General features: G+C 39.3%; 4 protein-coding genes and 2 long non-coding RNA genes across 8 annotated transcripts; 4 read left to right on the top strand and 2 right to left on the bottom strand.

The window, feature by feature from the left end:
- Positions 1-12,440: 12,440 nt before the first annotated feature.
- LOC135749516 (uncharacterized) lies at positions 12,441-13,525 on the top strand. The gene is made up of 2 exons (XR_012335252.1): positions 12,441-12,689; positions 12,878-13,525. It is a non-coding gene; the product is annotated as an uncharacterized lncRNA (long non-coding RNA).
- Positions 13,526-24,735: 11,210 nt separating this feature from the next.
- wfs1b (Wolfram syndrome 1b (wolframin)) lies at positions 24,736-36,985 on the bottom strand. Its single transcript, XM_065249264.2, has 8 exons — positions 36,813-36,985; positions 34,237-34,464; positions 32,124-32,200; positions 31,899-32,043; positions 31,642-31,815; positions 30,954-31,031; positions 30,709-30,872; positions 24,736-27,297 (listed from the first exon to the last, which is right to left on the bottom strand). Exons 1-8 carry the CDS (start codon positions 36,820-36,822, stop codon positions 25,459-25,461), a joined length of 2,715 nt encoding a protein of 904 aa, XP_065105336.2. The 5' UTR covers positions 36,823-36,985; the 3' UTR covers positions 24,736-25,458.
- Positions 36,986-42,243: 5,258 nt separating this feature from the next.
- jakmip1 (janus kinase and microtubule interacting protein 1) lies at positions 42,244-105,267 on the top strand. The gene is made up of 21 exons (XM_065268033.2): positions 42,244-42,443; positions 55,695-55,941; positions 63,275-63,769; positions 67,184-67,363; positions 67,471-67,584; positions 68,287-68,433; positions 73,630-73,797; positions 78,586-78,645; positions 81,545-81,664; positions 83,822-83,947; positions 84,283-84,366; positions 88,729-88,791; positions 88,877-88,975; positions 96,941-97,036; positions 97,463-97,516; positions 97,601-97,666; positions 98,740-98,808; positions 98,961-99,038; positions 100,634-100,837; positions 104,298-104,363; positions 104,924-105,267. The coding sequence occupies exons 2-21, from the start codon at positions 55,798-55,800 to the stop codon at positions 104,972-104,974; spliced, it is 2,484 nt and encodes an 827-aa protein (XP_065124105.1). The 5' UTR covers positions 42,244-42,443; positions 55,695-55,797; the 3' UTR covers positions 104,975-105,267.
- LOC141280880 (uncharacterized) lies at positions 78,666-83,839 on the top strand. Its single transcript, XM_073812124.1, has 3 exons — positions 78,666-79,632; positions 81,545-81,664; positions 83,822-83,839. The coding sequence occupies exons 1-2, from the start codon at positions 79,524-79,526 to the stop codon at positions 81,574-81,576; spliced, it is 141 nt and encodes a 46-aa protein (XP_073668225.1). The 5' UTR covers positions 78,666-79,523; the 3' UTR covers positions 81,577-81,664; positions 83,822-83,839.
- Positions 105,268-113,564: 8,297 nt separating the features above from the next.
- Positions 113,565-120,308, top strand: LOC135749469 (uncharacterized). Of its 3 annotated transcripts, none has more exons than XR_010532387.2 (6): positions 113,565-113,705; positions 113,916-114,728; positions 115,040-115,127; positions 115,233-115,347; positions 119,737-119,775; positions 119,870-120,308. It is a non-coding gene; the product is annotated as an uncharacterized lncRNA (long non-coding RNA). The 3 variants fall into 3 exon arrangements; XR_010532388.2 differs by having other exon boundaries at positions 113,585-114,107; positions 114,652-114,728; positions 119,870-120,295; XR_010532386.2 differs by having other exon boundaries at positions 113,587-114,728; positions 119,870-120,293.
- Positions 120,309-123,257: 2,949 nt separating this feature from the next.
- On the bottom strand, positions 123,258-126,752 carry rtn4rl2b (reticulon 4 receptor-like 2b). The gene is made up of 3 exons (XM_065267993.1): positions 126,615-126,752; positions 125,254-125,480; positions 123,258-125,158 (listed from the first exon to the last, which is right to left on the bottom strand). The coding sequence occupies exons 1-3, from the start codon at positions 126,670-126,672 to the stop codon at positions 124,088-124,090; spliced, it is 1,356 nt and encodes a 451-aa protein (XP_065124065.1). The 5' UTR covers positions 126,673-126,752; the 3' UTR covers positions 123,258-124,087.
- Between the last annotated feature and the right edge of the window lie 13,684 nt (positions 126,753-140,436).

Here is a 140,436-nt window from a genome sequence, read left to right as displayed (position 1 = left end):
GCAGCCCGAGCGGTGTCACAGCCGCTGCTGCTGCCATATGCCCCAGGAGCTTTTGAAATTGTTTCAGCGGGACCGCATTCTTCCCTCGAAATGAACCGAGGCAAGTCAGAATTGACTGGACGCGCTCTTCTGTCAAACGCGCCGATAAATCGATCGAGTCCAGTTCCATCCCGAGAAAAGAGATCCTCTGCGCGGGGCAGAGTTTGCTCTTTTCCCAGTTGACCCGAAGACCCAAACGGGCGAGATGCCGAAGCGTTAAATCTCTGTGCTCGCAAAGCGTCCGTCGAGAATGCGCTATTATAAGCCAATCGTCGAGGTAAGCCAATATGCGAACGCCGCTCTCTCTGAGGGGTTTTAACGCCGCCTCCACTACTTTCGTGAACACACGGGGAGAGAGGGATAGCCCGAACGGTAAAACTTTGTACTGGTATGCCCGTCCCTCGAATGCAAACCGGAGAAACGGTCTGTGACGAGGGAGAATGGACACATGAAAGTACGCGTCTTTCAGGTCTATTGTCGCAAACCAATCTTGGGGGCGAATTGAATTGAATATTTGCTTCGGTGTTATCATCCTGAAAGACCTCCTCTGCAGAGATTTGTTCAGAACGCGCAAATCCAAGATCGGTCGCAACCCCCCGCCCTTTTTGGGTACTATAAAATACGGGCTGTAGAAGCCCGACCTCATCTCGGTTGGAGGGACCGGCTCGATCGCGTCCTTCGCCAGCAGGACTTCGACCTCTGCACGCAGTACATGTGCATCGGACGCTTTCACCGTGGTGAAACGAATGCCCGAGAATTTGGGTGTGTGCCGGCTGAATTGTATTTCGTAACCGAGGCGGACAGTGCGTAAAACCCAACGAGACGGGCTGGGAAGCTGAAGCCAAGCTCCCAGGGACCGTACGAGGGGAATTAACGGCACTACCGGGGTACCCGCGGGGGGGCGGCGGGGCGGGACAGGTGGTACTGCCGGTACGTCTGCTGAGACAGCATAAGTATCTACAGTATGTGTGTGTGTGACACTGACCTGAGCCCGCTGAGGGTGACGGTCGTCTGGTCTCCTCAGCGGAGAGCACAGACTCCGATGAGGGTGCTGGTGGTCCGTCTCCTCAGCGGAGAGCTGGAACTCCTCAGGACACCCGCTGGCGATAGAGGAGAGGGAGGAAGAGCATGTGAATGCCCGCTCACATCTCTCTCGATCCTCTGAAGACCTGGAGAAGGAATAGGAATGCACTCTTTTTGTGGTTTTGTGGGTGCCGGCTGAGAAGCCGGCGGAACAGAAACAAAACGAAACCAAAGATTCTCCATCCGGCCCTCTACCGGTGGAGGGAGCGATGCTGTCACCATCTCCCGAAGAGTGATCCCATCCAATTCCAGGTCGCCCGCCTCAGGGCCGCTTCGATTTCCGTTTACCACGGGAAGCGGGTGGGGCGGGCGGGGCGGGCTGCCGACGGCTGTTCCCCCTCCGTGGCCTGGAAGATGTTCTAGTGGGGGGGGTGGAGGCAGCCGCCGCAGGGCGCCCTCGGCGAGGAGCAGACGGGCCCGCCGGCGCTGGAGGAGATGCAGGTCGCTTGCGCCGGGGCATGATCTGAGCGATCGCCTCCGTCTGCTTCTGGGCGGCGGAGAACTGCTGGGCGAAGGACTCCACCGACTCACCGAAGAGGCCAGCCTGGGACACTGGAGCGTCCAAGAACTTATTCTTCTCCGCATCCGACATGTCCGCCAGACATAGCCATAAGTGGCGTTCCTGGACCACCATCGTGGACAGGGCACGACCAATCGCCTGCGCTGTCACCTTCGTAGCGCGAAGAGCCAGGTCAGTGGCAGCCCGGAGCTCCGAAAGGACAGGCGAGTCGTGTCCTCCCTCGTGCAGATCCCTCAAGGCCTTCGCTTGGTGAACCTGCAGCAACGCCATTGCGTGCAGGGCTGAAGCCGCCTCTCCACATGCCTGGTGGGCAGCGCCCGTTAAACCGGAGGACTGTCTGCAGGCACGAGAGGGGAGGGTTGGGCGGTCCTTCCAAGAGGGAGCGTGAGCCGGACACAGCTGCATCGCGACAGCGCGCTCCACGGGAGGGATCCCCGTGTAACCCTTAGCGGCTCCGCCGGTGAGGGAGGTGAGGGGGGAGGGCTGAAACGGCCGTAATCTCGTAGAAAACGGCGACTTCCAGGTTCTAGTCAGCTCCTCGTGCACCTCGGGGAAGAAAGGCACCGGTGGAGAGGGTTGTGACACCCGGGCAGCTCCAAAGAACCAATCATCCAGGCGGGACGGCTCGGGCTGAGGGGGGGAACCCACTCTAACCCTACGGTCTCCGCCGCTCGAGCGAGCACGGCCACCATCTCTGGATCGAACTCCGGCGTCCCAACCCGACCAGAGGGAGGAAGGGCGTCGGGGTCCACGTCAGGGGGAGGAGGCCCACCCTCGGATGCTGCGGCGTCGGTGGACCCGGAGGGCGGCACGATGGATTCTAGAGACATCGTAGAACACGACGCTGAAGTCTCCATCGGCACATCAACCGGCTGTGGATGAGGAGGCTGAGAGCATGAGGACGAATCCCCCGACCGGCTCAGCACAGTGATGCGCAGGTCGTCCTTTGAGAGCTTCACGGCCGCACCGTGGCGGCGTTCAGCACTCGCATGACGAGGGTTGCGCTTTTCCCGGAGGAAAGACAACCGTCTGCGCAAATCCACAAGGGACATGTTCTCGCAGTGAGAACACTTACCCCCAGCGAACGCTGCCTCTGCGTGCTCGATGCCCAAACACGAAAGACAACGCTCGTGACCGTCCTTCGGACCCATGTATTTGCCGCACCCAAGATCGCACGGACGAAAAGCCATCCTGAAAAGGACGCTGATGTCCGGATATACGAGAGAGTGGCTGCCTTTAACAAGGCACAAAGCTCTCTCGTATCACTCTTTTAGGGAAATTCACTCAGATGCTCAGTTGATGATGCGCACAGGGAAGGCAATGCACACACTAAACTCAAAACAACAAACAGGTGTAGAGCCGTGGAATTAAGCGAAGCGTCCGCTGTGGTACTGCTAGTCCAACCAACTTCAGCAATCGAATCCCAACAGAGTAAAGTAGCTTCTCAGTAGCAGATACTGCCAGCTTTCGAAGCGATAAAAAGCTAATTTCCCTATTTGCACCTGCTGCTTATATACGCACCTGGCGGGGCGGCGCCAGCATTATGCAAATATCTCAATGCCAAGTTCATTGGCGTTTTAGTAGTATTTGAAGCAGATTGGTCTCTCTAAGTGAGTTCCCAATTCGTCGGTCACGACGTGACGTCGTAGTGACCGACTGAAAGGGAACTATAATGAGCCCTTTATACAGCGATGCCACTGTACCCTTTCTTTTAGGAAAGACCCCAGAACATAACCTTGAATCCCAGTTGGGTCCACAGCTAGCAGCTACCCCTCATGTAGTAGTGACGTTGAATTCACCTGTGGCAAGTTTACTTTTCTTCAAATGCATCTTCTTCTCCAGGCTAAAGGCATGTACGAAGCCGCGTCAGATCTGCCCCCGTCCCTCTCCGTGATGCACATTGTACGCAGCACCAAGACTTTCTTAACGGTGAACAGCAGCGATGATTAATAAAAAAAATTAACTGAGCGGAAAATATTAAGCCCGAGGTCTGACCCGAGTTATTTGCTTATATTTTTGACCTGAACCCGGCCTGACCCAACCTGTTGAGAACTCTACCCTGAAGTACTTTCTCCTGGACCTGAAAGGCTACCGTGTTCTGATCCATATAAATAGCACAACGGTTATTCCATATATTAATCATCAGGGCAGGCTCTAACTCTACCTCTGCTTCCTTGGTGCAGCAGAGACCATCTGTTTCAGGCAAGGAGCTCTTTATTTTACCCTTGGTCCAAGCTATGGAAATGCCTTAGGGTGACTGACTCTTAAGTTCTTGCCTCTCAAGCAAGTTTGCTGAGATCATCTATAATGCTAGGAATTTATATGCCCTGAAGTGGTGTCTCTTGGCATTGTGGTCCAAGTGCACCACTTGAACCTAGTCCACAGCCTGAGTGCTGATGCCTGCTACTCTCCAAGTCTACATGACCACTATTTCAGTCAAAGCAAGTATGGACAATCCAACGGGGCTACATTGCAAAATTCTTTGTGACCATTCAAGCGGTCACAGTCTGCTTCAGTGGTTGTAGCATGGTCACAAAACAGAACATATCACATTGGATCACTAATGCAATATACTTAGTCTATGACGCACTTAGTTTTGCTTCGCTTCTAGGTAATATGGCCTATTTGACTCTGAGTGTGGCCTTCTCAAGGACTCTACTCAATGTTGCATTTTTGCAGGACGTTAGTGCTGTGGCAAGCTGAGCCTCTCCATAAACATCAATAAGATTTTATATTCAGATAGGACTTAACCAAGATGTTTGGTGTCTTTACTGTGGATCCTAAATAAACAGACCTTGAAAAAGGAAAATGTTAGAACAAACTCAAGAGACTTTTTGCATTTGCACTACTAATGATTTAACATGGTTACATCCGTTTAGTCTCTTTACCTGCACTGTTTTAGGTACTGTTCACTGTTTATATTTTTTCTGCTAAAATGTACCTCGAATGCACTGTAAGCCACTTCGAATAAAATCATCTGTCAAATGCATGAATGGTGAATGATTCAGAATAATCTAACTCTGCTTCTTCACTCATGTGCTCAAACACTCTTCCAACTCTCACCCCGTCAGTCCAGACCGCAGAAATGCTGTTAGTTTTCTGTTTCATCACATTTTGGAGACATGGAGGAAAGTGCAGCTTATGCTTTCTGGCTCTTTCCACTAGCATACAGTACTTTTGAAAGCACCATTGTTGGTTTCTCAGAAGTCAGGAACGGTGCCATAAAGTCTATCAAAAGATCATTACAATTTGAAGACATTAAGAAGAATTAAATAAGTGGAACTTAACGTGTTATTTATTTTTCTCTATCACTCATGCAGGCTTCAGATTTTTTGTGCCATAAATTCCATCAATGTCTGTGTGATTTTATGAGCCCTCAGTTTATATAAAATCCCTTACCAATTTACTAAAGTCTGGACTATGCTTGAGGGTCCCCAAAGTAAAGTCCTTCTTTCCAACTAACTCATTTAATGGAGTTCCTTGTTTGTTTTGGAAAGAACATGATACTTTGCACTTAAGTGTTTGTAAAATACTCAGTTACTATCCTGATTGAGGTTGTTGTATAATTGTTCATGTTTTGGTTACTTGCAGAGTGGAATTTTTTTCCTTTGTCATACGAGTCCCTAGCCTTTTGAACATGACTACTACTGGAGGTCATTTATGAGGTAATGTTTCTGATAGATCACGATTTCAGCATATTGTATTATATAATTGTCCAAAATTCAGTTTGGACTGCTAAACTTTACAGGTGGTGAAGTAATCACACATTTTTATTAGTTCCCTCGTCGTTGGCCAATCTCGAACCCGTCTGAAAGAATAAATCCTCTCATGGGATGTCATTAAATGCTTGGCTACCTGATTTAAATTTTGTTACTATCATCCTGTCACGGGGTGACGATCTTTCAGGGCGGAACCAAAAGTTGAGGAAGTTTTGGTTCCGCCCGGATGTTTCCGTCCAGACCGGAAAACGGAAACACCGGACATCCGGCAGATTCACGGAGGCTGTAATCAGCCGATTGGGCACAGCTGTGCCTAGTTGAAGAGATCGCCGGGCAATTGGATGATTATAGTACGGAGAGGAGTATATAAAGCACAGTTAGAACACAGTTAGAGGTGGGAGAGAGCTGCACGGATAGACGTGAGGGCTGAGTAAACGCGCGAGGATCGTTCTTGGCGGGTTCCAGTCGCGCGATTAAACGTTCTAAGGAGAGTGGAGGAAAAGCAAGAATATTACTGGTGTGGAAAAAGGAAGTTTCAACTGAGGTGGACAGAGACGATAAGCTAAGTCGGATTGTTTGCCAAACTCAGACGCCAGCCCATGTCAGGTGGGAGTGGGGGGGAGGGTAGTAAAGATCAAGGGGAATGGGAACGGGTAAAAAGTAGTAAGGGGAAGAGAATTCGTAAAATAAATCAAGAAACTGACAGTGATATGGATAGAAACGTTAAGAGTAGGAAAGTGGACTATCAACAAAATGAAGAAGAGTACAAAGTGTTGTTTAAAGTGAGAGATGACAGTGGGGGTTTTGGAACTATTAGTCCATTGAAAATTTCAAGTGCTTTGAAACGGGAGGTTGGAGATATCAAGCAAGCTAAGACTTTAGCGAATGGTATGTTGATGATAATGTGTAAAACAGCTGAACAACAAACTAAAGCATGTAAAGTGAAGCAGATTAGTGGTAAAAGTGTAGAGGGCTTTATCCCTGGATCAAATGGAACAAAAGGAGTTATTTATAATGTGTCTTACGAAATGTCAGAGGAAGAATTGAAAAGCAATTTGAAAGGAGGCAAGGTGATTAAAGCTACCCGCATGGGAAAGAATCAAAGAGGAGAAGGTAGAGAAAGTTCTGCTGTATTATTGACATTTATGGGAAAAGACTTACCAGAGAAAGTCATGTTAGGCTATTTGTGTTTTAGAGTTAGGAAGTATGAAAGACCTCCTCTGAGATGCTACAAATGTCAGAGGTTTGGGCACATAGCAGCAATATGTAGAGGTAAACGCAGATGTGGAAAATGTAGTGAAGATCATGACATAAAAGATTGTACAAATCAGATTAAATGCTGTAATTGTGAGGGAAACCACGTGGCTGCATTTAAAGGGTGCCCCTCTCATGAAAAAGCTATGAAAGTGCAGAAAATAAGAGATGAGAACAAGGTGTCATATGCAGAAGCAGTGAGAAGGATGGATGGTGCAAGTGATAGTGGGCAAGCTACAGAACCGGTAAAGCCACAAGAAGGGTGTTTAAAAGTCCCAGAAGATTATATAATGATTAAAAAGAAAGCATTTTTGGCATTTTTTTCAGAAGCAGTGTGGAGAATTAAAGAGTCAGCAAGGAATAAATCAGATGTTGCAAGAGAAGTGATTGCAGTAGCAGATAAATTTCTTAAGATTAAGGATATTCAACCAGAGATGCTTTATAGATTCATGCATGAAGGACTATCAGGGAGTCAGCAGGATTATATAAGACAGGGGACAGACAAGGGAGATGAGGAGTATGTGACTACTGAGGATGAGATGGATAGTTAAGTATATATTGATTTGTATAGTCTGGTATCTTATGTTTTATGTCCTGCAATGGAATGCTAGAAGCCTAGTAGCCAATGGACAAGAATTCAAAAGATTTATTGATGCATTTGCCGAAAAACCTGATGTAATTTGTGTCCAGGAGTCATGGCTTAAACCTTGTTTAGATTTTGTTATTCCAGGGTATGTGAGTTGTAGAGCAGATCGAATAAATAGGGTAGGAGGCGGATGTGTAACTTTCATAAAAAATAACTTGCAATATAGAAGAGTAGAGATAAGCATAGAGCTTGAATGTGTAGTAGTTATAGTATGGACAGAGCAGGGAAAGATTTCTATAATTAATTATTATAACCCAGGATTGCAGTTAGAGGAAGAAATATTGGAAGGAATAATGACTAAAGTTGAGGAGTCAGTGATCTGGACAGGAGATTTTAATGCACACAATGGAATTTGGGGGAGTAGAACGCGAGACAGAAATGGAATAGTCCTGGAAGATTTTATTGATAAATTTGGGTTGGTAGTGTTGAATGATGGCAGACCAACTTGGTTTCGAACAAGTAGCGATTTAACTTCATGTATAGATTTAACCTTTACTTCCCCTGAACTTGCCATAGTGGGAGAATGGGATATAATGGATCGGTATACTATTGGAAGTGATCATGTTCCAATTTTAAGTAGGATTGGGAGGAAATTAATTAAGGAACAAGGATACAGTCCAAAGAAGTATAATTATTCAAAAGCAAGGTGGGATGAATTCAAAGAAAGGACTCAGGAAATCGTACATAACGTGTCTCGAAAAGAATTAGATACGTGGAATAGGTCATTTTGTGACAATATAATAATGGCTGCAGATGAGTTTATTCCAAGAGCAGAACTACCAAAAGAACGTCAGATTGTGCCCTGGTGGAATGAAGCATGTACTACTGCTGTTCGAGATAGAAATAAGGCATATCGAAGACTGAGGAAAAACCCAATAGAAAGACAAGCAATTTTATATAAGAAATTAAGGGCAAAAGCTAGAAAAATCATAAAAGAGGCAAAGAGGGAGAGTTGGCGCACGTTTTGTAGTTCCTTAGGAATGGAAACAAATATTAGGAAAATATGGTCGCTAATACACAGGATGTCAGGAATATACAGGTCAATAAAAGTGCCAGTTTTACAGTGTGAGGGGAAGGAAGCAATTAATAGCAAGGATAAAGCAGAGATGTTGGTTAAGGTATTTAAGGAAATACATAGTTCAAAGAATTTGAGTCCGGATAGTAAAAAGAAAAGAGAGGAGAAATTGAAGAATGATAGATTTAAATTAGAGTATAACATAGATAATATAAATGCAGGGAATGCTTTCTTTTCTATTGAAGAACTGAAGCAAGCTATCCAAAGGGGAAAAGACACAGCACCTGGGAGAGATGGGATAGGATGTCAGATTTTGCGTAACTTGGATGAGTCAGCATTGGAAGAAATGTTAAAGTTAATGAATTGTATATGGGAGTATGGAATATTGCCAAGGGAATGGAAGCATGCAATAATTATACCGATATTGAAACCTGGTAAAAATGCAGGAGAACCGAGTTCTTACCGACCAATTGCTCTTACATCGGTGTTATGTAAGACGATGGAACGAATGGTTACTGATAGGTTGGTATATATATTGGAAAAGCAGGAGTATTTCACTACTTATCAAAGCGGCTTTAGAATTGGTAGATCCACAATGGATTCTGTGTTACTGTTGGATATGGATATTAAAAGAGCTATAGCAAATAAGGAATCAGTTGTGGGAGTTTTTTTGGATATTGAAAAAGCGTATGACATGGTATGGAAGGAGGGCTTAGTGATTAAGTTGCATGATGCAGGGATTAGAGGTAGGATGTTAAATTGGATAAATAATTTTATGAGGGATCGTACTATTCAAGTAAAAGTTAATGGAACGTTGTCCAGTGAGGAAAAGGTGATCAATGGAACCCCTCAGGGTAGTGTAATTAGCCCAGTATTATTTAATGTGATGATTAATGACATTTTTTGTAAGTTGGAAGGGAGCTTTGGTTTGTCGTTATTTGCAGATGATGGGGCAATATGGAAGAGAGGGAGAAACATTAGGTATATATATAAACAAATACAGCAGGCAATTAATACAGTAGAGATTTGGGCAGAGGAATGGGGTTTTAAAATATCAGTGTTAAAATCTAAATATGTAGTATTCGGTTTTAAAAGAGAAAAATTAGAACAGGTACTGAAGATATATAATACACCTATTGAAAGGGTCAAATCATTTAAATTTTTGGGAGTATGGTTTGAGGAGAGAATGACATGGAGGGTGTATATAGATCAAATAGTTAAAAGATGTGAGAAGGTTATTAATATCTTAAGATGCTTAGTAGGAAGAGATTGGGGAGGGGATAGAGATACATTAATGATGATTTATCGGGGAATAATTAGGGCAAATATTGATTATGGAGGCATGATATACGGGGCAGCAGCGCCATCAGTTTTAAAGAAATTGGAGGTGGTCCAAGCTAAGGCTCTAAGAATTTGTAGTGGGGCAATGAGAACAACGCCAATTAATGCACTTCTAGTTGAAATGGAGGAGACTAACTTAGAGTTAAGGAGAATTAAATTATCTCTGAACTATTGGACTAAGCTTAGAAGTTTTAATTGTAAAAATCCAGCCAAAAGTCTACTAGAGGAACACTGGGAGTTTCAGAGTTGTGGGGGAAGAGATAGGAAGGGGAATATGATTAATTTTGTCGATAAGAAAGCTCATGAAATGGGTTTGAAAAGCTACATGATAGGACCAGCAGTATGTTGGTCACCAGTCCCATTATGGATCTTACCTGAGCCTACATTTGATTTTACCATGCTGGAACAGGTAAAAGAAGACAGTGGTGATATAGTAGCTACGGTTTATGATCATCTTAAAAGAAATTGGACACAATGTGAGCAAATATATACTGATGGCTCTGTGAACCCAATTGATGGAAAAACAGCAATAGGGATAAGTATTCCCCAATTATGTGTTAAACAAGGTCTTCGATTATCAGATAACATGTCGGTTTTAACTACAGAATTAGTAGCAATTTTGTGGGCCCTTGAATGGATGGAAGGACAAAGACCTGGGAGAAATGTGATATGCTCAGATTCTACTGCAGCTCTAATGACCATTAAGAGCAGGAAAAGTGAGGCTAGACCAGATTTAGTTATTGAAGTTCTGCTAGCAATAAATCGGGTGATAAAAAAGGGAAATACAGTGGGTTTTATATGGATACCTGCACATGTGGGGATTCATGGAAATGAAGAAGCTGATGAGATGGCAAAAAAGGCCACATATAAGAGCGAAGTTGACCTGAAAGTGATGTATGGAAGAATAGAGTGTAAAACTATTATACGGGAAAAAATAAAGGAATTATGGCAGAAAGAATGGGAAAAGGGAAATAAAGGCAGACACTTTTTCTCAATACAACCCACATTAATGCACACACCAAACACAAGATTAGAGAGGAGGGATCGTGTGGTAATCACTAGATTAAGACTGGGACATTGTGCACTGAATTTTGGGCTGGCAAGAGTAGGCAAACATCCTGATGGTAGATGTGAGTGTGGAGAATTAGAAACTGTGAAACATGTAGTAATGGAATGTGAAAATCTTCATGATGCAAGAACTCGCATGTTTTCTGAGCTGATGGATTCAGGAATATCATCTTTATCTTTAAAAACGATTCTTGGAAATATGGATTATGTAACAGCAAAGGCTTTAATACATTTTTTACTCCACACCGGTCTTTACTCAAGGATATAAACTGTGAGGAAAAGTTCTTCAGATGAACTGTGGAGGGCAGTAATACACCATAGCAGTGTCTAAACTGCCGCAAATCATACAAGAAGAAGAAGAAACAGTTAGAGGTGCTTAGTGTGTGCTGGGAAACGGAGCTGTGCTCGTTTTTGGACGTGGTGGCTGTCTGTGGTTCTCTCTCTCTCTCTCGTTGCAGTTTTGATTGTGGACCTGCTGGAGTGAACAGGAAAATCCTATGGGTCGAAAGGAACTTGTTTTAATCAATACTGAAGGAGTAAAGCAGGAAGAAAATTGACCTTCTGGTACAACGTAAACAAAGGCTATTCGCCGTGAGTATACCCTTTTTGTGTGGAGTAACTGGCAAAAGTTAACTTGTATAACTATTGGAAACCTCCAGGAGAAGGAGGGCGGCCCTACCCCTATAAGAGTGTGGTGGGCGAGCCGTGAGAAGTCCAACTTCAAACAGCCACCGCAACGAGACTTATTGTGGTCATATTTCCCATCGCCTTATCGTAGCCCAAGCGCAGTGGAGGACACCGGGCGCTTCCCTTGTTGTGGTGCACTTATAGTGTGGTGAGTGAGACTGTGTAATAAATCTTTTTCACGTTTGGAGTGGTGCTGTGTATTGCTGTGGGTTGCTGTGTGTCTTGTAGACGAAGCCCCGCATCATCCATTTTCTTCCACTGGGCAGAGGACGGAGAGGCCAACGACTACAGAAACCACTGTTATTATAAATAGTGTGCTGTTTGGAGTACGAAGGGACGCAGACTAAGAGCTGTCCGTGACCGTGAGTAAACCATTGGAAACATTCGTGGTGTGAACTTACCTGTGTCTGTTTTGTCGCAGAGTCAGAGGCGAAAGGGTCCGCCGCCCCGTGGTCTCTACGAAAAGGGCGCCCCCGTCTAGGAATCGATCGGCCTATGGGCATTGGAGATAGGGCAGCGCTCGACCCGGTGAGGTGGTGTGTGACCTTCGCCCCTCTGCTGACCTACGGAGGAGAACCATATCTACCCAGAAAGCTGTAAGCAGCAGAGCCGGTGAGAATTACTCGAAGTCTCAGCAACAGTGCCTTTGTGTTCTAGCGGCCACCTGTGGAGAGAGAGCAGAACGAGAGTGAATCATTGAAGAGCCACCTGTGAACGTGATACCTACCCAGAAAGCTGTAAGCAGCAGAGCCGGTGAGAAATACTCGAAGTCTCAGTAACAGTGTCTTTGTGTTCTAGCGGCCACCTGTGGAGAGAGAGCAGAACGAGAGTGAATCATTGAAGAGCAAACTGTGGACGTGATACCTACCCAGAAAGCTGTAAGCAGCAGAGCCGGTGAGAATTACTCGAAGTCTCAGCAACAGTGCCTTTGTGTTCTAGCGGCCACCTGTGGAGAGAGAGCAGAACGAGAGTGAATCATTGAAGAGCCACCTGTGAACGTGATACCTACCCAGAAAGCTGTAAGCAGCAGAGCCGGTGAGAAATACTCGAAGTCTCAGTAACAGTGTCTTTGTGTTCTAGCGGCCACCTGTGGAGAGAGAGCAGAACGAGAGTGAATCATTGAAGAGCAAACTGTGGACGTGATACCTACCCAGAAAGCTGTAAGCAGCAGAGCCGGTGAGAATTACTCGAAGTCTCAGCAACAGTGCCTTTGTGTTCTAGCGGCCACCTGTGGAGAGAGAGCAGAACGAGAGTGAATCATTGAAGAGCCACCTGTGAACGTGATACCTACCCAGAAAGCTGTAAACAGCGGAGCCGGTGAGAAATACTCGAAGTCTCAGTAACAGTGTCTTTGTGTCCTAGCGGCCACCTGTGGAGAGAGAGAGCAGAACGAGAGTGAATCATTGAAGAGCAAACTGTGAACGTAATACCTACCCAGGAAGCTGTAAGCAGCAGAGCCGGTGAGAAACACTCGAAGTCTCAGTGACAGTGTCTTTGTGTTCTAGCGGCCACCTGTGGAGAGAGCAGAACGAGAGTGAACCACTGAAGAGCAAACTGTGAACGTGATACTTACCCAGGGAGCTGTAAGCAGCAGAACCGGTGAGCAATACCCGAAGTCCAAGTACAGTGTCATTTGTGTCCTAGAGACCGCCTGTGGAGAGCAAGGAGAAGCAATTAGGAAACAGACTGTGTAACGTGATACCCACCCAGAGAGCTGCAAGCAGCAGAGCCGGTGAGAGACACCTCAAGTGCAAGCTAACAGTGCTTTTGTGTAGCAGTGACTATCTGTGGGGCATAAGGAGAACGTGGACGGACGTACGACAGGGAACGTAAAGGCACGTGGGGCGAGGACCCCCTGCCGGCCCGAGGAAAGGTACACCGACAGTGGAGATCTTCCTTACCAGTCACACCAAAACTATTCTGCCTCCAGGACGGAAGAAGGAGGGCGCCACGGTTAGCAGGGCCCAGGCCGGAGCCTGACGTTTCCCTCTTCCCCCAGCTTATGGTGGTTGGCACCCTTGCTGCCCTTGGCCTGTCTGCCGTGGCTGCAGTCTCCCTGGAGGGAGAAGAGGCCTATTAGTTTTAATTTCCCCTTTCCCCAAATTCCCCATTCTTTTAAATATTTAACTAAATAAAGCTTGTTTTAAATTTTACTTACCTGTTCCCGTGTTTGTCTGGTCATTGGGTTGGCTTTGGGGACCTCCTCGAGGTGGGAGTTGCAAAGGGGCGTGGCTTTAGTTTAGACCAGCCAGCCCCTGGTGGTGACAATCCCATCACTTTGGGTTATGCCTGGGTTATCTCTGTTGTGTTCAATTGGACTGCAGGCAACATATATGCTGGCGGCAGTGGCTCAGTAGTTCATGTAGGTTGTCAACAAACCGGAAGGTTGGTGGTTCAATCCACGGCTCCACCTGACCAAGTGTCGAGGTGTCCTTAAGCAAGATATCTAACCCCAGCTGCTCCCGAAGAGCTGGATGGCGCCTTGCATGGCTGACATTGCTGTCGGTGTATGAATGTGTGAGTGAATGGGTGAATGTCAGGCAAATTGTAAAGCACTTTGGATGGCCATAGGTCTGTTAAAAGTGCTATATAAACACAGTCCATTTACCATATATTTATGTGACACAGGCAGAACCACTTTAGACACTCCATTAATTTTTCTGGCCTTGTACTTTAAATCCAATGGATTACATTAGATTTGATCAAGGTGTAAAGGTTAAAACCTATAAGCCAAAGCAGCAGGCCAAACTTTTTTGTGACAATAATATTATGCATGAACATCTGTAACTATACTGGTTTTAAAGGACAATGCTGTTTTCAAAACAAATTCATCTCACTTCTCAATGATAAATATTTGTGAGGTTAGTGTTGTTTTTAAATTTCAAGAAGCTCATAAAATATTAGCACAGTCTGGTTTTGTATAGTTTTGCCAAACCTAAAATTCTGCTGTATGTCATGAGGAATAAAATCCCAGAATAGAGTTATGTAAGTGACAGACCTTCAGTCACAAGTCGAGGACAAACTGTTTAGGAGTTACCGGCCAGCATGATTTCAGGATCTAATTATCGCAAATAAAATGACTGTTGAAAACATGTAGAAACTCATGTGCAAATGTTTATATTTGTGCCAAGTATTTCTGAAAAGTCAGTGGGGGAACATTGTCTGATGGATCCAAAAATGATACCATGTGAATTCATCTCTTTGTTTTTGCTTTATAGGCACTTAAACAATTGTGCATTCCAGATGTTGTTGTTATTCGTGGAAGGATAAAGATTTTCCTTTTGCTAATGTTTTGGCCTGTTTTAAAAATAGCATTTGTGTTTGTAAGTATTTTGGATATAAATATGTTTAGAGTACACCCTTGCAAATGACACATTATGCTAACATGAGGGACTAAAGGTGGAAGGCCCTATTGTTTTTGTTTTGATGTATTTCTTTCCTATCTGGCTGGAAATTTATGACAGACAATAGAAAAGTTTCCATCATGGATGTTGTCCAATGTTTGCCAAATACGGGAAATTCTTCAAATCCATCCATGCTCTCCACAGGCAGAAACTTGACCCCAAAGTAAATTACAATGCATTCAAGTTATACATTTTATACATCATGTTCGCACCCTGAAAATCAAACCCACAACCTTTTGTAGTGCTAACACACCGCTCTATCATAAGACATGAACAATCATCTGTACAGTCACGTGAGGTGTTCATGAACCAGTGCACATGTGCAGTAGTTGTTTCTAAATGTGTTTTAGCATAATTTTACCTTAAAAAAAATTATGGTACAGTTATGTCAGGTTTATTTTTGATCAGAAATATGTTGTTTAATTGTGATTTTAGCACGCAATTTTAGAGATAGCCAAAGAAGACTTTAGACTTACATGACTGGCGCAACTTCCCTTAAGGGACTTTGGGTAAACTTAACCCTATTGGTTATTTTATAAGGAGGAGGAGCCCCTAAATATGCCATGTCCGAACCTCCTGTTTTAGTAGAAATTATGGCTGCGTATCAAATAACGGCAATTCAATTGATATTTTTAACAATCACACTTAAAGACGATTTAATATTCCATATAGAGGAAATTTGGCACACTTTTTGACAGTCAAGATTTATAAAAGTCATTATTACATAATATGACCAATGACATATAAACCATTAAGCTTTCTTTTGCTTAGGAGACAAATGAGCATAATTTGGGCCCGAAGATATTAAGAATGCATCAGTAACTGGAATATATTTATCATGAGAATAACCACAATGGAGATGAATTCGTCATTACCATCTGTAAAAACCAAATCTGATTAAAATAACTTTTTGCTTCGGTTGAACAAAAACAAAATAAATTCAGTGCTAAATCATATGATAACAACACCTCACGTGTAGCGCTGTTTCCAAAAAGCACCCAGCTGGTCAGTGCCAAATTATGACTGTCTACTTTAAGCCCTGAAAAACCGAAAACATTCAAGAGGGGTCTCTTCTGTCTCACATGTGATCTTACAAACACGTGGTGGAGACTGACTTTGAAAATTTAAACTGGGTCAAGAAAGTTGAAAAATATCCAAACACATTTTCAAAATGATGACTAGTACACATACTTTTTTATAAGATAAGTCTGTGATGTACACACAAGATCATTTTCTCGTCTAGTGGTCCTATACAGTTATATCCACAGGTGGATCGCAAAAACTTGTGAGATATGGGTCAGGGAAAAGTCATTCGAAATGAGCTCACATGAAGTAAGAATTACGTTTGCTCAGCCAAGCAGGGCTTCTGTCCAAAACATGTTTTGCTAAACAAAAAGGCCTTTTTAGTTTTCTCCATCTTTGGTATTTTTGAGTTTTTGTGTTGATAAACATCAGTAGCTGTAATTATTTTTAACAATTTAGATGTGAAAACAGACCACTGCTTTCCAGGGGAATGAAAATGAAATCATTGTTTGTCTGGTGCTGTGCCGTATGCTTATTCATTTACATTTTCTCTGAATAAAAATGATCTGAAATGATATTTTCCATTCTGGCACCTTGTTTGATTCTCTGTAGTTTATTTTATACCAATAATGAATTCAATATCATCATACATATTCATTAAAAATATATTAGCAGCTCAGTATGAAATAGGGGTGACTGTAGACACGTTCGTGGTTGAAGCAGATAATCGTTTGCTTGAGCTGGTGCCATTGCTTTGTTTTGATTTCTTGATGTCAATGTGTTTCTGCTAAACTCAGAAACTGATCTGATTTTATTGGCTTCAACTGAAGTAACCCACATGCCTCCCAGCCACTGTAGCTCTGTTAGTTACTTGGAAAAAAGGAAGTCTGTAAAGAGTTTGGCTTTAGGCATGACTGACAAACCCAAGCATCCAGAACTGTTTCAGCAGATCCTGGACTTTATACATACATTGATGATATTTAATTACAAAGCCACAGGTTTCCAGACATTATTTCTGGTTTATTTTATTATTTCTTGTTCAGTCTTATTTCCTCTGTAGACAGCAGCTTCTTCTTACAGGAATATTAAAACAGATGCCTGTTAATATTGAGATGTTTATGTTTGCCTTAACCCTTCAATGTCGTCTTATCTCTAATTGCTAAGAAAAGATACAAATCATCATGACTTTGAAAACGTCTAGGTTATGTATGTAACCCTCGTTCTCTGAAGGAAGGGAACGGAGACGTCACGTCGTGACCGACGAATTGGGAACCGCTCTGCAATGATCAACTTCGAGAAACTAACAAAACTTGGCATGCAGGTATTTGCATAATGCTGGCGCCACCTCGCCAGGTGCGTATATATGCAGCAGGTGCACAATACCAAATCAGCTCTATTATTGCTGAGGAAGCCGAGCATCAGTGCCCGGCCTGGTAACAGCAATGGAACAGCAAACTGTGGCAACAGGACGTGATGTCTCCGGACCCTTCCTTCAGGAAACGAGGGTTACATACGTAACCGAGACGTTCCCTTTCAGTCAGTCACTACAACGTCACGTCGTGAACGACGAATTGGGAATCCCTACCAAAGCGCCACTGAAGCTGGATCCTTCCAGTGCCTGCAAAAGGCCTCTGCCCTCGACCTAGGGGGCAGAACCTAAGGCTTAGTGCAGAAGGCCGTTCACTACCTGTTCCTTAACCCACAATAGTGAACAAGCGAACTGGAAAAGTGACCTAGACTGGCGGAACTAGGAACACTGCGGAAGCCATCCCCTAAAAAAGTTAACTGGATGAGATATGAATATGGAACAATCGACAGGTTGCTCTTATAGAGGTCTCTGAACAGTACATGGTGTGACAGAGAGACACAAAGCAGGCTCTGCTAAGGGAAACGTGGAGGATTTTAACCCTACTAACTACAGTATACACACATAGGAACCCCACGTAGGGGACACAATGTGGGTGCCCAGCCTAACACAGGTTTACGGACAATACATCTAGTGAGAGGCTGACAGCTAATCCTCCACAACATCAGCCATCAGGGCGGTGGAGCAGAACGAAAACATGTTTTTGCACTAATGGCCATCCATAATGGTGCAAATGTGCAGCACCAAAATAGAGGCTGCAAGCCAGCATACGAGCTGACCTACGGTGTACTCACTGGTTGGAAGAAAGAACCCAAGAGGATACCGGCTCAATACGAACAATATAGAATCTAGTGAACGTATTAGGTGTCGCCCAGCCTGCAGATCTACAAATGTCTGTTAGCGAGGAACCACGAGCCAATGCCCAAGATGGTGCCACACTACGTGTAGAGTGAGCACGTAAATAAAAATGGGCAAGGCACGTCTTGCTTTTGGTATGCAAGAGCTATAGTATCCACAATCCAATGGTTGGTGACAGCTTTCCCTTTCTGCTGACCACCGTAAAAGACTAAAAGCTGATCTGAGGTCCTTAAGCTTTGCGTTCTGTCATATACACACGTAGTGCACGAACAGTGCACAACAAAGCCATGGCTGGGTCTGCCTCCTCCAAGGCAGCACTTGCAAGTTCACCACCTGATCTCTAAAAGGAGTGGTGGGAACTTTGGGCACGTAGTCAGGCCTGGGTCTCAGTGTTATGCTGGATACAGATGGCCCAAACTGAAGGCACAAATTGTCGACCGAAAATGCATGCAGATCCCCTATCCTCTTAACAGAAGCCAATGCGAGGAGAGTTAGAGTTTTCATTGTGAGAAATGTAATACTCACAGTATGTAGAGGCTCAAAGGGAGGGTCCTGGAGTGACTTCAGCACCAAGGACAGGTCCCAAGGAGGAATAGAGGGAGGGCGTGAAGGATTTAGCCTTCGTGCGCCTCTGAGAAATCTAATGACCAGGTCATGCTGACCCACAGTTCTGCCGTTTATGGGTAAATGGTGAGCGGATATCGCAGCAATATTGACTTAAATAGTGGATGGTGACAGCCTATTCTCCAAACGGTGCTGGAGATACTGATCGCGCATTCTCTGAGCTTTTCACGTTGGGAAGAACACCAGTCGACAAACAGGTTCCATTTAAGCGCGTAAGCCTGTCTCGTAGACGGTGCTCACGCTGCAGCGATAGTGTTAGATACCTCTTGCAGTAAATTACTCAGAACCTCTGCGCTCCATCCAAAGACCACACATGGAGGCTCCAGAGGTCGGGCACAGATGCCATAATGTGCCCCCTTTTTAAGAAAGAAGGTCCTTCCTCAGGGGAATCCTCCAGGGAGGGGGTGTCGCGAGGAGAGAGAGTTCTGGAAACCAACTCCTGTTGTCCAATACGGTGCAACTAAGAGCACGCTCTCCTCGTCCTCCCTGATTATGCACAGCGTCTGTGCGATAAGGCTCACTAGGGAAAATGCATATTTGCGCAGACCACGCAACCAGTGTGTGCCAGTTCATCCACACCAAGTGTGCCCTTGGTCTAGACAACGGAGTGAAAGTGCGATGACACACAGATGTAATGATAACACGGTAAACGCCACGAAGCCACACTCTCCTCGGGACTTGGTCGTAAAGCCAACGCTGCAGCGGTTTCATATGAAGCAGCCCGAGCGGTGTCACAGCCGCTGCTGCTGCCATATGCCCCAGGAGCTTCTGAAATTGTTTCAGAGGGACCACACTCTTGCTCTTGAATGTATTCAGGCAAGTCAGTATTGACTGTACACGCGCATCTGTTAGATCTGCTGTCAAATTGACAGAGTCCAGTTCCATTCCGAGAAAAGAGACCCTCTGCACAGGGCAAAGGTTGCTCTTTTTCCAGTTGACCCGAAGACCCAAACGAGCAAAGTTTTTGAGAGTTAAGTCTCTGTGATCGCCTGTATCTCTCAGAGGTTTTAAAGCCCCCTCCACTACTTTGATGAATACATGGGGTGTGAAAGAGCACCCAGTGAAAGTACGCGTCCTCCAGGTTGACCAATCGTTTGGACAAATGCATGGAAATATGCGTTTGGGCATCAGCATCTTGAACGGCATTCTGTGAAGTGCACGGTTCAGCGTATGCAGGACCAAGATTGGTCCCAAGCCGCCACTTTTCTTGGGTACATTAAGTAAGGGCTGTAAAACCCTGACCTCATCTCAGCTGGAAGGACCGGCTCGATCGTGTCCTTTGCCAGGAGGACGGAAATTTCTGCACATAGCACATTCGCATCGGCAGCTCTCACCACAGTGAAACGAATGCCAGAAAAATTGCATCACATAGCCGAGACGAATCGTGCGTAAAAGCCAACGTGACGGGTTGGGAAGCGGTTTCCAAGCCCCCAGATACCGTGCGAGAGAGACTTAGGGAAAGATCGGTGTACTCGCTGCGAGCGGAGCAGAGGTGTTTGCCGGTATACACATTTTGGCCACATCGACAATAGTGTTGTGTAAAGAAACACTCACCTGAGTCCGCTGAAGGTGAAACTTTGTGAGAGTCTCAAGCTGACCGAAGCACTTGCTGGTGATGGAGGAGTGGGAGTACGATGGGTTATGAGCCCGTGTGCATCTCGAGAACTCCTTGAAACTCCAGTGGTGCCTTCACCATCTCGCAAAGAGCCGATCCCCTCCATCTCCACCCTTGGAAGCGGGTTGAGCGGGCGGGGGCGAGCTGCTGATGACCGGTTCCTCGCTTTTTAGAAGAAGAGCCCAGAGAGGAACCGAGGCGGCCACTGTAGGACGCCCTCGATGAGGGGCAGACTCAGGGGCAGGAATGGAGAACTTCTGTGCAAACTCCTCGACCGTCTCGCTGAACAGACCGGCCTGGGAAATGGGAGCATTCAGGAGCTGGGATTTATCAGCGCCCTTCATGTCTACCAGGCCGTTTTCCACGACCCCGTCAGTTCTTCATGCACCTTGGGGAAAAGGGTACGGGGGGTGAGGACTAAGAAGCCTGAGCACCCCCGAAAGTACCAGTCATCTAGGCACGATGGTTCGGGTGGGAGAGGTTGAGTCCAATCCAAGCCATCTCAGGGTCGAACGCGGGCCCCGCAACCCTACACGAAGGAGGGAGTGGGTCCAGATTGGCGTTTGAGGTTGCATGCCAAGTTCATTGCCGTTTTGTTAGTTTCTCAAGTAGATAGGAACCGCTCCGCGGTGACCTAATTCGTCGGTCACGATGTGACATCGTAGTGACTGAAAGGTAACTCCATTCTGAATCATTACTTGTCCCATTAAATCTCGGAAAATCAGACACTTACACAGCAGTGTTGTTTTTGGCAGCCCTTTTAGTTTGTGTTAGTCTTTTGGACGCAAGGTTTTAGTCACATTTTAGTCACTTATAAAATTGTTAGTTTTAGTCAAGCTTTAGTCGATGAAAACGCATAAAGGTTTTAGTCAAGTTTAAGTCAATTAGTAAAAAGTAAGCCGAATGTCGAGTAAAATTTAATGTAGATGATATGTTAACAGCTTGACTTGTTAGTTACCTTTAAAAAATTTTTAGCGTGATGAGCCTTCAGGTGCAGCTTGAGGTTGGTGCTATTCTTCCCACCTTGTGGCCACATTCACCGTCGTCTCCCAAGTTTTTCTGTCTGATGGATTATAATGAAAGTATGTCCATAAATCATCTTGTTGTTTCCGTTTATTGGCGTCACCGCTGTGGTCCTTCCAACTCGCCACAGCCGCAGGTGTGTTGTTGTTGTTGTTTGAAATCTGGTGCACGTGCGCGGCATGGCGGCAGCCGGGTGGTGGGCGTGAGTGAGACTGTGTTGACCCAAAACTAGGAATAGGAAGCGGCAGCATTGCTGATACTTTTTAGCTAAAAACAGACAGATTTCATGCAAAATAGGCAGAAATGACACGCATTGTGAACGTCAGACTTTAATCATTTTCGTTCTGTCTCGTCTCGTCAACGAAAACTCGAAAGCGCCTCGTCATGTTTTCGTCATCGTCACATTAGCATCATAAAAAATAGGTGCGTCAATTAAATCATTTCGTTATCTTCATCGTTAACGAAAACAACACTTTTAGAGAGAAGCGAATGAGACGTCATTTAAATTACATTTACATTCATGCAGTTAGCAGATGCTTTTATCCAAAGCGACTTACAGTGCATTGGTACTGTAGACCTTTTTTATCAGTTTGTGATTCAAGAACATGGCATTTTGCACTGCTAACACAGGCTATATTGAACACAGGAACGCTCATTGATGAAACAAATGTTTTGAAGAAATTGCAAGTGATGCTTTGCACAAAACTCACTGATATGTTGTACAATTGTGTGGTTGACTGGGTATTGTTAAGCAGATGCTAGTTCTTAAACTTTTTTATTACGCAGCCCCCTTTGTGTATAGTGCATCAATTTATGGCCTTAAAACAATGTAAAACTTTTTATTTTTTAGGTTTAATTACACAAAATGTATGATTAATGTCATACAACTGGGGCCCCTTGGCACCATCTGGCAGTCCCCACGGGGCCACAGCCCCCATTTCGAGAACCAATGGTATGTAAGAGCAACCTCACAAGCACAATAGAAATATACAAAGTTAGTGATAAGGACTTTCCAACCACGGTTTAGATTGTGATGCGCACTTGCTGTGTTGTTTACGGTAATTTAGTCACGTTGAGTTTAACGTTTTGTTTCTACTCTACCATACGCCTTGTCATTTATGTGTATCATCTGTAGCACCCAGAACATTTTGTGGCTCGAGCATATATGTGTTCGGCTGCTATTTTTACACATTAAGCTTTTCAGAACAATTCCCCAAATGTAATGATGGGAAATTAAGCCATCCAAACATAGCAGGGAGGTGTTTACTTCCAGGTCTTCAATGCGGCCCGCCCATCAAAACAGAGCATTTCTCGAGCCAGCCTTAAAACCAGGACACAAAATAACCTATTACTTATTGCTCTTGATGTTTTTGAATGTAAAAACCACATGAACATCATAAGTAGACCTCAGGCAACAGTATAAAACAATATAAACAACCGGTTCATCGCCCCTTTAAAAGGTCACGTTCTTCCTGATCCCATTTTTCAAAGTTTAGTTTGTGTATAATGTTGCTGTTAGAGCATAAATATTACCTGTAAAATGATAAAGCTCAAACTGTTTCTTTTCTTTAAATCCTACAGCGAACGGCCGGTTTGGACTACAGTCCTCTACTTCCTGCTTTAATGAAGTCACTAGAACAGTTTTTTGACTAAACTCCGCCCACAGGAATACGTCAGTCGCCAGCTAAGCTAACGGCAAGCTAAGCTGCTATCAAATCACAACACACCAAACAAACTACACAATCAGAACTTGATACGCATTTCTGAAGGAGGGACTTCATAGAACAAGGAAGACATCAGCCTGTTTTGAGGACAGTGAAAACAGCGCTATACAGATAAGTAAATTGTGTGAAAAATACTACGTTTTTTTACACATGAAACATGAACAAATGTTATAATGCGCACTGTAAATGCAATTAAAGCTTCAAAACACAGGAAGAACGAGAGCTTTTCTTGCACACTCATAATCTTTAATCAAAAACACAAATCTCCTCCCCTTCTCGAAATGATCTGGAATGGCAGGTGGGTGGGGTCCGCAAAGATTAGCAAGTAGCAACATGACCCAATTTCAAACGATCCAATCACTTCTCAATGGATGAAGCCCTACTTTTCTTTCATTACAGAGGCCGTTTCATTACAGCATTTAATGGTTTTCATCCAAGCAACATTTGTCATATTTTGTTTTGGAGCAGGTTATACACACTGTCCAAAAAATAGTCCAAAGCTGTCACTGGGACAGTACCCTTTAAAAAAGGTCCTTACATGTACCATTGTATGTATAAATTGCAACCAATCTGTTTCTTTAAGGCAGTTATCAAACTGCGGGCCGTGAGATGGTACCAGTCTATTAAATACATTAATTGATCATAAATTCAGTGTAATTAAATCTCAGAAAAATAAGACTACTAACCAACAGAACAACATTGTATCAATTAAAATCAATTTGTAAGTTTTAGACAGTTTAGTCATAATTTTTTTTAGGGGGGGGGGCACGAAGAGATGCACCGTACACAAGGGGGGGCACCAGAAACGTTTGAGAACCACTGCCTAAGGTACTAATATGTACTACTTTTCATGCACCTGTACAAGTACAGTACTTACTTACATTCATACTTATACTGCCATCTAATGGACAGTAGACAGTTTAACCCATAGACACATAAAATATCCACTTTCCTATTTAATTTTTCTCTGTGGTAAACGTGCCACCAAGTGATTGCAAAATGTTTTTGTTGCGCAATTGCTAGAAGTTTTAAAAGTGTCTCTATAATATTCTAGCCTCTATAAATATTGCTCGAGTCCCTAAATAAGTAGGTTTCTTTCAAGGAACCGTTTTATTCTCCTCCAGGTGAAATTAGACATTTGAATGCCTACAATACTACAAACTTACCCACAACCAATATTTACAAAAAAACCCAATCATAAAGGTTAAACAAAGTATTTAGCAATTCTTGAATTGAAGTTTGTCTACTGTATGTGTAAATCTTACCAACCATAGCTTATCACAAGCACTGCAAACAGTACTGGATATATGCCAATCTTTTGTAAACTCCTTAAAATGAGAAACAATAATAGTAATATATATGCATAAGGCAAGCTTCACTTACTACAAAAATAGAATAATTGAACAACACAGATGAACACATGTAAATGCATTTGAACATTGTGTAAATCTTGTATTAAACCTGCTGGAAATATTGCATATTGTGGTATGAAATCTGATAAGGGAGGATAAAGACTGAAATTGGTGCAGGACAGAGAGACAAATGTGTATAAAACAGGCAGTATATGTGTGTAAATGGAGAGAATGCAGTCATATGTGGGTGGTATGAGTGGTACTTCAATGTTGACTATTATCTAATGTAATGATGGTAAATTCCCATTATGTAGAGCTGGTTTCACACAGGACAAATTCAATCTGTACATAAAGTATATCTTTAATATTGTGCAATCATTACATCATATCCAATCAAAGATCACAGTTTCGTCAAATAGATCTTATTGCCAGATAGACATTTACAGTATGTTTGACAGCCCACAATTTTTTTTTAATATAAACTTCTAGTTATAGACTTGTCTAAGCAAAATCTCTATTTTCACAGAAAAAAATCACTTGCAAAGTTGTTCTATACGCCTTAAATTATGTATTTTGAAAACCGCATCTGCTAATCTAAGGCACAAATAAAACACACACACACATGCACGCACACACGCGCACGCACACACACACACACGCGCGCACACACACACACTAGGCATTATCATCCAAAAAATAAACTAAATTAGAAAAAATGAATAACAGCTGTATCATTTACAAAACTGTGAAAATCCAGTGTATGAAACTGTATTTAAATCAGACTAATTGATCAGATTTTGCATTTTTATGTTAATAAAAGATACATCAAATTACATATAATTTATTAACAGTTGAATCAGTTTTGTGAAAAAGTTCTGGGATTGTAGTGATATCTCTTTGTTTGATTCCTAAAGCAGCTACTGAACATCCATCTTAGTCATTTGTTCACTGTTATGGATGAAACACAAAAAACAAAACGACAGCGCCTTTGGCTTTTTATGGTGCTTTCGTCAAGCAACTAAGTTAATGTGCTCGCTCCGTCTCTCTGCATTTCAAAATTGAGATTAATACTGCAGTGTATGCCAAAGTACTTTGTTTCATACAGACACTTCTGTAGAAGCTTCGGCGACCTCCACCTCAATCGAGAGCAGGGGTTGAAACAGAAAATTGAAGGCAAACGCCATGGCACTTCTAGCGCTGACCCTCCAGTCTTGCTCTATCTTGACCTGCCGTTGTATTCGTACAAGCGGTGAAGCGCAAGTCTTGCAATCCAACGCTTTGAGCTCGAACACCGGCCATTTGCTACCCAGTCTGCCTTCGAGTACCGTACTGAACTCCACCACGCTGCCCGAGCTGAGTGCCAGTAAAACACGTCGAAATTCGTGACTGGCCCGCAGCACAATGTCTTTGGTTGCATCGTCAAAATCATGAGTCCCATTACGCCCCTTTTTTTCCTGCGGCATCCCCAAAGTCACTTCGAACTTGTAGTGATCGAAATGTTTGACGTGGCACTTGTGCTTTGCAAATGCCTTGAGCTGACACAGTGGTTCGGCGGGGCCCGTCTGGGTTGCGTCGCAGGCCGGGTACTCCTCGCCGTACAGACAGCGGACCCAGTCTGCTATAAAGACCGGCAGGAGGTTGATGACGGCTTGCGCTCCGTTCTCAATCTCCGTGACGCGAACGTACTTAAACCGTCCTTCCCACGTGACACGGTGGCCCTCGAGGTGGCTGCAAAGGATCTGGGCGTGTGCCATGTTGCGCTCCTTCCAGGCACGAGGACCGCACAGGTCGCTGTATTGCTGCCACGTAAGAGTGGAGTTGTAAACCTTCATTCCCTCCGAACGGTAGACGTAAAACCAGCTGAAGAGCACCAGAGCTGAAATCCACACAAGGATCAACTTGACAACGCTGCTACGGCGCAAGGAGCGCAACACTGCCATAGGCGATACGCTAAAACGCGTCCACCAGCGCAGCAGGACGGGCAGCACGCAAATGCACACGGTTACGACCATTTTAGTCAGTTCCAGGGCGAGGAACCATTGCACCAGCTGCACCAGTAGTACAGCTGCTAGTGCCAATGACAACACTGGCAAAGCGAAGAAAAAAAGTAGGTAACCCACAGCCGTGCGCATCAATCCCAACACTGTGGACTCTTGCAACAGTGTGACGGACAACTCGCACCAGATGAAGCACACTAGGTAGGGCAGCAGGACACAGTAGAAGCCACGGGCGCCACCTGCTGTGGCCATTTGAGTGCACAGGTAAAGGAGGTATAGATATAAAATGCAAGGCACTCCCAAGTGCAGTACCAAGAAGTCACCAAGGCGTATGCTTAACCAAGCACCACCAACTATACGGCCCAACCAGCCTCCCACCAGAAGATTCGTGAAGGTGCAAATGGCGGAGGCGACCTGGGAGAGCAGGGCAAGCTTGGCATGCTGCTGTGCCGCTGGTCGCAGACTTAAGTAGCTGCTTACTGTGAAGAAGACTCCAACTGTGGCCAGTTCAGAACATGGCAGCCAGGACTTGTCCGTTAGAGGAAATGACACGATAAGGAATAGCGCAGACATGAGGAAGTAGAGGTATGGCTCTAAGTGGTTCCACGTGAAATTGGACTCGGCCTGTTCCAGGTCTATCCCTGGTTCAAAATGAGCCAACATGGAGGTTAATGCTCGAAAGTTCTCCCACGCCTTGCTGTTTTGAAAGACTCTGAGCGTACAGATTACCATCGAGACAAAGGAGAGGTAGAATACTATGAGAGGGATGACTAGGACGAAGAACTCCAGGGTGAGGTTGGAGATGATGAAGAAGAAGATCAGGGTGTTGACGTGATGAGTAGGAATGAGGGCGCTAATCCACTGCATGCCCGCACGCGACGCCCAGTCGATCAAGACTTCTTTAATCTCCAGCACTGCATGAAGAGGAAACTTCAACACCTGTAGACAAAGAGAAAAGTATTTAGTTAGTCAGAATTCACTTATTTAACTATATTATAGATTATGTTATAAAGGTCTGTATGTTTTATTTTAACTAGAAAACTTTATTGGTGTGCTCTCGATGTGAAAGCTGTCTTTAATTGCTTCTTAAAACACCTGTATCTATGGCAGTCGCATTATGCTGGTACCACTGCTTTGCCCTTAACGCACACTAAACCCACACTATCTCAAATACCGCTTTGGAGCAGTATCCCATCATGCATCATGTTCTTGATGTAAATGTTCATTTTAGAGTGTTTACATGCACGCTTGGGATCTTTACGCACACCAGAACTCTAGGGCCAAATACAGGAAATACGTCATGTAAGTACTAGTCAAGTGGTCAAGGGCAAAGACCGCAAGTGTGAGTATTTGGACATAGCCTCGGTTTAGTTCATGGAGATCTCGACTAATGAGCTGATGATTTGAATCAGGTGTGTTAAATAATGGAGACACAAACTGTACAGAGCAGACACAAACTGCATTATGCAATGTGTGCTGAGTGAAAAATGTTTCTTCAAGATGACAAACCATCCAAGATAAATACAGACTACAATACAAATTTGGGTATTTGCATCACCTTTTATAGGTTACTTGACTCAACAATGTTTGCACCGATTGCAATTTTCTTGACCGATTCCGATACAGTTTTTTACAGAATCCAATGTTCTTTCAAAGAACTATGATTGCCAGCATATAGGCTACAAACAAAAATCTTAAATGCATTAAGTTTGCGTGTGGCTATGACGTTTTTGCTTGCGCAACTGGCAACAAAAGGGCAGGCTCATGAGACATGAGACTGACCATCCGATTGCCGGTTCAGCGGATCATGCGTAAAATCGTCCAATTCCGGTCGATCGTTGCATCTCTGCCTAATAACAAAATAATAACTAATAAATTATAAATCAGTTACACATCCTTTCGGGAATTGTGAGTCATCTTGCTAAGTGCAATTCAATACTTTCAAATAAATATAATTTATAAAAATATTTTTATTACAAATGAGTAAACCAAATGTATGTTCGTCTTGAACACATCGTGGCCTAGAGCTGTTAGGAAAGAATGTTTGCTTTCTTACATATGAGCTTATAACATCATCAAATCAATATTCCGTGCCTATTTATCTACTCATGTGGCAAGTACCCATGTAATGAGTGGTAAAACATTAAGGTAAAACATTATGGGGTGGTTTCCTGGACAGGAATAAGCTTAAGCCAGGACTAAAACTTAGTTTAATTAGGAAATATAAGTAGTTTTAACAAACATGCCTTACTAAAAACATTACTGCATGCATTTTGAGGCAAAACAAAGAACACGGATGTATTTTAAGATATGTGAGTTCAATTTGTTTTCAGTTTGGACAGCTCTTACATTTATTTTAGTCTACTAGTCTAATCCCTGTTCCTGTATAGCAGAAGATTTTCTTTTTCTGTGGTGGATCATCAAGACTATTGGTGATTTCATTTGTCAATCATTGTGGTGATATGTTTACGTAAGGCCGTTATACGTGCTCGTCCCTAGGTTCGCTTTATGCACATGCGCACTTTCAGTTGTATATCTGTGGTGGTCTACGGCTTCAGTATTCGTATTTTTTCAAAATGCCTCAGGGTCGCAAGAGAAAAAGTGTTTACAAAATGTATGTCAAGAAGAGAAAGGCCTCTGAAGAAAGAAACAAGACCAGAGTGTTTTTGGGAGAATATTTCACACAGGTTGGGCTTCCCACTTATGCCTTAGTCGCGAAGTTTCTACTCGACAGGTAAAGTTTGGTGTGCTATTTGGAGGGATGCACCGAATATTCGGCCACCGAAAATTTTCGGTCGAAAATGGCCCAAAAGAGCATTTTCGGCTTTCGGACTTTTATCACCGAAACAATACGGCCGAAATGTTGTGATGACGCAAACAGAAACCGCGACCTGCACGTGCTTGTCTGAAGCAACATGTATGCGTCGTGGATGTATTTAACCGCAAAAAGGCGCTAAAGTACGCACAGAGGCACATGCAGTTGTGTCCGGTCCAGACGTGATCATCACAGTGAGTACGCCCTTCAAAGATCAGAACTCTTGATGTGTAAACTTTAGAGAGAGTCGCGCAAATGTGTCTCATACTGTATAGTCCATTAACATACATGTGCCGAATAAAGCAATGAAAAACAACGTAACGTTTTTATGCTGCGCTGTTTGGGATTCTCCTTCGTTCTCTGTGTGCACGCGCTTTAAGTGCCCTCAATAGTGCACACACGAGTGAGACCAAACAAGCGAACGTAAAATCTTTCTGTTAGTGACAGGGCACATATAAACAAAATTATCTCCAAAGTATTCTTTTTCAAATAAAAACATTTGTTTATGTCTTAAGTGTATGTATAGATTACAGTCATAAACCAGTCTCTGCTTATTTAAAGAGACAGTTACCTCAATTAACCTACTTAAGTCTAACAAAGAGAAAAATAGCTCTAAAAATAATAATATATTTAATTTATACAATAAAGACAGTGTTATGACTCATTTAATTCCATTTCTGTACCAAATGCTAATGTTAGCCCTTATTAATGTGCAGCTTTGTTCTTTTTTATAAATGTTTGTAATTTCTTTATTTGTTATTAGATTTTCCCCACCCCTTTTTGCTGATCTGAAAAATAATCTGATCTGTGCCTGAAAAACTGTAATGTGATCTGAACCGTGAGTTTTGTGATCTGTCACACACCCCTAGTAAAGTTAGTACACAGTGATAGCCATAAATGCATTTGTACTAATAATTGGCACAATAATTTATTTCGGTGTTTCGGTTTTTCGGCCTTGGTTTCCTCATTTTCGGTTTTCGGTTTCGGCCAAGAATTTTCATTTCGGTGCATCCCTAAAATCCATGTAATATCACTGCTAGTAAAAGTTAATGTAAGCTATAATTAGCGATGCTAGCCCTGGCACAAGTCACGAACCGCGCAGACACGGTAAACATCTCAATGTATGAGCCATGCCGACAGCAACTTGTAAACAGAGCGAAGAGAACTTGGCTTGTGCATGCGCTCTCGTGCATACGTTAATAGGCGTTCCCTCTTTCGGGAGCAGGTAGAGTGTTGCACATGTGCATTTTTAAAAAAAAGTGTAGGTGAGGTTCAAAAATTCGTAGAAATCTAACTTACTTAACATGGTGAACCTAACTGGCTGTTCACAAAGTTATTGCCTATGAACAACAGCATCTTCTTAACTTGAATTTTGGCTAGGATGTTGAGAGCCTTCAGGTTTTGATTTACATCTATATGTAGTAAGGACAGAATCTTATACTATCTTTAACTTTATAATACCTTTACAAATAAGAATACAAAATAAAACAAAATAAGTAAATATTAGTGGATTGATCCTTTATAATTAATAATACCTTCTGATGCAAAGGAAGTTCATGTGGGTTCTTTATTGGCTCTTCATCATCATCGTCATCATCATCATCCCCTGACACCCCATCCATGGCAAGTGTTGGAGAGATACCCTGAGCATACTGCTTAGTATTCTCAACAAACTCTTCTACACCTACATAATCTGTCCCTGTCAAAGCATAAATACACAGATCCAGTTGATGATAAATGCAGAAACATTTTAAATACATATTACATTTTTTGCACTCACCATCTCTTGAAACCAGCCGCTCCAAAACTTTTCTTTGTTTTTGTACAGGGCTTGGGAGAGGGCTGATGGGAGCACCATCTAGAGGCCAAAGACACATATGAATAAAAAAAATTCTGGACACTCCACCTTTTTTAAAAATATGCTCATTTTCTAGGTCCCCTAGATTTAAACATTTGATTTTTACCGTTTTGGAATCCTGGCAGCTGTAGTAAGTGATTTTTTATGGAATGGCACACAGATGTCCATATTTCTGACAAACCATTTAAGAATATTTAAGCCCGGTTTACATCCGTTTCTTAAGTTTATGGAGCCGGCATGTTGCTATTATAGATGTTTTAACATTTAGACATGATGTTTTGATGGCTAAATACACTCAAAAAGTCAACTATTAATTGTTTTTGTATGGCTCTGCTTCAAAATACATATATTACCCACCAGAGTTGTATGGTTTAATTTCTTTGATTATGGATGGGCTTAAAAACAGGCCACTATTCAATGCCATTACAAAGCTAGGAGGAGCCAAAATATAATTTGATATAATTGATTGTGTTCAGCTGATAGAAGGAAGTCATATACACCTATTGGATAACTTTGAGACTGAGTATAATTTTCAGTTTGAAGTGAACTAAGGTGTCCATCAACATTACTGATACCAGAAGATGACAGCTATAAACTTGTGTTGTTTTACCTGTCTCATTGTTGAGTTGGCTCATGTTTTCCAGCAGTTCAGAAGCAGTGATTGTTTTCTTGCGCTCTGGATTAAGTTTCCAGTACATTAACAGAGCTGCTTTCCTGACACTGCGCTCAAAGCGTGATTCACACGCCAGCGAACGCACTTCCTCTCTGTTCTCTGCGGTGATACCTGTTCACAACACAATCTATTAGATCAATCGGTCTTAATACAAGTATACAGAAGCATATAAGAAGCATTTGTATCTGCATTACCCCTCTTATCATGCAGGCAGCGCTGTAAAAGCTTTGCTGCATCTCTTCGCCCGTTTTTGGCCGCATGAATCAGCCACGTTACCGCATGGACACAGTTTATCTCCTCGTCTTCATGTTCTGCTAGTCTCAGGTAATACCTACCAATCTGAACAACAATAGAGTTTGAGTATTTAAATGATTGTAAAGAGCGAAGCAATCACATCTTTTCATTTGTGTCATTCAGACCTCTGTCTGTGCTCGGGCATCTCCATTTTTAGCTCTCTGTTTAAGCTCATCAATGCTCAGCTCCTCCGGGATTTCCCCTGGCAAAATGAAATCATCAAACAGATACACAGTCACACAAATACATTTTACTGTACAGTGTATGTTATCACAACAATAAAGCATGGTAAAGCAAAGCGGGCCTGTTTGTAGGTCACACTGCAGGCTTTGCACAAAAATTTGTTTTTCAAATCAGATCTCCAGATCCACCTTATTTGCATGTTCTTATGTTCGGCCATATGCTCTTTAACTACTAGACAATGTTAGCTCACCTGCTAACATGCAAACCACATCGAATCAAATTAATGAGGATAAAATTAATTGTACTTGCTGATCAGACAACAAACACATTTAAAAAAAATAATAATGTAGTGTTCAGGGGATTCATTTTAATGAAAATTCATGCAGTTACTAGGATGTTCTGGATGGGTGGTAAGTATCTGGTCCAAATCAAACCAATTTCAGGCAATTTCCAAAAATCATTTGGTTTTTGTTTCTCCTCTACAAAGTGTAATCACTTAAAAAAACTAATAGCACACCCCTTTTAGCTTAAAATATAATGCATGCCTATAGTAACCACAGTGAGTCATCAAAGTTTAAAATTTAGGAATGGGGTTTATTCAAATCACTTAACCTAAGTATAAGCTACTGTTATAGTAAAGCTTCATAGAGTGCCACAGGGAAGGGATGATGTATTTTTATAGGTGCAACCCGTAGCGAGTTAGCATTTTAGCACTTCCGGTTTCATCCTCCCAAACCCAATGGTTTTTTTAAATGGTGTTTTGGATAAAAACGCCTTAAATAAGATCTTGGGTTAACATACGCCTAAAATAATTTCACATTTTATTCTACGACATAAAACGCATAAATAATACCCCCACATGTAGCTTTTTAAACGGTGATTGCTAACGAGTTGCTACATGGGACTACAGACTTTGTCGTGGACTTTAACCACCTAAGACCCCGAGCTTTGGTTTGTCTTAATTTTAGATTTCTTTCAGCTATTTGGGGCAGGAAGAACCAATAAATATAATAACCATAACCAAATATTTTTTTTTTGAACATGAAGCAGTGTATTTGTCCACGTTTGTGTACAACAGGTTCCAGTTACACAAAATTAAGTATTATGGTGCAAACAACCAAAAAAAAGTGAGGTCTTAGGAGATTAAACATCATCACGCATGAAGACCTCAAAAACAATGCAATATGGGCACAATTTTCAACAAACATTCATCCAAAGAGTATTTCCTTATTAAGAAACAGGTTTTTAAATGTGTTTAATAAAGCTTGAAAGAGCTGTCGGAAGCTTGGCGTTGATGTCGAGAGACCATGGTGTAGTTCGCTTGTAGCCTAAGGTTAGCCTCTCATTACTGGTAAATGCATTTTTAGACTTCAAAATTCATAAAAGTTGTGTTCATCTGTAAAGATTATCTTTTTGGACTGTGTCATAAACTTTTGTTAAACACAGAGCTGCTTTTTTGCAATAATCCAAAAGTCTATGGGAAAATTAATTATATTTTTGGTGAGGTATCCAGTGTCCCTAACTTCCAGGTTGGCCTACAAAAATACATCATTCATGCAGCACCCTACTAGCATTTCAATCAGATACTGATACCTAAATGAAAAACAAAGGATAATTGAAAAAATGTGACACTGCCAGTGAAAACCCATTACATTATAATCACCTTACATAATGTAAAGACCATTCTGTGAAAATATAACCCTGAAATCTTTAAAAATGAATGATTAAGGTCATGTCAAAGACTGAAATGAAACTATGAAGCTCCTAATTTTAAAAAATAGAATTTGAGACTTTATCCAGGATTTCACAGACAGGGTCACATATAAATACTCTCTGTTAGTAAGATCTCTGATAGTTTTTGTATTGTATTATTTACTACAAAGCCATGTGTTTGTGGGTGTAAAAGGAGATCTGAACTAAGTCAAAACAATGACTCATCACATCAGAACTGAGGGAATACCAGTGTCTAGCTTTCCATAACCAGGTGAAAGAGTTTAATATTTTGTGTCTCATACCCTCGGGTCATGGATCAGCATTAGTTGATTTTATATTTACCTTGAGGTGGAAAAGATGATTGCCCTGAGAAGACATTATGGGAATTGCTGGCTGCATTCAGCTGGGATCGACCCATTTGAGAAGCAAGGTGTGGGGGTGGAGTCATTACTGAAGGGCCGGGACTAACCCCAGAAGAAGTAGAGGGATGAGCCGCGTGTCCAGATGCAGCAAAAGCCGCAGGAACAGAAGATGCTTGGGACAGTGGAGATTCAAGGGGAGTGTCCATTTCTAAGTAATGAATCAAGAAAAACAGCTATAATGTAATAAAAACAATATTGCTCTCTTGGTTATGTATGTTTCCATTACTGAATAAGCTGTTTATGTAAGCTGTTTATATAATATATATATTAACTGTAATAAAAGGTCAAATTAGTTACTCTACTAAGATGCCACCTTTGCAATAAGTTTGTGAAATTTCATCCTGGATATTTACTGCTGAACTGTAAGTGGTATTATTGAAAAGTGGAAGCATTTAGGGACAACTGCCATGAGGCAGAAGACCTCGTAAAGTCACTAAACGGGGTCAACGACTGCTAAGGCACATGGTGGGTAAAAATCATAAAAATTCCTCAGTTAAAGACTTCCACTGGCATTAATGTCAGCACAAGAGCTGTGCGGCGGGAGCTTCATAAGAACGGGTTTCTATGGCCGAGCAGCTGCATACAAGCCAAACATCCCCAAGTCTAATGCCAAGTGTCGGATGGAGCGGTGTAAAGCACACCATCACTAGACTGTAAAGTGACAAATCACGCTTCTCTCTCTGCCAGTTAGATGGAAGAGTCTGGGTCTGGCGGATGCCAGGGGAACATTACCTGACTGCACCGTGCCAACTGTGAAATTTGGTGGAGGGTGTTGGTGTGTATAAATGTGTTAGAGAATAAATAGGCACAGATTTCAACAGAAACGCTGCAAAATCTTGTAGAATATGAGAATAAGTCCCTGTTGGTGTAATGGCCATGCACCCCAATACTTTTGTCAATATAGTGTATATCAACTAAAACAGGGGCTTTCAAACTAGGGCCTGGGAAGGTTCTCTAAGGGGTCCCAAAAAAATGTAATAAAAAAGACTAAGCAAAAACTGTTAAAGTCTACTGCGCAAGCAAATTATTTAAGTTTATAAACAATTTGCTGTATTTATAATATATCACTATGAGGTTTCCCAAACAGGGTTTAAGCCTAGTACCAGACTAGTATTGGTTTCTTAAAGTAACAGTATGTAAGAAATTTATATCAATTAATCATTAAATTGCCCTGAAATGTCACTAGACATTAAGAAATCATTTTCATTTCAAATACTTATATCACTGACAACATTGGTCTGGCCAGGATATTGTCATTTAAAAAGTGGAGTTGCAGCCCTCAACTGATGTTTATGTTGTCGTTTGGTATATTGGCCACCAGTTGTGTGATTGCAGTACCAGTTTTAGCCACACGTTTTGTGATTGCAATACCAGTTTTGGCCACAATCCTACATACTGTTCCTTTAACTAAAAGCAACTTGCACTGACATATCTTAAAATAAGATGCACACCATCAGTATTGTTTTTTGTAAGGTATATTTGTGAAAAACTACTTAAATACCATTTTACTGAAGCCTATTCCTGGTTTAATCTAAACCCTTTCCGGAAAACCACCCTTATAACTATTTATCTAACACAGTTTAAATATTTCTTTCTACATAACATGGATAAATGGATATATATTTGAGGAAAGGTGACCTTGCTAAAGGTTTATCATATGTGGGGGTCCCTGCCCATGCACTAAAACACTGTTTCTCAATCAAGGGGCCCTAAAAAAACCTTAAAGAGACTTAAAATGAATTACAATATTTAAAATGAAAGTTTATAAATAAAATGTTTAAATAGTTAAAAACAACAAGTTTGGGTTATTTTAAGTCTTTCAAAAGTATACCGGGGTATAAATTCGCGTGCACTTGAAAAATAGATTTGATTGGCTGTCAATGGTCTATCGTTATACTTGTGGCGTGACCTCCGTTATTCTCTTTAATATAAAAGATTTTTTTAACTATATTTTTTAATAGTTATCGTTATAATGTGAACGGCGCTTTACACTTAACAATAAAAAAGACAAAAAGATTATAAAAGCTTTAACCAGAGTTTAAAGGACATTATTTAAATGTATTTGTCAAAAGCTGTCGTAGTTCTTGGATGCGTAGTACATTAGAGCCACTGGAATCTCACGTGGCATAAAACCCACTTCCCTATGAAAACTATGGAAAGTACAGATTTTATTATAGTGAAAACAATTACTATAAAACTGTTGGTCAGGACTGTAGAAAAGTCATATGGAGGCAAATGAAGCTGAGCTGTCATTCTCTCATTGTACAATCATCGTGTCACCTTCACTGGTGACCAACAGAACAGAAAGTAAAGTTAAACGGATACAAACGATCGCCAAACATTTGATAATGAAGGTCTATGGAGGAAATAAACAAATACTTTTAAAATTACACGGATCTCGAAGCCTTCACACGGTATGTCTGTTAACAGATAACATGCATACAGAAATAAAAGCTACAGCGAGTTCAGCACATTGTTTTGTTGTATTACTCTTACCTGAAGTCATCCATCACTTCATCATGAGTGAATGTAATAAAGCTGTCAGTATATACTTTGATAGTTCAGTCTGTTAAAGCTCCACGCATAAGTTTAGTAAAGTAAGTGAAGGTAGGGTGATGTGTACACACAGCTGACAGAAAGAGCGAGGCCCGTGCAGATGCTGCCCCCGCCTCTCATTGCCTCTCAATGGACAGGAATGTTGACATTGTCATATTAAACTTCCGGTGGTGGATTTCAAAATAAAAGACTTTTAATAAAATCCACTGAAAACATTTCAGTAAATTAACTTTTTGTTTGTAATTTTCCTGGATTACATTATTAGGATCATTAACAAAAAAACTTAAACCGCTTTGTGATTTGTTCAGTTTTATTTTATCTACTTCAACTTACAACCAGTCTGATTACATGAGAAAACTTTTTTAGTAGTTAACGTGTGTTATGATGTGATTGGTCCGGTATAAAAAGTACAATAAAACCTTAATGACAGGAGACAGATAAGTTTGGCAATTAGAAGATGTGTCTGTGAAACCCCAGATAACAGTTTTTAGTAATGTACTGTTTTCTACATAAAATCCTCCTACATGTAAATAACATTTTATGAATGTTTACATTCTGCCTTTATAATCAGAACCTAAGTATGCTTACATTTATCAGTGTGTATGTATATGGCACCATACAAATCACTGTTAAACGTTTGGTGTATAATTACACACTAATAAACCCACTGTTTACTACTCAAATGTATACTCATTCAGAAACTATGAAATACATTTACTTGGTTCTTTATGTTATTTATGCCTATTTATTACAAGTACACTGTTGTGCTTTTACCTCATATAAAAATCTGTTCTATATTGCAGATTGCTATATCTCTACACAAACAATCTGTACTGCACAATGTAAACACTTGATCTGATAATATCACCCATAAACAGGGATAAATGGACATGAAGCACATGTATTTGAGGTTTGTTTGTGAGTTCACTGTTTTAGTATGGGAGTGTATACAGGGCATGATCATCTGCTGATGAGAATGTGTGCTGTAACCATGGAGACAGAGCTTGCTGCATTACATAGGCTTTAGGGCTGGGATAAACGATTATTTTTTTAACGATTAATCTAGCGATTATTTTTTCGATGCATCGATTAATCTAACGATTCATTTTGTCAGTCCGATTCGACTTCGATTCGATTCGATTCTCGATTATCTCCCCATTAATTAACTAATAGCAAGTTATACATGTTGATTTACATATCTGAATGTAGGGCTGGGCGATATGACTCAAAAAATTATCGAGAAAATGTTTTCCATATCAGTCGATATCGATAATTATCATGATAAATAACAAATCTTTACTCCTGTCAAATTTAAAGGCAGATTTTTGCTCCTGAATGAAAATTGTAAAAACCAGACAGTTAATAATGGTTTTAAACTACTTTTTATTCAGAACATGACAAATACAAAAACTAAAATCTTGTTTTAATGCATCTGTATTAAATGTAAATCTATTTGTTATGAAATCAACACTTTCTGACACAAAAGCAGCAGACTACTGTCCCTTTAAGACCCAAGACAGACTGCTTTAAGTTTCAATATACTGAGTAACAGCTGTTTATGTTCACTTAAACAAGATAGAAAACTTAGTTCAGTGATCACGCGTGTGTTATACATATACGAGCTATACACGCTGATAAATGGATGTCAAGGTTGTCACTTTGCTGTGGGAGCGCACATACCCAAACACTATATTCACTGCAGTGGTGGATCTGCTGCTTTTCCTCAGTTTCCTGAATTTGTGAATGTCCTGTAAATATACTTTTAAAGCTGGGCGGACGTGTGCGTGCGCAAGGCGGACGCTGAATGAAAGTAAAGTATACTGCACGCACCTGTGTCTGCTGTGTTTGACGAACCCTGTTTGCGCGTCCAACATTACACACAAGAAAATGTTTCCGCGCATTTGGATTCCGTGATTCCGTCCGCGTTATCCGCATCGCGAAAATCATAGGTCTCTACTAATAAATGAATAACTTGCCTCATCTTCCACTCCTTCAAGTCTGACTGTCACTGTGATTGTAAACCAAGAGCGCGTGCCGCATCCGGAAGTGCTCGCGCAACATTACGCACAGTGCTTAAACATTATCGATCACTTATCGAACTGTCCTTATCGTTTTATCGAAAAAGTTTATATCGGTAAAATTATCGTTATCGAATTATCGCCCAGCCCTATCTGAATGTAAACATTTCAATATATCTTTATTGCTCTTAAAATTTCAAAATAAAAAAAGACTATACAAGTGCAAAATAATGCATTCTTAGACAGAGGTAGCATTCAATAAAGCATTTGCAGTGCATACTGTGCAGTTAAGTAACCGTATAAAAATCTCAAGTTCAAATTACTTTATTTTACATGCATTTATGAGCAAAACCTCTTCAATGTGCCTTTTGATGGTCTGTGTAATTTTTATAACTAGATTTGTTTAATCCACATTGTTTTCGTGCTGTTCTAGTCCATTTAATGACAGATATAAACTTAAGATAGACTTAAGATAGACTTATTATAGACTTAAGAAGCACATATATTATTAAATCTCTTTCTCTTAAGTTTATTAAGATAGATTAGGACTCATTTACTGCTGGACAGAGAGTGAATGAAAGCGCAGTCTTCTGGCAACAGTGACATATTTCATTGCTTTCTGTTAAATTGCTCAAATGACTGTTTAAAACACACTTGGCATCACATTCATGATTTTATGGTAAAATGACACTTTTTCGCGTAAATCCACGAGCATTTAAACCATAAACAAAGCACTTTCACTTTAATTGAGCGTGAGCAGCGCAGCAGAACCACGCAGAAACGATTGCAGCACTGTTGCTACAGAGCCGCCCAAGTATTTGCAGCTGGCTCCGACCTCCGTTTATATCCGTTTCGAGCCGCGAGCTCGCGCTGCTCATGCGGCGGGGTGCATGCTTGTTAACATGGGCGCTGAAAAAAACACGCGCCGCGCGGCCGCAGGCACTGCTCACCCTTGCTGTGTGAAACCGGCGTGGACTGAAGCCACTCGCGTTGCTACTACTGCGCCGCCTTTTGGGTCTGACGAATCGACGCGCATATTTTGCGTCGACGTATTTTTTGCGTCGACGTCGTCGATTACGTCGACGCGTTGTCCCAGCCCTAATAGGCTTGCATGGCTGTTTCTAACATGATTTCTTAGGTAAATGTATGTTCATTTTCTTAATTCACTATTTTTCATTGTCCCATACTTTTTAATTAAAGGGGACATAGTGCTTCCATCAACCTATAAAATGTGAAAAAGAACAACAGTAACTTAGTTTTGGTAGACCATTCTCTGCCAACATGTGCAAAAATAGCTCATTGAAATTTGTCTCCCCTTGTGATATCAGAAGTGAATAATACCTTTATCTTAATCTGCACCATCCAATCACGGCACAATTGCATTTAAAAGGACACACCTAAAAACGGCAAATTTTTGCTCACACCTACAAAGTGGCAATTTGAACATACAAGTATCACATTAGCCAATGAGATACTAATTGTGTGGTGCACAAATTTTTCACTTTTTGTGCTAGTTTATTTGCATGTAGTTTTAATATTTTATAGTTAGCCTTTGCTGTGGTTAGGTTCACTAACAAAGAAAAAAATAAATAAAGGAGAGGTATTCTTTCATCACTTTAATTGGACTTTAGACCAAGGTTTAAGTGAACAGAAGGTTCATACAAGTTTCATTGAGTAATACAGACTAAAGCAGGTTTAAGATAATAAGCTTGTTGTGTGAAAAAAAAGGGAAAAAGTGTTTGGGTATATGCCATCCAAAGACCTATTAAATGAGAAAAAAATATGAATTAATTTGTTAATTCATAACATATTCATGAACTTTTGAATTAACATCCAGATTTTAGGATGAATGTATTAAAGAAATTGTATTAATAAATGTAAACTTTTTCTTAGTTTAGTCCTGTGGTATGACAAATAAATCTTTTTAAGTACAAATATTTATCTGTTCAGTGAAATGTTTTCTCATACAGGTCATAAAAACATGCATAATTATAAAAAAAACTGGAAAATGCTGTTTAAAATAGATATAGACTAGCATGTTAAACCACAGAAGAACACGTACGGTCACCCAATCACTAGTGTCTGTACAGTCATACAAATTATCTTTTGTTCCCTAAGTTACAGTTTATAGATCATTTTATTGTGTCTAAACTGTATTGTAATCTCTAAAACCCAACTATCAGTAATCAGCACAGTATAATAATTCAATATAGCAACATCACTTTGTGTTATAAGTGCCTCTTAAAGTGCTTGTTTCTGGCTATTGACAAGCTCTTGCAATACAGAAGCAATTCAAGTACATTTGGGAGATACACTTTAATGCATGCAAGTATATGTCATTAGGCCCTCATAACACACTTACACAAGAGATATACTAAATGTATAACACAAGAACATTTGGTGATTCATACAGCATCTGCTAAACAACATATTTTGATGAAGTACATTTCCCTTGACTTTCATACTGTACTTTAATAATTTTATGCATTGGTGCCTGAGAAGTCCAAACGCTTACTCAAGACCTAGAATTAAAATGATTGTGTATGCATGTTTGGCCTGAGGTACTGGCCCGCATATGGTGCTAATCAAGCATGTTGTAATGTCGGTGCTTAACAGCACTCAAACATACATTTACAAGGAAAGTCAGAGAGACTCCAGCAGATGAGGAAATCTAGGTCACTATGGTGATGTTTTTGAGGTTGATTTTCCACTTCACTCAGCAACCCCACGCTGCCTTCTTTTCCACATTTTATTTGGTCTGTGGTTGGTGGTGCTGAATGCAGCTTTATGTATTCTTGCCGCCCTTTTGTATTTCACAGCATCGCCTCTGCTGGGGAAGAAACCCTATTGACTTTACATGATGTCAGTCTTGTACGCATGTGTCTCTGATAGTGAGAATGTATTTCTTTATTGAAGAAAATTATGCATACAGTAAGAATATTTCAAGCATTCCTTTTTGAGAATTTACCATAGTTTTACTACAGCACAGTTAAAACTAAATCCCCAATGGTTTCTATATATATTCAAATATAATTGTTTTTAAATAGATAGATATTTAAATTTATTATTTTGCATAAACCATCGTAATCCATATGGTAAAAAATACATGGTTATTAAAACATGGTTAATTTTAGTAAAATAAAATACACCCATTTGAGATATAGGAAGAAAAATGCAATAGCTCATTAATTGAATAGAAAAATAAGCAACTAAATAAAAAACAAATAAATATTAAAACAACATTGTGCTGACGTTCTATCACTACCGCCCAATAGCGAAGGCATGGCTCATGAATATTAAAAAGAAACCACTGACCATAGTAGGATTCGTAAATTCTCCGTCGGCTTTTTCTCGCGTGTGTAGTGAAGACTCATGTAACGCTATCCGGCAATACTAGCACCACTGTAATAGCATCAAAAACACACAACCATCAGCTACACTTCCACATCTAATGTCGGATGACGTGGACCAGACTTTTTGTAGGTGTTTAGCGGAATAACGAAACACATTATCGGCCTGCGTGAACTGCGGTTACCTGAGACGCGCGCGCACGGTAAGTTGTAATGTACCGTTACGATCAAACGAGTCATTTATAACCTGCTCAAATGCATGTTTCCTATTCACGGTTAGCTTCTGTATGTCGACGCTCTTAGTTATTATAAGACATGAACAATGTTTATGTGTGTAATGGATGGATGAGGATCGCGTTATGAATGAATGTGATTATCTCATCACTTTCACCCGGGAGAGTTTATTGATCCAGCACGCGCTCGTCGCTTCTGAGACAGGTCACGCCCTCGTTTCACTGTATATATAATTAGTAAGATTTTGCTCAGTAATGCAATAACAACATTTAATATGTTGTGGTCCTGTGATCGTGTTGTTAAACGGTATCTTGAGCTGAGGATGAATGTGTTGCAGACACATCCCTCGGCTGTCAGTCAGTTAAAGCTGTCAGTCAACCGGATGTGTATTTATGATGATGTGCTGTGTGTGTTTAATGTGCACATGTGTGTGGTGATGATATGAGACGTGTGTAGCTGCAGTGGATCTGTGGGTGTGGTTCTGCTGTCACCGGCCCGGTGATGATGAAACCCTGGACACACCACACTACTACACTTACACGCTTCCCACGCTTATGGAAAATCTGAAAATTGCATGAGAGTCTTTGAAATGCAGTATGGTTTGATGCTTTTGTATGTTACGTTGTGCATAGTGTTTGCTCTTTAATCATTTTGTGCTTAATAAAATTGACAGTCATTATATAATAGATTATTTTGTGGTAAATATCCATTTTTACACATTAACTCATACAGTAGTGTGAATACGCACTATAAAATAAGGAATATCTTAAATCTCATTAATGTGGATTTAATTGACTGTATCTATTAAATAAGTATCTGGGAAATAGCGTAGATGTGAAAATGTTGCATGGCAGCCCAGACTTTAATGTATGTAGCTATAGACACCAGAGATGGGACCAAGTCACACATGTGCAAGTCTCAAGTAAGTCTCAAGTCTGAACCTTCAAGTCTCAAGTAAGTCCCAAGTATTTTTTTTCTTGGGCAAGTCAAGTCAAGTCAAGTCGAGTCACAGGCTATGTCAAGTCAAGTCAAGTCAAGTCAAGTCCTGTAGTAGGTCAAGTCAAGTCCAAGTCAAGTCACCTATTGTAATTTTACCTGCAGAATCTGATCTTAATAAAGTGACAAGATATACAGTAAGTAACTATCAGTAAATTACAATAATTTGGATTTGCATTGTAAATACTCATGTTTAATAAAATACATCATGGAATCAAACAAAATTGTAACTTCATAAATTATTTATTTTTTCACTTCTGCCAACCGTGTTTGAAATTTTCCACATTGAGTCCATAAAACAAATAACAGCTTAACATCCAACAGACCCCTCTCTGAACACCTCCCTCTCTCTCAAACACAGTTTACGTACAACATTAAACTTTGTTACATTTCTCCTCTCTCTCTCTCTCGCACACACTCTCTCTCTCTCTCTCTCTCTCTCTCTCTCAAACATGCGCCCAGAAAAAACGAGCGCGTCACACCTTTTCTGTTCGCGCCTTAATTTGAAATAACGAACTTGAGCGCGCAACAGACGCGACATGTGAACGGCCCCTAACATTGTAGAATCAAGTAATTTTTCTCGGTGTGTGTGTTCAGGTGGCAAACTTGAAAAATAAGTATTAAAAAAAATAAGTATTTTAAAAAATAAATCAAAATTATTTTGCCCACATTTGTCCCCAACACGGTATGATGAGGGCTACATTAGCTATTATTACATTAGCTAACTACCAACTAACCAGATATTAACAAAATGACAAGCACTTACTGGGCATAATGGCTCTTTAATTGACGAAACGAAATTGGAGGTTGCCGTCTGGCTGCCCGTAATTTTAATGTTGCATTTCTTGCAACGCACTATTCGTCTTTTGCCATCTTGTTGAAGCCGAAAGCGATGACCCTCGGTACCCTTCCGGCTGACATGTTGATATCTGATCTAAGTGGGCGTGGTGTGCGTAAGGTACGAGAGGGCATGACGAATGATAGTGTCGTGATTCAGTCATGACAAAACCATTCTCAGCCTGTGCTCCAGCTGGGTCGACCTTATTTTTTTAAATAATTTATATATTTATATTTAAACTGAAAACATGATGTGATTAACATTCAAGTCATTCAAGTCATCGTGTCTCAAGTCAAGTCAAGTCCCGAGTCTTTAACTTCCAAGTCCGAGTCAAGTCTCAAGTATTTTAATTTTTGTCAAGTCAAGTCACAAGTCACAAAAATAGCGACTCGAGTCGACTCGAGTCCAAGTCACCAAGTCACAAGTCCCCATGTCTGATAAACACTGACTTTATTAAACGTACCCTTTCTCTAGCTTACAAATGATAAGCTTGACAGCTAGTGCTTGTCTACCCTGTAATGTTACTCTTTGATGGTATATAAAGTTATTATTTTAATAAAGTCAGCAACAAGAAGTCATGAAAATTCATTAGTCAAAATAATTCCTGAGGATATGTCTGTTTGTGCATGCAATCACAGCAGGATTTCCTTGGGTATTACTAGTTTAGAAAGGCTGAATACTTAAGTTTGTTAACTGGAGTCTGGACAAGCGCACCTGATGTCATTAAGCGAGTTTGCTTTTCCTGTGTAGTCTACACTGTTAACAAAAATGCAGCATGAAGTTAAAACAACTTTGCAAGTCAATCCAACCTACTATTTTAAGCTTTGGCTTGTAAAAAGTTGACATTACTTATAAAATATATGTTCATTTGACAAAAATGCTGCATATTTTTTTTACAGTGTATCATATCTTAATATAATGTCTGGTTATGTGTTTATAGGTAGGTGTATGCATATTTTCCAGTGTTTGGTGTGTTTTTGTGTGCTGGTGTTTGTTCGAGGACAGGTATTTTATATACTGTAACTTTTATTAGGGGCATTGTGCCGTTGAAACCCTCCTTGCAAAATGTACTGTACACACTCAGTAGCGTTTACATTGTCAACACAACTATTTGACCCTAACAAAACTTCCCATATTCAAACCTGTCTTACAAGTGCATGGACATATATGTGATAGTTTACCAACTGTAATGTACATAGACAATACATACACTGATATGCATATCTCTATATCAGTATTGTCACGTTTACCTGCTATGAGTGTTGAGCTGCTTTAAATAAACCCTGTTCAACTGTATCAACAAAACTTTAATGAGCAGGGGCCTCTTGGTTATTTAATTCAGTGACATTTTTCAGTATCTTAATACTTTATTGCCGTTGCTGTATATGTATAAGGTTGCACTACCTGAATTACAGGATTTATACACCATATTATTTACCACCACTTCTCTTTTATTATTGCAATGTTGTGCATTTTTATCTCGTGCAACTCTTTACTAAAGTGTCTTTCTTTCGCAAATGGATAATACAGTGAAGAAATGTATTTATTTTTTGTTTTTATATTTCTGTTTGTGAATCTGGCATTCAGCTTGACTTTGATTTGTTTCCAGTAAATATGGAATATCTGCCGAATGCCAGTAAACTCTTGTGACTGGCAGGACACCTGGGAGCCATGTGTGTGTTTGGGTGGGTTTTTGGTACACAGCAAATGTTTAACTGATTTACATTTTCTATGGATTTTGAAATCTTTTCCTTGACTTCACGTACAGTTAGTGTGTTCAGCATTCTTTTTTCATGGGAAAGCTATACTGAAATCTTGTCCATTGTGTTGTAGAGCCTATAACAAGTAGTGAGCAGTATAGTTTAAGTTGTGCTGTGCTGTTCATTCTGCAGGTAATTGGGATTTAGGGGCCTAAATCTGTGTAGAGATCTGTGTAGGAAAAAATGTTATTAAAGCCTCAAGCAGGTCAGGATAAACCCATGGTTCCCACGGTCATGGAATTTCTGGAATAGTATGGAATTTTAAGAAGTCTATTCGGTGATTCTCACGAAAACTTGGTTTTAAAAATGTCAAGCATGAAAATGTAAAAATTGCTTAAATTTACTTTTTTTCCCACCAGACATTGAAAAACAAAGTCTGGAGTAAATGGGAACATTAATTTAAACACTTTTACTTATCATTTAACACTTTTTGTAACATAATTAAAAAAATTAGTCCTAAAAAATCTCATTACCGCAACAGTCAGAAAACATCAACACTGACATATTTTCAAAATGACATGACAAACCTGAAAGAACATAATTTGGAGATTCTGCACATGCATTTAAAATCAAAGTATCATGCTTCTATTAATTAAATTAACATTTAATAAGCATCTGTTGCGGTAATGATAATCAAAATGTCATGTAAGCATTCTGACAAGACAATATTTCAAATAAACTGTAAAAAAATGATCTTACCTGGTAGCCATCTTGAAGTAACTGGTCCATGTGCTTGGTCACTCAAAATCAAACTTTATTAAAATTCTGTATGTGTGCTTAAAGTGTTCTCAAAAAGTGTTGCGGAGGATGAGAACATCAGGCATGGACACATCATTTTCCTAATTTTTCTTCATTATTATTATACATGAATATTCAGTAAATATTTTTTCTGTCATCTAAAGTAGTCTAGAAAAAACATCCATGTATTTTTTTTCTAAATATTTTTGTGTTAATTTGATTAAATTACAACATAACGCATGTTCAAACACAGCCGGACACATTGCGGTAATGAGAATTTCAGCAGAAAATGAGATAAAATTGACAAATTATAAATTCTTATGTTGAAATCACACATTGTGCAAGGTAGAACACAGTATTGTGTTAATTCTGATGCTTTTTAATATTACTATATTACACATTTTATAGCTAAAATCATTAGTGCCGTGGTGTTTCAATGGTTTCGTGAGAATCACCCATTCTAGACATTGAAAGTCAGAGAATTTAATATTTTTTTGACCAAGTCATGAAATATCAGGTATTTGTTGCTTAAAATTTTAGTTTAAAATGTAATCTGCTTGTGACGTAAGAAATGCTGTTTCTGGGTCCAAGCCTTCATTGATTTAAAGTGAGACTACAATCTAAACCGTTTATTGGCATTGTTTATTCATTTTACGCATTTAAGCAATTTTTTATGAGCTTATGGTTGGGGCTGGGTATTGGCAAGAGCCTCACGATACGATACATATCACGATGCATGTGTGGTGATACAATGTATCACAATACGGTATGTTGCATGCTACGGCACATTGAAATACATTTAATTTTTATCAAAATAGAGCTGACTTTTTTTACTTATTTCAAAGCCAAAATGCTTCCACACGTCGACTTTAAAAGCTGCAGGTGTTTTTACATTTTCTGTCATTTTTTTTTACTCCAGCTAACTGCTGAGACATTGGCCGAAAGGCAGTAAATGACAGACAACTGGACAGCGACAACTACAGCAGAGGCGGAGGTTGTTTGAAGCACACAGAGGGATTTTTCACGGTTTTTATAAATATTGATAGTATGATTGAAATATCGATACACTATCATGGAAAAATTATCACGATAGTTAACTGTATCGATATTTTTGCACAGCCCTACCTATGGTGTACACTACTTTCTCAGGGTCACGGCATCTCAGACATACTGTAGGTCATATTCAGCTTTTTAGTAGGTGAAAGTCTAGAAATTTGACATGTATTTGGCTTAGAGTGGGAACCCTGTAAACCACATGTTTCATAAAGTTTAATGGTTTGCGCTTCTTTGTTTTTTAATATTAGGTAAATCAAAGGATTTCATGGGCTCTGTTTGCCTTATGTTCTGGGTCTGTCACATAAATGTTTGGAAACTGAATTTCCTAAGCTCTGCTTGTAACAGAGCTGCCAGCCTTAGGGCTCAGCAATGCTGCTGTACAAAGGCAAACCTTTCCAACTGAGTTAAGTTGATATCAGGTCTCATAGTATATGATCTGTCCTGTAACAGATAGCTCTGGCTCATCTACACTGAGGAGAAAAAATTGTTTGTGAAAAATCTAGCTATTGCAAAACTAAACCACTTTTAGTGGGTGGGCTAGTAAATGTGTTGTGCTTAGTATGTAGAGTAGAACAAGAATGCAGGGATCAACGCTAAGGATTTTTGCTATTGTATAGCAGTTTGTTCATTTGAGCTACTGTAGAAACATGCTAGTGCAAAATAGCTACTTTAGGGCCCAAGTTCCGTTTCATTTATTTTCAGATTCTGTGTTTTCCGTTTTTATTTTTCTAGATTCTGGTTAAATTACGTTTTAGTAATCAAAAAGCATATATCAACTGAAAATTAAACCAATACAATTTAACAACAAAAATTTATTGAAAGTTTTATATAAAATGACATATAAGCCAATGTATTTTGGCTGTCACTACTGTACAACCATGCTACTGACAATCAACCAAATGTTTTTTTCTTTTAATCATAATACTATACTCGTCTTGTTTTACTTTTCAGGCATCTGTATTAAATGTAAATATAAGTTATGAAATTGTCTGTCAACAATCTTTAACATTAGCAAAAATTACAAATAAAACACTGCACAGTCCTCACTGTATGAATTTAATGTGGAGCTGCAAAAGTTGTTCAGTTAAGAGTAGTGAGTGATTTTAATTTTTGGTGTATAATGAACATTTCTAACACAGAAAGCAGCAGGCTATTGGCTCTTTAAGACCCAAGAAAGCTTGAAGTTTTAATATACTGATAAACATCCATTTGTTTATGTTCACTTAAAGGTAGGGTATCACATTTTAATAAATGCTAACAGTAGCCGATTAGCAATGAAATCAAGATCCCACCCTCCATTCAAATCGCGATCCAAAGTCATGCCTCTTTCAAAACACATGAACACGCACAGATCAGACAGTCACATCTCATGTCTCATTCACCAGTGAGAAAACTTTGCAGTACAAAGTGAATAACATTACCAAAATAACCAACATAAACAACTGGTTTACATCAGAATTAGTTAAAGCACACTTTCAGTTGTGTAGACGTAGCAAACTATATTGTTACGCTAATCCGTAAAAGAACACAAATTCGTTCCATCAAAGTAGAATATCTGCATCCATCTCAATACAAACATATTGCATTCCTACCGTACCAAAATAAACAGTGCAACGACCCTTTCAGACCCTTTGCCTCCTGCAGCTGTATGCATCTCGTGGTAAAGCAGTAAAGTTACCGATGTTAATTTGGGTTTTTGTTCTTGGCTTATCCAGGCAGTATTTGTTGTTGTAGTTATAAAAGATGTCTTTGGTTTTGTGGCTCCTGTGCAGGTTGTCAATTCAGCAAAAAAGTTTGCCATTCTCGCTGTTTACAGACAGGAGGTGAGCGCACATGAATGCGCCGATGACGTATGGTGTCTGCGTGGACTAGCTGCGCGGTGACATTCAAACTATGATGAGGGACAAAAAAGGCAGCGTCCGTTTGGACCGAGATCTATGATTGGTTTAGGGCTGCAGCTATCGATTCTTTTTGTAATCGATTAATCTAGCACTGAATCGATCGATTAATCGAGTAATCGGATAAAAATTTTGTTTGTGTTTTTAAACAACCAAAACAAATAATGCATAACGAAAATGACGTGGCTGTAAAATGTTCAAGCATTTGGCTTTTATTTCTAAAAAAACAGAGGTATTTGGCTCCAAAAAATAAGCCTATTAATTTATTATTTATTATATTTATTTTATTTATTATTAAATTAAGTGCCAGTGCCAACAATTAAGCACTTTAATTTATTAATATGCATAACAGGTTTCATGCTGTAATCTAGCACTGACATCAAAGTAAATATCTGGTTTATGTACATTTCTACACCTGCAGCATTTACCATTAGGCTACTTACATGTAATATATCATTTCTGGGGTGAGCCTATTTGCTATGGTAACAACCTGTGTGTGTGCGCGCGCACGTGCACCTGTGTTTCTGTGTGCACGCGTGCTGTGCTTGAGGAAGAGTGACACCCCAGTCAGACGTTCAGTTGCTTCATTGCATTTTGGTACGGCAGAAAAACATACATTCCTTTTCAATAGAACGCTGCATTTGGTTTGCATCACTTGCATTGCGGTGCATTTTAGGTTAAGAATCCGTTCGAAAAAAACGCGTTACGACATCACGTCCCGCTGTATACAGTGAATGCATGCTGAAATTATTGTTGCATGGCTACATAAAAGTTTAAGCATATGATGCATTGCGCGATCGGTCTGACTCGCGTGAGAGAGAATAACTTATGCTAAACTCCAATAAAACAGAGATTATTATAATGGAACAAAATATGTCAGATTACAAGTTGCCCATAAATGATTGCACTGTGGAGCCGTTTTTTTGGTACACACACCTGTAAAGTGCATGCGTGTTTGTGAAGGGGTTCTTTTTTAAGCAATTGAACGTGAATACGAAAACATCAAAGCTAAACATCATATCTAGTCAAACCGCTACAAATACAGTATGGGATTAAAATCAGCGAAAGCTATGTTACCTTGTTTCATCGACGCTTGGTGAAACAGCAGTGGATGTTTTCAGTTCAGATGCTGAATGTAATGATAATGTAATTGATCCCAAACTTTAGACAGTCTCTCTCTGCCGTTTATGGACATATTCGTTCCGCCATCGCGCCAACTAAATTCAAAATGTACCACGCGCTATGATGTGCTTCCTGAACATTGAACAACGGTCCGTGTGAATCAGATCTCGGCGCGTGTAGTGCGCGTCATAGGAATTTAACGAGGCTTCGAGGCAGAATTTTTGCCTCGAGGAATTTTTTGAATCGAGTAAATCGAGTAACTCGATGAATCGTTTCAGCCCTAGATTGGTTGAACATTTTTTGGTCCTATGCCTTTCACAGATGACATAAATTTCTACAAATACATTTAAACAACTTAACATAGTGATTGCTATCAGGGTGTGAGGAAACTTTTAACCAGCATAACTAAAAATGTTTCAGGATCAAATAAGATACCAGTGTTTCCCATACATAGGCTCTACTTGGGCGCTGCGCCCAGGTAAATTGCGACCCGCCCAGGTAAAAAAAAATCACTTTACGAATTTCTGTATTTTCTGAACTCGACTGGATGACCCGTGTTTTGGAGAGAGAGAGAGAGAGAGAGAGAGAGCGTGCGAGAGAGAGAGCGCGAGAGAGAGGTGGGGGTCGGGTGACCGTGAAGATGATGCACGCATCATAAACTCATCATCCAGCGCGGCAAACTGGATCAACTGCAGCAGCACATACGGAGCAGCCAGGGAACACACTGCGACCAAAATGGTCGCATATGCTTATGTGCATATGTGTTTATAGCATCTAAGTTGGCTTCATTTTGCGTGCAAGCACGTTGTGTCTCTCCGGTTGAGTGTCCGTTCACGTGCTCTCTGTTTCTCAATGAATTGGGCGCGACGCGAAGCAACCTCAGTGTCACATTGTATTCTTTCATGTTTCTGAACTTGAGCAGAGTTTTACCATTAGAGGTCTTTCTTCACTGAGGACGCGGGACCCGTACGGTTCCGGGTTTATATTTTAAATGGTCAGATGGGTCCGGGTCGGTCCTAGTTCATTACTTCGGGTCCCAAGTCTGATTAATATTGTGTGTAAAACCCGAGTCGATCGGAGAACGGCCGTGAGCGCTACCGCGCTAAAGCTCGAGTGCTGTTTTAGCGTGCCTCCGGTTTCTATGGCGATAGCAACTGGCTCTTGTCACGACCACGCGCCGCTTCATTTTCTTTATCCCATTTTTTAATAATCTTACTATTAATAGACAATATCTTTACTAAAATCTAAACAGTTTGCACAGAGATTGTAGCAAAAAGCAGTGCTAATACTGAACGAGCAAAGCTCTAGCTGACTCAGGATATAAAAAACGCAAAGATGTAATGTAAAGTCTGTCATCGGGACAGCAAGTAGACTTTTAAATCTGAAATAATTAGTGGATTAAGCTTTTTTTAATCGGCAAAAGAGAAATAGAAAGCAGAAGCAGTAAAAGTGCCTATCTTATAGAAGTTATTAACATTATAACATCAGTCACATTTATAATCTATAGACCTGCACTGTCTATATAGGCTATAGTATACATAGTATTGTATACAATTGAGTTTGATAAAAGGGGTCATCAAATTGCTTCATATATCAGTGCAAAAACATAAAGGGCTCTATCTTGCACCCAGCGCAATTGACTTTGTCAGTGACGCATGTATCATTTCGTATTTTGCACCAGCGCACAGCGGGTTTTTCCCGTCACAGACGCACGTCGGCAAACTAGGGAATGAACTTGCGCTCCCTGGGTGGTTCAGCGCAAAAAAAGAGGCATGTTCCGGCGCAAACCATCCCTGATGCTATTTTGCAGTTTCAAAAAACAATTGCGCCACTGACCAGAAAAAAAAAGTTTAAAGGCAGTGGCGCGTTGCGCTTTGTTCATTATGCTATTTTAAGGGCGCATGCTTGACCATAATGTATAGGGTGCACAACGCAGATGCAACAGTTATTTTTGCAAATCATAAATTGTTACACTTAAAAATAATAATACACGAGATAAGGGGAATCATAGTGGTGAGCATTGTGGTGATAGTTTTTATTTATTCTCATGCAAATAACGATTAAAATATTTTCATAACTTTGTTGTGTGACTGTATTACGTTTATTTTATGTAAATAATAATTAAAATGTTTTCATAAGAAACCTTAATGTATATGAACTTGATTCGTAAGAGTACTTTGGGGTTGGACCTTGCTTGCGTTTCTTGGGTCCGATTTCAAAGCCCCCAAACCCTTTCAGCGGTGAGGGTGGACGCAGCGATGTCCTCTGCTGGCGTCAAGTCCTGAGGCAGATCCACCTCCCGTTACACGGAGTGCCCGATTTATGCTGGCAAGCGTGGGATTCCCCTGTACAAGGACGCCGGTCTCCTCGGCTGTGAACCGCTCCTGGCGTGCGCCTGGTAAATCCGTCATAATAATAGCAACCCGCCATGGAACTTGCGCCCTTGCGTTTAAAGGGAATGTTGGCTAGCGTTCTGATTGGTTTATTTGACGTTACGCCCAAACCACACCTATGAATAATGAACCTACTTCAGACTAACCCCTTATTGATTTGCGCCCGGCGCAAGAGTTATTTCTCACGCCGGGAAAATAGCAACAGCGCCCAAGATCCGCCCACAAACTCACTTGCGCGTTGCGCTTCGCACTTGCGTTTCAGATCGTTAAAATAGGGCCCAAAGTGTTTTCGTGGTGCTTTGACAAACAGTGTCAGCTTTGTTTATGGCAAAAAAAGTTTGGGGTGGTTAGATTAATGAACTATAATGTGAAATTAATATGAATGTTTTATAAATCAAAGTATTGTGTTGTGTCACACATTATTAGTTCTTTGTTACATGTATAGTAGACCATTTTTTGTCGGTGGATAATAATGATTGCCCTTTTCACCAGCTACCACCACAAGTAAATTTCAGATCTGTGGGAAACACTGGATACCCTGCCTTTAAACAAAAAAAAAACGTGATCACGTGTGATGACTGCCGGTGTCGATGCTCCTGTATGCAATTCTGATGTGTGATCCCAAATGTCTGAGAAACATATATGAACTATTCACGCTGTTAAATAGATTTAAAAAGTGTTGCATTGTGCGGACGTGTACGCGAGCAAGGCGGACGCAGGAAGAAAGAATACCGTACCTTTAGTTTGCTGTGTCCTAAGCTTTGACGAAACCTGCTTGCGCTCCAGTGAGGCAATGCTGTCATTGTTTGTAATGCATGACGAGAAACGGATGTACCTTCCTTTAAGTCTAACGTTACACAAAAGGAAAATGTTTCTGCACATTTCTGTCATTTGCTGATTAATGAAACAAAAACCTAGCATTTAAAAATTAGTGACATTCTGCGTTGAACAGTAAATAAAATTTGTATGCTTGGATTCTGTGATTCAATCCACGTTTAACGCATCATGGAAATCATAGGGCCCTACGACTTCAATGTAAAGGGAATGTGTATGTAGATCGAAATGGCTCATTCTAAGTTAATAAAAACATAAAAGTTCATTATGTAAAGTCTTTACACACCACTGAAAATATAGTTATATTATATACCGCGGGTCTGTTGAATGCTGTATTCTGATTGGCTGAGAAATGTTCAGTGGGTATGCATTCATTTCTGATAACCGCACACCTAACTTGTCAAATGTCTTAAAAATAGGCACCAGAGCAATGTTTGTGGTAACCGTGGTATAAGAGGAATAATTGACTCCAGTCCTTTGAATTATTTGAAAATAATGCACACCCGTGGTGTAATGGCATTGCACTATGGGTGTGCATTTTTTTCTTTTAATTCAATGGCCTGTCGTCAATTATTCCTTACGCCAGTGCTTCCCAATCCTGGTCCTCGAGGCCCCCCTGCCAGAAAGTTTTAGATGTCTCCTTATTTAAAACACCTGATTCAACTTATTAGCCTCCTTCCAAAATGGTAAACATGTCTCCCTAACAAGCTGATGAGTTAAATCAGGTGTGTTGAATAAGGAGACATCTAAAACTTTCTGGTGGGGGGCCTCAAGAACCAGGATTGGGAAGCACTGCCTTATGTATTTCTGTCAATAGATCTTCCTAAAATGTACACACTGCACCTTTAAAATGTATGTTTTTTACTTTAGTAATATTATAGGTACACCCCAGAGAACGTAATAAAATAAAAAAGCGATGTTATGACCCCTGTAATTGATTGATAATAAAAGTTTTTCTTTCACTTGATAAAAGTACTGTGCTAAAGCTTACAATCTACAAAAGTAAATTTGAAAAGTGAATGTGTGACATGTTTTTTAAGTATGAAACGCATACTCGAAATGTGACCTCTGCATTTAACCCATCGTAGTTAGTAGTGAACAAACGCACTGCAAGTCATGAACACACACACACAGCATTTGGGGTTAAGGTGTCTTGCTCAAGGGCACCCGTCACTTCCTGCCGGCCATGAGACTCGAACCTGCAACTCTCGGGTTACAAGCTTGACTCTTCGACTCGGCTCTGAGTGCCCATTATTTGTACATTTATTTCCTACAAATAAATAAATGTATATATTTATATATGTACATCAGTCTCCTGTTGTCTGTGTAACTGTAATTGTGTAAATACTACACCTGCATTATTGTGAGACCCCACTAGATGGAGTCACAAACATGCCAAACACTTTGAAGCCAAATTCCTGTGAACAAATGGTACAAATGAGTGTCCATGACTGTACAATTGTTTGTGTTAACTGTAGTTTTGTGAGCATGTGTTGAGGCAACGCCCGGCTCTTAGTAAGTGGAAGAATTGTGCGTGCAGTGAGTTTGACTGTTGAACTCACAGACTGTCCCTCTCTGTTTCCAGCTAAAGACGAGGAAGATGAAGACGGCGTTGTGGTCGATTTCCAGTGTTATAGCAGTTTTGGAGTGAGATTCGACTGTGAAAGTGTGGATTTCACTGATAAATCATGGCTGCGACCACACCCACATTGGCGCCGCCTCCCAAAAAGAGCAGAGGAAAACAGGAAATTGAGACTCTACAGACAGCCAATGAAGAGCTGAAGAGCAGATTGAGTGATGTACAGAATGAACTGCAACAGGAAAGAGGAAAGGTACGTTCATTACAGAATGGATTAAATTCTGGATTTTTTTTAAATCTGCAAAATCTGTAGGATTGAGTGTTCATACTGTTATTATGCAAGTAATGAAATCTGATCTGTTAGTCCAGACATTGTAGTCTAATATCCTGCATGACATTTGTTGCCATAGTAACGATTTACACACCATCCCACACTGTGGTGTTGAACTCATGAGCCGCACGGTACATCATACATAGGTTTATTGGTAAGGCTAAGTATTTATGCATTTGGAAAGTTTACTACATGGAAGTGATATACACAATTCATAGGATACAACTCTAGACAATAGCTGTGTGCTGTGTATGCTGTTACATTAGAGAGCTGTAGGGATGAGGTATTTTTGTTTGCCAACCCAGATGTTAGCTTCACATGGGTTCCATCGACAAAAAGTAGAGGAAGATCTTAACATAAGCTTTTGGATTATTGTAAAAAAAAAAAGCTCTGTGATCAAAAAAGGTTATGATACTAACACAATTTGTCCGACAAGATAAGCTTCACAAATTAACACTACTTTTATGAATTTTTTGTCAAAGGGCCAGATTTACTAACAGTTTGTGCCAGCGCAAACCATAATTTTGGCGTCTGTAATTTTTGGACTGTCAGCATTTACTAAAGACATGCAGTGGATAATTAGCACTGTAAAGGTGTGGTCTAGTTATTTTTGCGACTGACCTTATTGCATATGCATTTCTAGGAATTTCCCTTTCAGATGCCAGTTTTTTGGGAGGAGATTATTTAAATGATTCATGCAACGTGATTTACTAATGTGTGCATGTGTGATATTATTGGTATTTGGGCCTTTATTTAACATTGAAATAAGCATGTCTTAAACCATTTTGTGTTTGAAATGGCTGCAATTGTTAACTAACTTTTAGGAGGAGGCATCACAGAGATCAGAGAGTGTGTGGTACAAGGCAGATTTTTTTTATATATGTTTCAGTTTATTTGGAATGCCAGAGGAACATATTATTCAAATATTGTTTGCAAAGCCATGTTTATTTTTATTTGCTGGAGGAAATAAAAGAGGAGTAACTAGGAGAAGTCACACAATACCAAGTGTTTCAAAGCTTTTTAACCTTAATTTTCTGTCCTCCAGCTCTTTTCAGTGAACTATGGCTTTAACCCCACGCTTTTTCAGCTGCGATGTCCGTGGTGCTGAACTCAAGCACATCAGGCGTAGATCACCCGCACCTGCAGGGGCATCAGCTCTGCTTATCTGCGACCCTGAACTAATTTGCGCTGCTCTTCGTAGATTGCGTTGGTCATTATGGAACTCATCTGTTGCGCCTGTGTTATTTTATTTGCACATTTTTAGTAAATAACCCGCAGATATTACCACTTTACTTTTTTTTTGGGATTGCGCTCTCACGCTAATTTGCCCTGTTCAGTTTATTTGGCCCTAAATGTGTTTTCTCGAAATATTGAGCTACATCTTGGACAAACTACACCAGTCTCTCAACATCATCACCATCAACCTTCCAACAACTTTTTAAAAAAACTTCCCTGAAATTATATTAATATCTTATTTGTGAATTGTGCCTATGTTGTGTTGTTTTTGAATTTTTTTGTGTGTGATTGCTTTAAAGTCCTCAACAACATCTGTATTCCTATGTACGCTTTAGCATTTTGTTTCCAACCAACCTTTTTACTCATAGAATAAAACCAGAAAATATCTTGAGCTTGTGTTAACCCAAGGTCTTATTTAAGAACCCCAGCTCTCTATTCACATTACATCGCCAAATAATGATTTGACCAATTAGACTGAAACACATTTACAAAATGTTATATTTTAAACGGGTTTCACTCCACATGCAAATACAATTAAATAGATTTGAGTTGGATGTGCCAAGAAAACTTTGACTGCCTGTCTGAACAAAGCCTTATTTTCTGCCTTATCCAACATGATTTTCTGTCTGCTTGTCATTGTTAGTCAAAATTATTTGCTCGTAAGGAGCCTTATATTACGAAATTCAGCACCTGACCCAGTCAGAAATTCCAGGGATTGCTTGATGTTATAAAAGAGAATTTCCCACAGTTGTGGAAAGAGTCGGAAACAATGGAAAAGTAGAGGTTTAAGGGTGTTAGTGGGCATAAATACTGATAATCCAATGAAGCAAACTTGTTTTTAGGCCAGATTTATCAAATATTAGAAACTGAGGTTTAAAGAGTAACAAAACCCTTTTTGTTTGCAACTTTGGTACCTTTCATTCTGTTCAAAGCCCTTTAGGAAGAGAGATCTGACCATGGAAACTCAGCCGTTACGTAATTCATGAAGACTTCAGTTAGTTCCTGGAAGCTCATAGTGAGCCATTGAAATACACTGAATTAGAGGCAAAGAGCAGTGATTTTTCTCAATAAATCATCAAGAAATGTAATGATTTAAAATATTTACTATCACATCAATATGTTTAAGTAGTATTTTTATGTAGTTACATCAACCATGTTTTTTGACTATTTAAATCCCCTAATATAAAAATATTACTATGGTCAGCTGCTGGTTTGTGCATTGTTAACATGTTTTACACTGCACCCAACTTTAAAACTTTAAAATGCATCACACTGTGTATTTAGTACAGTAAGCTTATAATGTTTAGGCATGTTTATAAGGTAGAATTGACTGTGTGCTGTGTATAAATCTCATAACGATTTGATTTATAAATATACAAAGAACAATATTTAAAAAAAGATGAATCCTTTATTTAATTTATTGTAAATTATTATAATACCCCTGGCTCAGTGTTGTTTTCTTTTTGTTGTTAATATGAACATGTGATGGGGGATGCCATCTTTATCACTTTCAATAATTATTAATCCCTGAACGTATTAATATATGCATTTTATTAATAAGTTATTCATCTATTAATTGATTGCATTTAATTTAATTAACCAGCAGAATCACAGTGCCAAAAACACTTTACCCACTATGTACCGCCATTGCGTTTAATAGCCTGTATCTGAAATTACACAACAATGGATAAATCTGCATTAAAGAGGACATTTCACAAGACTTTTTTATGATGTCAAATAAATCTTTGTGTACCCAGAGTAGGTTTGTGAAGTTCTAGTTTAAAATACCATATAGATAATTTATTATTTACTTATTGATTTAGCTGACGCTTTTATCCAAAGCGACTTACAATTGCTATCTATAACCCCATTCACACAGACCTTTGGTCCCAGAAAATACCCGTAAAATTGCCAGACAAGCGTCTGTGTGAACACAACCTCGTCCCGTAAATCTTCTGGGATCCTTGCCGGAAAGAGGACCTAGTCAGATACACGGAAAACCCTCTGTGTGAACAAGAAGCCGAAAAAATGCCGTAATGGGTGTGTCGTAGTGAGGAAAAGTTATGGTTCAGCTCCTTAAAACGAGAGATAACTTGCATATAAACATTCACCATGAGAAATGTTGCAAACTAGATTGAAGCAGTTATCAGGAAATTATAAATGAGACGCATAAACAATGACGCACGTGCCGTAGTGAGGACGCGCATGTCATGGCAACATATGAAGTTGGTTCAACTCTTTAACATGAGGGATTTACAACATTCACGACGAGAAATGTCAGCAAACTGGACTGAAGCTGATATCAGGTAAGTTAGCTCGTCACTTACTGTGCTGAAGCGGAGATCATTCAGCAGCATAAAGGAATATCGCGTCAGGTGCTCATTTGAGCTATAATAAACGAAAATACCCGCACGTCATTCCAACAAGATATATCATTCAGCTTCTCAAAATGCGGGTTTTAAATGCATATAAACAATCACGATGAGAAATGTCTGAAAACTGTATTAAAGCAGAGATCAGGGAGCTCGTCAAATATCCACTCAGAAGCTGAGATCATTCACCAGCATTAGAACGGCGCGTCACATGCTCCTTTATAGTCCTATCATAAACAAAAATGCACGCGAGTTTCTGGAGAGAGAATTATAAATAATATGCAAACTTCAGACGCTGCGTAGAAGAGAGGGCAGGACTCTCAACAGGTCACGTGTCTTTCCGGGACCATCAGATGCCGGCTAATCATGTCAGTGTGAATGAACAAAAAATCTTAACGATTCCGGAAAAAGGCGAGTGTCTTATCCACTGCACAATCACCACCCCAATTTTAACTTGGTATAATAAGGTGTGAGCAAGAATTTGCTGTTTTTGGATGTGTCCTTTAAAATTCAAATGATTTGATGAAAAGCAAACACTGGTCACATTGAGAGTGTTTACATGCACAGAATAAGCGGATAACTATTAAAAATCTGCTTATTATAGAAAACTGTTTTCATGCGTTTACATGCAAATCAATAAACCGGCTATGCAGTCAACTGCGTTTAAATGGGACTTGGAGAATTATCAGTTTTCTCGCAGGCAGTGACGTCACCACCTATTATAGTACATAATAGTCGATCAAAAAGTCACTGACATATCTGTCTTAAGCTGTACTGTTGTATCTCTCCTCGTGTCTGCAGAACCTGTAAATGTAACATGAGCTTTTATTTTCACAGTTTCTCTGCCAACTGCTTTAGTCGAGCGGAGACTTTTATGCGTTACCTTGCGCTTACTTCTGCGTGTGACGTTTAGCTTTCATACGCGGAGACATGCGCACATGGACAAAACCGTGAGAAAGCAGGTTAAGGTGTTTACATGCCACGCAAAAATCGGCGTAATGAGCAAAAAACCACCTGTGCCGATCGGTTTTTGCTTACGCTGTTTATTGGCTTTCCCCGATTAAAGAAAACCACTTTACGCGTTTACATGACCCCACGTGTTATCAGTTTATTAAGCATAATCGGCGTAAGACTGTGCATGTAAACGCACTCAATGATGGTGGTTGTGCTGTCAATTAATCTGTGCTTTTGTGCTCTCTCTCTCTCTCTCTCTCTCTCTCTCTCTCAAACATGGAAAAAGACAAATTTCTATGATATGTCCCCTTTAAGAAAATTATATTTTCCTTTTAAAGGCTGTTCGTGGTGTGTTATGTGTTGCTAATGTTATCCTCAGCCTGTCCTAGCCTGACCTGTTTTCTTCTAACATCCCCTAAATGGAGTTATTTAATGAGAAATAATCCAATAAAACGCTTTGATGTACATAGTGATTTGATCCCCATGTAGTGCTATTATACACTCTAATCTTTAAACATTTTAGGTCTTAAAACTTTATTTAAGTTTATCACATTCAGTCTTTTCTGCGGCAGCTCTATGGGGCTGACAGTAACTTCCAGGAACTCTTGAGAGGCTCCATGATCCGCCATTGCTGTAAAAAAAACCTCTTGCATTGTAGGGTAATGGCGTTGACACAACTCTCTACCTAAAGGGCTCTGAATCCGTTCAGTTCATTTCAGGATTGTTGTATGACTTTTTCTTTCTTTCACAAGCACAAGTAGGCATTGTCCGGTTACCGGTTTCAAGGTATACATAGGTTATAAAGAGTCAAGGTTTCAAAACCACAAACATTTTCTGTGATACCGTTTCCAAAGGTATGAGCTGTGTTTACACAAAATGAATTAAAGGGGACATATTATGAAAATCAGACTTTTTCCATGTTTAAGTGCTATAATTGGGTCACCAGTGCTTCTATCAATCAAAATGTGAAAGAGATCAACCCAGTAACTTAGTTTTGGTAAACCATTCACTACAAGCATGTGAAAAAATTGGTCATTGTAATTTGGCTCCTATTGTGATGTCAGAATAGGATAATACCGCCCCCTTTATCTGCACTATCCAACCACAGCACTCCCGTTTAGTGCAGAGAGAAAGAGAGAGAAAATAGTTCACAGCACAATTGAGTTTCAATTACAACAAACCACCATCATCGTGATCAGTGTTTGCACTTCATCGGCTCATTTGCATTTTAAATGACACACCCAAAAACGGCACACTTTTGCTCAGGCCGACAAAGTGGCAATTTTAACATGCTGTAATTAATTATCTGTGGGGTATTTTGAGCTAGAACTTCAATTACACACTCTGGGGACACCAAAGATTTAATTTACATCTTTAAAAAATCTCATAATATGTCCCCTTTAAGTAATGTAACACATTGATGTTTACGTTAAATACAGTATATATTACAATATATATATATATATATATATATATATATATATATATATATATATATATATATATATATATATATATATATATATATATATATATATATATATATGAAAGAATATTATAATATAAAGCCTTTGTTTTTACCTGGCATACATGTTGTATGTTGCTTAAAAATAAAATGGATTGTGTCCAGTTGAAAAGTTGTTGTTTGTATAAGCAGCCATTTCAAAATAACTAGTGCTGGGCAAAGATTAATCGCGATTAATCGCATACAAAATAAAAGTGATTTTTTGCATAATATATTTTGTGTATACTGTGTGTAATTATTATGTATATTTAACAACACACACACATACATATATTCATTTCAGAATTATATATATATATATATATATATATATATATATATATATATATATATATATATATATATATATATACACACACATGTAAATGTTTCTTAAATACAAACATGAATGTGTGTGTATTTATAGATACATTATAATAACACACAGCACACATATATTATGCAAAAAAATCACTTTTATTTTGTATGCGATTAATCGTGATTACTCTTTGCCCAGCACTAAAAATAACACATTTTAGTGTGGCATTGGTGTTGGCAATCATACCACCAAAATCTCATACCGGCCCATGCCTAAGTGCAAGGCTTTGCCGAAAATTCACAGTTTTAACATAATATTTTTGTTTAATAAAAGATTGCCATTCAATGAACAGTGACTTTTATTCTTCTTTAAAAGCACCAAGTACTGTATGTCTATAAAAATTGTGTATATAAAAGTTGTTAATATTAGTTATTAAACTAAAATCATTTCCTATGCCATAGCTTTAAAATGTAATTCACACTTGGTTTTTGATGTTTGGACCAAGTATGGGAAGAATGTGGGAATTGTAAGTGAACAGTAGGGAAAATATTTAGTGAATAATGTTGTGAATCTAAAAGGTTGATAGACCCTGATCACTTGGGGCAGTCGTGGTCTAATGGTTGGAGAGGTCACTGGTACGAGGCCCATGGCCGGCAGGTAGTGACTGACGTGCCCTTGAGCAAGACATGTTTCCCACAACGACTGCCCATTGCTCCGGTTGTGTGTTCACTTTACTCTGGGTTGATCACATTTCCAGTATGAGATCCCACACTTAACTTGACAATTGACATTTTTTATGATATTTTTTTAACATTTAACATCTAACTCTTTTTATTAAATAATAAATCTGCATTGTCTGTCGTCCTCTAGGTGGGTAAATTGCGGGAGAGGCTGCAGGAATTGCGCGGGCAGCGTGAGACCGAGCAACACAAGCACTCGGTGGCTCTGACTGAACTTCGCGTCAAATTCCACGAGGAGAAGCAACGGGAGGTGGCGGCCGCACGAGAGAGCCTGGCTCGGCAACACGAGGCCGAGCAGGCACGGGCGGCCCGTCTCCGAGATACCGAGATGTCCCGGCTGCAGGCGCTGGTGAGTGTTTTACGGGACGGAGCCAGCTGCGAACTACGGAACGCCCTGAAGGAGGAGGCGCGAGAGGAGGCGCGGAGGAGCTACGAGGCCGAACGGCTCAGGCTCACGCAGGAGCTGCAGGAGGCAAAGACGTCACGTCGACAGGCAGAGGAGGCCCTGGCCAATGCCGTGCAAGCAGACAGGGCTAAAGCAGCCGATCTCAGAGTGGCCCATCAAGCTCATCAGGATGCGATCACGAGAATCAAACGAGAGAGCGAGAGGGAAATCAGGAGACTGGTGAGATGGATAGAGTTATTTTAAGTCTCACTTTAGTCAAGAATTTTATCATTTAAAATGCATCTTTGAGCAGCATAAAGCATATATAAATGTTTAACTCTTTCCCCGCCATTGACGAGTTATCTCGTCAATCTGCAATACCGCTATTATCCACCAGGTGGTGCTCTTCCGCAACTTATAAAACCCGGAAGTATTGCCCTAGGGTAAACAGCTGTATGTCCGTGTATGTTTTAAAGATCGCTTTGCATCTGATCTCTATCAAAAGTCCTTCACAAAAATGGAATTATCTCAGCTTTTTGCTCAAAATTTGGTGTTTTTGATGAAACCTACACATATTTGAGAGGTGATAAAAACAGAACACATGAAGGTAGGATAAAACAGATAATTTTTTTTGAAAGCAGAGGGTCTGTTCTTTTATTTAATATATTCTAAGTTTATATATTTAAAAAGGAGCATTTTCTGGAAGGCATTAAACTTTTGTGAAAATCATGAAAAATGCTGGCGGCGAAAGAGTTAAATGTAACTCTTCACCCTTGTCTCATTTAGTATATGCGGATCTATGAATATTCAAATTAGTAACCGCCTCCACTCAATCGCACAGCTCGAATACCATGGCTATCAATATGCTTATTGCATTTTTCAAAAAAGCTAGCAGCTAGCTGTTTTTTTTCGGCGCTCAAGGCCAACGCTTGGTGGTATCAAAACAGAAGTATCACAGGAACCAAAGCGCTCGGCTGAGGAAAGCTGAAGGTTGGCTGAAATAAAGCTGCCAGTTGGCGTTCACCTGGCTTTTTTTAGCTGAGTAAAAAAGCTTTGGTGTGTCCCGCCACTTAAGCGTTGATGCTGCATTTACGTGTGTGAGCAGCACAGAAGCAGCAGTGCTGTGAACATTTCAGCGCCGGGTCTATGAGGCATCTAGCCTGGTTAGCCAGACCTACATCAAGATGTAAGGTCTGGCAACTCTTCACACAAACGGCTCAATGCAAGGGGCGGGATATAAGGTTGTCCCTCAAAATGCCTCTGCACGCAATAGGATAGCGCTATGACGGATCAGAGCAACAAAGAAGGTGACGTAGTTACCGTAACCAGTCGGCAAAACTCCAAACACATCTTTCTTTTTTAAAAAGGACTTCAGTAGGGTTTATTTGCTCTTCTCTCAAAGAAAAACATAAGTCTAAGTCCTCCAGAGTCGCGGCCAAAGCCGCTTCAAAAGATAGCTGTTCGCCAGCAGCAGCAGCCATTCTCTGTTTTCAAGTAGGAACCGTTGCAGCTCTGTCGTCATCATGTTAAGCCCGCCCCACAGACGATACACACGATGTGATTGGCCTGACCAAATTTTGGTTTTTGGACCGGTTAAGTGTATTGTGAGTGCCTAGACTAAACCCTGGCAGCAAATATATTTTGCGGCCGCTAGGGTGCGTCTAGATTTCTAGGCTATGAGGCATCCAAATGTAATATCAGGGTTCCCATGGGTCCTTAAAATCCTTGAAAGTTTGTGAATCTGGGAAAAAAGTTCAAGACCCTGGGAAGTTTTTGAAAATATACATACATAGATACAGGTCATTGAAAGTGCTTGAATCTATTTTATGCAAGAAAAAATCCATATTATTCCCTGTGTAGTGTAGGATAATTTTATAAAAATTCTAAACTTTTTAAGCACACGTGCTAAACTGTTCACTTTAAATGCTTATATCTTCTGTATGCCAATGTTGATTCATACCAAAATGCTTTTTTGCATAGTTGTGTTTGACACATGAAAGCCTCTCGGGTTACGTATGTAACTGTTGTTACCTGAGAAGGGACCGAGGCGCTGCGTCTCCCTTGCCATACTTCCTGCATCTCTATAACGCTGTCTTTAGCAATATTTCAGATATCGATATACTTCCTGACTCCCGTGTCACCCTGTCTTTGTTGTTAAGCCTCACCATTGGTTGAATTTGATATACACATTCAGACGCACTTACCCCTGGAGGCATCCCCAATGTGTCACCGCATTGACGCAGCACGAGTTCCCTCGAAAGGGAATTGTAACAATGTATCTTAAAAGGTAACACAATGTAACCTGCTCTCACTTGAAATGTGTCCCCACATTTAGTCCTTGAATTTGAGGGTATTGCACCTGGAAAGTCCTTGAAAGGTTAACTAAGGTGTGGGAACCCTGTAATATCTATAACTTGAAATACTGATCCGCGCGCTCAACTGTGTTGATATGATTGGGTACATGTTTGTGACCATTGAAACTAAGGGGATTTTAAACCGCGGGAATGAGACCGTCTCTAATTTTATGGAGATTATACTCAGCAATGGTGTTAAATGATGAATTTGCACATGGCATGTCTTAAACATACCACATAGACATATAAACAACAATTAAAACCTGATTTTACCTTAAAAGGTTTGTAAAAGTATGGGAGTATGATTGCAAAGCTCGGGAATTTTGGAAATATTCCAAGTTGGAAAGTTAATAAAATGAAATTATTTGTAAATTTTGACAAACTGTATCACACAAACATTAGCTTCATAGACATCTGACTCATATGCATACGAGTGCCACAATGTCCATATATTCCCGTGTTTTTTTTTTTCATGAAAAGTTTCAAAGAATTGGGAGTTTTACACTAGGACTGCACGGTATTGGAGGAAAAATGTGATATGCTATAACATTCTAAACAAAGCAATGTGATAATGCTTTAAATTTGTTTAATCAAATTAATTATTTAAATTGTATAACCAACAATCCATTTCATTTAATTGTTTATTTTTACAAGGACAATGCACAATTAAAAGTAAGTGCACCATAGTTAGTCAACAGCTTGTCAGTCTCTCTGCATCTACTATTCTACTTAAAACTTTGGCTATACATAACTTTTTTAAGTATTAAAATCACTCAGTTATTGCAATCCATTGAGATGTGCATATTGCGATATCCATTTGCAATAGTGATATATCTTGCGGCCCTTTTTTACCCCAATTAAATAAATTTTTATTCTACAGCACCTAAATGAGAGCTGTGTTATTTAAATGGCACTAGCGGCAGCAGGTGAAATTGCCAAAATATTCATTTTGAAACGGGTTTCCCAAACGATCCCTTTCTATTCTCTACAGATAGTCGTGCCCCAAATTCACGCACTTGTTTCCCTCATGTCCCTGTGATGTTATGATCTATGTTTTTTTTGTCCCATATGTCATCTCCCTGACAAAAACCATACGCATGATCATTTAAAATATCTATCTGTAATGATGCTTGCTAAAAATTAAATTTTTATGCATTCCTAGAAATGTTGTCGTTATGTTTGATTTCTACCTAAAAACCTTATATCAATGGTGTAGATTTCTGCTATCAGTGCACTTGGTAGGTCCAAAGGGATGAAATTTGGTCAAACCAACAACACGTATGTACTGTATGTATATTAGATGGAGGAATTAAGGAGCAGAGATCGTGTGGTGCAGTCTCTGGAGAGAGAGCTGGGTGTACAGGCGGGCCAGACGCAGCGTCTGCTGCTACAGAGAGAGGAATCAGATCGGCATCATGGGAGTCCAAAAAGAGAGGTGGCACCTGCCCTCGGGGAAAACACAGACTCTCCTGTTAACCAGGTCTGATTATAATCTTTTTGCCTGAATCTCATTCACAGAAAATTACAAAAATGTCTCAGACCTTTTTCTTATCAAAGAAAACCGTGTTTATTTGTATATGTTTACAGGAAGTAGATGAGAGGGACGTCCGCAGGTTTCAGCTGAAGATCGCTGAGCTGCAGTCCGTTATCAGGAAACTTGAGGACAGAAATGCATTGCTATCAGATGAGAGGAATGAACTGGTACATACACACAAACTCTCAAAACAAACCAGGGGCATATACAAACACATAGGTTCATGGACGGGGCTTTTCCTAGTCCCACACTTAAATGCATGTTTAAACTGCCTTAATTTAAAAACATTGTACACTGACATATCTTAACATGTAGGCTTTTCAGTGCCATTGTGTTGTCTCAAGATGCACCCCGGGATTTTTTGTGCAAGGTATGTTTGTAAAATGTACTAATATAACTAAGGCCTAGTCTTGGACTACAACAAACACATGGATTGTAGGCAACAGTTAACTTCCTGGGCCGTTTGACATGGTCTGGTTTGGTAAAATATGTGTGGGTTTTTTTAATGTTTTGTTTTAAACTGTACAAAATGTCATAACTTGAGTTTCCTGTCTATAAAGTTTAGCACCTGATGTGTTTTAGCTGTTTTTTTTTTGTGGGCATATTTATACCATTACCTGATTAGCTAAATTTATTTCCTAAAAAATGCCGAAAGAATATAAATTACACTATCAGTATCAAACAATTCATGTCTTGTGTTTTTAAAGATGAGGTTTTTGTGTTTTTATATTGGAATGTTTAAGAATATTCCCATGTCTCCTTTAGGACTGCTTCTGAAATACAATAGTAATTCAAATCGAAATCCTGTAGAAATGTCTAATTATTCTCTTTTAGGATTGTGTATGTAGATCTGTGTCTTTTTCTTACAGCTGAAACGGGTGCGTGAGACGGATGGAGAAATTAAACCACTCGTGGAGAGAAATAAACGGTTGCATAAAAAGAATGAAGAGTTACAGCAAACTTTACAGCGCATGGAGGACAAACTGAAGCTGATCAGCAGAGAGAACGCAGAACTGGTGTGTTGTAAAAATAATGTGACATTCATATCACATGTAACTTCTAAAGTATTGCTTGTATATTCAGTGGAAAATAATGGTGGGACTTGATTTTATTATTAATCTTTTTTGATTGGCTTGCCCTACTGAAAAATCCAGCTAAGACCAGCATAAGGTGGTAGCTAGTTTTAGCTGGTTTAAGCTGGTTTTACCAGCCTGGAAATGCTGGTCAAGCTGGTGGGTCAGCTGGTCTTCTAGCCTGACCAGTTAAGTCCAGCTAAACCAGCTTAAAAAGTGACCAAAACACAGCTAGACCAGGTTGCTACACCAACAAAATCAGCTAAAACCAGCTCACAATCTTATGCTGGTTTTAGCTGGATTTTACAGTAGGGTGGGCTATCATTTTATTGGGTAATATAATTTTTTTTACGGTCATAGAGCCACAGTTACATTAGGAATAAAAGAGCAGTTAACACTTTCCCCGCCAGCGTTAAAAAAAAAGCTTAAAGGTGACATAGAATGATTGAACTGAGTATTTATTCTTGTTCTGTGATGTGACATGTAGACAAAAATGTTTTTTTTTTGGGTCTGTAATGCCTTAGAAGCTTCCTAAAAACCTCTCTCAGATAGCTCTTTTAGGGTGGGGGATTTTAAACAAGTGGTTTTGCACCTATTTGGCTCCCCCTACTGGCTTAACTTGCAATCTCATTACTGATTGGCTGATTTTGCTGCCACTCAAAAAATGTAGCCAATTATTTTAAAGTGGAGGGGCAGGGAGATGCCTGTGATGTCATAAGCATCAGTTTTTCAGATTGGGCCATTTTCTGGCTGACATTTCTGAAAGAGGAATTTCTATGAGACTGAGATGTTTAGCATGTTTAGCACTTTTTGTATGTTTGTGAATGTGGGTAGACTACCATTATTCAACAAAGACAAGGTAAAAATGGTTTTTCATTCTCTGTCCCCTTTAACCTGATAAGGAACACTGTGCCGTACACGGCACACCCCCTCCCTTGCACGTGAGGCTCCATTACGTCATTGTAACTTTGAAGCATTAAATCTTCAAAATATACGGTCATGCGGCACATCGTTGTAAAGCTTAGACTTTCGGGATTCCATTAAGCGCACACAGAAAGCATAATATGATTTTTAGCAGTCATAAAACTGTAATCTAGTTGTTAGTTACCTGAACCGGGCGGCGCCGATTTAGGATATTTACTTACCTTCAAAATCTTTCCTTTATCCTCTTCGGTGAAATTGTCCAAAACAAATTGTTCATAAATCCCCAAAAGTCCAAGGAAATGGAATATCCAAGCCTTTTAATCCAAAACGATTTGTTCATCTCACAATCTTGACGTTTCTGACCGAATTACGATATAAATAGTGTATACAATAAGTTCACTAACAGACATTCGTTCGAATCTCACTTTTCATTCATCATTTATAATGAATATATTCGGATGTCATGTTTATTGTGCAACGTCTGAGGAACAAATGCGCCCCCTTGTGGAATTTCAGCCGTTCCATAAGAGGCTACAGCCTTCCAGAAAATGTTCTTCTTTTAAAAATGTATATATATACACAATATATTAAATGAAAAAACAGAACCTCTGCTTTCAAACAAAAAAACAGTGTTTTTCTGTTTGAAAGCAGAGGTTCTGTTCTTTCATTTAATATATTGTTTAACACCTTTATTTACCTTTATTTGTTCTTTTTTATCATCTTTCAAATATGGGTAGGTTTCTTCAAAAATACAAAATATTAAGCAAAAAGCTGAGATCATTGCATTTTTGTGAAGGACTTTTGATAGAGATCAGATGCAGAGCAATGATCAAAGAGTAAAATATACGGTATACCATTTGACCTAAGGGGTTGCTTCCGGGTTTTATAAGTTGGGTAAGAGCGCCACTTAGTGGATAATAGCTGAAATATGGATAAAAGACTTGTCATTGGCGGGGAAAGAGTTAAAGGGATACTTCACACAAAACTGTTCAGTAAAACAATAAGGAAGATATTTTGCAGAAATAACAGTGCTCTGTGATCAATCTGTCAATTTTTGCAAGTTTGAAAGAAATTTATTGACATTATTAGCATTATTAATGCATAGCCTCTGCCAAACATCATGTTTTCTTTTTGTGGTGTTGGTGGTGTTTGGCAAACCAGCCTTTTAGCGCCACCTACAGATTGGGAGGGTAAAGCGCACTATCCCTTCAAGAATAATACAAGTAAAGATTTAATAATTGTTCTTCAAAATAATATTTAGTTTGTTTTTAAAGTGTTGTTTCACAGAAAAAATGAAATTTGCTGTTAATTTACTTGGATATCCTCAGGCTATCTAGGATGTAGAGATGACACTATTTCTTTAGATGAAGGGGACAGATGATTTTAAGCTGAAATCATGGACCCAGTGATTCATAAAATACAAGTCCACAATTGCCAGTACTTTAAGTTCAAAATATAGATACAGGCAACACAAATGTCTTGCACAGATTGATTGATTCATTCGCTTTATAGGGCCTCAGTATACACTACATGGACAAAACTATTCATTTCAGTAACCCGAGTCAAAACCAATATTAACATTATACCATACAATACCATTTTAGGAATTTTGTTTCCATCTTTGTTGCAACAGTTTTGGAAAGGTCTTTTTCTGGTTTGAATGACTGTACACCTGTGTTCCTGGAGATTCAGGCAATTTCTCAATATGCGTTCTGTTCTTGTGGACTTGTGGAAGTCATCACAGACCAAGTACTGTTTCAAATCAAAGTTGCATCTAGCCAAGTTCACATAACATCCCCGGATGTGTTCCTGATCCACCCCTTTTAACGAGGATGCATCAGGAGGTGACTTGTGTGGACTTACGATAGCCAAGTTTCCCAGAATGCATTTCGCATCAACATCAGTGAAGCTAAAAACCTGCGCAAAATTCAAAATATTGTGTCATAAAAATTTGTTTTAAGAGCTGTTTAGTTGAGAATGTAGATGTATAAACTTTAAATCTGTTTTCAGTTAGTAAAGATAGCGCCTATATTAATATGTCCTCCGATTTCGAAAATATGAGGTCCAGGTGATGAGAGGGAGGTCAGCGCTGTGCCTTATCTCGGCAAGTGCTTGTATGCTCTCCGGTGTCTGATGGTCAAACATTCCAGTGTCAGGCAGTAAGTAATTGCTTATTGTAATAATATTATTTCTCTGGTAATTAATAGTGTAACTAATTACATTTTTTTTTTTAATAATATTACAGTTACCATTCAAAAAATGTCTAGTTACTTTGTCACAACGTCACCAACGCAGGAAGCTAGCTTTTTTCGTTCCGCCAATATGTTTGGTTGGTTCCACCAGCTTGAGAGCTGTTGCCGATTTTAGTATATGGCTGTGTCCGAAACCGCCTTTTATATTATATTGTAGGCGAAAAGCAGTAGGTCAGTCTAGTAGTATGTTCGAATTCATAGTATACGGAAAACAGTAGGCGAAAAGTACCTGGATGACCTAATTCTTCCGGCAAGATCTCAAAGTGTTCATTTATGGACACTTGCTATCTCCTGATCCCCAGGAGAGGAGCTATCTACATGTAACAAAGAAGGTGTTGTTTTTTTCAAAAATGCCAGAAAGCAGTAACGCGGCTCAATTCAAATGCAATACTTATTTTAAACGGCTGTCCCCTGTGTTTAAAGTGCGTACATTTTTGTAGTTCCAGATATCCCTGTCTTCCTGAAACGCACTGATTTTGTACAAAGCTCATCGATCTGAAAAGCGTTGTGTCCTTAATTTGCCAGCTAACCTGTACATTGTGATTGGCCTGAATACCTCTGACGTCAGCTGGAAATATGACGCTCCTTACCATTTTTGAAAGATTCGGTTGCTCACAGGAGAAAACTTACAGGCTGAGTCTGAAGCGGTAGAAATTATGATAATGTCTGTCTTGTCCACGTCAACCAGCACAACTGTTGCCTACAATCCGTGTGTTTGTTGTAGTCCAAGAAAAGAGATTTACATTTTGCATATACACACTTACACCAAAGGAAATGTAAAATCATGAATCGGATCATAGTTGCTCTTTAAATTACGCTTCTTTAACATCATTTCAGTTAATGACTAACTTCTTGTTATAATGACGTATGTATCAACAGGGTGGATGTAGTACGTCTGAATTCATTCATACTATTCATATTCATATTATATAGTACCTACTGTTACTATAATATTACTTTTGAAAGGAGTAACTAGTAATGAGTAATATAAAAATTATTTGAGTAACTAGCCCAACACCGAAACTTTCATAACTTTAATCACATGCACTCTAAATTCTGCTGGGTTTTTTAACCCAATACTGGGTAAATATTGGACAGAACACATGTTGGGTTATAAATAAACTTATGCTGGGTTCTTGGTAACCCAACCTTGAGTTGAAACAACCCAGCATTGCGTTGAAACAACCCAGCTGAGGTTTATTTATCATCAAAAATGTGTTTTGTCCAATATTGACCCAGCATTGGGTTAAAAATAACCCAGCAGATTTTAGTTTATATTTTCTCTAATCTTTACACTGTAGTAAATCAGTGTCTTTGTATTTTAACAGTATAGATTTTATAGATTTTTTTGTATAGATTTTTTCTTGTGTTTTCTACATTGTACAAACATTTTGAACTTTTAAAATAAATGACTGTGTTTTATATCATATTTAAATTTGTAATAAACCACATATTCATATTTTCAAAACAAAAACAGATGCATTTTATATAGCATTTCGTTTAATTGTAAAAATACCTTCAAATAAGAATAGCCAGGACTGCATGTATTGGTTAGACTGAATGACGACCTCAAGTACTCTGCTGTTCCTTTTGCAATATAATCGGCCTGTGTTCTCCCATCCTCGTACTCCCGCGTCTGAACTTGCCAAGTCCAAACTACGAAGGATGCGTTCTTGGCATTAAGAAATGGCCCAAGACTCCTGTATACTTTAGTTCCAACACACAAGGATTACTTTTCTCTCGCCTGTATTCGTGTTTTAAAGTTACAAAGTACTGGAACCCATGGACTTGCGTTTTATGAATCACCAACCTAAGGCTATGGCCTATCAGCTGAAAATCATCTTTGCTGTTCTACTGAAAAAAAAATGTCTTGTTGATGTATACGGCAACATAAACATATAATGCTCTTAAATGCACAGTAATTATATAATAGATAAATAATCTCTGTGTGTGTTTCTGTCAGAAGGAGAGTTTGCAACAGAATTCACATCAGCAGAATAACACCCAGCAGGGGATGCTGAAGAGACACACATCTCTGACAGACCTGAGTCACGCCCACGAACAACAGGAGGTGGAATATCTCCACATGCAAATCAATGAGCAGCGCGGGGTTATTGAGGAGCTAACACAGGTTTGTTTCTTTTACCACATATACACAGTGCTGATGAAGACACCATGAAACCGTATGTCCATGCAAAACAAAATATTCATTATCAAGTAATGTAGAGCGAGTCCTGACTCTGTGTCCATCAGTATTAACATTGCATCAGCTGTGATATTAAACAGAATTGATGACGGCAGCACAAAAAGATACGTTGTTTATAATGTGAAGAGGGTTATTATTTTGATGAAATTCATCACAAATTGTTTACGAAAAGACAGGAGAAAGGTAGTGTTAAAGCAACACCAAAGAGTTTTTTTTACCTTAAAATAACGTTTCCAAAAAAGTTTCAGTGGTTCATCCACTCAAAACAGGGTGAATGGCACTTTCACATTCGCTTTGCAGCCCTCTATCGGCCAAAACCGCACTAAAGAAGATTCCAACCGTCGGGTAGTGGTCATGTAGTTTGAGTGAAAACTACAAAAACTTGCTTTACGGCAGACCTACAATCCAATCAGAGCCAGCTATGCTGCAGTATTTACGACAGTGGTAATGAACAATTACGTTTCTAACCTGTAGGGGGGCAAAGAGCAATAAGTCTTTAGTGTTGCTTTAAGTAAATAGAGTCCATTTGTGACCCTGGACCACAAAATCAGTCATAAGTCGCACAATAATTATTTTACGAGTTTGGTTTCAAAACACGATAAACGCCTTTTTTTATGAGTTACCGCCAAAATCAGTTTTGTTTTAAGTCAGTATTTAAAAGTAAATTCTTAATTTTACGCAAAATACAATATCCGCCATGTTATACACTCCTCCTTCTCTGCAGAATGCAATAAATCTGCTCAACAAATCACAGCGCACCATTACACACATTGTAACAATGTGTCATGCTGTCATGCTAACACATTGAGGCTGTTTACACTTGGCATTAACATGCGTTTTCGTCGATCGGATTACAAGTGGACGACTTAAATGCCAGGTGTAAATGGTGTTCAAAACGTTTTGAGCTCGTCCACTTTCGACCACTTTCAACCACATCCAGAGGTAGTCGAAACCACTTTCAATCGGATCGCTTTGGAGTTGCGGAACGCAAATGTGGTTGAATGTGTTCGAACAGCCACACGCGACCGCCTTCTCTCCGTTTATCTCATCTGAGGTATTAAACACAAATTTTACGTCTTTTTTGACTTCTGGTGTGAACATACAGTGAACAGCGCTATTTTTAGCCTTTCATTGATAACTACTGCGGGTGTTCTCCGTAGTTTTGTTTTGAAAGCGTGAAGTTGTGCAATCCTATTTCATCAATTGCGCTGAAAATTCAGAGAAAGCTCTAACATACACACGTACAAAACTCTGTGCAGCATGTTTACTTGCTAAACAAGCAGTGAACTCCGACATAATATTAGTTTGCGTCCATATAAACTCATAATTACTCCCGCTCGCGTTTGAATGACAGCAGAGAGACTCGCCCACCGTCTCACAGACCACCCCCTCACAGTATTCAGGACAGAAGCGTTCGAAAGTGGACAAAAGAGACGGATTTAAATACCAGGTGTAAACGTAATGTGTCTCTCTCGTCCACTTGTGATCCAATCGATGAAACACATCTTAATACCAAGTGTAAACAGCCCCATTGACCCCAGGGGATCTTATGAAAAACTTTCCATTATTTAAGGGGCTTTTCACACCTGGTCACTTCATGCGTTTTCTATGATCGGATAGCTATCCGATTGTAAAAAGACCAGGAGTAAATTCCCTCCGAAACGTTTTCGAGACGGATTTAAATCCGATCGCTCAAACCATTTCAGGAGGTGGTCTGGGACGCATTTCAGATGAAACTGGACAAGTGTAAATACATCTGGTTGATGAAACCACATATGTCAGCGCATAACTCCTCCCAAACGCAAACACGTCATTCGAAAGTTTGCTGGCAAAGAGGCAAACAAACAAACAAACGTGACATGCTTATTTCTTCACGGAGCAAAGGCAGCAGGTAAAAAAGCTTTCTAGAACTAATAAAAGAGTCCAATGACAAACTCGAATGACATTAAACAAAGAAATAAAACTTTGAAAGAGAGTTTTGTAAATGCTTTTCCCCGTCATGGATCTGTACGATAAATCATCGCGCCGTCTATGGAGGACCACAAGAGTCATGCAAAATCTAATAAAGAACTTCAATATTTAATAACTACCTGGACAATAAAAATAGCAATTAATAGATTTGTTTAAAAATTCATTAATTAATCTATAAATAAATAGACAAAGTTATAAAAAAATCATTATGTAAGATTTTATTAGGCAATAAAAAGTGAGATTATAAAATAACGTAGAAATGAAATATTAATCCATTAATAAATAGTTAAAATTAATATAACAATTTATAAAAACAACATAAAATTCTCAATAAGTTCATCATTTTAAATTGCATTTATAAATTCTTAATTAAATAATGGAATTTCAAAATGTATTTCAAAAAGCGTTTAAAAAGAGAAATAAATAACTGGATTTATAAATTGAATTACAAATACAGGTTTAAATTAGGCATTTAAAATGGCATTTCCGTTTAACATTTCTGTTTTCATTTTCCCAGTGATTCTCCTTATTCTTTTCGCTATTGGATTTGCTTTTCGCTTTAGCCTCTCTATTTAGCTTTTCCGTGACTCTTTGGGTCCTTGCAAATGGTCAAATGAGAAATGCTAATTAGCTATGGCCAGGAGGATGTAACAAGCTCGCTGATTGGCTCTGATTGTATGTCATGCGCAGATTTATAGATCTCAGATGAGGACCCAAAGAGTCACGGAAAAGCTAAATAGAGAGGCTAAAACGAAAAGCAAATCCAATAGCGAAAAGAATAAGGAGAACCAACGGGGAAATGAAAACAGAAAAGTCAAACGGAAATGCCCTTTTAAATGCCTAATTTAAACCTGTATTTGTAATTCAATTTATAAATCCAGTTATTTATTTCTCTTTTTATATCGCTTTTTGAAATACAATTTGAAATTCCATTATTTAATTAAGAATTTATAAATGCAATTTAAAATGATGAACTTATTGAGTATTTTATGTTGTTTTTATAAATTGTTATATTAATTTGAATTATTTATTAATGGATTAATATTTCATTTCTATGTTATTTTTATAATCTCATTTTTTATTGCCTAATAAAATGTTACATAATGATTTTTTTTGTAACTTTGTCTATTTATTTATAGATTAATTAATGAATTTTTAAACAAATCTATTAATTACTATTTTTATTGTCCAGGTAGTTATTAAAAATTGAAGTTCTTTATTACATTTTGCATGACTCTTGTGGTCCTCCATAGCCGTCACTCTCCTGGTACGCTGTACTGCGCGCTTCAGCTCATGACGAGCAAGTAGACGCGCATCCCCTGCCCAACATACAGTACAAAATACATTAAGGGCTGACTTTTGTTGCATAAACGTCGTCTTAAGTTTTTAAGGCGGAGTAATAAATAGTGTATTTGCATTTTGCGCGGGTGTAGAAGATCGGATTCATATCCGTTTTGCCAAGACGCATTTATGTGGCCAAATGTAAATGGAACAGTTTTAACAAATCAGATAGCTATCCGATCAGAGAAAACACATGAAGTGACCAGGTGTAAAAAGGCCCTTACTCAAAGTCAACGAAAATCGAGCAGTACCAAAACATTTTACAGCTGATCGCTGTGAAAAAAGTTAAGACATCCTAAGTATAACTGCAGCAATGAGAGTGTTAAGTGTTTTGATTACTAAATGAATATAACATGGCAAAAATTAATGCACATTTATATATTGATTTATTGCATTTTGAAAAAAAACTTGTCAATGGATAGCTTATCTATTCAACTTTAAATTTTAAAAAGTAGACCTTTATGATAGGTTTTGTGGTCCAGGGTCACTATTTGGATTTTATGTTGTCGTTGTCAGATACATAATCTGGACATTTTGCCAGATTTGTGGATTTATAGTGTGTATGTGTTTGTGTCAGTGGGTTTGTGTGTAATTATTTGTTTTGGGTAATCAGCACTGTGTTTGTAAATTTGGTGGTTTACTTCATTAACAAGATGCCTAATTATAAATGAGTTACACTTTTCCCTTGATGGTCTGTTTACATGCACACTGCTGTTACAGTATTACACACAATATGCTGCTGCGAGGAGGACTTCATAAATAAAAATTAATTGAATAAAATTTTAGATTTGTTTGGTTTTATTCCTTTTATTTGTATTTTATTTTACAAATTAAAATTGTGTCTGCACCATATGGTGTTATTGTTATGTTCAGTGTTGGTGGTAACTCATTACAAGTAATGTGCATTACTAATAATATTACTTTTCTGAAGTAACAAGTAAAGTAACGCATTACTTTTTAAATGTACACATTAATATTTGAGTAACTTTTTTAATGCAAGTTACTTTTTTTGTTTAATTCATTTGATTAAAAAATATATGCACTGAATTAAACTAAACATAGTCACGTTATGCACTCTATGCGTACACGCCTGTGTGGGAACAGTTTGAGTCAGAAACTGAGATGGCAGACCAGAGCTTGACATTTTTTTTGTGATAAAATATGCAATTTCTAAATGCAGAACTTTTCAGTCATAAAAAACACCTGCAAGGCCTGAAAGAGATCAAGCCTCAGCCAAGAAAAAGTAACACAAAAGTAAATAAAAGGAAGTAACTAAATATTGTAATGCATTACTTTTAAAAGTAACTTTCCCCAACACTGGTTATGTTGTTATGTTATGTATGTAAATGGTACTCAAGTGTATAGGAACACCATGATGCTACTGTTTGGATGTGCTTGCAGGAGCGAGACAGACTGGCGATCAACAAAAAGAACAGACGAAGAAACATTAAACTGCCCAAGGTGAGCTGATCTTCTGGCTTTCCTTCATCACAGGTTTTGTTTAGAAGAGACTTCGCTCAACTTTCTCTTTTGTTGAAAGCATATGAACGCTCACCGTCTGTCCCGTCACTAAGCAACGTCGTCCTTTGAGAAGTCTCTGTTTCTTCATGTGTGTGCTAGTTACCTCCACACATTAATTGGCCTCTTGAGACCTCGGAGCAAAGCCAGATTCATTCATTTCTCTTTTGTCTCAAGCCTAACATCACTTAAGCTCTGATTTCTTTAAAGGAGTAGTTCACCCACAAAATACGGCCCATTGACTTTTCTTAGTAGGAATCGAAATTACTATGGTCAAGTCAACGAGGAACATTTTTGGGTGAACTACTCCTTCTCTTGGAAGAAAATGTACTGGGATGGCAACTCTACAAAAGTACACCTTTGTACACAGAGTGCATATTAGTACCTCAAAGGTACCTAAATTAAACATATTAAGACTTTTTATGTTAATAAATGTATGCACATGTTTAGGTAGGGATTGTCCTCAAAAGAATGAAAGAATCATTATTCAGAAAGTATTGTTGATTCGTTTGCTTTGTATAATAGTCTATGGTACTGTATGTCCTCATTTAGATGACTAGAGAGTTGTCTATCGGTGTGTTTATGGTGCTGTGGGATGGGGTTTAGTCGTGTATTCTCCAGAACTGTTGCTATGGAGGAGGAGTCTGTTGACTTGGTTATAAACGTGCACATCCGAACATCAGACATGATCGTAATACGGGCTTAAACATCAACATCTGCCGCTTCTAGAGATGATTTTTGAGTTGTGAGTTTTTTATGGAGGGATATTTGAAAGGACATGAGCCCTGAGGATCATATATGACCAGAAGCAGACATACAGTATGTCAGAGTATTTCCTGCTGGTGTTGTATCTCTCCATGTTCCTCTGTCTGTGTGCTCTGGTTTGTCTGTATTTCTCTGGCTGTCAGGAGATGACCTACAAACACGATGGTAAGGGCAATCGTACAGTCGGCACATTGTCATTTAAGTGACTCGTTGTTATTGCTGGTATTTCGTAATAAAGTTCAGGGAAAGTTTTAAATAATTTTTAACAATTCGCTCTATGTACAGCATCTGTTACTGTAGCAATAATTTGACTCGGTGTGTAAAAACACATGCAGATGCACTTGTACTGTACTTTGTCGATTGATACAGCATGCATTTCTGTTATTGCACATAATGTACAGAAAGTTTATTGGCTTAAGTGCTATTCGAACAGGATTAGTATTATCTGGGGACTTGGTGTGATTTAGAAATTAGCTCCCTAGTTTCGTGTGGCCCTTTCGCACAGGATAAGCAAAGCATGTGGTTTTACTTAAATTTACTGACTTTTCTCTCAGATATGATGTTGAGGTTTTGCGTAACACTGTGTCCTATACATGCAACACCGCGACACACACGGTAAAAGGTACATTTAGCATGTTAAAGGATTACTCCACTTTCATAAAAAATCCTGATCATTTATTTACCCCCACGTCATCTAAGATGTTTATGTCTTTCTTTGTTCAGTCAAGAAGAAATTATGTTTTTTGAGGAAAACATTCCAAGTTTCAATGTAGTTTAACATTTGTAGTTTCAACGCAGCTTCAATGGGCTCTAAACGATCCCAAATGTATAAGGGTCTTATCTAGCAAAACGATTGTAATTTTTGGCAAGAAAAACAAATTTACTTTTAAACCACAACTTCTCATCGTGCACTAGCCATATGATGAAACCTTACGTATTGCATAATTATGTCGAAAGGTCATTTCTTCTTGACTGAACAGAGAAAGACATAGACATAGATGATAACAACTAGGTGTCAGTTTAGAAACGGTCCTGCGATGTGGATATATATTGTGGTCCACCTACCTTTCATTAGTGTCCAGAGTTTAGCGGAAACACACCAACCAGTTGAAAGTGGCACAAATTTTCAAACAGTTGCTGTAAAATAAAAACACCTCCGGGATAAAAGCTCAAAATATCAAACGTTTCCAGTAGTCGACCTTGATGTATTTATTGTTTTATTTAGTAAAAACATACCATGCGGCGAGTAGTGAATATTGCATGAGACGCGTTGTTAAAATCCCGCGTTGCGGAAACAGATTTTATGCCTCAGAATTTCAACACGCGTGCCCGCGATGTCAGCATTGCTACTTTACAAATTACAGACATGGCAGATTCACATGGGACACAGACAACTTTTGCAATTATTTCAAATCACTAGAGGTCACCAGGTACAAATAGGGCTTAAAGGTCCCAAAGAATGCATTGAAATAATCTGTTAAATTGTTTTTTGATATTTACATAGTAGGTATGTAACTTTATTAAGTGCAAAAATGATCCCAAAACATTTTACCATGTACAATTACAATCCTAGGATTTGTAATTTGAAAGAAATTTTTTGCCCTATTTGAAAGGGTCATGAATAATAATGTTCAGCTCTGCTCTGATTGGCTCTGCTCTGCGGCTCATGCCAGTAGCTCACATTAATAAACATGTTGGGGTTTACATCTTGACAGTAACGTCACAGTTGGTGTTATGTGAGATTGGTCTCTTTTTAGCAGTCTTTTGCATGCACGAGGTTTACATATGAAGGAGGAAACAATTGTGTTTGAGGCTCACGATGTGTCATTACCATGCCTAAATATTCTTGTTATATATATTTTTGTATTCTATGGCACCTTTAAAACTATATATTCGGCATAGTGTTTATTTAATGTTTATCCTTATGCAGTAATTTAAAAGACTTATTACATTTTTCAAAGTTAATATGTTGATTTAAGTATGGTACAGTAAATGTTTCATCTTCTTTTTGTGTTTATCTTGTCTGTCTCTCTCTCTCTCTCCTCTCTCTCTCTCTCTCTCTCTCTCTCTCTCTCAGAGGCATGTTGTGGAGACATATTTTGGATTTGATGAGGAATCGGTTGATTCTGAAACATCATCTCTGACATCATATAACACAGACCACACCCCTGCCACTCCCGAGGAGGACCTTGAAGACGTGCGTTTCCTAATTTTTCCTTAGACTAACTTTAAAAAAAATGAACAAACATACGCCTTAAATTAGTTTATGCTATTGAGAACAAATTCACTTCACAAACACTGTAAAAAATTATTTATATGATTCATTTTTTACACATTGTGTGTGTCATGCCATTTAAGGCGTTATTTCATGTTAAAATAAATGAAAGCCAACACAAGTTGTGTTAAAAACAGTGATGGGAGTAACGCGTTACAAAGTAATTCTGTTACTGTAATTCCACTACACTGTAAAAAAAATCTGTAGAAATTGCAGCTGGGTTGCCGGTAATTTACCGTAGATTTAAATTTATGTTATTTACTGGCAACATTTTGTTCAAAGTAAATGAACATTTAACTTTTATCAAGTCTTTGTCTTTACAGAGTAAAACTAAAAAAACATCATCAAGCAAAACATTCTGGGAAACAAAATCTGAAGCAAAAAACAGAAAAAGGTTGATGATGATTTCTGGTTACCAGAATGCTTTGCATGAGGCTGTTATTGTATAGTTTTATTCTGTAAAGATAAAGACTTGTTAACATTTAAAATTTATTTAACTTTGAACAAACTCTTGCCAGTAAATAACATAAATTTAAATCTACGGTAAATTACCGGCAACCCAGCTGCAACAACATTGTAATTTCTACGGAATTTTTTTACAGTGTACTTTTAGCGGTAATGAGCATGTAACGAAGTTTTTTTTTAAATCAAGTAACACAGTTACAATTACTAAAATTTAAATGAGTTTGTTACTCGCGTTACTCTATTTTGTAATAAATTAACACTTGCAGACAAGACATTTCTGATCTAATGTCGCAGGACCGTGGTGGGCGGCACAATGAATAATAACACAGAAGGTGTGTTAGTTTAGGGACAACACATTAATTGTGTTGTCCCTATACTAGACCTTATTTATTTTTCGATATTAGTTTGAGTCAAAGCAGTCGTTGACTTCGGCTTATCATTTGGTCTATTATGTTTAAGTTTGTTTAAGTTCTGCTTCAGGGAACATTATACCGTATCTCAGCAGTTTCCTAGTTTAGAAGTGTTGGTTCTTACAACTGGATGTTGTTTACTATTTAAGAAGGAACAGAACAATTATTAGATCAGGTCATTAAGCACGCTGTGAAAACAACTCCCATAACAGTGCGTACGATCTGTTTACAGACAAGACACTGCTTAGATTTTAGTTTGTTTAAAAGGGCTCTTCACCGAAAAGGAAATTTAATTTACTCACCCTCAAGTTTTTTTTTTTCTGCTGAACACAAATGAAGATATTTTGAAAAATGTTAATAACCAAACAGATCTGGGGCATCATTCACTTCAATTGTATTCTTTTTTTTCTCACTAGGAAGTCAATGGCACCCCAGATTTGTTTCTACATTTGTATTCAGCAGAACAAAGAAAGGAATTTATATCTTGGAATATTTTTTTATGAGAGGTGATATACGATAAATATTGCGGTATGCCATACTGAACAAATTTTTACATAAACTTTAAAGCCTTGTGAGGACGTCACAATCACCCTTATTAAAATAGCGCATGATGAAAACAAAAATCAAAGACAGCTGCACAACATGCAAGCTGTTTGAAAAGCTTATATCTGACCTCAGTGTATATTTCTGGCAGAGATTCTGTTGCAAATAAGGAGGGTCATATCAGATCATAACAAAATAGACGGTATTGTTGTATCCCGCTGAGAAAAATACAGATATATTACCAAAACTCAATACCACCTAGCCCTAAAGCTAACATTTTAATCAAACAATTTGATAATTTTTTTTTATGATATTTTATTCAAAATGGAAATTCTATCATCAAGTATGCACCCTCATGTTACCTCATACCATGTATTTATTTTCTGTTCTGCTGAACACAAATAATTTTTTTTAATGTTTGTAACAAAGCAGATCTGGAGCCCCATTCACTTCCACATTAGGAAAAAATAATACTATAGCTGTGAATGGTGCCCCAGATCTGACATCAGAAAAAAATTCTGTTCAGCTGTACAAAAAATATTTTTTCTCTAAAATCAGGTGAAAGTGCATGAACTTATATATTTTGATATTCACAGTATTGACTCACGTTAAAGTTATGTTTGCAAGTTTGATATGTGCAATTACGTTTGTTATTCTTCAGGGTTTTTCCCGAGAGGAGGCCGAGTTGCGTTTTCGTCAGCTGACGCGAGAGTACCAGGCACTGCAGCGAGCGTATGCCCTTCTGCAGGAGACCTCTGGACCTGTGGACCCTGAGAGACACTGCAGGGTGAGGAGACATGATGCCAATTTAACAGAAGCACGGTTAACCTCACTGACACTATGGGATAATCCTTTTCTTACTGGTGTACTTCTGTTAACAGATCTGAATGTAACCTCCCCAATCTTTAAATACTAAACAAATAATTCAAGACCTTTTCAGAATTGCTCACTCTGAAAATGCCTTACAGATAATCTGATCATAGCCAGCGGTCGAGCAAGCATGGCGAAAAATTCCTGCCTCAAAACAAATTGTATCTTACCAAAATTGAAGTAACCAAAATGTTCAGATTTCAAGTATGCCCTAGGCTGGCTCTTTGATTGGCTGTATGCTCTGTCCGTCAGACACGGGAGCAGCTGCAGACGGAGCTGATTGGCTGCCAGGCACGGATTGCTGACCTGGAGCGGAGCTTGGCAGAGAAGGGGCAGGTAAATGAGAAAGAGGGCGGGGAGGAGAGACCCCTGACTCCACATACATTGGCTTTGCTGCTTGTCTTTCTGACAGCCATGCTTGTGTGCTGGCGCTACACACAGAGAATATGCCACTAAATCTATCAACTGGCCAATCCAAGCATGCACATACAGCTGTAGGATCAATGAAGCTTGAAATTATTGTCATGTTTAAGCCACAAATTATAGATTTCAGTCCAGTTGTACAACATTTGTTCTGGTTCGGTCAGACCAGTCAGTTAGTCTGAATGAATCCAAACAATGTGTCCTCATCTGTCAACACTTAATAATGGTGTTAAGATTTAAGTTTTGGTGCATTTTGTGCCCTGACATCTTCCCCAGTGTCACTTGGTTGTCACAGATTGCCTTATCACTGATTTTAAAACAATTAGCTACAGTACATTCTGGCTTAAAACTGTATATATATAGTATATGCCCGGGCAAAAAACCGTACCTGCGGTTTTATTGACATCGGCTGTGTGCTGAATGAAATACTACCTTACTGCTTACTAAATACAGTGCAGTATACTTATACTTTCTACAATTTCAAAGTAGGATGTGAACAAGAACACAGTATGCTACAGTACATTTTTGTCATATGACCGTAGCATTTTGCATATTTTATTTTGGTTATTCTAAATTTGTTTAAACGTATCCTACCCTTTTAAATGTACAAGGGATGTCACTGGGGTGGTACCCTTTCAAAAAGAGTGCATATTAGTACTTCAAAGGTACAAATTGGTAACAACTATATACGTATCTGTAGTGATGGTCGCTTTCGAAACTCTGCTTCGTGAGGCTTTGAAACCTTTAAGAATCTTTTGTTTCAAATCATTGGTTTGGAGCGTTTTTCATACTGGCCAAATCACGTGATTTTAGCAAACGAGAAACGTCATGGGCCCTATCTTGCACCCAGCGCAATTGACTTTGTCAGTGACGCATGTATCATTCGGCCCACAGCGGGTTTTTCCCTCCACAGACGCACGTCGGCAAACTAGGGAATGAACTTGCGCTCCCTGGGCGGTTCAGCGCAAAAAAGGAGGCGTGTTGCGGCGCAAACCGTCCCTGATGCTATTTTGCAGTTTCAAAAAACAATTGCACCACTGACCAAAAAAAACTAGTCTAAAGTCAGTGGCGCGTTGTGCGTTGTTCATTTTGCTATTTTAAGGGCGCATGCTTGACCATAATGTATAGCGTGCACAACGCGCACACACTTTGCTTATCTAATCTACACAGATGCAACAGTTATTTTTGCAAATCATAAATTGTAACAATAAAAAATATTAACACATGAGATAAGGAAAATCATTGTGGTGAGCATTGTGGTGATAGTTTTTAATTATTGTGTGGCTGCGTTAAAAAATTCTCATGCAAATAACGATTAAAATATTTTCATAAGTTTGTTGTGTGGCTGTATTACGTTTATTTTATGTAAATAATAATTAAAATGTTTTCATAAGAAACCTTAATGTATGTGAACTTGATTTGTAAGTGTACTTTGGGGTTGGACCTTGCTTGCGTTTCTTGGGTCCGATTTCAAAGCCCCCAAACACTTTCAGCGGTGAGGGTGGACGCAGCGATGTCCTCTGCTGGCGTCAGGTCATGTGTAGAGGCAGATCCACCTCCTGTTACACGGCGTGCCCAATTTATGCTGGCAAGCTTGGGATTCCCCCGTCTCCTGACATCATTGTAGCGCTTGGCGCAACGATGGGGATGCCAGCTGATGAGACTGTGGCTATTTCCTCTCACACCTGTTTAACCGACGCTGATTTGGGCGGGTTTCTCCTATCCCCATACAAAACAACTTCTCTGTCTTTGACTGCTCTTACAAGAACGTCGGTCTCCTCGGCTGTGAACCGCTCCTGGTGTGCGCCTGGTAAATCCGTCATAATAATAGCAACCCGCCATGGAACTTGCGCCCTTGCGTTTAAAGGGAATGTTGGATAGCGTTCTGATTGGTTTATTTGACGTTACGCCCAAACCACACCTATGAATAATGAACCTACTTCAGACCAACCCCTTATTGATTTGCGCCCGGCGCAAGAGTTATTTCTCACGCCGGGAAAATAGCAACAGCGCCCAAGATCCGCCCACACACTTACTTGCGCTTTGCGCTTCGCACTTGCGTTTCAGATCGTTAAAATAGGGCCCTATAACTGTTTCGAAACTGATGGTTCACCACTACTTGGTGTTGATCTAAAAAGTAACTCATGAATCAGTATCTACTATGCTTCACTAACTTCATTAAAATGAAATGTGTCTATTGTGTTTGATGGCTGTTAAGTTTTAGTATAATGAGGGACATGAAGAACCAGGGCTGATTGTTTGGGAATATTTTGAGTATTTGGAAAGTAAGGCTGTTACAATGATTAATTAATTGTCTCATCGCGATTGTTTGACCTCATCGTGACGATTTTAGATCACCGCAATGATTGCACATCTCTCTAAAAAACACAAGGGGGAGCTGCAGCGCCTGTATAAAACAGGCAGTATCTGATGGTGCTCCTTAACTGACAGTGTAAAGCGATACATTGCAAAGCCATTTAGTACAGTGGAAAAAACAGCATTTAAATAAATGCGGCAAAACATCAAGTAGTATAAACTGCCAGGTAAAACATACATTACCAAAACAGCAATTCCAAATTTAGGGAAGTGAAGGATGCTATAAGGATCTGTAAGGAATCCATTTTTTTGAACCCACTACAGACATGTGGTCCAGTAATATTATGACGTTAATAGTATTGGCTACTATATAGTCAGTTTATTTTAATTAGCATTTTTATATTCAGTTGTTTTTCAGACACTTGGGTTTATTTCTTATGAAAAACAATTCAGTTTTGTAAAAATATATTCATTAAATAATTACTTTTAAATATTTGTTATGTGTATTCAAATTTACTACCAGGTAAACCTTGCAAAAGATTTAAATTAAATTATTTAACGAGCCCTAAACAGGCAATTAATCGTCATAACTGCCACAATTTATTAGACAATTAACCGTCAGCCAAATTTTTTATAATCGCGACAGTCCTAATTATAAGGTATATGTAATCACCTGACATACCATAAAAACACTCATATTTAATTACATTTAATGATTTGTAAATTATATTGAAAGCATTAAACTGTTGTAAACATAATTTGCAATAGTTTGTTGTAGGTCTCAATATGTTTTGGCCCAGATCTCGTTGCGCTTACACATTTTGACCAGCAGGTGTCGCCACCGTGTATGGTGTTTCGAACACTTTGGAACAATGAATGATTTGCAAAGCAATTGATCTAAAGCTTCGAAAAGCATTGTTTCTTCCATCACTGTGTATCTGTACCCAAGAAGTACATGTTAGGACTTTTATAAAAGACACCGTCCCAGTGACAGCTTCTTCTGAGAGTGTATGGTTCATTCATCATTTAAAATAAAGTAAAGTGCATTGCATTGTGGGATGTTATTAGGGTTGCCAACTTTCTCACTCTGTAATACGAGACAAAAGATGGCCTGCCGCAGCAGTGCGGATATGGTTTTGTGTATACAGTGTACTTAAGCCATTTGTCAAAATTATAGCTGATCTCCTAATAAAATATTATTTATAACTTTTATGGCTTGGCAACATACAGTAGGTTTATTAATAGTTTGTTAAATTATTGCAGGTATTTTTAACACAATCCTTTAACCATTACTTTTAATATCTGTTTAAAACAAAACACTTGTGACTCCTGCACTATGGGTAAAAAAACCTCACTGCTGCTGTTGCAGAAACTGAGAGGTGGATGACATCAAAGCGAGAGTATTTTGATAGCAGTCTCCTCTGTATGATTTCTCAAATCACTCTCACAGGATTTTAATGTTATCTGCCTCTCGGTTCTTGTGGCACCACATGAAGTCGAACAAGCCTAAAATATGGGACGTCCCGGCTAATACAGGATAGTTGGCAACCCTAGATGTTATATTCATACATAGACATACTTTGTGGGATTGTTGATTGGTCAGTTCACTTTGCATGTCACTTTGCTTTTGCACGTGTTTCCTGTCTATTCTTTGCTTGTCTCTCATTGGTTGATGTTTTTTTGTAAAATATGGACCTGCATGTGGCCTAATAAATCTCCTATATTATTACGAAAATTTCTTTTTCCTTAACTTCTGTTACTTTGTGTGTGTGATACGTTTATTAAGTTTGTATTACAGTTAATGCATTGTTTTGTGTTTGAGAATACACACATTTAAACAAAGTGAATGAGAGTTGTTTGTGTCGTGTGTGATCATACTAAATAAATAAATGTTAGGTAAGTCCTCGTAGTGTAATTTGTAGTGGTGTGTGTGTGTTTGTTTGGGTTTGTGTGACGCAGGACTCTAAGTGGGTGGAGGAGAAACAAAATCTCATGAGGGTGAACCACGAGCTCAGACAAAAGGTACTGTCCCAGTCCTCCTTTGGTTTTCTGTTATACACACAAACATTTAACATTTTTCTGTTGTGTGTTTGTCTGTGTACTATAGATAGCATCACTGGAGCAGTGTGAAATGAGATTACGCTCGGATGTTCGAGACGCCCTGGATCAAAACGAACTACTTGAATTTCGCATTCTAGAACTGGAAGTAAGAGAATCCGCATTGATCCCACAGCATCAAACAGGGGCGGTCAAACCCGGCTCATGTCTATATCAGCTACATACATGAGCTTCATATGTTCATGTTTTCATACGTGTCATTTTAAATGTATTTTATTTTAAATAATGTATATTTATATCACTGTTGTTTTGTTAAATTTAAGTTTAGATTGAATAAAATTTATTTGAATTAAACTCCTCACCAATCTTTTTTTTTGACTCCACCTCCTGCATGTTGTATTTGATTTGTGTGTGAAATATGTGTTTTTTTAATGTTCTTCATCACTGATTCATTTTTTTGTACATCCTTATCAGCATGTACTATGGAAAATACTTTTCCATACATTACCATTATGTATTTATGCCATATAATTGAAATGTATTTATTTATTATTTGTTTTATAATACATACTGTTAAATCACAAAACTAAGGATCTAATTTGATATTATAGGTATGACACAAACCATACACTGCAAAAAATGACTTTCTTACTTAGTATTTTTGTCTTGTTTTCCGTACAAATATCTAAAAATTCTTACTGTAAAAAAATTCTGTAGAAATTACAGTGGTTGCCAGTAACTTACTGTAGATTTAAATTTATGTTACTTACTAGCAACATTTTGTTCAAAGTTAAATGAACATTAAACATTTACAAGTCTTTGTCTTTACAGAGTAAAACTTAAATAACAGCATCAAGCAAAGCATTCTGGGAAACAAAATCTGAAGCAAAAAACACAAAAAAGGTTGATGATGATTTCTGGTTCCCAGAATGCTTTGCATGAGGCTGTTATTGTAGTTTTATTCTGTACAGATAAAGACTTGTTAATATTTTAAAATTATTTAACTTTGAACAAACTCTTGCCATTAAATAACATAAATTTAAATCTACGGTAAGTTATCGGCAACCAGCTGCAAGGAACGCTGCAATTTCTACGAATTTTTTTTACAGTGAAGATGTATTTTCTTTATGAGATAAATGACCTAAGGAAATAAGTCTATTTTTTGGCAAAAAATATACAATGTGTGCTTAAAACAAACAAAAATATCTGCCAATGGGGTGAGAACATTTTTCTTAAATTAAGTGTAAACACCCCATTGGCAGATATTTTTGTTTGTTTAAGCACAAATTCACTTAAATTGTATATTTTTGTTTTGTCTAAAAACGTCTCTGTTACGGATGTAACCCTCGTTCCCTGAAGGAGGGAACGGAGACGTCACGTCGTGACCGACGAATTGGGAACTCGCTTAGAGAGACCAATCTGCTTCGTATACTACTAAAACGCCAATGAACTTGGCATTGAGATATTTGCATAATGCTGGCGCCGCCCCGCCAGGTGCCTTTATAAGCAGCAGGTGCAAATAGGGAAATTAGCTTCTTTTCGCTGAGAAAGCCGGGAGAAAGTGACCGGTCGATAAACAGCAGGGAGCAGCCCTGTGGCGACGGGACGTGACGTCTCCGTTCCCTCCTTCAGGGAACGAGGGTTACATCCGTAACCGAGACGTTCCCTTTCAGTCGGTCACTACGACGTCACGTCGTGACCGACGAATTGGGAATCCCTACCAAAACGCCACTAGGGGCTGACCTCTTCCAGTGTCTGCGTAAAGCCCTCCGGTTCCACTTAAGGAGAAGGAGAATTAGGTTTTAAGGCAGAAGGCCGGGCACTAGATGTTCCTTTAACCCCACAGAAGTGCCAGCGACTGGGAAGCGCCCTACCTGAGCGGGATAGGAACGCTGCGGAAGCCACCGCCCGTCTTAAGGGCTAATGGTGGGCGAAGTCAACCGTAGTTGAGGAATAAAGACAGCCGTGGCTGTGTAAGCAAAGCAGTGCTCTGCTAAGGGAAACGTGGGCTGCTAGGATTAACCCCACGGAAAAATACTCACAAAGGAACCCGGTGGGACACAATGTGGAGCCCGAGCCAACACGTAGGTTCGCGAGGATACAGCTAGTGAAGGCTGACAGCCAATGCTCCGCAACAAAGGCTGCCAAGGCAGCGGAGAAAGAACAATTCAAACCATTACGCATTTTTGTTCTGAAGGCCTTCCATACTGACACAGTTATGAAGCATCAGTTGGAGGCTGCAAGCCGACCTGCGAGACTGCTCTCCGTGCTCCCCCTGGTGAGGAAAGAACACGAGAGGATACAGGCTCGATACGAACACTGTAAAATCTAATGAACGTATTAGGTGTCGCCCAACCAGCAGCTTTGCAGATGTCTGTTAGCGAGGAACCACGAGCTAAAGCCCAAGATGAGGCAACACTCCGTGTGGAGTGCGCTCTCAAATTAAAGGGGCAAGGAATACCCTGAAGATTATAAGCCAGGGCGATAGTATCAACTATCCAATGAGACATCCTCTGCTTAGTGACAGCTTTCCCTTTCTGCTGGCCACCATAACAAACAAAGAGCTGGTCTGAGGTCCTGAGGCTTTGCGTGCGAACCACGTAGAGTCGCAGTGCGCGTACGGGGCACAACAAAGCCATGGTTGGGTCTGCGTCCTCCGGGGGCAGCGCTTGCAAGCTCACCACCTTATCTCTGAAGGGAGTGGTGGGAACTTTGGGCACGTAGCCTGGTCTGGGTCTCAGTGAGACAGCAGGACCAAACTAAAAGCACGAATCGTCAACAGAGAATGCATGTAAATCCCCTACTCTCTTCATGGAGACCAATGCTATCAGGGTCAGAGTTTTCATTGATAAAAACATCAGACTTGTAGACTGCAAAGGCTCAAAGGGGAGACCTGAAGGCTTCAGCACCATGGACAGGTCTCAGGAGGAAAGAGGGAGGGCGCGAGGGGTTTAGCCTGCGAGCGCCTCTTAAAATGTAATAATTAAATCATGCTGGCCAACTGATCTGCCGTTGATAAGAGAGTGATGAGCAGAAATAGCGGCGATATCAACTTTAATGGCGGAGGGACAGCCTACCATCTAACCTATGTTAAAGATATAAAAGCACAATGTTAATGGGCATTCTCTGGGGTCCTCGCGTTGCGAAGAGCACCGGGTGACGAAAAAGGTTTCTTTAAGCGCGTAAGCCCGTCTTGTGGACGGTGCTCGAACCGCGTTGATGGTGTTAGATACCGCTTGCGATAAATCACCTAAACCTTGCGCGCGCTCAACGACCATACATGGAAATCCCACAGGTCGGGGCGCGGGTGCCATAATGTGCCCCTTCCTTGAGAAAGAAAGTCTTTCCTCAGGGGAAATCATCAGGGAGGGGCTGTCGCGAGGAGCATTAACTCTGAAAACCAATTCCTGGTAGTCCAGTACGGGGCGACTAATAAAAGGCTCTCCTCGTCCTGCCTGACTTTGCACAGTGTCTGCGCAATAAAGCTCACTGGAAGGAATGCGTATTTACGCACCCCCCGCGGCCAGCTGTGTGCCAACGCATCCACGCCGAGGCTGCCCTCGGTTAGTGAATAAAATAGGCGACAGTGGGTATCGTCCGGCGACGCAAACAGATCTATCTACGCACAACCGAACTTCTTCCAAATTAGCTGGACCGTCTGGAGGTGGAGTCGCCATTCGCCGGGGGCGCAGCTCGGGAAGCGCGTCTGCCGCTGTATTGAGCGAACCCGGGATGTAAATGGCACGAAGGGACCTCAGATGCTTCTGACTCCAAAGGAGGAGATGACGAGCGAGATGCGACAGGTGACGAGAGCGCAAAACCGCCTTAACGGTAAATAACGCAACAGTCGCAATGTTATTGGTGTCGGCTAATACATCCTTCCCTCGCATCTCCATAGCGGAGCGTACAAGTCCCAGATATACAGCGCACCGCTCGCGGCAGTTGGGGTGCTATGCACACCCCTGAGACTGCAAGCCCGTCATACGTGGCTGATCATCCCGTGCTGAGGGCATTGCAATATACAGAATGCCAGGAGACCCCTCAGGGGCACATCTTCTATCGGAAATGCCGGGTCTACCACGGGGAAAAATTGAGATGACACGCAGGTGTAATGTTTACACGGTGTATGTCGGTGTGCCACGCTCTCCTCGAGACTCGATCGTAAGCCAACGCTGAAGCGGTCTCATATGAAGCAGCTCGGGCGGATGTCACAGCCGCAGCATGCTGTCATATGTCCAGGAGCTTCTGAAAATGTTTCAGAGGGACCGCGTACTTCCCTCGAATTAAACCGAGGCAAGTCAGAACTGACTAGGTTGCGCGCTCTTATAAAACACGCCAATTAGTCGATCGAGTCTTATTTCCATACTGAGAAAAAGGATCCTCTGCACGGGGCAAAGTTGCTCTTTCCCAGTCGACCTGAAGACTTAAACGAGCGAGATGCCGAAGCATTAACTCTCTGTGTTCGCGCACGTCTGCTAAGAACGGGCTATTATAAGTCGACGTACATAAAAGCAGAATGCGAACAACGCTCTCTCTCTGATATTTTAATGCCGTGACTAGCACACGGAGACACGGAGAGAGAGAGAGACAGCTCGAATGGTGTACTCAGTATTAATATGCCCACCCCACGACGCAGAGCGAAAAAACGGTCTAAAGCGAGGGGAGATGGACACATAAAGTACACGTCTTACAGGTCTAAGGCTGCAAACCGATCTGAATATTGAAATACGAGCCTCGGCGTTATCATCCAAAAAGAACACCTTCGTAGAGCCGGTGCGTAAATCAAATCGATCGTAACCCGCCGCGTATTTTGGGTACTATGAGATAAAGGCTGGAAAAACCCTATCATCATCATCATCTCGGTAAGAGGGACCGGCTCGAACATCCTTCGCCAACAGGATATCGACTTTTGCACGCAGTACATGTGCATCGGACGCTTTCACCACAGTGAAACGAAAGCCCGAATTTTGGGGAAGCACCCAGGCACCGTACGAGGAGAAATAACGACACTACCGAAGTACCCGCGGTGGGGCAGCGAAGCGAGACAGGTGGGACTGCCGGTGCGTCTGCTGTGACAGCATAAACATCTACAGTATGTGTGTGTGACACTGACCTGAGCCCGCTGAGGGTAACGGTCATCTGGTCTCCTCTACGGAGAGCGCAGACTCCGATGAGGGTGCTGGTGGTCCGGTCTCCTCAGCGGAGAGCTCGGACTCCTCAGGTCACCCGCTGGCGATAGCGGAGAGGTAGGAGAGCTGGTGTGGACCCGCTCACGGCTCTCTCGATCCTCCGGAGACCCAGAGAGGGAAGAGGAATGCACTCTTATGTGTGGTTAAGTGGGTACCGGCCGAACAGCCGGTGGAACATATGCAAACCAAGGATTTTCCACCCGACCCTCTATCGGGGGAAGGAGCTCCATCTCCTGAAGAGTGATCCTCTGCCAATCCGGGTCGCCCTTCACTGGCCACTTAAACTCCCGAATTTCACGGGAAGCGGCTAAGCGGGCGGGGCGAGCTGCTGATGACCGGTTCCCCTGCGCTGCCGAGATGGGGTCCGAGGAGGGGAACGGAGGTGGTCGCCGCAGGACGCCAACGGCGAGAGGCAGACTGAGGAGCCGGCGTGGTGGACCAAGGGCAGCTTTCCTTCGCCGGGGCATGACCTAGGAGATCGCCTCAGTCTGCGCAGCGGAGCTGTACGACTCCCCTGGCTCGCCGAAGAGGCCGGTCTGTGAGACAGGAGCATTAAAGAAGTTGTTCTCGCCTGCGTCCGTCATGTCAGCCAGACACAGCCAAAGGTGGCGATCTTGAACCACTGTGGTGGACATCGCACGACTGAAGGTCGCGGTCCCCCTCTTAAATCCTTGGTGAGCCTGCAGCAACGTTATTGCGTGCAGGGCCGAAGCCGCCTCTCCGGCATGCCTGATGGGCAGCGTCCGTAACCGGACGACTGTCTACAAACACGGGAGGGAAGGGTTGGGTGGTCCCTCCAGGAACACATCCCGCTCCACTGAAGGGGTCCCCGCCCTCTGCGGCTCCGTTGGCGAGGGAGGTGAGGGGTGAAAGCTGAACGGCCGGACGGCCGCAAATCACGTCAGCTCTTCGTGCCGTCGGGAAAGAAAGGCACAGGAGGAGAGGACCGAGAGGCCCGAGCAGCTCCGAAGTACCAATCATGTGGGCGGGACGGTTCGGGCGGAGAGGGGTTAACCTTTCCAACTCTACCGTCTCCGCCGCTCGAGCGGGCACGGCCGCCATCTCCGGAACGACTCTGCCTCGGAGGAAAAATGGACACCCCTCTGATGCTGCAGAAGTGACGGGACCAGAAGGAGGTCCAATGGTTATGCTCTCACAGAGAGAACAGAAACTCTCCACGAACGCAGCCCCGGAGTGCTCGATGCCTGAGCACGAAGACAGCGCTCGTGACCGTCACTGGAACCCTTATACTTCTCGCATCCAAGATCGCACGGGCGAAAAGCTATCCTGAAAAGGACGCTGATCTCCGCATATACGAGAGAGTGGCTGCCTTTAACAAGGCACAAAGCTCTCTCGTATCACTCTTTTAGGGAAATTCACTCAGATGCTTAGTTGATGAGCGCACAGGGAGAGGCAACGCACACACTAAACTCAAAACAATAAACAGATGTAGAGCCGTGGAATAAGCGAAGCGTCCGCTGTGATACTGCTAGTTCAACCAACTTCAGCAATCAAATCCCAACAGAGTAAAGTAGCTTCTCAGTAGCAGATAAAGCCGGCTTTCGAAGCGAAAAAGCTAATTTCCCTATTTGCACCTGCTGCTTATAAAGGCACCTGGCGGGGCGGCGCCAGCATTATGCAAATATCTCAATGCCAAGTTCATTGGCGTTTTAGTAGTATACGAAGCAGATTGGTCTCTCTAAGCGAGTTCCCAATTCGTCGGTCACGACGTGACGTCGTAGTGACCGACTGAAAGGGAACTAGACTTATTTTCTTAGGTCATTTTTCTCATCAAGAAAAGTCATCTTAATTTAAGAATTGTCAGATATTTGTACTGAAAACAAGAGAAAACTACTAAGTCGTTTTTTGCAGTGTTATGTTTTAAGAGGTTATACATTTAAACCCCTTAATTGTCACGGTGGGCCCAAATTATTTATATCACTGTTAAACCAATAATAGCCTATTCTAAAACTTAAAAAAATAACAGTGACAAACTGTATACGACTGGAAAGGTCTAAGAGTGTAGTTTTTTTTATTTCAAATCCATTTGGTGATAGAAATGATGTAGTGACTGTCAATTTAAGTGTAAATGTTTCTGTAATTTTAAATGTCACTGACCCCTTAAACTGCGTATTAATTATTATAAATTCATAACACTAATATTCTATTATTAATCTTCAAAAATCTTGACAAATTATATATGGTTGGAAGCATTTTTGCCCTAAAAATGATTTATCATACTGTGAAAAGAGTATGCAACAAACCAATGACACCTAGTGGCCATTGTTGGTAAATCTACTAAAAGTGTCACAAGAATTCACAGAAATTTGGATCAAAATTGGATGAGACTTATGGCTTTAATTTAAGCATTTTTGTTGTGAAATATTTAAAGTTTTATAGATTTATAAAATAAAATATATACTTTGTAGTATTATTTATTTATTAATGTAAAATTAAACTGCTATTACTGTATATTTTATAATATATTAATTTTAACAACACCAAAAACTTCAGTGAAAAATGATGTGTCTTATTTAAAAAAGAGACCAAGATTAGTCTTCTACACGGTTAAGCATCACTTGTTTATTTTTTAATTATTCATTTCCTGTTGCACACATGTATGTTCATATATACATATATATATAAGTTATGTAATTTCTTACATATTTAGTGTGATTTAAAATGATTCTGTGTCCTCATGTTATTCTGATCATTTCTACTCAGTCATTTTTATTTAGATATCCTGCATTTTGTAATCCAACACACACCCTTATGTTTCAAACCTGCATGACTTTCTTCCAGTGAACTCAAAAGGTGAATGTGTGAGAATGTCTTGTCCATTTCCATTTCTTTATAGATAATATTATGGTCCCAAACAATGATTTTTATGTATATTTTATGACCAAGTGTTTTTCAATTAATAGGAGAGGGAACGCCGTTCTCCTGCCTTTAACCTGCAAATCTCTGCCTGCGAAAGCAATAGTAGCCTACAGTTACACTGCCAACAAGAGGGTGTCAAGGTACAAAAATGTGTGTGTGTGTGTTTTGGTATATGTGGTTTATGAGGATTATACAAATGTGTTCAGTATAATGACATGCTTGTTACCCTGTAAACATGATTTACGAAGACCTTCCTTGTGTCCTCATAAACCAAATGGCTTAAAAAACATACTAATAGGTAATTTTTATCTAATTAATAAATGGCAAACATTTTCTGTGAGGGTTGGGTTAGGGGATGGGCGAAGTGTAGTTTGTACATTGCATCTATGGAATGTCCCCATAAACCACAAATGTAAATATTTTTAAATACTATTAAACTAATTAGTTATTTTAATTAATGCCAGTTGACTATATTACAATATTGTCACAAGGATATTAATATGAAAAATCTCAGCTTCTTCTTTATATATTCTGTATATTGTTCATGGTATGTATGTTTGATTTAGGACGTCATCATTCCTGACCTCATGAAAAAGCTTGACATTCTTGGGGATAATGGGGTAAGAAATGTGTGTACTGTATGTCTACCATTATACTGAGTGCATGTATTCACATATCTCACAAATGAACATCTCACCTCGCAGAACTTGAGGAATGAGGAGCAGGTCACAGTAATTCAAGCTGGCACCGTGTTGTCTTTATGTGAAAAGGTATTGCTGAACATCGCTCATTTATTAATCGTATCTTGTTCACTTGACACCTTTATCCAAAGCATCTTAAAGAGATAGTTTACCGAAAAAATAATAATTTACTCCCCTCAAGTTGTTAAAAACTTGTATACATTTCTTTGTTCTGCTGAACACAAATTAAGATATTTTGAAAAATGAGATCTGGGGCACCATTCACTTCCATAATATTGTTTTAACCTACATTCTCAGAAAAAGGTACAGATGTTGTCACTGGGATGGTACCTTTTAAAAAGCTCCTGGTATAGATATGCACTTTTGAGTTACCAGCATGTACCTCTTGGGTACCAATGTGTACCTTTGATGTAACATTAGCACCTATTAGGTATACAATTATACTTGTTGAAACATACCACCCCAGGGACAACTTTCGTACCTTCTTTCCGAGAGTGCCCTATGTGTTAAGGTCGGCTCAAAGCTGCAACAAAAAAGATGGAGAACGAACCAAGAACGTACAATAAAGACTAGTTTAATTTTATAATTCTAAGGGATTACAATTAAATTTAGCACATCAGTAAGTTCATTTCAGAGAACAGATCCAAAAGCGGAGCGAGATCACAAGCATGCAGCAGGAGATGATGTCGCTTCCCCACATCGCCCCCCACGCATGTCTCAGGAACACTTTTATTTTCTCCTCCCGACCTGTCACCTAAAAGAGATCACAGGAACAAAACAACAACAAAAAACTTCTTACACTATAACATATGGAAGTCAATGGTGCCCCAGATCTGCTTGGTTACATTCTTCAGAATATCTTCCTTTTGTATTCTCCAGAACAAAGACATTTATACAAGTTTGGAACAACTTCAGGGCTAATAAGTGACAGAATTTGAATTTTTCTGTGAACTATCCCTTTTAGGCTATATTTAATCAGTTTGCATACTTCCCTCCGAATCAGACCCATTTCTGCAATACATTGTAAAATACAAGTGTCTGTTAAAAGCATGCATACAAGTTTAAACATGTTTTCTTTCTTCTTCATTTACCCATGTTCTCTGAACAGTGTTGTCTTTTGTTTATCCTTCATCTCTGTATAGTGGTTGAAGCAGATTGACAGCACTGAAGCCGCTCTCACACAGAAGATGATTGACCTGGAGAATGAGAAGGTGAGAAGATCCATTCATGCCATAAGATAAGATGATAAATGTGTCATATGATTTGTTCTGTCTCATCTCTAATGAAGTTTAATGAACAATGAGATACGTTTACATTAGAGTTAAATGGTGTGTAAATCCTCCGATAATGTTATCATCAACAGGAGCTGTTCAGTAAACAGAAGGGTTTCCTGGAGGAAGAACTGGACTATAGGAAACAAGCTCTTGATCAGGCCCAACTGGTAGGACCTTGAGGTTATAATGTACTGGGTAACACTTTATTTTGTTAGTCTACTTTATCTATCTATTAACAGTCATTAGAGTATTAGTAGACTGTCTGCTTTATATCTACTAACTCTTTATTGTGATGATCCTCCAACAGACAGTCCACTGACTATAAGTATCTTTAAATGTCAGCTTATTCTACTAACCCTTACCTAACCCAACCCCTAACAGTCTACTAATACTCTAATGAGAGTTGTTAGACATGTAGTTGTAAAGTTATTTACTGTATAGTAAGTAGAATGGCTATTAGAAGACCCAAAAACAAGTGTAACCATAGCAGTCTGGTTCCAGAAGTTAAAGGGGTTATATTATGAGATTTTTTTAAGATGTAAAATTAGTCTTTGATGTCCTCAGAATGCGTATGTGCAGTTTTAGCATAAAATACCACATAGATATTTTATTATAGAATTATTTCCACTTTGTAGGTGTGATCAAAAATGTGCTTTTTTTTGTGTGTGTCCCGCAATGCAAATGAGCTGATTTAATGCAAACACTGATCCCCATGATTGTGGTTTATTGAAATTAACACTCAATTGTGCTGTCAATTATTATTATAATTTTTTCCTCTATTTCTTTCTGCACTTAGTGGCAGTGCCGTGGTTGGATAGTGCAGATTAAGGGGCGCTATTACCGTATGATAATTAGACTCACTATATGTCAAAAAACTGACAAAATCTTAATGACCACTTTTTTAACATGCTTGCAGAGAATGGTTTACCAAAACAAAGTTACTTGGTTGTTTTTTTCCATATGTTTTAGGTTGATAGAAGCACTGGGGACCCAATTATAGCACTAAAACATAAAAAAGTCAGATTTTCATGATATGAGCTTTTAAAATCAAATTCCTGTTCTCCATAGAGAAATTTTAAGCAATAACATAAACTTCTTAAGACAGGCCTACTTTGAGCTCAGACGTTGTTAGATAATGGCATTGTACACTTTCAGAAAAAAAGGTCGAAAAGTTGTCAATGAGGTGGGACCTTTTCAAAACGTACACTTTTGTACCTAAAAGGTGCATATTGGAACCACATTGGTACACACTGGCACCCTAGAGGGGCATACTAGTACCGCAAAATTAGGACCTTTTTAAAAGTTTTCATCCCAGTGACAACTTTTATACCTTTTTTTCTGAGATCGTATGTGCTTCCGTATTCCTTGGTAAAGAACTACATTGCCCATTAAAGAATTTGTGGCAAAAAGTCCAGCAGTGATTTCCCACTCACATGATGCATTGCAAATGACATAAATCAAAGATCATTTGGGTTTTTAGTAAATATGAAATACAAATCAAATGTGTAAAAATCTAAAAACGTATTGTGGTAGTTTTATTATATGTGACCATGTCTTTAAAATCAACACTAAAGTCTCATGAGATTAGGAGCATCAGTTTGATTTTATTCCTTGATTTCACTTTGATTTAAATCTTTGACATGACCTTAGTCAGTATTAAAGACATCAAGGTTATATTTTCACATATGTTATGTAGGAATCATAGAATAATGACTTTATATGGTGTTTCTTTCCTCCTGTTGTGTTTGTTTGTGGTTATCAGAGGGTTCAGGAGCTGGAGGCTACATTATACGCTTCTCTACAGCAGGATCCAGACAGTTGTCTGGGGGAGAGTTTGACTGACAGACAGCGAGCAAAACTGGCAGAGTCAATGGAAACAGTGCGTAGACAAATCCTGCGACAAGGTCGTCATGCAGACACACTGGTCTTACAGCAGCGGATGGAGCTTCTTCAATCTGCACAGCAGGTCAGACTATGTGTGCTTGGATGAAAATGCATTAATAAAATTGAGTGCTTATAAAAGTCATTTTTGAAGTAGTCATGTACTATGGCATTTTAAGGGTGCTCCATAAAAGACTTTCTCGTTTTTATTAGGAAACCTTAGTGTAAGTTTTTACTAGTATATTATATGTGACCCTGGACCACAAAACCAGTCATACTGTAAGTACCACAGGTTTGAATAGTTTACCACATATTTGAAGAGTTTGGTTCCAAAACCAAATCTCCGTTTTGTTGTGTTTTATTGTGCTACTTAGCTGTATTTTAGTTATGAAGACTTAAAATCAAAACAAACCTTGCACAATCAAATGCACAATCAAAAAACAAGATTTAAAAAAAATTTAGAAAACGTTTGGAACCAAACTCTTTATTTGTAGCAATACATTGTATGGTTCAAAATGATGTTTTATTAAGATATTTAGTAAATTTCCTACAGCAAATATATTAAAAAATTATGCACTCTAAAAACAAACGGTGCTATATAGCACCAAAAGTGGTTCTTTGCTCGTAATCATAGAAGAACCGTTTTTAGTGCCATATAGCACTGGTGAAGCACCGGTGAAGCACCTGTGTAGAACCATATAGTGCTATGTAGAACCAAATGTGGTGCTATATGGCCCCTATATGGTTCTACACAGGTGCTTCACCGGTTCTTCACCAGTGCTATATGGCACTAAAAACGGTTCTTCTATGGTTACGATTCAAATCAACAGTTTTGGTGCTATATAGCACCGTTTGTTTTTTTAGAGTGTGTATCATTAGTTATATGTGTTGTTAAGGGCTTCATTTGGACAACTTTAAAGGTGATTTTCTCAATAATCAGATTTTGCACCCTCAGATTCCAGATTTTCAGTATCTTGGCCAAATATTAAATATTATCCTAACATCAGATGATGTTAAAAAAAAATAGATCCTTATGACTGGTCCAGGGTCATACATGATCATTCATTTGTACCATCAGTTCATCAGTGGCGGCCGGTGTTTCTCTGTCGAGGATCACAAATTCAAAATATGTGTTCAGAAGGTCGTGTGTTGCTCATCATTTCAAAATGTGTGTTTGTTGTGTCATGTGAACCATGTGCACCATGAGTCTTGTCAAAATATGTGCCTGCTGCAAAGGGTTTATGATTAAAGAGGTGCTTACATTCACAAAATAGTCACAAGACACTTAGGCTGCGTTTACACTTGGCATTAACATGCGACCTGTATCCGGATGTTGTCCACATACACATTGAAAAGACAAGTGTAAACGCGTCTGTGATCGGAATGTTATCCGATCTGTGTGTCCTGATGCAGAGGTAGTCGAGGACGCTTTGTGATCGGATCTCAGTGTAATGTAAACGCAATCCAGCCATCGTATCTGCATTTACAGGTCAACGTCACAAAAAACCCCGCCCACTATCATCTCCTCTCACTGACAACTGTCAAAAATAAAGGATGTTAGGTCATGGAGCGCAGGTGAGAGACGCATACATTCATATTTGTGGAGCAATGAAAGCTACGCTTAAAAGTATCTTAATAAATCGATATTCAAAAGCATTTTAACACTGCTGACTGTATTTAAGTTATTCAGGCATATGTTATATGTTCCTATTCATAGAGAGATTTAATATTTAATAGCAGAATTCAGGATCGTTATAATGTTTGAGTTTCCATGGCGACATATCAACGTGAATGTTGCGCTTGTTTCTGGTCAATCGGCTGTTTCTGTCTCATTTAACACATTTTAAGTTACTTTAAAACACGTACAAACCATAATAACATTAGCCAAATACATTTATTCAGTGTTGGTTTTATGCAAGGTTACTTATATGTGTTTGTAAATTACATTACTTCTTACGCACTATGAACAGGAAATTTAGGAAATTGTTAGCTCTTTTAATTAAATCATATTAAAATTACCAGGAAACATAACTAACAATAGTTTGGTTAAAATATAAATATACATATAAGTTTAGGCAGAGGCAAAAGCCCGTTATTAGGGCAGAATAAAACAGTGGAGTCGGTCATGTTTCACACGGATTTTGTTGTTGATTTAAAGCATGCGGGTGAAAGTCAAGTTCACGTAAAGTTAAACAGGACATTCATCCGCGGTGCGGACGCTATAAGGCTTTTAAAGATAAGGCTTTTAAAGCTAAAAAAATATAACGCTTAAAATGTGGACATCACGGTTGTTGGGGTTGCTAGTTATTCTCTGCTGTTCAGTAGCACTGTACAATACGGGATTGCGGTTAGCGCGAAAACCCTAAATCATGTGGCTAAAGACAGCTGTACCCATTTTGATTGACAGCTATCCACCCAGCGCGCGTCTCCCCGCACGGGATCCGATCACACATCCAGATACAGAAGCCACATTTATGTGACAAATGTAAACGCGCCGTGTCCTGATATACGGATGATCGGATCTGCGTGAACGGATCACCGAGATCGCATGTTAATGCAAAATGTAAACGCAGCCTTATTTAACACTAAACTGTGATTACACATGAGACTAAGTGAGGATCTGGCAAACCCAAGGGTAATTTTTATTATAAACCCTTTAGACGCGTCTGCAGCAGGCACTTATTTTGACAAAACACGTGATGCACATGGTTCACATGACGTGCCAAACACATATTTTAAAATGACGAGGCATACACATGACGAGCTAAATAAATGTTGTGATGAGCTTTGCATCGTGTGCCCTCGAAAAAGAAGTCACCGGCCACCACTGCATACCTTGGTATATAGCTAAATTATATATCAAATACCACAGTATTACCATCTCTAAAATTTCAACCTGATACTCCGGCTATTTTAAATACGGTACCATTCAAAAAGTTTAATAACACTAATACATTTTTATAATTTTAATCATCATTTATCAAGCAGCTTCTTGAGGTTTTAAACAGTATTGAAGAAGTTCCTATCTATAATGTATTATTATTGCCTGCTTTATCTTACATTTACATTTCTTCATTTAGCAGAGGGTTTTATCTGAGACTTAGAAATGACTTAGAAATATTGTGAACATTGTGTCACAAGAAGTGTGGGAATTACATCATGATTGTTCAGGGGTTTTCCAAAGCCCTTTTTAATATCTCTTTGATGTTTAACGTTCCTTATACATCTTTTTGTGCTCTCATAAACCCATATAAGAAAATCAGTGGAAACAATTAAATGCAACCCCCCCCCCCAAAACAGCCTTTCGTTTAATCAACTTTTAAAAGTCAATTCAACTCTGTACTGTTTATAGTTTTGACTAGGAATGAGTTGTCATAACTTGTGTTAGCAATGCAAAAGTTTGTGGGTTTGATCCCAGGAACACACATAATGATAAAATGTATACTTTGTAATGCTTTGGATAAAAGCGTCTGCCAAATGGATAAGTGTAATGTAAATGTAGACCCAAAAATGTTTCTCATAGTTCTCTCTATTTTGACTTACAGAGAATCAGAGAGCTTGAGGCCAAGATTGACATGCAAAGACGACAAATCAAAGAGATTGAAGAGAAGGTGTGTATGGATGTGTCCCTATGTCATGTTTATCAAACATTCAGTTGTGTTCTGGATCAGTGGCGGCCGGTGACTTCTTTTTTCGAGGGCTCACAATGCAAAGCTCGTCACAACATGTATTTATTCCGTCATGTGTGTGCCATGTGTGTTCAGCGCGTCATGTGCATCACGTGTCATGTCAAAATAAGTGCCCTTAGAAGGGGTTTATGATAAAAGAGAAACACACATTTGCAGATAATCTCATTTGTAATCAGAGTTTAGTGTTAAGTTAGTGTCTTGCGAGTATATTGTGAACGTGAGCGTCCCTTTTATCATATTTAAACCCTTTTGACGCGTCTAGCAGGCACGTATTTTGACATGGCACATGATGCACATGGTTCACATGGCGCACTAACAAATATTTTGAATTCACAGACCGCCACTTATCTGGATAGAAATCGTGTATGAAATGTTTTGAGTAGTTGGGTACATTTGGGTTGGAGGGATCTGAATTATTCATGTATGACTCTAAGACTGATTCTTCTCCTTTCTTCTCTCTTTGTGTTTATTATCATTTGTAGTTTTTATTTCTTTTCCTGTTTTTCTCCCTAGCTTTTATTCTTTGGCCTTAAATCATCACACAAACACACACTATATTCACTCTTAATGTCTCACTCTTTTAACAAACATTCCCCAGTTTGTCGTCTAAAATGTTTTTTACAAATTTTATGACCCGTTTCCAAAGAGAAACGTTTGTATCCCAAAAGGTCCGGTTGAAGCTGCTTAATTTTATGGTCAACTTGAAGATTGTGTTAAATAATATAAAATACATGTATGTCTAAATATTTGTTATGATGAATATTTAAAACGCCTCACACTTGTCGAACTGCTTTTAGTTTCAATAAATAAAGTTGTATTTTCTTCACATGGGATTTGGACTTTATTTTCAAAAATTCAAAATGTAATTTTGAACGGCCTGCAACCCAGATACAGGTTTTTGATATTTATCTAATGAAAGAATAAAGAGTAAAGAACAGTCAACGACTGGACACACTCTCTTATGCCTGATCAGAGCTCATCTCATTGTCCTACATTGACTCATTTGAGGGGGACATATATTGAAAATGTGTAAAAGATCAACCCAGTACCTAAGATTTGGTAAAGCATTCTCTGCAAGCATGTGAAAAAATAGGTCATTGAAATTTGGCTCCCCTTGTGATGTCAGAAGAGGATAACCCTCTTATAATTTACTCACCACCATGTCATCCAAAATGTCTTTCTTTGTTCAGTCGAGAAGAAATTATGTTTTTTGAGGAAAACATTGCAGGAAGAGTAATATTTGTACTAATATAATTACAACTTTTTTGGGTTTTATTTTATAAAATCCCGCTAACGTTATGCATATGAAGTATGCACTTTAATATCATTTTAATGGACTTTAATAGACACCAAGAATTAACACTTAAATCAACACGTAACAGTTTTTTTCAACAGAGTTTCAAAGGACTCTAAACGATCCCAAATGAGGCATAAGGGTTTTATCTAGCAAAACAATTGTCATTTTTGACAATAAAAATAACAAATATACACTTTTAAACCACAACTTCTCGTTTAATCCGGTCGTGATGAGCCAACGTGACCCCACGCAATACGTCATGACGTCAAGAGGTCACAGAGGACGAACGTGAAACTCCGCCCCAGTGTTTACAAGTGTTGAGAACGAGGACCGTTCCTATGTTGTTGTATGTCAACTGATACTAATTAATGTCTTTGTGTCAGTTTATTGTTTACAATGGTGCGCAAATGTGCGTTTTATTTATTTAACACGTGACCTCCCTACGTCACTACGCATTTACGTTAGGTCGCGCTGGACCGGATCTAGACGAGAAGTTGTGCTTTAAAAGTGTATATTTGTTATTTTTATTGTCAAAAATGACAATCGTTTTGCTAGATAAGACCCTTATGCCTTGTTTGGGATCGTTTATAGTCTTTTGAAACTACGTGTTGAGTTAAGTGTTAATTTTTGGGCTCTATTAAAGTCTATGAAAATGAGAAAAATCCTGCAATGTTTTCCTCAAAAAAATACTTTCTTCTCGACTGAACAAAGAAAGATTTTTCTTTTAAGAAAATGGAATATTCCTTTAATCTGCACTATCCAACCACGGCACTGCCATTTAGTGGAGAGTTCAGCTCATTTGCATTTTAAAGGACACACCCAAAACAGCACATTTTTGCTCGCACTTACGAAGTGGCAATTTTAACATGTTATAATAAATTATCTATATGGTTATTTGAGCTAGAACTTCACATCTGGGGACACCAAAGATTTATTTGACATCTTTAAAAAGCCCTGTGAAATGTCCCCTTCAAGTGTAATTTATAGTCGCACGTAGGTTCTACACCGTTAGCTATGCGTAGGCTTTGCGTAGCCTGACGTGCACCTTGCCAAAATTTGACAGAGCTTTTACAGAGCTTGCAAGAATGAATGTATGAATGAAGGTATAGGAGAAGAGTGTAAAATAAATCAGTAGGGGACTGAACACCTCAGAAGAAACGTTCCCGTACTCACAGACAGGAAATGAGCCCCCAATGTTTGTCTATCTGTCTGTGTGTGTATTTTCAGATTTTCAAGCCAGCAGGATGATCTCAGCCAAAGCCTAAATAAACCTGTCAGTCAAAAATAGACCGTTTGACAGAAAAAGAGATTTGATTTAATCTCTGTGAGCTACATGATCAAACATAACACAGATTATCAGATTTGGACATTCTGATGTATAATCAACACATGACGCAAACCACCAAAAAACAAACGTGTTTATGTTCACGTGTTTCCGGTTTCCAAACATAACTATAGACTCTGCATTCACTTAAACTGCATGCAACATGCTGTATCTTAAAAATGAATGATTATTTTAGATACCTACACAAACTCTCACACACAAACAAACACACACACTGTCTCTCGATGGTGCCTTCTGGCGTGCGTATTTTTAGTTCAGAACAGAAGTTTTGTGGGGATGAGGGAAAGGATGCAGACCCCCACGCTGGTGACGCAGTCTCTTAATCACCTCGAATTCATTCACGCCAGCCCCCCCTCCCAATATCACACATTATATATGATAACTCCATCAGTGCTTGATGTTCTTGCAACTTTTTTTTCTTATTGTGTTTCAGGTTTTAAATTAGTTCAATTGACAGCAACTTTACATGCTACACACTATCACAAAAAATCATTTAGACTCATCTTTCATATATATATAAACAAACAAATAAAAGTGAGGCATTCTGAGCAGTTACATCAAGTTTATGTACGGTGCTCCTGTATAGCTCATTGGCAGTGCAAAAGGTCATGGGTTCAAACCCAGGGAACACACATACTGATATAAATATATACCTTGTAGTGTACTGTAAGTCGCTTTGGATAAAGGGTCTGCCAAATGCATAAATGTTCAATAAATGTGCATCCTCCTTTAGCAGTGGAGCTATAGTTTTAGGCAGATGAAGAATGATTCTAGTTAGTGTTTAGTTATAAGGTTTACCCAGCCTGATCCCACGGGAATTCTTAGATATTTTAAGAATTGGCTAAATCATATGAATTCGTACAAAGTTAATCATGCAAAAATGTATGATTGCCATAAAAACAATAACCCAACATCACAGGGGTCAAGGCAGATTGTACGAAAATGTATGAATGTGGTCGAACTCTTGAATTGAGAGAGCATTGAAACAGCAGCTTAACATGATGATAGTGATCCTGTGGGTGAAAATGCCTTGTTGATGCTAGAGGTCAGAGGAGAATGGGCCGACTGATTCAAGCTGATAGAAGAGCAACTTTGACTGAAATAACCACTTGTTACAACCGAGGTATGCAGCAAAGCATGTGTGAAGCCACAACACACACAACCTTGAGGCGGATGGGCTACAACAGCAGAAGACCCCACCGGGTACCACTCATCTCCACTACAAATACACTGTAAAAAACAACCTATAGAATTTACTCAAAAAAATTGTTGTAACAATTTGCACTCACTTTGTTTGAGTAAATTATATCCTATATATTTGATTAAAAAGTACCTAAATTTAATTACTATGATAAAGTAAAAAAAATTAGGTAAGGTCTACCTATTTTTTCATAACTAATTACTTATAAAAAAATGAATAACATTAACCCTATTGGTATTAAGGCACAGATCTATTAAATTATTATTAATAATGATAAGCCATTAAGAAACATTACATATTACTTATTCAGAGAGGGTTGAATAAGAAAATAGTCATGCACAAGATTGCATAAATTGCTTGCTTTATTGACCAAATAACATTCTGTAAACATTTAAAACTAATTATTGGACGTATAATAACCCCAATACATTTCAAGTGAAATACAACATATCATAGTTTTACATAAAGCTTCTTGAACATATTATTTCATAAAACAAAATAAACCAAGGCTTCATGAGATGTTAAAAAACCATTAAAAGCAAGATTCCTAAATACTGTTCTTCACGTTATCATTAGAAAATTAAAGAAGACAATAATATGAGAGGAAAAACTGATCTCATTTACCTCAGTAGACTAGCATGCTATATCGATACAAACAAACATTTCAACTTCATTTAAAACTTATTAAGTGCAAAAATACAACTTCATATTATGCTATAACTCACAGTACACGTGCATAAAACATTGAACACTAACAAGAAGTACTTACATTCAATTTTAAGTGATTCAACTTCATATACAAGTCTCATATATAACATATGAACTCCGAAATACTTTTTTGAACAGACATTAAAAAGCGAAAGGCAACGTTAAGTATATATCCGTAAATGATAATAATAATAATAAAATGGCTTCATAAATGGATCCCTTCTAAAACAAAACTCAATATATTAACAGATAAATGCAAGAAAACTTTTACAGTAATTATCTAGCATCGACAGCTTTACCGTTGTTTGTTTGTCTGCTCGACGCCCTCCCGTCTGTATCGTACATCAACCGTCCGCTGCTCTCTCTCGTCACGTGGCTTGCTCAAGTTCAACCACTCATATTGAGCAGCTCCGCTGTTCACGAGATTCAGACATGTAAATAATAATAATGGAAGTTAATATTTTAATCATAAATATGGATATTTATTCGTATTCGCAGGTGCAAGAACTGGGCGATGTTTCATTCAAAGCTAACCTGACTGACATATTCTAACCTATCAATCTGTCAACAACAGAGACAGAGAAGCACGCAAATGACTAAACTTCTGGTAGATTTTACAGTTAACCAACTTAACATTTCCATTCATGATGATATCAACAAGTTAAATAAAAACTTACCTGTCAACAAACCGCAGTTCTCCCGCCGATATGACATGAAAAAATGGTGACTCGAGTCCCGCCTGGATGTTAATTCATGCGCACTTTGCGGTGCTAAGGCCAATATTTTGGGGTATATGTTACTTATTTTTTTAATATTGCAGTTATTACTGTTAAAAATTGGATAGTGAAGGTAGAATATACCCATTATTTTTTATTTTACTTGCTAGCTTATATACTTAATTAAATTATAACTAATTTTCATGGGTTAAATTTAACACCCTCCAGAGTAATTTTTTACAGTGTAGGAAAAAGAGGCTACAACTTGCAAGCGCTCACCAAAATTGGACAGTTGAAGACTGGAAAAATGTTGCCTGTGGCCAGTTGCATAAACATAGTCGTGACATTAAGACTGCATCTTAAGAATGATTCTGACTAACGAGCAATTAGTTAGGGCTAATCAGTCTTATTATTTGGATTTTAATTAGACCGATCTACCTTTCTATGTAACATACTTCAAAAAGTTATGATCAGTCTTGAAGAATTTGACGTAAACAGAATGAGAACATGGATCCATCATGCCTTGTTACCACTGTGCAGGCTGGTGGTGGTGGTGGTGGTGTAATGGTGTGGGGGGATGTTTTTTGCACACTTTGGCATCGTTTAAATGCAGAGGTGTAAAGAGTAGCTGAAAGCCATACTTGAGTAAAAGTACAAATTCCTTACTGTAAAAATTACTCCACTACAAGTTACAAGTCACCAATTTAAATACGACTTGAGTAAAAGTATTAAAGTAACCCAATTTAAAAGTACTCAAGTATTTTTACTCGTACTGAATGTTGGCTCAAAGATGCACTAGTCCTCAACACAAAGAGACATTGTAGGTCTGGGCAGTGAAAACTAAGAAAGTTTATTTATGAGGTTTTATTTCCTAATATAGAAAAGAAATCAAACACCTCAAAATTTTGACCTGGCAGAACAAACACAGATTAAACATAGTCATAGTCTTTTGACTCAAATTTAATTTAGTTTTAGTCAAATTTTTGTCATCTGAATTGATTTAGTTTTAGTCTAATTTTATTCAACTAAATGCCATGAGATTTTAGTCTAGAAATCTACATTAAATTTAATTTAAACCCATTTAATTTTAGTCTAGTGTCATTGTGTACTTGAATGTGCCATGCTGAAAAAATATATAGCCTAACTTTGTGATATAAATATATGGTAACACTTTACAATAAGGTTCATTAGTTAACATTAGTTAGCTACATTAGTTAACATGAACTAATAATGAACTGCACTTATACAGCATTTATTCATCTTTGTTAATGTTAATTTCAACAATTACTAATACTTTATTAAAATCTTGTTTACATTAGTTAATGCACTCTGAACTAACATGAAAAAACAATTAAAGCTTACATTTTTATTAACTAACATTAACAAAGATGAATAAATGATGTAACAAATGTATTGCTCATGGTTTGTTCAAGTTGGTTAATACATTAACTACTGTTAACTAATGAACCTTGTTGTAAAGTGTTACCAAATATTCTTATAGGCCTAAAGATATAAAAAGATATAATTTTAATATTTAAAAAATTCCAGTAAACTAAAATTACACTAACAGAAATATGATAATGCATATTAAAAACGTGAAGTTGTTCATTTGAAGGATTAATTGTAAACACATGTAGTACGTAACACATACTGTATCTAACATTAAGTGCACTACATTTCTTCCGTCATGCATCCCTCTTTACAGTAAATACATTACAGCATACTTGATTAAATGTGAGGACAGTGAAATTGTACACTTATTATCAATCTTATAATGTACTTAAGTTACTTGGGCAATCAGTACAGGACCTCGCTGGTTTATTTTGGCTTATATAGTAAGTTATATCAAGTTATGTACCAGCTCAGGTTAGCTGATAAAGTAGCATCAGAGTATATCAACATTTGTGCTTGCCTTTGAGTTGCGGGATGACTCTCCTGCAATCGCGCATCACTTTGTTTTGATTGTAGCATCACATGTTTAAAAAATGGTCCCTTGACTGAAGCAAATGTGATATGCATCCATATGTTTGCTCTTTATCTCTTCTCTCAGACCAGACGCGAACTTTTCTCTACAGTTTATGACATACGCAGCACGCAGATGTCCCGCTACGGTGGCTCAACGCAAGCCATTCAGCGTTTGACATCAAAGTACCGCGAGACCAGACTTCTCCATATGCATTTGATTCGCTCTCGCAGTACTTTGATTTCATACGATTGCTCTGCGCAGCGCCAAATGAAGTCCCTCAGTTGTGTGTGTGCGTGTAACCTCGCGACCACAGATTCTATCCATCATCACTCTCTGACACTTTCGTCTCGTTTTTATTTGACGAATAAACAATGTAGCGAGTAACGTTAAGTGTCATTTCAAATGTAGTGGAGTAAAGAGTACAAATACCCAATCAAAAATGTAATTGAGTAGAGAGTAAAAGTTGCCTATATTTTTGATACTCAGTACAAGTACAAAGTAGCCCAAAAAATACTTAAGTACAGTAACGAAGTACATTTACTCGAGTACTTTACACCTCTGTTTAAATGCCACGGCCTACTTGAGCATTGTTTTTGACCATGTCCATCTCTTCTTGACAGTTCTGAAGGCGAAAGGGGGTCAAACACAGTTAGTATTGTGTTCCTAATAATCCTTTAGGTTAGTGTATATGACAATGCTGAAACAATGACCTAAATACTTTACAGCTCAAGCCTCCTGGTAGGGCTGCAAGATATATTGAAATATCACAATATGCATATTGCAATAGTTTGCAATAATACTTAAGAAAGTTGTGCATAGTCAAAGTTTTAGGTCGATGCAGATAGAGAGACTGGCGAGACTGAGAGAGTAATATTTTCTTTTCCCCCAAAAAAAGTTTAAAACATGTCTATTATATATTTACAGTTTTAAATATATATTTCATTAGCATCGATATAGATTTTATGACTCTAAAGTATTATCGTACTGTGTTTGTATATCACATTATTTAGCTACACTGTAAATCATTTTCGTTGTTTTCACAGTTTTTTACTGTTTTTCTCGACAGTTTCTTACTGTATAAGTTGTTTACAGTTTGTTACTATAGATTTGTTGTTTCCACAGTATTTTAATGTATTTTCAACAGTTTTTTACTGCATAAGCTTTGTACAGTAGGCTACTGTAGTTTTCCAATGCATTATGGGAAATATTACTCTGAATACAGTATTACCAACCAACTGCAAAACACAATGACAAACGTCTATTTATATCTTAAATGCTTAATTTTTTTGTGAGATATTTGTTTTAATGTCTGTTTTCACATCAGATGCTCGGTGTGTTCCTTTAACATAAATCAGGTGCCTTTTCTGAGGCTTTAATGAAATCACCAGCCAATTCAATAGACATACCATCAGTTCTTAATATTGTTGCCTCTGGGTCACAAAATGTATTTTTAAGATTAGTTTAGGCGATAATATATATGTATAATCTTCAAATAACAGTCGATTAGTTAAAAAAGCGCTAATTTTAGAATTTGATTAAACAAATGCGGAGGGTTCAGGCGCGAGTCGGTCACGTGATGTGCTCCTCAGTTCTGTCAGTAGGGGGAGTGGGAGAACGCGTGTGTGTCGTCGTATCTGTTCTGCTCATCTAGCGCGTATTTCTTTATTAATATCTGCTGGGTGAATATTAATACGTATATGCTAACATTAATTTTGTGACCACAAAATGACAGCGATCTATTATACGAGATATTGTGTCGTCGTGTTTGTCTTCACTCACTTCATCATTATCTGGTAAGTGCTATATGCAATATCTGGTATGAGACTTTATTGGCACTAAAGGGTTCTTTCGGCTAAAATTTACTTAATTTCTGTCATAACAGCAAACAACTTCTGCAACTACACAATGATTGTCTACCTGTGTGCAAAATAAAGCACGTTCACTGTGTAAAACCCCGCGCAGGGCATTTTCAAATTAACGGTCAGGGCGAGTCTGAGCTTATCGTGTTGTGTTGACAGAGACTTTGCTGAGGTAAGTAAGAGAAAGAAATTAATGTGTTAAATAAATAACGTTATAAACTTGAATTATGTTGTGCCAGAATACGTTGTTTAATGAATATCTGTGGAATAGGTTTAAAATAATACATTAATGACTGAACGTGAACTTGACTGAACATTATGGCAGCTAGAAGTATTGAAAAGACGTATAATAGATTTAACAATGTTTTATCTTCTTTATTAGTGTATGTAAATCTGGGCTACAGTCCACGACAAATTTTCTACGGTAGTTTTACGCCTGCATGCTGGTCCTTTCGTCTATCGCGGGGATATCATCACTTCAGCGGACATCGCACTGAAGAGATCCTGTGCTTGCGTGGCGGTGTGTTTGTGTGCTCACTTGGATTGAGACCAGCAGTGCTTTTTTAAACACTGGGTGAGTACTAACTTATTATTGTGTAGTTTCATAAAAGCCTTACTCTTTTCAGTCACATAACTTTTGTTCATCTGCTAATAATAGGACTATCCATACACAAAGATGTATTGTGGATTTAAGTAATATCTGCGAATATTTATGTGAAAATGTATTAGTGTTCTGCTGACATGAGATCTGAAAATGTGTTCTAGGACCTGATATGGATTAATCCAATGATCAACGTTTTCCTTTGTATCCCTGTTTTGTATACGCTGCCATTACATGATGGTCATATGTCCCGGATGATAGGGAGAAGTCACGTGGTTCAATTATTATTATTTTTTTACGTGGTTCAATTATCTGTTAATAAATTTTTTTACCATGCATTTAGCATCAGGCAAAGCCTGCAATCAATCTATTAAGACAGAAACAATATCTTACTTATTATTATGTTGTTATTATGACAATATCATGTGATCATCTGAGTTAGAACAAAATCTATTCATTTTCAGGTATAACTGTGCAAGTGCCCTGAATCATTCTGTTGAAATGTTATGTGTTTAAGATTCTTTATGACATCAAGATGTGGTTTGGGAAGGACCTTCATCTAAATCTGAAGACAGGACATACTGGCTCAAAAAGGTATAATTTTTTTTATACCCAATTTGAAATGTTGAACAATTACTTTACTTTACTGTACTGGACTGGTCAAGCGTTTGGTCAGGAACTGCCTATACACTTGAAAAATGCACAGAACTGGAACAGCACATCAGTTGGGAGCACATTAACAAGGATGAAATTTATCCAATAATTATTTTAATATTTATAGGTAAGCAACTACTTGCTGAGTGTATTTAATGAGTGTGTATTAATCTCTTACAGCTCCCATACTTAGTACAGTATATTTTAATCAGTGTGGCAATAACTTGTGTTTTATTTTTATGTTTCCACAGGTGTTTCTGATATGGAGAAAAACCCTGCACTGCTCATTTTATTTCTTCATCTTGAGAATACAGCAAGTTTACCTTTTGTCTGGAAAATGTAAGTTTTGAGTTTGGCTAACAATAGAGGTTAGATTTTGATGCAATTTATTACTCATCTCTTTAACTTGTATTTTTAGTTACTCAGTACATGTTATTTTCACAGGATTCAGCAAAGCTAACACCAACAACAATTTTTCAATGCACTTTAAACCACCTTGATGTGAGGAGCCAGCATCAGAATGGATGGTGTCAATATCCTGAAAGTGGAGGTAACAGAGGTACTGTATCTCTTTTTTGTCTCCTTCAGTGTAGCATGTCCAAACCCATCATTGCACACTAAATGTTAAACATTTTTGGTGACTACAAAAGACAGTCTATAACACTTCTAAAATTGTACAAACAACGTATTTCTATAAATTGTTTTGCCATAACAAACCTTACTTAGTGGTAATTGGTTCGTATATAGTTTTGTGTAAATTTGTTCATTTAACGTCTTAAGTTTGGAATGGTCTATACGGAATTAGTTTTGTGTTTATTGATAATAATTATTATAGTTAACACATTTATTTATTTCATACACCAGTTATTATTTATGGGTAGGGGTGTGACGGTCATTATATAACCGTGAGACCGACGGTTATAGTTGAACACCGTCATTAGAACTCTATAACCGGCAAAACCGTGTTATTAAAATATTTTTAAAAACATTTTTTATCAAAGAATTTTAAAATACTAATTAAAAACAATTGTTAACAGTCTGTGTTACACGCCCCCTCATGTTCTCACGCAGTGAAAATACAGAGCGGAGCAACACTGACAACGCGCTGACATACAGGACAAACCAGGTTACTTTTCGGTTACTTTTGAGATTAAACATATTAAACAAAGTCTCACCTTTCAAATCATCTCTTCCGTCAGTACACTCCGCTTTTCAAGTTCAAATCCTCCCATGCTAACCTACTAACTCTCCTGAACGCACATTCACTGCTTGCTGTTAATTTTAAAGAAACGTAGAGCAAGTAGCTAATCAGTGTCTAGTTTATTAAAATGCCGGGTGAGCACTGTGCATCGCGTCTGTGGAGAGCGTTTGCTGCGCGTGGCCATTGTGCTTTTACACCGGTTGCGTTTGCAGCGCATAGTGTGCAGTTTAATAACAATCTGAAGTTCACATTACTTTCTTTTACCTGCATTTATGAGCAAAACCTCTTCAATACGCTTTAAATCCACATTGTTTTTGTGCTGTTCTGTACTGACAGATATATATAGACACAATTACAGACATAAAAAGCCCATGGCACAAATTTGTTTCTCTAAAGATTATTAAGATAGATCAGGGGTTTTCAACTGGTTCTGTGCCAGGGACCACCATTTGGAATAACAAGTAATCCGCGGCCCGCTAGTGTGTTTGTGTGTGTGTGTGTGTGTGTGTGTGTGTGGAAGTACTCCTTACCTGTTAGTGGGATTTCTGGGCATGGTGACTACCACACAGTCTGTCTATTCGTGGTGATATAGTGGTACATAGTGACAGCCTCATATCATTCTCTGGTTCTAGCCTTGCCCTGTACTTGTTCTTTAGATATGCCAGTGTAGAAAACCCGCTCTCACAAAGGTATGTAGTTGGAAATGGTAAAAGACACCTCACTGCTTTTGCTGAAAGCTCTGGAAATTCTGTCTGGCAACTTATCCAGAACTTCATTAGGGGTTGTGTATCATACATATGCCTCCTGACAGAGTCTGTGGACATCTCTATGAGCTGATCCTCTTCTACAGTAGTTAAGCTTGACCCTGCTGCTGCATCATCACTGAATGGGAGCAGGATCCATTTGCTGTCACAGCGCCACTCATCAGAATCATGGAAGTACTTTCGGAATTGAAGCACAAGCTTCCTCAAATGCTCACACACAATGTCTTTAATGTCAGTGCTGTCAGAATATTCCTCAACTGAAGGAAACATAGCCAAGTTACCACTCTCCACTCGTTCTATCCATCTTGACATTTTTTAACAAATGCCTCTAGTTTTTCGTAGAGCTGCAGGACGTTTGAATCTCTCCCTTGCATTGAAGTGTTCAACTTGTTAAGCTCTGCAAAAACATCGGTGAGATACGCCAGCTTAGTCAACCAGTGGCTGTCGTTGAACATGTAAGCCAGTTCAGTGCACTCCTTTTCGCACAAGAAAGTATAGATAGCGTCACGAAGTTCAAATACACGGGCGAGCACCGCGCCGCGAGACAGCCATCTCACCTCTGAATGGTAAAGGAGAGAGGTGTGTTCACTTCCTAAGCATTGACATAGGGATGCAAACAGGCGTGTATTTAATGCTTTTCGTTTGATCAGGTTTACGGTTTTAACAACAGCATCAAACACCTCGCTGAACTCAACACTGAGATCCTTGGCAACCAGAGCTTCTCTATGAATCATGCAATGTGTCCAAATTATTGCCGGTGCTACTTTCTTTACGTGCCCAATCAATCCAGTCTGGCTCCCACTCATTGCTCTGGCACCATCGCTACATAGCGCCACACACTTCTGCCACGAAATATTGTGTTCTTTGAAAAAGTCATCAATAGCTGAAAAGATCTCAGCACCTGTAGTTCGCCCTGGCAGCGGTTTGCAAAAGAGAAATTCCTCACACATTGCACTATTATCCTCGTATCTCACAAATGCCAAAAGTTGCGCGTCATTTGTTATATCTGTCGTCTCGTCTAATTGAATGGAAAATCCTTGAACTGATCGAAGTTTCTCTATCAACTGCTCTTTCACATCATTTGCCATTTCCTCAATTCGACGTCCGACTGTGCTATCTGACAAAGGAATCGTTTTTAATTTATTTGCACATTCTTCGTTCATCATGGTTTTACACATGTCTATAGCTGCTGGCAAAATCAGCTGCTCTGCAATTGTATGTGGCTTTTTACATTGTGCAACTCTAAGAGCCACCATATATGAGGCTTTCAGCGCATTTTCACTGACCTTTGCACTTTTTCTCATGAGCGTCTGCTGTCCTCTGAAATCACGCAACATCTGTTGCATATAGTCAATAGGCTTGGCCTTCAAGAAGCTGTGATGTGTCTCCATATGACGAGAAAGTTTCGACGGTTTCATGGTTTCATTTGAAAGCACCGTTGAACATACGAAACACAGTGGTACCTCTTCTCCTGTTTTGTCAGTCGTTACTGTAAATCCATATTTAACATAATCTTCACTGTATTTTCTTTTTCGTTTCCCACTACGTTTCCCTGTTTCCGCCGAAGTTGTAGCTTTGTCTGCAGAGCATGCAGCAGAAGCCTGTACAGCTGTCCCGACATCTGTCCCTTTTCTTACTAAAAAGCGATCCATGTTGGTGCTGATTAGCAAACTTGGTCTTAGTTAGAAACGTCAGCTAACAGTTCCAATCCAAATTTAAATTCACCAAAACTATTTAGCGTATATTTAATGAAACCTGAATAATGTATTATTTACTTAACTCCGAGATGCTGGTCTATTTCGCGCGCAATATGAATGTGTACGTATATGACGTTGGGGACGCAAAACACAACGTTGGCAAAGCGTAAGATAGACCTGATAGGTGCAAAGCTAGCCTATCCTGTGTCAGTTTGAATATTTTAGATATTTTTATTCAATTCAGTATTCCCACCAATGTGCAAATATTCAAGAAATATATTCAGAAAAATAAATTATGAAAAAAAAAAAAAATTTTAATAATGAAATTTTGTAGGCCGTCACGGACCACATGCAATGCCGCCGCGGACCACCAGGGGGCCGCGGACCACCGGTTGAAAACCCCTGAGATAGATGATAGATAGAGGATTAATTTATGCTGGGCAGAGAGTGACAGCGCAGTCTTCTTGCAATAGTGTGTTTTTTAAATATTTCATTGCTTTCTGTTAAATTGTTCAACATTATTACTGTTTGAAACACACTTGGCATAACATTCATGATTTTATGGTAAAATGACACTTTCCCGTCAATCCACGAGCATTTAAACGAGCAAAACACACCCCACCGACAGTTATGTTACGAACCGTCACATTTGACTCATGTCATAACCGACATCACCAATTCTGAAACCGGCACACCCCTATTTATGGGTAATATTTGTGTCATGTTTTAGTCACTGAAATGTGTAAAATCGTGCAAAAATATTTAATAGTCTACCTGTGGTCTATTAAATATTATTTATTCAAAATGTAATTCTACTTTGCAGTGGTGGCTGGTGACTTCTCTCCTAAGTGGTGCAAATTCAAAATATGTGTTCAGAGTGTAATGTGTGTTGCTCATCATGTCAAAGTATGCGTTCGTTGTGTCATGTTAACCATGTGCATCTTGCCTTATGTGAAAATACGTGCCTGCTGTAAAAGCGTCAGAAGGGTTTATGATTTTATGACACTCACTTTCACAAAATACTCGCAAGACACTAACTTAACACTAAACTCTGATTACACATGAGATTTAGCGAGATCGTTTATAATAAACCCCTTTGAAGCATCTGCATTTTGACATGATGCGTGATACACATAAGTTTACATGACGCGCTAAATACATGTTGTGACAAGCTTTGCATCGTGCACCCTTGAAAAAGAAGTCACCAACCAGCACTGCGACTGGGTTATTTAAGCTTTCAGTAATGTTATTGTAACATTCTCCGTAATATTTTCTGTTCTCTCAAGGTGGATCTCGAGACTTGGCCATGTTCTAGATTATAACTGGTGAGCTCAAAGTACATTATTGCTAAAAACAAGCATTTTAGATGATTAGTTAATTTTTTGACTTATTATTAATTTGTTTTATCATTTGTTACAGGATTATCACAAGTGCTGTCGCCCCTGCTGTATATGACGCCCCCACCACCTACACCAGGTGTAGGAAATGTCGGTCCTGGAGTGCCGTTGTCCTGCAGAGTTTTGCTCCAGCTCTAAACAAACACACCTGAACAACTAGATCTGAAGAGTCACCAGAAAACTACAGGTAGGCGAGGTTTTATCAGGGTTGGAAATGAAATCTGCAGGATTTCGGCACTCCAGGACCGACGTTGCCTACTACTGACCTACACCTTCATCCTGCCACCACCACCCATACTACCTACAAAAAACTGTATTGTAATTATGCTTTTCACTGTATTGTATGATGTGGTTTTCTCATTTAGGGTAACTACACTATGGCAACAATTGGATACATTGATTGCTGACTGATTTTGTTATTTTTTCTTTACTTTTTGTTTAAAATCCAATCATTTTTTTGTTATTTTTGTTAATATTGTTACAAATATACAGTTAAAACTGCACAATAAATTTTCTGCTTTTAAAGATATAGTTGTTGTCTTTATATTTAACATCAACCAATAAAATAACAATATTTAATTTAATCTTAAAAAATACAGTAGTATATATTTTACACTGTAAAATAAATAACAGTAAAATTGAAAAATACAGTAGTATATATTTTACACTGTAAAATAAATAACAGTAAAATTGGAAAATACAGTAGTATATATTTTATACTGTAAAATAAATAACAGTAACATTTCCAGTATAACAGTAAAATGCTGTATGTTGGATCTTACAAAAAACAGTATAATACTGTACTTCATTTTGCAGTATCCTTTAAACTACTGTCATTCTTTCTACAGTAATTTTACTGTTGTTTGAAATACAGGAACTACTGGATAATTGTTGCCAGTAAGTTACTGTTAATTTGACAATAAACTTTTTACAGTGTAGTTATCCCATATTACATTTTTATTCAAAGTCGTGTATTGTATACATAAAAAACAGTTATTTTACATGTAGTTATTTATATTCACATTGAGAATGCAGGCATGTTTTCATCATTTCAAGAATGATGTGCCATAAATTGTGTTTAAGTTGGTAAATAAAGTGCTTCGTGGCAGATGGCACAGTTTACACTATTTGGCATAATAGTCTTCACCTAAAATTACATCTGTAGACTCTTGATGTTATATTTTTATAAAAACATCTTTCTGACAAGATCTCATGAACTTGTTTCTTCAGTTTGACCTTGTTTGTCCCTGGCATACTGTTTACACACCTAACAGATGATGTCCATCTTTAGTTCACCCCCTACAGTGTGTTTGTCCCTAAAATTAAACGTGTCTGGTTGTGACTGAAAAATTAAACTCTCACTCAGACACACACACACAGTTGTACTCTCTAAGGCTTGACACATGACTGATGATGCACGTCACAAGCACGCCAACACACAGTCCATGAAAACAGAACCATCTGGAGAGAGAATGGCAGCGTGTGAGGAGATGATAAGATTTAGGAAACTGGAGATGAATGAAAGGCCGGCTCATGAATGCTTTAGTGATTTTGATTGACATATAAGACAGCAAAACAATGAACAGAAAGTGTAGAACAAACAGTGCATTGTAGGAGAATAGAGCGAATGCGTCTTTGGTGAAGAAACTCCCGGTCGTGAATACTAAGAGTGCACATATACCAATATGAAAAAAAATCTTAAATGAAACGTATTTATTATTTAAATTGCTTTTTCCACACTCTTAAAAATTAAGGTGCTTCATGACGCAGTAGAAGAACCTTTAACATCTAAAGAAACTTTCTGTTTCACAAAAGGTTTGCTGTAGTGAAAAATTATTATGAGGAGGTAGGAAAGAAACGGTTCTTCTAAAAATTTTGAATAAATGGTTCATTGAGAAACTTCATTTTTAAAGAAATACTCCACTTACATTAAAAGATTCTGATAGTTTATTCACCCCATGTCAATCAAGATGTTTATGTACCGTATTTCTCTATTCAGTCAAGAAGAAATGTAGTTTTTTTGAGGAAAACATTCCAGGATTTTTCTCCATATAGTGGACTTTAGTGGACCTCAACAGTTTCAAAGGACTCTAAACCATCCCAACCGAGGCATAAGGGTCTTAGTGAAACGATCATCATTAAAAAAATATATATAAAATAAGTATACTTTTTATCCACAACTTGTATGTAAATATGCATCTCACGTGTACATATTCTAAAGAATTTTACGAGACATGTCTGAGAATTGTATCCTTACATCATCTTCAGCAGGGGGGTCCTCCAAATATTGTTTTAATGCAAAATATTTTAATTTTAATAAATTTAATTGGGCATAAAACAAAAATGCAATAATAGGCAGATAGTAAAAAATTCAAAATGTTCCTAAAAAAAACTAAGTTGATTTAAAAGTAGTATGTAGTATGCCAAAAATTATTCATTTAATATGTATGTAAATCCAGTCTTAATTTGTTCTTAATCTACTGGAGGTCCCTGCTTCTCCTCGTTATCCCGAATAAGGTTGAAGACCTATATATATATATATATATATATATATATATATATATATGTATATATATAGACATTTTCCACCGATGTGATAGCCGATTATTCTGTGCATTAAGTAAAGTTTTAACAAACCTTTTATTTTAATTATCTTTTAATTGCTTAAATGAACATGAACTAAGCTTAATAACTGCTGTTAGTGTCCATTGTTAGTTCATGTTAGATAATACATTAACTCATATTAACAAACACAACGTTATTGTGAAATATTTTATCTGACTAAGGCACACACTGTCCAGAACGGTGTATGCCATTTAAAAATGTTAACTTTTTAATGGACGAAACCAGACTGACTGACCCATACATATTCAATGGATGGATTAGGTGACAGGATTACTTCCAGTTAAGTTAGTGGCCTGATATCTGCTCCTATCTCATAGAGAAATCAAGTGTGTATATTAAAGAGAAATTGAGGGAGTATAAATCTTAAGATGTCTATAACTATGTGCTGGGTGGGTGTTGACATGTAGTGTGAAGCAAACGCAGTTTTTGATGAACATTTCTGTCCAGTCTGCTCTTTAAATTGCATTTAACCATAGATATCGTCGTTTTTTGACAGTGGCAGCAGGTATGTAATAAATAAATATTTATTTATTTAAAAACTATTGTTATGTCTCAGTGTGGCATGCATAACCTTAGCTAGTTGAGATTAGTAGTGGTATTGTATAAACTTTAAACAGTGGGGTTGGATGTAAAAGTTACATCTTTTTTTCTATTACACTACCATCTGCTCAGTTTACAGTTAAAGCTAAGTTGAAGTTAACCCATACACTGTACATGCACCCACAAGCATACACTAAAAAGTCAAATAATGCAATACACCAGAATTAGGATTTGTAATACAAAGAACATTTATTGATGGTGGTTTATTTTTTTAGACAAAGATCATGATCCATATTCCATTTATTTCTGCACACAGTTGAACACTTGTCTAAGACTGGGATACCTTACACACAGAAAACACAGTTTCTCACGTCAAGCGGTTCCATCCTGAGTTCTTGAATTAAACATTGACTTCCCGTCCTAACTTTACATGATACCCAAAGTTCCTGGCAGAGCTCATGTTAACTAACACATCCCAAAGTACTTAACACAGTTTTAACTCTTGATAATCAACACACAACACTAGAAGTGAACACCATTGTCGTTTGTTTTCAGATTCTGGTGATTTATTGATACATTTCAATCGTAAAATAACAATCGCCAAAAAGACAAAGAAATCTACTCTGTTATCCACGGTCTCTTGTATGTTCTGTCTCTGGAAAAATCTGTCTCAAAGTAAGTGTGCGAGCACCTATATGTTCATGTGATGATCATTGATTATTTACATTCTCATTTGCTGGTATGAGTTTCTGACTTTTCCTCCACACACATTGGCAGTCTGGTTTCACTTCCCACCCGCATCACTGCCTCTATCCATCTACCCTTCGCTGGTCATGTGTTCTCTGACTTTAGTTGCATGTTGCAAAGACTTCTGGGATTGCCTGCATGCATGCAGTAGCCCTATTTCTGATGTGTCAGCTCCGACATGTGAATGTGTGTACGAGAGAGTATTGCAACAGACTTTATTCGTGTGACAAGTCTTATCTTCTTTCTCTGCATGGCTTTTATGCCTCTATTAGCATCAGCCTGGTCACTGAAGAAAGGGATTGCAGTGTAACAGGAGGAAAATGAAAACTCAGCTGAAGAGGAGATGGAAAGAGAGAGTCAGTGCTGTGAGTGAGAGGAAGGACAGGAGTGATGCCGAAGAGGACAAGGCAGAAGAGTCGTAACCTGGTGGACAATCTAGCTCAAAACAGGGGACTGAGGCTGCATCCTCATTTCCGTAGTTTGCCCAGTACTCTTCAGGCTCTAACTTGGGTAAGGCAGCCTCATCTGCTGAGATATCGTACTTGGACGAGGAGGAGGATGGATTCTTGACAGAGGTGAATGGAAAGGCCTTTAGCGTCTCCTTACTCTTGTGATAAAGGCTCTTGGATGCTGAGGCTGGTTTGTTTTTGGAGAACCACCAGCGTGTCTTGGTGCTGAAAGTGGTGGTTGTGGTGCCAGCCAGAGAACCAGGGTCAGGCAACGGGCAGAGGGCAAAGTCAAGCTCTCGCAAGAATCTCAAGTCCTGGCCTTTACGGGGGGCTGGTGAGGTGCAGGTCACGTCTGAGCTGGAGATCCGAGCTTTGCGGAACCACTCCCAGAGTGACCTTGCTTCACAGCCGCATGTCCAGGGGTTGCCATTGAGCCGGAGGAACTGCACCGACGACGTGTCCTTCAGCACCTGGCCTGGAAGGTCCTGCAGAGCGTTGTTGAACAGATAGAGGATGGTCAATCGACCCAGGTCGCGGAAGGCTCGGCGATGGACCTGCCGGACACGGTTGTCATGCATCAGGAGTCGGTCGAGATTCACCAGGCCACGGAAGGCATTTTCAGAGAGGGTACGGATGCGATTGCCATGCAGGAAGAGATGGGTAAGGTTGACGAGGTCGGAGAAAACACCATCGGGAAGATAGGTGAGGTGGTTCTCCTGCAAGTAGAGGAACTGCAAGCTATAGAGCTTTAGAAAGAGATCAGCCGGCAGTTCGGTTAGATGGCAGCGGTGCATGTGTAGACTCTGCAGACGCTCCAGACCCCTGAAGGCACCCCCGTCAAGCCTGCGCAACGAGGGGTTGTCACTCAAATCCAGTTCTTCCAGTACACGGAGATTACTGAACGCCCCTGCCTCGATCCATGAGATGTTATTTGAGTACAGCCATAAGACCTGCGGATATATAAAGTTGGTAGAGGTGTAAATCTCTTCTTATTCCATATATATATAAACCAAAACGTAATTCATTATGTAATTTACAAACTCACCTGTGTCTCAAAACCAAAGGAGTCAGCTCTGAGCTCTGTGATGCGGTTGTTCTGCAAAAATACCCGTTGGGAGTCATAGGGCACGCCAGCAGGAACAGAGGTGAAGTTTTGCGACTGGCAGCTGACAGTCATGGGCATATGGTAGCATACGCACAACCTGGGACATGCCTGACCCGGTGCACAGCGACATGCCAACAGCCACACCACCAACCAGAGAGACAATCCACCTGTGAAGAGAGGTTTGCATTCAGTCATGTGATCATGTAAGAAGGTGCTACTGTACGTCTTGACACGGAGAAACACTTTGTCAACAACACGCCCTGCTGCAATTTGAGATCATGGCACATCTTGGATCAGCAATTAAAATTTGATATCCAGATATGCTTGAATAAAGCTGTTTCATGAAAGACTCCCTGGTCTAATCATAGACGGCTGCTGTCAGTCTCTATTCAGAACAGACTAGAATAGTGCCTAAGAGTGCGTGAAACAATAAGGTTGGATTATCTTCTGGTTCGTGAAACTGAACCTGATTCAGTTACTGTGGCGCATTAATATTTAAGAAGGGACCTTGTGAGGTTCGGTGACTCTGCACAATAATGCAATGCTTAAAAGGCTTGCATGGTGTAAATTAATCATGCTGTGTGCATTCATGTTCCCTGCGCAAGATTTTCCTATTACCTAAACCATGACCTGGTCACTGCATGCCGCCTTTCAGGATAAGGTGTACTAATCTATCATGCGCACGGGGACTAATGTGGAAAATTAAATTACCTGTGTGCATACATAACTATTTATGCAACCCTGCCCGTTTTGTTTGATAATCATCTTGTAAGTTTCCTATAGGCAAATAGTCAATAAATGTGTTCTGCAGTTAGTAAACAAAAGTGCTGTCTGTTTATAATTTACAATAGTTATTTAAAGGTTTTAAAAAAGGTTTGTAAAAGCAAAAAAAATGTTGTATTGAGCTGTATTGATATCAGGTTGAATTTGATAAACTTTAAATCAATTTTACCATAATCTTATTACACTTTGCAGCTAAATAATGTGTAACTTGTAAAGCTTTTTTATTATTATTAAAGTACAACAAGAAAAGTCACAATATATATACATACTTTGCTTAAATGTAATATCTGTATATCAAACTGTGACTTATCAATGTACATAAAAATAAACATTTAACAATCATTTGTTAATAGTTTAAAGAAAAGTTACATGGAACTAAAAAGCTTCATTTTAATCATTTATTTTACATTAAATGGCATGCCAGCTTGTAAACTTCACGAGGTATGAACTTTATGCAATGACATTATAAATGTTTACGTATAAATGAATAAGATATATAATCAAATGATTTTACTCACTTTTGAAAGTAAGAGTGTTGGAGGCGCGAGCGCCCCGCGCAGCCGAACGACTTTCCATCCCAAAATCCAAACCGAGTTAGCGAGTTAGCCTGAGCGCGTGCCCGCTATCTGCGCTGCCGGTCAGCTCTGGTGATCGAGTCGACTGCGAGTGAGGAGCGACCCGCGTCCCGCAAGCGTTTATACAGACGCGCCGGCTGCACGCGGAGGCGGGATTCTCTCATACGTCACGCATGCGAGGGCGAACCAACGGAAGCGGGAGTAGGAGACAGTGTGCGGGGTCTACTTAACCATATTTTCTTCAAAGATGTGTAGGCTACTCAAAATTGACCAAACCCTATATTTGGAGATGTAGGCGTACTCATTTGTAAAAACGCGACAAATATTATTTTTATTTATAATTGTAATAATGCAATAATATTGTATACAAATCAAATCATTATAAACTATAACAGGGATTAGAATGTCACGTTATTGTTTTATGAGATCTACTTTGACCTTGAGTTTTACAATGAATAACAAACAATGAAAAATAGATCAGAGATCAATAGAAAACATAATTGCAGGTTTAACATCATCTTGTCCCATAACCCTCTTTAGGGAGTCGTTGGGTCATCACAGACATTTTATTAATCATCTCACTCCACTTTTGTCTGTCTTCTGCAGTTCTCTTGGAGTGGCTGAGTTGCAATTCTGTCCATTTTTAGATCTTTCCTGACTTTTTTCTGTATTCCTCGCCTGGCTTGAAGGATGGCCTTTGATAGGCCTGACGATCTGATAATATACCATCTTAGTTTTCTTGACAGTTACAAGCAGTCTGCTGGATTTCATTGTAACTTGCTGTGTATTGTATATCCAGGAGTCTTCTTTATTACCTTATCTCCATGCTGCTGTAAGAGTCCATGATTCAAGCACAGAGAAAAATTAAGATGACCAACGAGTGCAGTAAACTCTTAGTCCAAGATTAATGTTTTTGTCTCTCCAAATAAGCGTAACCCTTAAAATTAACCATGGTTTTATTGTGGTAAAAATGTAGTAACCATGTTTTTTTGGTGTATTGATTACTATCAGCAAAACCATGGTTTTACTACAGTAACCATTGTTTTTTGGTTTTAAAACCATGGTTAATTTTCGTAAGGGAAGACATAGCAGGGTTCACATGATATTAAAACTAGAAGAATTACATAATTAAAACTTTCTGACTAGTACAGATGTTGGATTTGTAATGAAAGTTGGAAACTGAATTTTAAAGAGCTTTGAAAGTTTATGTCATATAAAAAATCAACAAAAATGGCTGCAGAAAACGGGTTAAAGGGGACATTTCAATGTAAAATAAATCTTTGGTGTCTCCAGAGTACATATGTGTTTAGCTCAAAATACCATATAGATAATTTATTATAACATGTTAAAATTGCCACTTTGAACGTGTGAGCAAAATGCAATTTTTGGGTGTGTCCTCTTAAATACAAATGTGCTGAACTCTGCACTAATGGCGCTATAATAGTGCAAAGTACCCCACGGCTGGGTTTGGGTCAGGTCTAGGGTTGCCACCCATCCCGGTTTTACCGGGATTGTCCTTCTTTTTAATAATTTGTCCCGGGAAATGTATCAACTCTCCTGGGACACTGATGTCCCGGTTTTCGAAAAGCTATGTGAATATGTTATTTAGCGCACACACGGCAGAAAGAGAGACCTTTCGTCTGTGTGTGTGTGTGTGTGTGTGTGTGTGTGTGTGTGTGTGTGTGTGTGTGTGTGTGTGTGTGTGTGTGTGTGTTGGTTTTTGTGATTTACGAGGACATTTCATATGAATACACGCCACACTATGAGGACATTTTGTATTATGAGGACAGGGTCGGTGTCCTCATAATACGGGCAATGTAGAAGTGCTTCTAGGGGTAGGAGGAGCTTAAATTCTAATTTTCTCCGAAAGTCTCCATAAGTCACAATGACCAGACTTTGTGTATGACGTGTGTATCGAGACTGCGCCCCTGTAGGCCGGTCTGGTGTACTGCACCTCCTAATTAATATTCATGTGTGTGTATGAAATCGCCGCTTCCGATTGGCTGACAGCCAGATGTCCTCATAATTTCGGGATTTGTCAAAGGATTGTGTTATGTACATCAAGGACGAAAACGATAAAAATATAGTTCTAAAATCGTTTTTAATATAAAATGATCGCAGTGTTCATACCACAACTATATCAATAACAGCACAGAGGAACAATATGATTGGAAACACTTTCAGATCGATTGAACTGATGCATGGATTAGTAAAATCTGCTGAGAAGACCACATGTGAGGATAAATCATCGATTAAATCATCAAATAAATCATCAAAGTAACAAGACTCCAGGTAAGATTTATACAATGTTAAGCAAACAGCTGTTATTAAAGTTTTAAAACTGTTTTTACCACGTTAGCATTAGCAACCTTATGAAAATTAACCTTGGTTTTACTATAGTAAACGTGTAACTTAGTAACCATGTCTTTTTTGGCAGATTATCATTTGTGAAACCACAGTTTTACATAGCATGGTTAAATTATGGTTACACTAGCAAAACTATGGTTAATTTGTGGTTACATGGTAAAACTGTAACTGTAACTACGTTATTTGTAATATTTATTTGTCATTCCCTGAGGAAAATAAACCATGGTTTTATAGTAACAGAAGACCATGGTAAATCTGGGGTTTCTATAGTTTTACTTTTATTTAAAAAATAGGCTAACTACTTAAACTATGGTTCATTTCATAAGGTTTGATTTTCTCATCATATAGTTGTATTAAGTAATTAAACCCTCTTATAAATGTACTGATTTTATTCCCATCAAGATTTTTAGAATAGATCGATAGTGATAACATGTTTTCTTTACATTTGCTCACATACAGTTGTGGTCATAAGTTTACAATACATCTATATTTGGTAATTTGATAAAAATAAGAGGAATGATGAAAATTGAAGTTTGTTTTTCATTTAATGCTAACTTGAACAAGTTATTTTAGATGACAGTGGTTTACATATAGTCCCCAACACAATAATAACTGAATTTACAAAAATAATCCAGTTTAAGTTTTTACATGAAGCTTCTTCTTAATACTGCTTGATGTTACCTGAATGATAAATGCCTGTTTTAATGTTTTGTGATAGTTGTTCATAGTTGTCTCTTCCTTCAGGTCTTGCAAATTATTTTGTTCCTTTTCAAGAACGGTCTCTTGATATTGCGTCAGAAGCTATGGGAGCTTCTTCCACTTGCCTTTTCTCTGAAGCTTTATTGAACAATGCCAGTGTACTGACCAATGCCGACCATAACGCTGTGTAGAAGTGCCTTCCAACACTATATAGCCTGTCTACGTGGTAAATTCATAGATTATTTATCTCCACATCGTGATGCTGAATCATCACCAGAGAGAATCGCGCGCATTACGGACAGAAAGCCCATGACCCTTGCATGCATGCCGGTAAACATTTACATGGATATAGCTCCTCGCTTCATTCCTTGCCCCCGTGCAGCGATCCGTCTTAACACAGCGCACAGCTCTCAGCCCTGTTCTTGATTGTGACCACAACACACTGCAGAGAGAGCCACGTGTATAAGCCTCCCTTTCCCACCAACTCGCCACAGTGTGCACAATACATAGACAGACCATAGGTTTCAGTTTTGTAAGATCACAGCTTGCTTCAGCCGCTCCCCATACATGAAAAGACCCTCATTCTGGCATCTGCCTTGTAACATAATTCACTTCGTTCACTGCTCAGACATGAACAGCCCCAGTTTCTTTGGAGCCTGTCATGTTCAGCGCACGGCATCCTCTCGTTCACAGCATACCAACGTCCCCATAAGTTCAGCCAAGTTTAACCTCACAGGCCTGTAAAAAACAGCAGATTCCCCGAAACAAACATATGTAACTGCCACCCTTTGTGTGCGTAGCGATCTGTAATAAGTGTTTCAGTGTTAAAAGCAGGGTCTGATTTGATCTAGAATTTTTTTTAGTTATGCTGGTTAAAAGTCTCCTCACATCCTGATAGCAATCACTATGTTAATGTGTTTGAATCTATTTGTATAAATATGTTATCTGTGAAAGGTGTAGGACCAAAACATTCAACAAATCATTGAACTTGGACCAAATACAATAATTGGACGTATGCAATTTTTGCTCCTCTTCTGTGAACGTGTTTTGCATGCCACTGCGTTCACGCAGACATCAAACATCATCAGCGCGTTCATGTCTCCTCTGTAAACAGAGTCAAACCATGACAAAAAATGTCTGGATCAGCAAAGAGCAAAAACCCGAATTAACATCGGTTACTTTACTGCAGGGCTATTCAATTAGTTTGTCGTGGGGGCCAGTTCATGAAAAGCATCTCAAATGAGGGTCCGAAGATATAACAGTGATGATGATTAAATTTTCATACATTTAAACATACTAATGTTATATTTTGAAACTGCATAAAAACAAAATCAGTGCATTGTACAATAGGCTTTTTCTACAAACGTGTATTTTGAAACTGCATTCAACAACATTAGTGCATTGCCAGATGTCTAAGTAGGCTTTTTCTACTTCCAGACATGTTCATATGTTGTATTTAAGAAATTGCATAACAACAAGTGCATTGTAAGATGCCCAAGTAAGCTTTATTCTACATTTAAATAGGTAAATAAGATCCATATCACACTCATTGAGAATTTAACTCATTTACTCACTTCGGTGCACATAACAAAAATGTTTATAATATGGAACATAATTGTTTTATGCTGTTTTTTGTCAAAGCTAATTATTACAGTAGCCCTATTTAAACTAAAACAGCCATCTTAATAATTGGCAAACATTAGGCTACCTTCTTATAAGACAATATGTTTTTAGATTTCGCAAGAGCAGTAAAATCAGGTGTATGTTTGTCAGCACGATACGCATAAAGTGGTGCAGGTGCTGGGCTGTGAGCGATAGGGTAGTGTTTTTAAGCTGGAAATACTACAAATAAAGTTAAAACCACCATAGAGTCCGGTCTCTTAACTCACCACTGTCAGCTATCGCGTCTTGAGACGCGAGCGGGGGAGGCGATCGCGTTGAACTTGTGGACCAAAGCGCGAATATAAACACGTGACACAGCTGCTTGCACCAGTCACATGACTCGCGCTCTGCAGCTCATGCTGTATGAAACAGACGCACGCGCATCAACTCGGAACTGTAGGGCCCGTTGTCTAACTTTATTCTAGAGATGTCTTTTTAACAGACTACATAAAGGGCCGGATCAAATTACCTTGGGGGCCGGGTTTGGCCCGCGGGCCGCCAATTGAATAGCCCTGCTTTACTGCTTTAACATGAGATAGAAACAGCGCAAAGGGTCTGAATGTTTACGTTTCAAAATTAATAGCAAACTACTACATCTACACAACCGAAAACATGCTGTATCTAATTTTGATTTAAAACAGTTGTTTATGTTCAATATTTTGGTAATGTTTTTCACTACTGCAAACCCCACATGCCTGTCTTTAGCAGGGGGGTTATTCCACAGCGGACAGCATATAATGGGCACCCGCATGCATGTCATAATGGGGGCGCAATGTCTCGATCATTCGGCAGTGTTTACCCCTTTATCTTACCCGGCAGTGTTTACCCCTTTAACTTATGCTGAGTTCAGAGTTCAGACTGCACGATTTTAGCCCTGATTTTGACTCGCCGACAGGTTTTGAGAAATTGCAGCTAAATGCCTGAAATCACAGGCAAATCGATGCTCGTGCACGCGAGTGACAATGACACAGTGTAATTTATCAAAGACGTGATCTGAGCGATTCAAAATCATGCCGTGTGAAATGTGTTTTGACTAAAAAAACATCGCCAATGACCTACAGCCAATGAGAGAGCAAAATACAGGACAGCTGGAAGTTCCCCAGATAGTCACGCTACCCCAGATAGTCGCGCAAAGTGAAAACATCTGTGACTCCACTAGTTTGAAAATCATGCAGTCTGAACTCTGCATTACTGCTTCGGTTATTCTTATATCCTAGTACTCAGAGCGGCCTACTGCTTCTATTCGACGCAGACCACCCCATCTGCCACGGTCCTTTCACATTATCGTTGCAGTGCACAATACTGAGTCAAGACATTGCGACTGTGCAATGAACACATGCCTGATGAGAAAGCACTGTATAGCGCACTTATGCCGGTGCTTTATGCTGGGATCTATTTAGCCCAGCACACGTTCACAGGTTGCAGCGCTATCCCATCTAAGCCTGTGTGTGGACATAGAAGGACAGTCTGCACGCCAGCTTCAGAGAAAATGGAAGTGGGAGGAGCTCTCATAGCATCAGCTTCTGACACAATAGGGCTTTTCACACTGGAAAAGTTAACCCTGGGTTATTCTAAACCCTGGGTTAACAGAATCCTGGGTTATCTGTTTCACGTTTCACATTGTTCATACTTAACCAGAGGTTGAGATAACCCTGGGTATTCATAAGCTGACGTTTCACACTGTCATCCCTAAACCCTGCGTTTTAATTTGTGGAGTGAACCGTCATGACTGGATAAAAGCGATTTCAAACTTGACTGAATTAAAATAACCACTTGTCTCGCACTTTCACATCAGTGATAGAACAGGTAGCAAAGTTAATCTCTCTTGGTTGTTTTAAGTGTCCTGGGATTTCATTTTTACTTCAATTTAAAGAGCAAGAATGTAGCACCATACTTTCAAAGTCAGGTGTATGTGGAATATTGGACAGGGTGAACAGTGTAAAGAGTTATTTTTTTTAGAGTTTTTATTCATTTGGTTGTTTAGTTATAGCTTAGTTGTGGTCTTTAGAAACTGTTTTTTCAGACAACAACAAAAAAAAAATTGACACCAATAATAATTATCATTTCAACCTTCACCTATGGTTTTGCCTTTTTGATCATCAGTGCATTTTTAAATCTTTTTTAATGTGTGTGAGCCTCAGTTTTTAGTATGAAAAGATGATTTTAAACATTTTACTGTCACTGTTGGCAAGAGGTCAAATATATAGAAGTTGCTGGAAAGGCAAATTCACCATACATCAGTTTAAGAACCACTGATCTAGATAACATCACACAGTACTAAGAATCACGTGTATTTAAATTTTGGTCTTGGACTAAGCCTAAATGTAAACATCTGCTCTGTGAAATAACTTATTGCACAAGTACTATCAATTACACAAGAGCAAAGAATACGTTGTTCATCATTAAAGCTTGATTCACTTTTCACAGGTAACTTCTAAGATGAAAAACAGACAGAAGGTTTGCTCAACTGTCCAGCAGATGATAGAACAAAGAAGGTATTTGCCAGTGAAGTGTTTGTTTGTATCCTGGAAAGATGATGACCAAGGTAAAGGGAACTCTGCTTTTGGAGAACCACTGTCCTGCAGAGTTTAGGTCCTACCCAGATAAAAACTGTTGCTACAGTTCGTTTTCAAGAGTTTGGCTATTCATTAGCAATACCACGTAAAACAAAATATCATAAACTGACTAATTTCACTGCACTGTGATTGCCATTAAACTCTGTCACCATACTGATAGTTAAACACTGTCACTGCACTGTGCTGCTACATAAACACTCTCACTGCACTGTCACTACAAGGAAAACACTGTGACTAACTCTGACTTCTAGTAAAACACTGTCACCATACTGTGACTTCTAGTTAAAGACTGTCACTATACGGTGTCTGCTAGGTAAACACTGTCCCGCACAGTGACTACTAGGAAATAGGGGTGGAACGGTACATGTATTCGTTTCGAACCAAATCGGTACGGGGGTCACGGTTCGGTGCATGAATTTAAACGGAGAATGCACGGTATGAAAATAAAAAAACTTACGTGCAAAATAATTAATGTATGTGGAACTACTGTTAGATACGCGGGCTTTTTATGGACAGCTAATCTGTAGCCCCGCTTTAGCTCTGAAGCTCTGATTGGAGCCGATGCAGCCGAGCTCCGCCTATGTATGCGCTTTATCAGAGCCTGTCTACATTCTCTGTCACTCTGCAGTTTTTTGTCAGGTCGACGCCGGTCCAGTCAGTGAGTGAGCGAGCAGCGACAGCGAGTATGGCAAGTGGTGATGTTCCACAGGAGTTAGGAGATCCGCCGGCCTTTTTAAGATCGCAAGTTTGGCAAAACTACGGTTTTCCAGTCAGTTATAGTAGTACAGGCGAGAGAGTGTTGGTAAAGACGAGGACTGTGTGTGGGCGTTGCTCAGCAGTTGTTGGGTATGTGAGTGGAAATACATCTAATGAGGGCTTTCAAGTCTCACGCATTCACCTTGAGACACACGCATTTCAGTTAGTTTACACGCTCACACGCCACACTTTGTGTTTCTTACGCTGAGAAGTAGGAGATAAATTGTCCTGTATATACAATTTATGGACAAAGCGCAGGCAAATACAGGGCAGTTCTGTCGAGTCCAGCTGCTTTTTTTAAGTGTGCTCAACTTTACGCAGCGCCATCAGCGTCAGAGTACCGCGAGAAATCTTGCAGAGGATGCTGATTTCAAATCGCTCTTGCGGTACTCTGACGTCATCCACTTGACGTTTCTTACAGCGCCCCGTGAAGTCGTACACACCTTATTAATTCATCCTACAAGCCTATTTTTTTTGTTCTTTAGTACATTAATATGAAATAAGGCCAAAATGTAATTTTAAAATGTATTTAGGTAACACTTGTAATACATTTGAACTCATATTTGTATGTAAGATGAATACAAGATTACTTAAAGTGGTATACATTTTTCAGGGATGTGATTCTTCCGGATTAATCCGGAATTCCGGATTTTCCGACCTGAAAATGTGACCTACGTGAATCACGCAGAATATGTTTGCCGCTTTGTTTCGCGTCACGCGGGTGACAGCCAAACGTCGCAAATGAGGAGAAGAGAGGAGAGAAACGATCGGGTCTGATTGGTGAATGAATAGGGTTTGGTTTTGCACTGTGTGAGTGTAAGCAAGTTTGACAACATAACATCTGGATTGTTTTAATGTAAATACGTGAACACGTGCATCTGAATGCAGGGTATGAATCGAGATCGTGATTCCTTTTTCGATAGACACAAGCAATAATACATACCCAGATCATCCGATCTGGAGATGTTCTTTTCACGATACCACTGTACCGCGAGGGCGACTGAGGTACACTGCAGGACCCCTCGCAGGGAGCTTTATTGATCTGACCAATACAATCATACTTCGCCATCCGCCATTTGCGAACGGTCGGAAACACGTCCTTGTTGATACTTGGAAAGGAAGGAAAATGCATCTCTTTGTCATCTAACGTGCCGCCCGGTGTGGCCCTGTTGCGCGGGGACGGCGATTGTGGTTCCGTCCCGGGTTACCATGGTGACGGCTGTGAGATACCCCCCTCCCCCCTATTTTTTTACGTATCTGCATGATTCACGTAGGTCACATTTTCAGGTCGGATAATCCGGAATTCCGGATTAATCCGGAAGAATCACATCCCTGATTTTTGTAATACGAGATAGTATGTTAAATGCATTTCAGTTCATATTCATGACATCTCAAAATAACACAGATAAGGACACCTATGTTTTTAAGATTATCTTAAGTACTAAAAAAATTGCCTTCTGCATTTTTGTTTTGCTTTTCCCTCCATTGTACCGAAATTTAATCGAACCGTGACGCCTGAACCGAGGTACGAACCGAACCGTGACTTCTGTGTACCGTTCCACCCCTACTAGGAAAGCACTGTAACTAACTGTGACTTCTAGTTAAACACTCTCACCGCACTGTGACTGCTACTTAAACACTTTCACCACACTTGACTGCTAGTAAAACACTGTCACTGACTCTGACTGCTAGTAAAACTCACTAACTGTGACTTCTTGTTAAACACTGTCACCGCACTGTGCAGCTAATTAAACAATCTCTTCGCACTGTGCTGCTAATTAAACAATCTCACCGCATTGTGACTGATAGTAAAACACTGTGACTAACTCTGACTTCTAGTTAAACACTGTCACCTTACTGTGTCTGATAGTTGAACACCATCACTGTACTGTGTCTGATAGTAAAACACTGTCACCATACTGTGTCTGCTATTTGAACACTGTTACCACACTGTGTCTGCTAGTTGAACAGTGTCACTGCACTGTGACTGCTAATTAAATACTGTCACTAACTGTGACTGCTAGTAAAACACTTTGACTGCAATATGTCTGCTAGTTTATCACTGTCACCGCACTGTGACTGCTAATAAAACACTGTCATTAACTGTGACTACTAGTTAAACACTGTCACCATACTGTGCCTGCTAGTTAAACACTGTCACCATACTGTGTCTGCTAATAAAACACTGTCACTAACTGTGACTTCTAGTTAAACACTGTCACCATACTGTGACTGCTAATTAAACACTGTCACTAACTGTGACTGCTAGTAAAACACTTTGACTGCAATATGTCTGCTAGTAAAACACTGTCACCACACTGTGACTGCTAATTAAATACTGTCACTAACTGTGACTGTTAGTAAAACACTTTGACTGCAATATGTCTGCTAGTTTAACACTGTCACCGCACTGTGACTGCTAATAAAACACTATCATTAACTATGACTTCTAGTTAAACACTGTCACCATACTGTGACTGCTAGTTTAACACTGTCACCACGCTAGTCTGTGACTGCTAATAAAACACTTTGACTGCAATATGTCTGCTAGTTAAACACTGTCACCGCACTGTGACTGCTAATAAAACACTGTCATTAACTATGACTTCTAGTTAAACACTGTCACCATACTTTGACTTCTAGTTAAACACTGTCACTATACTGTGTCTGCTAGGTAAACACTGTCCCGCACTGTGACTACTAGGAAAGCACTGTAACTAACTGTGACTACTACTTAAACACTGACACCGTACTGTGTCTTCTAGTTAAACACTGTCATCGTACTGTGTCTGCTAGTTTAACACTGTCACTGTACTGTGTCTGATAGTTAAACACTGTCACCGCACTGTGACTGCTAATTAAACACTTTCACCGCACTGTGTCTGCTAGTTAAACACTGTCACCGCACTGTGTCTTGCTAGTTAAACACTGTCACTGCACTGTGTCTGCTAGTTGAACACTGTCACCGCACTGTGTCTGCTAGTTGAACACTGTCACCGCACTGTGTCTGCTAGTTGAACACTGTCACCGCACTGTGTCTGCTAGTTGAACACTGTCACCGCACTGTGTCTGCTAGTTGAACACTGTCACCGCACTGTGTCTGCTAGTTGAACACTGTCACCGCACTGTGTCTGCTAGTTGAACACTGTCACCACACTGTGTCTGCTAGTTGAACACTGTCACCACACTGTGTCTGCTAATTAAACACTGTCACTAACTGTGACTGCGAGTAAAACACTTTGACTGCAATATGTCTGCTAGTTAAACACTGTCACCACACTGTGACTGCTTTTAAACACTGTCACTTACTGTGACTGCTAGTAAAACACTTTAACTGCAATATGTCTGCTAGTTAAACAATCTCACCGCATTGTGACTGATAGTAAAACACTGTGACTAACTATGACTTCTAGTTAAACACTGTCACCTTACTGTGTCTGATAGTTGAACACCATCACCGTACTGTGTCTGATAGTTAAACACTGTCACCATACTGTGTCTGCTATTTGAACACTGTTACCACACTGGGTCTTCTGGTTGAACACTGTCACTGCACTGTGACTGCTCATTAAACACTGTCACTAACTGTGACTGCTAGTAAAACACTTTGACTGCAATATGTCTGCTAGTTATACACTGTCACCACACTGTGACTGCTAATTAAATACTGTCACTAACTGTGACTGCTAGTAAAACACTTTGACTGCAATATGTCTTCTAGTTTATCACTGTCACCGCACTGTGACTGCTAATAAAACACTGTCATTAAGTGTGACTACTAGTTAAACACTGTCACCATACTGTGCCTGCTAGTTAAACACTGTCACCATACTGTGTCTGCTATTTAAACACTGTCACCACACTGTGACTGCTAATAAAACACTGTCACTAACTGTGACTTCTAGTTAAACACTGTCACCATACTGTGACTGCTAATTAAACACTGTCACTAACTGTGACTGCTAGTAAAACACTTTGACTGCAATATGTCTGCTAGTAAAACACTGTCACCACACTGTGACTGCTAATTAAATACTGTCACTAACTGTGACTGTTAGTAAAACACTTTGACTGCAATATGTCTGCTAGTTTAACACTGTCACCGCACTGTGACTGCTAATAAAACACTGTCATTAACTATGACTTCTAGTTAAACACTGTCACTATACTTTGACTTGTAGTTAAACACTGTCACCATACTGTGTCTGCTAGTTTAACACTGTCACCACGCTAGTCTGTGACTGCTAATAAAACACTTTGACTGCAATATGTCTGCTAGTTAAACACTGTCACCGCACTGTGACTGCTAATAAAACACTGTCATTAACTATGACTTCTAGTTAAACACTGTCACCATACTTTGACTTCTAGTTAAACACTGTCACTCTACTGTGTCTGCTAGGTAAACACTGTCCCGCACTGTGACTACTAGGAAAGCACTGTAACTAACTGTGACTACTACTTAAACACTGACACCATACTGTGTCTTTTAGTTAAACACTGTCACCATACTGTGTCTGCTAGTTGAACACTGTCACCGCACTGTGTCTGCTAGTTGAACACTGTCACCGCACTGTATCTGCTAGTTGAACACTGTCACCGCACTGTGTCTGCTAGTTGAACACTGTCACCGCACTGTGTCTGCTAGTTGAACACTGTCACCGCACTGTGTCTGCTAGTTGAACAGTGTCACCACACTGTGTCTGCTAGTGGAACACTCACTATATTGTGACTGCAGTGCTGACTTAACACTGGCAGGCTAAAGTTCAGTGTTGAGTTCAGTGTTTCTCTAACTACATTCAGAATGGACCAGGGTTTTGTGCTCATACGTCCTCATAATTACTGATTGTGTTTTACTTTTCACCGTGGGGGATTGGCAGCAGTTCAGAGTTTCTCTAACTACATTCAGAATGTACCATGGTTTTGTGTTTGTACGTCCTCGTAATTACTGATGGTGTCTTACTGTACACTCTGGGGGATAGGTAGCAGTACACTTAGAATAGATCATGGTTTTGTGTTTGTATGTCCATGTAATTACTGATTATGTCTTACTGTACACTCTGGGGGATGGGCAGCAGTTCAGTGTTTCTCTAACTACACTCAGAATAGACCATGGTTTTGTGTTTGTACGTCCTCGTAATTACTCATGGTGTCTTACTGTACACTCTGGGGGATGTTCAGCAGTTCAGTGTTTCTCTAACTACACTCAGAATGGACCAGGGTTTTGTGTTTGTACGTCCTCGTAATTACTAATGGTGTCTTACTGTACACTCCGGGGGATGTTCAGCAGTTCAGTGTTTCTCTAACTACATTTAGAATGGACCAGGGTTTTGTGCTCATACGTCCTCATAATTACTGATTGTGTTTTACTTTTCACCGTGGGGGATTGGCAGCAGTTCAGAGTTTCTCTAACTACATTCAGAATGTACCATGGTTTTGTGTTTGAACGTCCTCGTAATTACTGATGGTGTCTTACTGTACACTCTGGGGGATAGGTAGCAGTACACTTAGAATAGATCATGGTTTTGTGTTTGTATTAGGGATGGGCATTCGATTAAGTTTTCTTTGTCGATCGTCGGGAGAATTAACGATCGACTATCGATTAATCATTAATATTTTTATAATAAAATTTGTTATTTAACTTTTATACTTAAAAAATGCAATGAATACAAATATACAGCGTGTTTTTCCTCGATGAGACCTTT

The sequence above is a fragment of the Paramisgurnus dabryanus genome, chromosome 16 (genome assembly GCF_030506205.2).
Source record: "Paramisgurnus dabryanus chromosome 16, PD_genome_1.1, whole genome shotgun sequence".
Lineage (NCBI taxonomy): Eukaryota > Metazoa > Chordata > Actinopteri > Cypriniformes > Cobitidae > Paramisgurnus > Paramisgurnus dabryanus.
The sequence above is the reverse complement of the archived record's forward strand: the minus strand, read 5'-3'. Positions and strand labels throughout refer to the sequence as shown.

Bases quoted from the DNA above. Each gene is read 5' to 3' on its own strand.
- jakmip1 (XM_065268033.2), top strand. From the start codon at position 55,798: ATGGCTGCGACCACACCCACATTGGCGCCGCCTCCCAAAAAGAGCAGA. The intron at 84,367-88,728 runs GTAAATGAGAAA...TGTGTGACGCAG, and splicing joins GCTTGGCAGAGAAGGGGCAG to GACTCTAAGTGGGTGGAGGA. The intron at 98,809-98,960 runs GTGAGAAGATCC...TATCATCAACAG, and splicing joins TTGACCTGGAGAATGAGAAG to GAGCTGTTCAGTAAACAGAA.
- wfs1b (XM_065249264.2), bottom strand. The intron at 31,816-31,898 runs GTAATGCAGATA...TGTTGTGAACAG, and splicing joins CTGCCTGCATGATAAGAGGG to GTATCACCGCAGAGAACAGA. The intron at 30,873-30,953 runs GTGAGTGCAAAA...ATGCTTTGACAG, and splicing joins GCGGCTGGTTTCAAGAGATG to GGACAGATTATGTAGGTGTA.
- rtn4rl2b (XM_065267993.1), bottom strand. From the start codon at position 126,672: ATGGAAAGTCGTTCGGCTGCGCGGGGCGCTCGCGCCTCCAACACTCTT. The intron at 125,481-126,614 runs GTGAGTAAAATC...CTCTCTTCACAG, and splicing joins CAACACTCTTACTTTCAAAA to GTGGATTGTCTCTCTGGTTG. The intron at 125,159-125,253 runs GTGAGTTTGTAA...ATATATCCGCAG, and splicing joins CCTTTGGTTTTGAGACACAG to GTCTTATGGCTGTACTCAAA.
- LOC141280880 (XM_073812124.1), top strand. From the start codon at position 79,524: ATGTCAGAGTATTTCCTGCTGGTGTTGTATCTCTCCATGTTCCTCTGT. The intron at 79,633-81,544 runs GTAAGGGCAATC...TCTCTCTCTCAG, and splicing joins GATGACCTACAAACACGATG to AGGCATGTTGTGGAGACATA.